The following is a 144,179-nucleotide window of genomic DNA, read 5'->3' on the forward strand; positions in this document are numbered from 1 at the left end:
CTCCACTATCTCCCAGAGTTTTCTCAAATCATGTCCCCTGAGTTGGTGGTGCTGTCTAACCATCTCATTCTCTGCCGCCCCCTTCTCTGTTTGCCTTCAATCTTCCCCAACATTAGATAGTACTTGGTAAAAACCCAGCTGGAGGCATCAGGTGTTGGTATTACTGATTTTTGTCATTTAGCTACTCATAAGTTCTGGTAGGGAGACTCTTACTTTTGTAGTTGTATTTTTGCTGTAGAGTTATTACTTACGCTTGTCATGTGCCAAGCACTTTACTCCTGTTATCACACTCAATTCTCACACTATGCTGTGTGGTCTTATCCTTATGTGACAGATAAAGAAACTGAGGCTTAGAATGTTAAACAACTTGCCCAAGGTCACACAAAACTCCTAAATAGTCCTCTCCACTCGCTTTTTCTGATTATTGGCCAAATCCTTCAATTAACAGATTCACTCTCCTCACAGGCTAAAGAAACTTGGGGTCACAGTTCAATTATTACATCCCAGTCCTAACAACACCCCCTACTTTTTCAGCACCTGCTCAGACATGTATCCAGTATCACTGACTCCTTGGCTGGCAGAGATGCAGGTGTGAAGAAGGGGCTCCCACCTGGTGCCTTCATCTATGGGTGAAAAAGACTTATAAACTAATATTTACCATGCAGGATGTTTTCACAGAGACTAGGAGAATCAAAGGGTGCAGGAAATGGTCATGATGGTTAACGCTTTTACTGAGTACTTACCACATGCCAGGAACTGGCCTAATTTGTTTTACACTTATTTAATCATCTCAACAGTCCCCTGAGGGAGGGACTATTATTGTGTCATCTTACTGAGGAGAAAACACTCACAGACTGGTTATGCAACTGGCCCCAATGGCACACAGTTATAATGGAAGCTAAACATTACTGTGATGTGTATTTTTAGTTCAGTTCAGAAGACAACATACCCAAGTCTTGTGGCACCTTACCATGATGCTTAGGAGCTAACTTTGCTGTTACAGCTAATGCCTGATATGTGGTAACTAGCATAGTGTCTGTGAAGAAAGAATAATGTATGAAGGTACCCTAAGAAACTGCCTTGATTTTTAACCGTATGGTCAGATCAGCCTTGAGGGAGAGGCTGGGGAGAGGAGACTTGATGTGGTATAGATACGTCATTTTTCAAAACTGACATGCATTCTCTTTAGCGTGCCTTGTGCCTGAATTCACTTTTTACTCCTGCTCTGGCCACCCAGCCTTTCCACTTGGAAAAGCCCTGTTTTGCAGCTGTCCAAAGACTATACCTTCCAATCAGCCAGTTTGCTGTCCAACGTGTAAAGGACAAGGGAAACTAGTACGAATGACTCAGCTTGACCCATAACTGCCACTAGAAAAATAACCCACACCAAGAGTCACAGGCTCTGATTTCCTGGTGTCTAAAGAGCAGTATCATCTCACTGATCCTAAAGGAATCCCCTCCCAAGAGGGGATTTCACAGAAGCTCCTAGATGTGCAAGATGAACAAAAACTCACTTTGCACATGGGTGGGACCTGTGGGGAAAGAGAACTCAGGGCATTTCAGAAGAGGGCTGGTGTGGACTAGAGTGTGGACTGGGAAGGGAAGATAGAAAAGGTCTCTTCTATGAGAAGTTTTATGATCTGTTCTCAGAGAGGGACTGAGGGCAGGGGTTGGGGAAGGGAGTCAGATGAGTAGCAGCCTCTTGAGATGGTTGCCATGCTCTCATTTTCCTCCTGGGAGAACTGACACCTAATCACAGCTGCTGTGGATGGGTTCCCAGCTGCTGCATCTGAATTCCATGACTCTGTTCTTGACTACAGTGGATTGGTCCAGGGGACCCCTGACCTATATGCAGCCAATCAGATTTGTCTCTAGGAATTAGGGAGTTTGAACTGAGGAGCATAAATATGAGGATCCATGCTGTTGAGCTAGGGTGGTGGCCTGGAGCTGTTGCTCATGTGTATGATTGATCTGCCTTCAACTCCTACTGGGGGTTTCTCACTCATTCATTCGTTCAATCAATCATTCACTTACATTTACATTATCATGGGTTGATTTCTGTGATTTGGGATTTGAAGCACCTTCTGTAAGACCATCAGAAAGCCAGCAAGCACCTCTTCAGGCTTCCGTGCTATCTGAAGGAAACCCGTTTCTCCTAAGTAAGACTGACAAGTCAGTTAGCTGCCAATTAAGGCTCCCTTGACGTCTGAGACTACCTGAGAGTGGAAACCAAGAAAAGTAGTCCCATCCCCCACTACCAGTCTCTCCCATCCAAGTACTAACCAGGCCTGACCCTGCTTACTTTCTGAGATCAGATGAGATCGGGCACGTTCAGGGTGGTATGGCCGTAGACCCACTGCCAGTCTCTTAAATCATTTAAATTATATCTCAGGAGACAAGATTAAGGTCCAAGTGTGCTGACTCCAGCCTGGGGTGACTGAGAAAGCTACCATCTGATGATGGCTAAGATTTCTAGAACATTCTACTGGCTGCTAAGCCAGATTTATTACATCAGCATAGCTACAGAATAGATAGGATCCAGGAATGTGCATTTTAAATGAGTACTCTTATTAAATTTTCTGTTTTTTTTTTAAGATAGATTTTATATATACATCAGTTCAGTTCAGTTCAGTTGCTCAGTTGTGTCTGACTCTTTGCGACCCCGTGAATCGCAGCATGCCAGGCCTCCCTGTCCATCACCAACTCCCGGAGTTCACTCAAACTCATGTCCATCAAGTCGGTGATGCCATCCAGCCATCTCATTCTCTGCCGTCCCCTTCTCCTCCTGCCCCCAATCCCTCCCAGCATCAGAGTCTTTTCCAATGAGTCAACTCTTCGCATGAGGTGGCCAAAGTATTGGAGTTTCAGCTTTAGCATCAGTCCTTCCAATGAACACCCAGGACTGATCTCCTTTAGAATAGACTGGTTGGATCTCCTTGCAGTCCAAGGGACTTTCAAGAGTTATCTCCAACACCACAGTTCAAAAGCATCAATTCTTCGGCTTTCAGCTTTCTTCACAGTCCAATTCTCACATCCATACGTGACCACTGGAAAAACCATAGCCTTGACTAGACAGACCTTGGTTGGCAAAGTAATGTCTCTGCTTTTCAATATGCTATCTAGGTTGGTCATAACTTTCCTTCCAATGAGTAAGCATCTTTTAATTTCATGGATGCAATCACCATCTGCAGTGATTGTGGAGCCCCAAAAAATAAAGTCTGACACGGTTTCCACTGTTTTTCTATCTATTTCCCATGAAGTGATGGGACCAGATGCCATGATCTTAGTTTTCTGAATGTTGAGCTTTAAGCCAACTTTTTCACTCTCCTCTTTCACTTTCAAGAGGCTTTTTAGTTCCTCTTCACTTTCTGCCATAAGGGTGGTGTCATCTGCATATCTGAGGTTATTGATATTTCTCCTGGCAGTCTTGATTCCAGCTTGTGCTTCTTCTAGCCCAGCGTTCCTCATGATGTACTCTGCATATCAGTTAAATAAGCAGGGTGACAATATATAGCCTTGACGTACTCCTTTCCCAATTTGGAACCAGTCTGTTGTTCCATGTCCAGTTCTAACAGTTGCTTATATACATGTGTATACATATATACACACACATGCATCAGTTATCTTGGGTAATTCCAATTTTTAAAAAAACACTTACCAACCATTAGTTCACTATATTAGATTTTTGGGGCTACCTAAACAAGTTACCACAAACTAGGTGGCATAAAATGACAGAAATGTATGCTCTCACTGTCCTGAAAGCTAAAAGTCCAAAATCCATATTTTGGCAGGTCCATGCTTCCACTCAAGACTCCAGGGAAGAATCCTTTTTCTCTCTTCTGGCTTCTGGTGGTAGCCAGCAGTCCTTAGCTTGTGGCTGCATCACTCCAACCTCTGCCTCCATTGTTACACGACCTTCTCTCTTGAGTGTCTATACCTCTATTTCCCTTTTCTTAAAAAGACACCAGTCATTGGGTTGGGACATACTGTAACTGAGACTAATCTCAACTTGGTTACATCTGTAAGGACCATATTTCCAAATATTGTCACATTTGTAGGCATTGGGAGTTGGAACTTGAACATATCCTCTTGGGGAACACAATTCAACCCACCACACTTCTTGTTGAATATTTATTATATGTTGTTGTTTCTGTTTTTTTCCAAATGATAACCCTGCTATGGACTTCTTTTGTGTAAATCTTTGATGTCCCCTTCTCTGATGGTTTCTCTATGACAGATAACTAGAAGCGAGTGATGGGTCAGTTAAAGTCTAATCAGGAAAACAAAATCACTCAAGTTTTTCTAGCATTGTGGAATTCATGCAAAACACTGACTATGCAGATTCTAGAAGTGGCTACAGAGCCATCAGGGTGTGAGGATATCTAGAGCTTAAGAGTGGAGCCACTCTCAGCCTCTGTGAACATCCAGTGGCATCTAAAACCAGGACAGGACTGTTGGGAAGGAGCTGAATCACCAGCAATAGCTTTTAGAGGTGCTCCTGAAAGTGAGAGGGGGACACATTTTCCCCTTTCCTCTCATCCCCCAGCTCCTCACTTGTGTGTCCATGACCAGGTGACTAGGGAGCTGGAAGTACATAATCCACAGGGATCATCCCCCTGAAGTCAGAGCAGATCCAGGGGCAGGCAGAGGAGCTAAGCTGAGAGCAGGTAGATCAAGATGGGAACAGACGTGTGGAATTTTAAGTGTTTGATACACTGCTAAATGCTTTCTAGAAAGTGGCTACCATTGTACACTCTCACAGTAATAAATGAGGGCCTGTCTCATAAAGCTTTGGCTAGTTTTGAGTATTTAAATTTAATAAATAATATTTTCTCCTAATTTCCAGGGCAATACATATTCACTGTAAGAAATCTATAAGGTAGAAAAGCAAACAGAAAAATATTAAAATCCCCTCTAACCCTATCACTCAGTGATAACCACTGTTAGGAAGTACTTCGTACACACTTCAATAAAATATTCTAGGAACTAAGTGGCCTTGTGCATTAATTGCCCTATTACATGCAAAGTGAGAGGACGTTCACATGAGTGTCCGTTTTTTGGGAAGATTTTTTCTGAACATTTGCTCTCCTGAATTCTTGAGCTTACATCACTGTTAAAATATGCAGCGTGATGCAACTTAAAAATCTAGCAAGGAATCCCACAGATTCTGCCTTCTGATCCTTGGCTTAGTGATTCTTCTTGCTGAATAGCAAACATTCAGACCTTTCCTTCTCAACTTCCTATCCCCAAGTCCAGCCCAGTGTGAGGCTCCTGTTTATAAATGTGTATGTGTGCGTGTTTAAATGATGAAAATGAGAACACCAGTACTTTAAAATTAACCCCATCAGCACAAACAGCCTTACCCGAACTCAAAAGTAAGATAGGGAATCACTTTTTCACAGAGCAACCTAATACGGCTACCGCCCCTGGCCACGCTCTCAGAAATTAAGGGGCTCCGTCTCAGGCTATGAAACACGCCACGGGTGCTGGAGTTTACTCTTCCTCGGCTGAGGCAGCTCCCCTAGGTCTGTTTTCTAACCAGATTTCAAATCAAGCAGTCCATCAACACATTCAAGACTGAGACCAAAGACAAGGCAGCCTTAAGTAAACAGAAGCGGACAGGACCTGCAGAGAGAGAGGAAGCAGTGTCCTTAGGCTCACTCACGACCACCACGGTGGAGACGGGGGCCTGTGCCTGGCCTCCAGCCCTGGGCTCGCAGTGTCAGAGGCTCAGGCAAATCAGAGGCAGAGCCTGCCTTTAAGCTCTCATGACTGCTTTGTCTTTTACTTCCTGCATTACTGAAGTGATGACAGAAAGGCCCCACGGGCCCCATACAAGATGGACACTTTGCAACTTTGTTGAGCCCTTGGAATAATTTCCAAATACTTTTTCCCAAAAGAGGGAGGCATAGTTCACCATGATGCTTTTTTAGTGTGAGTCATATCAGCCGAGGCTGTGAGTTATGAAGGGGGGTGGGCGAGGCGTGCCTGCTCGTGTGTTAGGTCTAAACCAGGTGTCTCGTGGGGTCTCCGGGGAACACAGCTGGGCAGAGGAAACTAGAATCTAGACACAGGGGTTGCGGAAGTATAGCTTTCCCAAAGCAGGAGTTGGGGGCGAGGGCCATTGGCGCCTCAGACACCCTTGGCTCTTGTACGGAGTTGTCATGGGATTGCGCTCGTCTTCCTTAAGTGGTCCAGGGCTAACTGCTGCCCAAAGTTACTTTTTCCTTCCTTCCATTTTTAAGCCAAACTGCTCAATGGAAGCAATAGTGATCGATGCCTAGGCTAAGAGGCCCCAAGCCGACCGGAAGTTCCGGCACACGCCCCGGCTGTGCTCAGCTGCTGGGCCCTCTTCACGCCGGCGTCTCCACAGTGGACTGGCTCCCGGGGGTAGGGTTACAGCCCTTCTTCCTTGCTCTGCCTCTCTCAAGCATCATTTCATCCTGCCACCCTGAAGATTTTTAAAAGTTAGGAAAATGTAAGAAGAGTTGTTTTTGTTTTTTTGGTTTTTTTTTACCAATATAAGTCTTAAACTAGGCAATTCATTCCTTCCTCAAATACTCATTTATCTTATCTAAAACAAATTCAGGTCCCAATATCCCATTTGGAAGAGTCAATATCAGCCCAACGTCAGTATCTCTGTCATGTTCTGTAGTCTCACTTTTCTATGGCTTGCACCTGGACACTGGCTCCTTATAGGTGTGTCTCCAAAGATGTATGTGACTCTGTGTGTGTGTGTGTGTGTAGGGGACAGGAATGACACCTGGTTATCTGTTCACACCAGTCACCCTCAGCATCACTCCACCTCTTCTGCACACCGCTGTTGCTCACTGGCCGCAGTTTCATCAGATCTCCACTTTCATTAGTGGTCTGGGTATAAAGCCAGCAGAGTCATTCGGCACCTGGCCTCTGTAGGCATCACACAGGTCCTGCTGGTAGCCCCTGCCCACGAGGAAGCGGAGCCCTACCCCTCTCCTAGTATCTGGGAACCAACGACCCAAATAAGAAACACTTTTCTTTTTTATCTTCAAAACACAAAAGGCTTTCTTCATGCAATCCCTAGGCCTTTGAAAGTTAAAAAAAAAAAAGAAAGAAAACCCAAACGGTATCGCCTCTTTGGGATTGTCGGGCAGCTTTCCTTTGGGGTGTGAGTGTCCATGCGCACATGTAGCATCACACATGGAGTATCTGTTAACTGCTCCCTGGAGGCTAGAAAAAAGGGGTAACCGCCTATCCTTTATTAGTGGGGAGAAGTGGGTAAAACGCCCTTTGTTTCTTTCCAAATGTCTAGAGGAAGGAAGAGAAAAATGACAAAGAGGCAACAATTAATATTATAAGAACTCATCCTGCTACATATTAATTCATCCTAGACTGAAAATCAGGTCACATCTGGATTCCAAAGCTGAAATAAATGTGCGTCAAAAGAAAAGAGTGGAGTGGTGGGAGAGGGGAACATTTATGTCAACAGAACTGGCCTTCACAAGGGGCCGAGGCAGCGCCTAGTACACGCTCAGCACTCAAGGATTTAGATGCCTAGATTCTAAACAGTGGAAGCTGTCACCGAGATGCAGCTTCCCTCCCCATTTAAAAATCAATTTTATGATATTCCTTGTAAGTGATGACCTAGTCTCAGACTATCTGCACACAGTAGGAAAGGGCTTTCTTGTTTTGGAAGAGATTTATTTCACCAGTTTCTTCCTTGCCTTAAAACAAAACATTCTAAATTTCATCCCTTAGCCTTTGTTTCATTTTAGGAGTAATGTGGAAGGAGGCAGCACAGTCTGAACATCAAAAGTCACTTGTCACACTCGCACACCTGGCTCCCTGAGCTCCCTGGTTTCCACAGTTGGAACTCCCTACTCCTCACTGCAGGCAGTCAGCGACCCAGGTAGAAGCAGCTTTGAACTTCAACCTCTGCCCTTCCCATCGAGCAGTAAGACAGTTGGCTCTACTTCACCAATGTACCCTAGTTCTAATAACTCATAATAAAAAGCAACGTTTGCAATGCTTAAATATGCCAGAGTCACTGGTCTAAGTGCTTTGCGTGTATGTTTGTGCATGTGTATTTGCGTAAAAGATTTAACTCTCACAACCACCCTATGAGGTAGGTACTATTTTTACCCTCATTTTATAGATGAGGAAATTGAGATCACATAGCCGGTTACCAGCAGAGCTTGGATTTAAACTCTGGCTTTCTGGCTCTAGAGTTCCCTGCTTAGCTGCTAAGCCAGAGGTTCTCAAGTTTGAGCACGTGTTAGAACCACAGAGGGCCTATTCAAACATAGATTGCTGGGTGTTTCTAATTCACCAGGCCTGGGGTGAGCGTGAGAATTTACATTTCTAACTAGTGTCTGGGTGATGCTGATGTTGCTGGCCTGAGAATCACATTTTAAGAACCACATGTTGGCACTAACTGACTCCTCTCTTGACCCCCATTCTGATGCCTACCTGTAACGCCAGCTCTAGAAACTGGACAGCTTCAAGTACCAGAATACGCGGCGTCTCCTCTCTCTGCTGGCAGATGCCCCTGTATACTTGCTTTCCTGAACCTCTGCCTGTTGTCATCTACAAGATGTTCCTGTTTTCCATCCCCCTTCCTGGGTTTACAAGTGCTAGAAACTTCCCCAATCATAGTCACTCTGTGGCAGGTTTATCTGGTCTGTGGATTCTCCTCTGTCCTGTCCCACTGCTGACTGAGCTGTTACAACTGTCACATAACCTTTAACTCCTCTCTGACCTAGAACAGCTAACCTAGGTCCTTTGGGCTTCCCTCATAGTTCAGTTGCTAAAGAATCTGCCTGCAGTGTAGGAGACCCTGGTTTGATTCCTGGGTCGGGAAGATCCCCTGGAGAAGGGATAGGCTACCCACTCCAGTATTCTGGTCTGGAGAATTCCATGGACTGTATAGTCCATGGGGTTGCAAAAAGTCGGACACGACTGAGCAACTTTCACTTTCTTGTGTTCCCAAGCACCTTGTTCTTCAGATCTGTCACTGCTCAGATGACCCTCCCCGAGCTTCCTCTAGGCTATCAATGCCTGTCTTGAGCATGTGGAGCTCAGAACAGTGCCCCTATGCGATCTGATCAGAAGTCACTGGAACCATCACTTCCCTCCTCTCAGACTTCTGTATTCTAGCAATGCTATGATTGCATTTATCAACCCTTTTGGCACATATAGACTTTGAGCCAAAGGCTTCCAAATATTTTCCAAATAAACTGTTCTCAGACCCATAATTTCTCCATTTTATGCTTACATAATTTTTTTTTCTACCTTAACACAAAGCTGTTCAACAGTTATTATTGTTAACTTTCATCTGGCTTGTTTTTATATTTTTCCAGACAACAGAATTTTTCTTATTGAAATAAGTCTATTTTTCTCATTACAAAATACATACTTGTTCATTACCAAAAAAGTCACGAAATACAGATAATCAAAAAAGAACATTAAAACTTTTATTGATGCCACTTACTGAGAGTTAATCATTATGAATACCTTGCTGTGTATCTTTCCAGGCTCTTAATAAACATCTTTCCAAATTATCCATAAATAAACTTCTGTACATAAATGACTCATAGAGATCATTTTATATTTAGTATTTCTTCTAGCTCTGAGTCAGCCACAAAGTGGCTTCTGTGTTTTGGTACAAGTTGTCAAAAAATATTGTATGAGATGGACAAGAACAGACTGCTGAAGCATAGCCCAAGATCCTGCCCTCCAGAAGGCAGAATTCAAAATCGATTAGGTAGTAGTTTTCAGCCAGTTAGAAATCCATGTATTTGTACTTTTAATCCAGTTTTCCATCTTATTCTGATGGACCCAAGTTGATGATGTGATGTGATCTAAGTTTTGTAACCAAATAACCAGGCTTCATATTAAATTGACTATTTGTAGACTTCAAACCCCAATATTATTTTACAATTCCACTCTTTTCAGGCACAATTTCCTATTCTATTTCCAATTTTCAGTCACCTTTTTTACTCTTCTTGATTTTCCCAAAATCACTGGCTATAATTTTGCAGTTACTTTGGTTAGTTCTCTCAGCCCCTTGGGATAGAATTCATTGAGGTCTGGAGACGACAGTCTTTAACAGAGTGACATCTTGTTACCTATCCTGGCCCCTATCTTGGATGTTAGTGACCTCTTAACCATGTTCATTCCACACTGTCATGTTTCACTTTTATAGAGAAGATGGAGTGGTGAAGAAGATAAGAGTGGTGAAGAAGTTTTATATCTCTCCTGTCATCCACTGGCCTCAGGACATCAGCCACAGTACACAATCCTGGTCATTTGTGTTCTCGTCATATTCAACAAAGGACCTTTTGATGACTCCAGAGTTTTTGGAAAGTTTTGATTCTTCTCTTTCCTGGGCTTCAGCCTTCCAGCTACATTTTTCACTCTTTTACACAAGTCTTTCTTTTCCCCTTAGTAATGCACTGTCCTCTGATCTGTGTGTGTGCTTTTGCAATCTGATTTCATTGAAGTGGCCCATTTGCTTTTCCCTCACACCAAGATAATTTTTTAAAATCACTTTTTTAGATTTATTTTTTATCATCTTAAGCCATTTCCCCATTAATAGTCTCTAGCTATACCAACATGTCTGTCTCTTCTTTGAATTTTTGAAATATCAGATAGATGCCTCATTCATGCCCTCTGTCTTCCTCTGGGCTATCACAAGGATGACATAGAATATAATATTCAATAAGGAGTGTAGGGATGTCATATTCGATGTGGTTATTAGATTAGTAGCAGCAGAAACAGACTATGGCTGAGTTAAACAACAATGGAATTTGTTGGGAAGATTATCAGGAGACTCAGACTAATGAGAAGATTTGGAACCAGGCTCTGAAAGAACCAGAATGTCTCCCAAAGTTCACTTAGTGAAAATTATTCTCTCCTTATGTCAATTGACTTAAAATTAAAAGTCTTAGGAAAGACAGGGTGTCTGATTGGCCTAGCTAGGTCTGATAGCCGTCCCTTGGCTAGGGAAGGTAGGAAATGCTGACTGACATGCCCCTCAAAACTGCATGAAATGGAGGGGAGGAATCACTACTCAGGGGGTTGGGGTGCAATTACCTATGGGGGGGTGAATGGACTGCTAAAGAATAACAAATGTCTACCATCTATTGTCTCCCAAGGGTCACCTCACTTCCACTTTACCAATAGGATCTAGCTTTTTTCTCAAAGTTAAGCATTGATCATCCATCTGCTTCTGAAAAGAGATGTTGTTACCAAGGAGCATTAAGAATTTATGAGATGCTCTGTTTTGAGCAGGGAGAGACTTCCCACAGGTATCTGAATAGTGGAAGGAAGTCCTAGGAATACCAAAAATCTCTGCCAATTTTAATAATATCTCTGAGATTCTATTTACCTTGCACTCCCAAAACTTCTAGAAAAGAGGATAAAATAAACAAATGCATTTACCTCATATTAAAATACTGAATTACTGTAAACCATATTTTGAGCTTATTATTAGATATTGGAAAATCTTAAATGTAGTTCTTGAATCTTTCCCATTACTTCCTCCTGAAAATTACTAATCGTCCCTTTAATAACCTTAATAACCCCTTTCATGTGGATGCTGCTTACAGATCTCCTGATACTCTGTTTCCTCTTTCTTTCATCCTGTACCTTTCATAATATTTGATGTTACTTTTTTTTCTTAGACTTTTTCTCCATCATTGTTTCAGGAACATTATTTATGATCAACCTATTAAATGTGTTCCTTCCAGACTTTATAAGTGGCCCTCAACTTTTGCGAGGAACTTATGCCAGTCATGTGGGACTTCCCTGGTGGCTCAGCAGTAAAGAATCTGCCTGCAATGCAAGAGTGCAGGAGACATGTGTTTGATCCCTGGGCTAGGAAGATCCCGTGGAGGAGGGCATGGCAACCCATTGCAGTATTCCTGGAGAATCCCGTGGACAGAGGAGCCTGGCGGGCTACAGTCCATGGGGTTGCCAAGAGTCAGACATGACTCAAGCAACTGAGCACACATGCCCATCACGGAGCTAGCTTTTCATCTCTCATGACCACCTTTCTTTAAAGAAAGGATAGTCAGTATGAAGGAATAAGACGTATTATGACACCTAGTAGATTTCTTCAAATTTTATCATTTACTCCAATGTGGCAGGTGACTTAGAGCAAGCTTTCCTTTAGAAACACCCTCCAAACAGACGGCTCAGTGCTAGACTGGACAGGACAGACAAGCTATAGTCATCTCCTTGTCCCTCACCACGGAAAAGCTCCCCAAGACATCTTCACCCGGAAAATCACTGAGCATGCAGATACTGGAGGAGTCAACAACTCTCAGAATTGCTTATTCAGAGAAAAAAAATCTTAGAAGATGATGACAGTGGGTGGAAGAATGAGATTAAGGGAGTTAAAGGGGTAACAGAATACAGCTAAGTTTCTTGATAAGTTTTTCTCATATCATCCTGGAGTTCTCCCCTGCCTAACAAATCAGAATGACAGTAGAACTGAGGGATTATTTTTTAAAACTTCATACTTCCAGGGACTGTATTTGAAACTGAGGCAGGGCATACAAATAGTCTAAATGTCAAACGCAGGTGTCATCAAGCCCAGGAAGGCTTGGACTTTAGAGGAGAAGTTGGCGCCCTGAGAAACCACAGCAGCGCAGTCAGGCTGAGAGTCCCGTGAGGGTTCTGCGTTGGAACCTATCATCAGGATGCCTTTTAGTTTCATAGACACACTAATCTGGAAATCTGAAATTTGTCCACGATTCAGTTTCCTTTCCTTTTAACCATCTTTAATGAAGTCACAAGATCTGAAAATGGCTGAACACCCAGCCACGGATGGATCCTAGGCTCTGGCACTTACTAGGCAAAGTAGCTTTCTGGGGATACTTAGATGTGAAGGAAGTTGGGAGTGAAACACATTTGTCTAAAAGAATGCTAATCATCAAATGGGGGAAGCCAAGTTCATGCTCCTGCGATTCAAGAACTGCACAAGAAGAGAGGAGGAAAAGCAGGACTAAGGAAAGACCATTTTGTTCTGAGCGGGGCTAGGAGACTGGCCCTCTTTTGTATGACGACCCTCCGGAGCGTGGGCAGGGCAGCCTGTCTTAAAGGTACTGGGCGGACTCAATAAGAACCACTGTTTCCAAAGAAAGAAACACCATTCATTTTCTTAATCTGAGAACAAAGTAAAAATCAAGAGACTTTCTCCTAGAATGCCGACCAGTCAGCTGATCCCCTTACCCGTAGAAACTGAAACATCAAAGGCATGGTTTGTCACACAGTGTAAGCAAGCCAGCAGCTGCTCCTGCACAGTGCAGGACAGTCTCAGGATGCAAACATTGTTGGGAGAGGGGGCTAGGGGGATTAACTGAAGCTAGACTGAGTCAGAGTGCATATTTATTTGGGGTCCACTCTAAAGTGATGGAATTGAGGGCTGATGGCTATGGAAAGGCCCAGGCCTCAAACCACCTCTCCACACTACTTCCTTTCATAATTAACTTAGCTTGCTCTGTAATAATTAAGGCATGTGAAAGATGCAGAAAACTGTGGAAAAGATGTTTGCGGGGAGCAATGAGTGGTAGAGAATAGGACACACAAAGACACGGCGTGACCCCAATAGTTTAACTAACCAGTGACTGTAAGGGAATACAGTTTAGATTTTCAGTCTATATTTCCATTTTCCCTCATGCAAACAGGAACATAATGAAGAAGATGGTGAAGAAAAAAGACATGATAAGAATGAGACTTTCACCATATCAAGGGAAAGGGAGAGGAAGCATTAATGAGCGAGTCAAACGGGGATGTTGGGTAAATAACGAGCACGTACTCTCTAAGATGTCAGCATACACATACTGCAAGCAAACAGGCTGCAGCCACAGCCGGGGGGACACTGGCCTGGGAGCAGAATTTCTTCCTCGGGAGGTCTTTAGAGCAGAAGAGATGCTGTTGTTCTAACATGGCTCCGGCTTGGCTGTGGTCCCCACCCCTCACCCACATTCTCACTGCCTCAGGCACTGTAAGCTTAGTCACCTCAACCAGACATACGCAGCACCTGTCACCACTCTCTGCCTGAATTCCTGACCTACAGGATAACAGTGCTTACCTCGGGTTTGAGCTGCTAAGTTTGGGGGTGATTATGATACACAGAGAGACGGGAACCTGAGGAGCAGGAGGGAGGGAGCTGGATTCGGGCAGCAGGACAGTTGAGCTGTGAGAGCCTCAGTCACCTCAGCACTTCTCAAGTGCCATGACCCTTTAGAATCACGAGTATTCTTCCTTTAAACTATAGCGATTTTATTTTTTCACCCTATTGGAGATCATTCTGTATCAATATATAAACGGCTTCCTAATTCTTTTCCACAGCTCTAAAGCATTTCACTTTGTGGAAGTAGGTATCATTTATTTAGGCAATCCCCTATCTGTGGGCATTGAGAGTGTCCTGATATTTCAAAACATCCTTCACAGTACCCATGTACACAGTCCTCCTACACGAGCGCAGGCCAAAGCGCAGAACAAAGCCTGTGAACTGGGACTGCGGATACACATGTTTCAAACTCACTCTCCAGCCCTCATCTGTAGGGAGCTGTGACCTGGGAACTGCCTAAAGACCCCAGTGGACCCATCACACAGGGGCATTTCACGTGACCTCAAAGCAAATGCGTGAAAACCTTATGGGTGCCTCTGACAAAGACCTTAAAATAGAACTGCGTAGGCAAGTCCTCACCCGTGTCCTGCCCCAACCTTCAGGTCGATACAAAGTTCTCAAACGCTTTCTGTGCTAGGACACTGTGAGAGCTCAAAGACGGAGAAGACGTCAGGAGGTGAAGATCGCAGGAGGTGAAGATCGAGTCTGCCCGCTCACTGAGGGATCCAGAAAAACTGAGTCCAGTCAGCTGGGTTTTCTCCATCAGGGAGACAGCTCCAGTCTCCAGGGAAGAGACTTCCCGAAAGGCACTGAGGATGGGAACACACTCTCTGGGGGGTCTTTCCCTCCCCCTCACCTCCTCTCTCTCTCTCACACACACACATTTTATGATAAAGTAAAATTATACCATTATGGACAGAATGATTTGTGTTTCCTGTTACCTGCATATAATTCTTTACTCTGGAGTGGGTGTTTCCTTTTGTTTCCATAAAATGCACAAATGTGTTTCTGTACATCTAGTATTTCAGTGGCTTTCAAACTACTTTGACGATGACCAACAGTAACAAAAACATTTATGATGCAATCCATCCACCTGTGTATATCTAAAAAAAGGGTCACCCAAAGCATTTTGCTTTATTGTGCGTAAAACTCTTGGATATTTTCTATTCTATTCCATTTTGTAAAAATTCTGGTCTCCACCCACTTGATTTTATGACTCACTCATGGGTCAAGGTCTGTAGTTTGAAAAACACAGCATACCATAGGTCTAGGGTAAAATCCAGGTGTTTGTCTTGTGTAATAAGAAACTTAAAAGCCTGTGCTATCTGCTCGCTAAATTGTTCTTCCTTTAAAAGTTAAAAGTCATCCTTGTTAAGTGTACTGGAAGCAACATAAATCTGACTTTCTCAGAAGCTGGCATTAATGCGCTGTAATTTGGTGCTGGTGCTGGGAATATCAGTAAGTGCACCTGGCTCTGTCATTCTGCTTGATGGTCTGTCACAGTTGGGGAGGTACTTTCCCTCTTTGATGCCTTTAATAGAGCTCAAATGAAGAGAATGCAGATACTAGTCAGCCTGGGCCAAGAATCTGTCTCCCTGTAGCTGACTGCACTCCATGGCAGAGAGAGGCGTGTGTGTGTGTCTCTGAAACTCACAAGGGTGATTTCTTACAGGGGAAGCAAGGGGGGGTGGGTAAAACGAGAAGCAAGGAAAGGGGTGCAGGTGTGGGGGAGTCTCCCTCACCGTCACCCCTGAAGCGGCATCAGTGACGCCACGTTTGTGTTCAGGTCTGTTCAGGAGGAGCGGGAAGAGACACCACATGGTTTGTAAGTCACCGGTGGGTCAGGTCCTGTTCTAGCACGTCCCCCTCGTGCTCACTGGGGTAAGTGTGACAGGAGTTAACCTGTACTGTGAAAGTGAGTGAAAGTGAAAGTTGCTTTCAGTTGTGTTCCACTCTTTGTGACTCCATGGACTATACAGTCCATGGAATTCTCCAGGCCAGAATACTGGAGTGGGTAGCCTTTCCCTTCTCCAGGGGATCTTCCCAACCCAGGGATCGAACCCAGGTCGCCTGCATTGCAGGTGGATTCTTTACCAGCTGAGCCACGAGGGAAGCCCAAGAATACTGGAGAGGGTAGCCTACAATGAGTGCTTATTAAACCTGTACTGAGTGCTTATTAAATCTCACGATTCTATGAGGCAGATGCTATGTGATTCTTAACTTTGCAGATGAGAAAACTGAAGCGCAAAGAGGGAAAATCACTTCCTCCAGGTTACATCACTGGTGTAAGATGGAAGCAGGACCAGATCCTAGGTCTGTTCAAGCCCAGAGCCTGTGCTTATCACCACCAACATGCAACATCTCTATTTAGCCGATAGGAAACTGGCTCAGAAAGGTTAAGTCGTCTGTCCAAGGTCACACAGCTGACAGGTGGCTCAGCCAGCTTATGCCTTGATACCATGTTCTTTTACTAAAACCACTCCGCACTGCTGCATCTAAAGCCCACAGTGACCTGGAATAATCTAAGGGGAAATAGCTCTTCCCGGAATGCAAGTGTGAATGTGGCTGGGTGGAACAATTCCTGGGCTGCTACTGAGAAACGCAGACTCCTCTGCTAATGCTCCGTAAGATGGCTGGGGGGCGAGGGAGGGGCAAGTCTCAGATGAGTCTTCAGACAAACAACGGTGCAAGCTCGTGGACATTTCTGAGCCAAGTGCCAAACCTAAAGTTGTGAGGGCTTTGACATTTTCTCAATTCAATCGAAAGCCTTTACTTAAAACTCCTTCTTAAACCAAGCACCTTATGAGAGGCCAAGAGAAACATTATACTTCATTGCTTAGATAAACAGAAGCAGATCACTGGAGGGCAGGAACCATGCTGCATGGTTCTTAGAATACTTAGCACTCAAGTCTTTCTTCACAGTTAGCTTCCAAAGCCCCAGAAAAGGAATCTCTAATGGGGAGTCAGACACGACTGAGCAACTGGACTGAACTGAACTGAATGCGAGGGAAGACATTTAAACTGTTGGGGAGGGAGAGGTGTCTAGATAGGCCGCCTCTACCAATTCCACTGAAGGCCTCTGAGCAGTTGTTGCTAGGATTACACATAGTTAATGTACATGAGGGCTTCCCAGATGACTCGGCAGTGAAGACTCCACCTGCCAATGCAGGAGATGCAAGAGACTTGGGCTCAATGCCTGGATTGGGAAGATGCCCTGGGGTAGGAAATGGCAACCTGCTCCAGTATTCTTGCCTGGAAAATTCCATGGACAAAGGGGCCTGGTGGGCTACAGTCCAAGGGTCACAACGAGTCAGACACAACTGAGCAAATGAGCACACACACAGCACACAATTTACGTGAGTAGAATTATAGAATCATCACCTCAATAGGAACTTAATAGTTCTGCTTATAATCTGAGAACTTTCTATACAACCATTGATCGTTGTTTATTAGAATATGCATACCAATGGCCTTTTTATATAACGGCCTCTTGAGGTTACTGTGTGATGCTCATTCTGTATCTCCAGACCCTCCCAGTACAGGGCCTGTCACATATCAGACGCTCAATAAACTTTCATTAAACAAGTAAATGAAGTTGCTGATGCCCTTTTTTTAAATTTTCAAATGGGAAAATAACGGTTGGCTATACTACTGACAGATTTTTCATTTTAAGAGTAAGTATCAGGGTTTTGATAAATGGATACTGTTCCCTCATTTCAGGACTAAATATAGACTTTGATCACTAGATAACTCATAATTGTACTAAACTAGCCACCCATGTTCTTTCTCTCTAAACAAAGTCTCATAGAATGTTTTTGTTAATTTTTTTTTTAAAGTTTTTAGCTTAAAATTATAAGCTTGGACAAGGAGATAGTTCCCAGCAATTTGGATCCTGATTGGATCTGTATTCTACTGCTTCCCGCTGTGTGCAAGACACTGTCCTCCATGCGTGTGTGCACGTGTGCATGCTAAGTCACTTCAGTCATGTCCAGCAGCTCTTTGGGACCCCATGGACTGTAGCCCACCAGGCTCCTCTGTCCATGGGATTCTCCAGGCAAGCCCCACCCAAATGGAAGGGGCAGCTCTACCCACTAGCTACAGACAAGTCCCAGCAAAGACTAACCCCAATCTTTCTGGTACAAGTTTTACAAGGGCCAACCCAAGTTACAGCCAGTTTGCTATAGTTATTAGCACATCTGGTAATGCAGGGTCAAGGGAAAATAGGATCAGGGAACAAAAAAAAAAAAGATGGATTAGTAAGACAGACTAGAGTAACTGAGAGGAAGATTTCTTTTCAAAACCCAAGTAGTGTCCTTGTCCTCTGAAGGACAGGAGATACCCCAAAACAGCAAGCCAATAGGAATAAACCCCATGTAAATCACTGGGGCATCTACTTTCTTTTTACAAGAAAAAGCTCTAGTCCATCTTTTCTATTTTTATATTTATGAGAAAAAACAAGTAGATTATAAGATAAAATATGGGCCTCAGCATTAACAGGTGAACAGATAAAGGAATCTAAACACTTTAACTAAAAAATTATGATCACAATGAGATACCATTTCATCCCCATTAGGTTGCTGCTGCTGCTGCTGCTAAGTCCCTTCAGTTGTGTCCGATTCTGTGCAACCCCATAGATGGCAGCCCACGAGGCTCCCCCGTCCCTGGGATTCTCCAGGCGAGAACACTGGAGTGGGTTGCCATTTCCTTCTCCAATGCATGAAAGTGAAAAGTGAAAGTGAAGTCTCTCGGTCAAGTGACTCTTAGCGACCCCATGGACTGTAGCCCACCAGGCTCCTCTGTCCATGGGATTCTCCAGGCAAGAGTACTGGAGTGGGTTGCCATTTTTGTTTTTATCCAAAAAAGGAAAAATTAGAAGTGTTGGAGAGGATGTGGAGAAACTGGAACCTTTGTGCACTGCTTATGGGAATGTAAAATGGTCGCAGCCACTGTGGAAAAGAGCTGGATAGTTCTTTCAAAAGTCATGCATAGAATTAGCATACGACCCAGCAATTCCGCTTTTAGGGATACATCAAAATGAATTAAAAGTAAGGACTGATATAGTTATTCCTACACTAATGTTCACAGCAGCATTATTCTCAACAGCCAAAAAGTGGCAACAACCCCAAGTTCTTTACAAATGAATGGATAAACAAAATATCATTCAGTTCAATCTTAGAAGGGAATGAAAATCTGATATGAGCCACAACATGGATGAGCTTTGAAAACAGTAAATAAAATAAGGTAAACACAAAGGACAAATATAAACGTGATTACACTTGCATGAAGTTATCTAGAGTAGTGAGATTTGTAGAGCCAGAAAAAAGAACATAGGTTACCAGAGGTGAAGGAGAGGGGACAGTTATTGTTTAGTGGGTACAAAGTTTCTGTTTGGGATGATATAAAAAGAACCAGAGATCAAATTGCCAACATCTGCTGGATCATGGAAAAAGCAAGAGAGTTCCAGAAAAACATCTATTTCTGCTTCATTGACTATGCCAAAGCCTTTGACTGTGTGGATCACAATAAACTGTGGAAAATTCTGAAAGAGATGGGAATACCAGACCACCTGACCTGCCCCTTGAGAAACCTGTAAGCAGGTCAGGAAGCAACAGTTAGAACTGGACATGGAACAACAGACTGGTTCCAAATAGGAAAAGGAGTACGTCCAGGCTGTATATTGTCACCCTGCTTATTTAACTTATATGCAGAGCACATCATGAGGAACACTGGGCTGGAAGAAGCCCAAGTTGGAATCAAGATTGCCGGGAGAAATATCAATAACCTCAGATATGCAGATGATACCACCCTTATGGCAGAAAGTGAAGAGGAACTCAAAAGCCTCTTGATGAAAGTGAAAGAGGAGAGTGAAAAAGTTGACTTGACGCTCAACATTCAGAAAACTAAGATCATGGCATCGGTCGCATCACTTCGTGGGAAATAAATGGGGAAACCATGGAAAAAGAGTCAGACTTTATTTTTTGGGGCTCCAAAATACTGCAGATGCTGACTGCAGCCATGAAATTAAAAGACGCTTACTCCTTGGAAGGAAAGTTATGACCAGCCTAGATAGCATATTAAAAAGCAGAGACATTACTTTGCCAACCAAGATCCGTCTAGTCAAGGCTATGGTTTTTCCTGTGGTCATGTATGGATGTGAGAGTTGGTCTGTGAAGAAAGCTGATCGCCGAAGAATTGATGCTTTTGAACTGTGGTGTTGGAGAAGACTCTTGAGAGTCCCTTGGACTGCAAGGAGATCCAACCAGTCCATTCTAAAGGAGATCAGTCCTGGGTGTTCATTGGAAGAACTGATGTTAAAGCTGAAACTCCAATACTTTGGCCACCTCATGTGAAGAGATGACTCACTGGAAAAGACTGATGCTGGGAAGGATTGAGGGCGGGAGGAGAAGGGGACGACAGAGAATGAGATGGCTGGATGGCATCACCGACTCTATGGACATGAGTTTGAGTGAACTCTGGGAGGTGGTGACGGACAGGATGGCCTGGAGTGCTGTGATTCATGGGGTTGCAAAGAGTCAGACATGACTGAGCGACTGAATTGAACTGAACTGAAAGGTTTTGGAAATGAACAGTGGTGACGTTGTGCAACATTACGAATGTACTTAATACCACTAAATTGCATACTTAAAAGTGGTTAAAACGGCTATTTTTAGGCTACCACAATAAAAAAGAATCTATTGTGTGACCTGTGACTATATTAATTATCTTCACCTTATTATACAAATGTCACCACTAAGCTGCTGCCACCTCCCTCAGAATAGGCATCTCACAGCACAGAGACAGGGAAATGGGATCTGCTGATGTTCACTGGCTGCTTGGCTGGCCTAGAATAGTTTTCCTACCCCAGGAACTGGGGAGAAATTGAAGCTGCCCCTTGACTTCTACATCCACTGCAATAGCTCTTGCACAATACAGGGCTGTGGAGAGGAGCAACTGTGCTCATGGCCACTCCACCCAACTCCTCCCTAGAGGGCAAAGGTTTGGGTGGGGTCATTGGATCCACTGCCGGGCCACCCACCCAGGTTAGGTCTTCTGCCTGGAGCTGGGGAGATGGGAACTGCCACTTAGCTATCAAGCCATGGGCGACAACATGGATCTCAGCAGGAGGCGTAGGTGCAGCCATGCCTTCCACTGTTCCTACTGAGTTTCTGTAGATTTGTTGAATAGACATTTCTTTTCTCTCTCTCTCTTTTTAAAAATGTTTTGGCTGCACCATGCGGCATGTGGGATCTTAGTTCCCTGACCAGGACTGAATTTGCACCATCTGCAGGGGAAGCTCGGGGTCTTAACCACTGGACTGCTAGGGAAGTCTATGACATTTCTTAAATTGTAAGGTTTTTGGTTAATTTCCAGAGTTTTTTGAATGGTTAGTTCTGCTAATTTTTACCAGTTGAATAAATGTCTCTCTAGGAGTGAGGTTTCACTGGGATTCTCACACTGCTAACCTGGGAGCCCCTTCCTACTCCACAGAGTTTTAAGCATAATGGAAGATGCATATTTTTGAATAGTAGCATTTTGTACAGATCCTCTTGAAGGATCTTCCTGTTAAGTTCAGGTGCTAATTTTATACCCTTCTTACAGTAGTCCAAGGAGAAGCAGAGATGGTGGCCACATGCAATCTCAAGTCTGTCTAAAAACCTGCTGGAGGTGGTGCAGGGGTGGCCAAGCCCTTGGCTCAGAGAGCAAACAGCCTGAATAAGGAGAAGTGTTTGATTAGATAAGCCTGAGATCAAAGGTGTAGTGTCCCTGCAGGAAGGTAAAAGGATTAGCATCATGGAGGCACACACAGCTTTTGGAAATACAAGTCCTTTCAGTTCAGTTCAGTCGCTCAGTCGTGTCCGACTCTTTGTGACCCCATGAATCACACCACACCAGGCCTCCCTGTCCATCACCAACTCCCGGAGTTCACCCAAACTCATGTGCATAGAGTCGGTGATGCCATACAGCCATCTCATTCTCTGTCGTCCCCTTCTCCTCCCGCCCCCAACCTGTCCCAGCATCAGAGTCTTTTCCAGTGAATCAACTCGTCGCATGAGGTGGCCAAAGTATTGCAGTTTCAGCTTTAGCATCAGTCCCTCCAATGAACACCCAGGATTGATCTCCTCTAGAATGGACTGGTTGGATCTCCTTGCAGTCCAAGGGACTCTCAAGAGTCTTCTCCAGCACCACAGTTCAAAAGCATCAATTCTTCAGTGATCAGCCTTCTTCATAGTCCAACTCTCACATCCATACATGACCACGGGAAAAACCATAGTTTTGACTAGACAGAGCTTGGTTGGCAAAGTAATGTTTCTGCTTTTTAATATACTATCTAGGTTGGTCATAACTTTCCTTCCAAGGAGTAAGCGTCTTTTAATTTCATGGCTGCAATCAGCATCTTCAGTGATTTTGGAGCCCAAAAAAATAAAATCTGACACTGTCTCCACTGTTTTTCCATCTATTTCCCATGAAGTGATGGGACCAGATGCCATGATCTTTGTTTTCTGAATGCTGAGCTTCAAGCCAACCTTTTCACTCTCCTCTTTCACTTTCATCAAGAGGCTTTTGAGTTCCTCTTCACTTTCTGCCATAAGGGTGGTGTCATCTGCAAATCTGAGGTTATTGATATTTCTCCCGGCAATCTTGATTCCAGCTTGTGCTTCTTCCAGCCCAGCGTTCCTCATGATGTACTCTGCATATAAGTTAAATAGCAGGGTGACAATGTACAGCCTTGACGTACTCCTTTTCCTATTGATAACCAGTCTGTTGTTCCATGTACAGTTCTGACTGTTGCTTACAAGTCCTTTGAAATCCACAAAATCACCTGTGCTCTTCTGATAGGCACTCAGAGTGACTTCCTGCTTGCAGTGCTCACTTCCCAGATGCATTGTCATATTTGGTGAACGTTTATCGAATGTCCCTGGGAGGGTGACATTGTCAATTAAGGCCCCGAATAATCTTGTTTTGCTTTTTCTTCCTGTAAAGATGTGGTTATTGCTGGGGATTTCATATTTCTTTTATTTTCAAGTAGTTTTTAAGGAGTGAGAAGAGGTAGTTAACTCAAGCTTCAGTATATCCAGTTTTGCAAAACCACAGCTGAGGATATTAAATATTACTGTGACTTGGATAATCTGCCACTCTAAGTGAAGCTGTTTTCCTCACTAGGCTTGCTACAGGTTGGAAGGGAAAACTGCCCTTCACCAGTGCAAATGCACAGCCATTGTGTCTGCAAGTCCAGAATGATTGATAAGTTTTACCTCACCTATTCCCTCATCTGACACAGGCTGGAGACCAGTTTAATTATGACTACTTTCTAGAAGAAGAAACAAAATCGTTTGGCAGCATGCTAAAAGTGATGAATTGTGAAAATGAATGAAATATCCTTGTAATGTCTTTGGATGTCTCTTAATGTATCTCTCCATTTTCCTTCCAAAGGCCATTTGTTTGTTAAGATCTTCCCAGGGAAGAGACTTGCAATGCATACTTCAAACATCAATTTGAAATGATTCTTCAGGTGCGATGCCAGCAACTTTCATACCCCTCCTTCACATGGCCTCTGTGATCTCTGGCATGTCCTCAGAACCCTCCTCTTTTTCCCCTCCCTGCCCAAGTGCATTCTGAATAACAAGGACTTCTGGCTGGACTTACTGTTTGGGTCAAGTTCAGAGAGTGTTCTTGTGTTTCTTTCATCATCTAATAAAGATGGGAGGCGGAGGTCAGGGGAAGCACGTCTTGGAGATGAAGGGCAAATTGAGATCTTTGATTCAAAGAGTGCGGCTCCATCACTTTCTCTTGCACAGAAACTGTATTCATCCCACACTTCCTATTGCAAATCACTCTGGTACGACGTGACAATGCAGCAGATACACAAGGACATTTCCCACATCGCACTACAAACACAGACACCCTCTCCGGGGAACCTAAGAGAAACTCTTGGGCTTCCACTTCCCCTCCGTTTGTTTGAAGGATCAAGAGAACACAGTCCCATTTTCAACAAAAATGAAAAAGGAAAATCATGAAAAGAGCCAACCTCCTTTTTTTCTCTCTTAATATATTGTTGCATCCAGGGAAGAGGAAACAGTGAGCGCCACTGATACTGGGTCCCTGGGGACCCTATAAGGGTCACTCCCCAGCTCTCAAATGAGCTCGTCTTCCTCCGCTTGCAGAGCAAGTTCATAATGGGACTGGAAGTTACTCTTGGCTCAGGTCTGCTATGCAGAAAATGAAGTACCCTGGTGCTTCAGGGAACCAGGCTGTCTTCCCACCTGGGTTTTTACAGGGAGGACAGTTTTTAGCTTTAAAGCTTTGGAGGTTTGGAGTAAGGAGATTTGAAAAACCCTGAGCTGTGTTCCTGCCAGCCTCCATAGGCCTGTAAGCACTATGTTTTCCTTAAGGGCAGGGACAGTCTCCTGCTACATGCTTTTGTTTTTTATTTCTTCTTAAGGTGCTTTCTGTGGTGCCGTGGACCAATTCACTTTGGGACTTAAAATGTGACAACATCTTATTTTTTCTGTACTGTTGCAAAGTAATGTGTGCACTGGATAAAATTTTCCAGACAACTGGACTGTCACCCTTTGAGAATTGAATAGTTTAAAATGAAAATGTATCTGGAGTGCATTTAGTTAATAAATATGGTAGAGATGAGGAACTGTTCTTTGACCGTGCAAGTCCATTACCAGGAGCATGTGCTATTTTACTGGCTGGATCAGAGACGGCCCCAGGGCCTGTGGAGATGAAAAGAACTCCTTGAGCCTCGCCTTGCAGTCCTGGGTTCGGCCTCCTTCCCTCGGTTTACCGGGTTCCAACTCTGTGCCCCTTTGTCCTCACTGCTGCCGTTTCTTCCCAGGATCCGTGTCTGAGAAGCTTCACTCAGTCTTGATTATTTCCTTCTTCACTGATCATAACCCAGAATAAAACTGAGAGAAACCAGATGGACTTACTTTTACATATACTATTTGGCAAGTAGGTTCTCTTGCTAACCGAGTAAAGAGCGTGGGTTTTATGATAGCTATGAAAATCTAATTCACCCTTTCCATCATTATGCAAGGAGACGAACTTTATATCAAGTGGCATTTTATTTTTACTCAGAAAAATGTATGTTTATCTATTAAAATTAAAATTTCCTTTCAGTAGAACAAGCCAATTGGACCTCCAAACAGATATGCGTGTGTGTTAGTCACTCAGTTGTGTCCGACTCTTTGCAACCCATGGACTGTAGCCTGCCAGGCTCCTTTGTCCATGGGGCTTCTCCAGGCAAGAATACTGGAGTGGATTGCCATTTCTTCCTCCAGGGGATCTTCCCTGACTCAGGGATCGAACCCAAGTCTCATGTCTCCTACACTGGCAGGCAGGGTCTTTACCACTAGCACCACCTGGGAAGCCCCCAGACAGACTTAGAACCATCCATTCCTCACTTCCTCTTTGCTATCTTTTTAATCCAGGCCAGTATTATTTTGCACAGACTATTAAAACTGCCCCTTAATGGTCTCCCAGCATCATCCTGGCTTCCTTCCAACCCACTCTCCACACAATAGTCAGAATGAGCTTTAGAAAATGCAAATCTCATTATATCATCCCCACGCTCAGTGGCTCTCCGTACCAGCCTCACCTTGCATCACCCTCCCTCTCCTGCTGTGTCCTCCACGCTATCCTTTCCTTGGCCATGTTTCCTTCAGTCAAAGACCTTTGCATATGCTGTCTGCTCTGCCTGAAATGCTCTTCCCTTTGTTTTTTCCACAGCTGGCCCCTTCCACCCTTCAGTTCTCAAATTAGATGTCACTCTCTGACCACTCTAATTAAAGTAGATATTCACTATTATTGTCTATTACAATTGAGTGGATAGATATATGGCAGTGAACACAGAGTATGAGAATCTTTGTATCACATGCTAACACCCATCAGATAGCATTCACCATGAAAGGACATTAAAGTCAGGCAGAGATTAAGTCAGGCAGACAAGTGACCTTGCTAGTTGACTTCAACCCTCTGTCAACAGCTAGTCCAGTGCTATAACAAAACACATATGAAGTGGCCACAGTGGCACAGATGGAAGCTACACACGAGTGCAACTGAGTAAACTCCATTTACCAAGGCTAACCTATTGCTGAATATCCAACATACCAGCCACAAAGAATGGGGCCGAGCTTCCAATATGGCAGCATTACTCAAGAAGCACAATTAATCACTTGGTGAGAAGCTGAAGCTGACTATATTGAGTCCCTTTTGACTTGAAAGGACTTTTTCACAGGAATAGACACATACTTCATATGTAGGTCTGCCCTTCCTGCTGGTAGGGCCTCAGCCAGCATGCTTACGCAAGTGGTATGGTTATGGAGTATTTGTTTTACGGACACAGAATCTTAGATAGTGTAACATCAGACCATAGCATTCACATTACAGCAAATGAGGTGAGGGATGGGCCCATGACCGTAGGATCTACAGGTCCTATCACACACACACCACCCAGAAGGGGCCTGCTGCCTAGAGCTCTTCTTGGAGGAAATACTCCACAAGGATGGAGAGTCATCCTCCAGCATATGTGCTGAATCAAAGACTTCTATATGGTTCTATACCCTCAACAGGAAGAATGCATGGATCCGGGACCAAGGGTGGAAGCAAGAGTGGCCCTACTTGGTTTCACTTGTAGTGACATGGTGGGGGACTCAGTATTTCTCATCGCTGTGACTCTGGGCTCTGGAGGGTTAGAAGTGCTCCTACTCAAAGAGGCTACACTTCCACCTGTGGCATAGCAAGAGGAGCATTTAATGATAAGCCATGTCTGTCACCTGGGCACTTTTTATTCCGTGTCTCCAGCGACCTGTGGATGAGAATAGGAGTCACCATCTTGGCAGAGGGAAAAGACCTGATCATCAGGAGAGAGAAGAGCTGTTGTCACATAAGGGGTCAGGGAGGAATATGTGTGGAGCCCACCTGGGGTTCTCTTGGTGTTTCCTTCCCCATCCATGACTGTAAATGAACAAACACAGCAACCCCATTCTGAGAAGAGCATCTATCTTAGTCCGTTTCGGCTGCTGTAACAAAATATCACAGACTGACTGACTAATGCAGCAAACATTGATTTCTCACAGTTCTGGGGGTTGGGAAGTCCAAGATCATGTGCCCGCAGCTCCGGTGTCTGGTGAGGACCCTCCACCTGGTTTGCAGACAGCTGCTTCCTTGCTGCGTCCTTGCAGTGCAGAGAGAGAGAAGACTCTGGTCTTAGCACTAGTCTCATCATGCAGTTCTATCCTCATGCCTTTATCTAAACCCAATTATCTCCCAAGGGTCCTACCTCCAAATACCATCACACTAGGGTTAAGGTTTCAACATATAAATTAGAAAGGGAGCCCAAAGCACTCAGTCTGCAGCAACACAATGCCCAAGGGTCAGGCCCTTTGGAGATGAGGGTCTGGGCCACACTACATGGAGAGCCCCTGACCCGGGCAGAGGTGGTATCTGACAGTGAGGTGGATCTAGACAGGCAATGGAGGAAGGAGGAAATGAGCATCAGTGCGTCTCTGAGACCGATTGCCACAGCGGGGCTGAAGTTTATTCCACGAATCTCCCTTTTCTCAGTTTTCCCTCAGGCAGAGAGGCCCACTGGAATCCTGGAGGTGGTGTTCTGTGATTGCACATGAGGAAGTGGATTGGAGTGATGCAAGAGGTAGGCTGTGGCAGATGCAGAGTCACCCAGTCTCTCTTCAAAGAGGGCCTCGCGCTGAGCTGTGGCAGTGGAGGCAGCAGACGCCTCTAGCCACCAGCTCCCTGACTCTCTCAGGGTCTGCCCCTGTGCAGAGTCACACCTTCCTGAGGTCAGGCTCCTGCTGGGAGCTCAGCTTCTGTTGACAGGGCAAGGGGTGGGGGTGGGGGGGCGCCAAGGCCTGAATGTCCCTGCCCAGCGTGGCACAACTCTGAGCGGTGGACCCTGCCTCCAGCTGCCCGGCTTGTCGGATGAGAGCAGCACAGTCCTGCTTCTCTCTCAAACTCAGTGCTCTTTCCTCCTGCTTCTTTGAACTGGCTCGTCCCTAATAAACATCCTGCACCCAGATCTGTCTTAGCATGTGCTTCCAGAGAACCTGCGACAGGCTATATGCTTGACGGGCAAAGGAAGAACTTGCTAATGAAGCTGTTCAGAGCGAGTTATTTCAATCTCCTGAACCTCCATTTCCTCAAAAGTAAAGTGGAGACAGCCACCTCTGGCTCTCAGGGTTGTGTGAGGTTTAAATGAGATTGAGCATACAAACCACCTGGCACATCGCTTGGCATAGAACAGCATATAACGTTTAAAAGGAAAGTTTCCTCAGAAATGGACAGAGCTCTGGGGGTGCTCTGTTGAAGAGGGGGAGCTGAGTGTTCTATTTCCTGGCCGCTTCACTGATGTTAATAATAACAGCTAAGTCTTAAACGAGGCATAGCCATGCACATGAGTGTCTTCATGTATTACCTCATTTAACCCATAAAATGACCTGGTGAGGAAGGTGCTATTCCTGGTCCCATTTTACAGATGAGGAGACTAAGGCACAGAGAGAAGTTCACAAACTAGCCTCAGGTCCCAAAGATGAGAAGTGGGAGAGCTGGGCTTTGAACCCAGGAAACTGGCACCAGAGTCTGTGCTCTTGCCCACTACAGCACATATTGTACAAAGAACTTGACACAGAACAACATACCTGCCTCTAACCTTCCACTTTTCCATGACACCCTTCCAGAACTAGTTTTTCTGAATAGGAGAGAAGAGGATGAGGAATATGTCACCTGCCTGCTGATGGGCTGAGGTTCATTCATCTGCTTTTGAAGGCTTGGAGGGAGAATCCATCACCCATGTCTCCCTGGGGCCGAGACGCACCCCAGGGGGAACCGCTCTGACGGGAGGTCTGAGGGCAGCAGTGAGACACTGAGAATGGCAGCTTCCTTGTAAAATTTCAGGTGTTCGCAAATGATTAACTCAGGTTTTTTTCAACATGTCTTTATTTGCTTAAATTAACAAAATATAGGTTACATGCTATTTTCAGGTAAACTGCTTTTTCACTGAAGCAGAAAGCAATATTCACAACTTGGGTTGTTACATACTTCAAGTTTTAGTTTTAAATAGCAAGCCAGAATTCTGTACAAAATCAACATTTGGTGTAATATTGTCCAAATATGTGAAGGATTTTAAATGTTAGCTCTGTTACATTTTGTTCCAGCAAAGCAGACAAAGATCATAATTCAAAACACGATGTTAATATTTTATTAAATGCCTTCAGGGCTTAATAAACACAGTGTGCACATTCGGCTGTCTCATGCAACTACTCACAGACAAATATACCAGATGCCCTTGTGAGACCATGGAAGGTCAGCCTGTCTCATGGCCAGTGGGAAGACAAATTTTTAAAAAGAGAATGAGTTGAAAGGCAACAAAAGGGGGTAATCATAGGCTGGAATAAAAAGATTAACAGAAAATATGCCACTTGGATGGGTCAATTGGTTGGTTCAAAGACAGCGGTCAAAAGCCTGGAAAGCATCTGGCAGTGACCTATTTTCATAGTGTCACAATGTGATAAATGTCATGCTATCCTGGCCGGGGAAGTGCTGATGACCTCGGATGGTTTCATCCCTTGGTTCTCTAAAAAAGGCCTTATGGCTTCTCTTTCAGGCTTGCATTCTGGCTCATTATTAACAGCTCTAGGCAAGGTTGGCCATCCCTTCCCTTAGCTCTGTACTCTGTACTTATGCATAGGGTGCCCATATAATTCATCACCCAAACTGGCACATTTTTGAGAGTTAAGGTGACACTCTTAGTGACTATGTGCAAACAAGAGGTATAAACCTGGGATGTCCCAGGCAAATCAGGATGCTGGTCACACACAAAACCAAGGTTTTAGACTTGGTTCTCAGAAGGTCAGAGTGTATTAATCAGCAGGTTATATCTAATTATATCTAAGTCTCTCATAGCCAGAGTCAAGAATGAAAAACAGGCTTTAGAATACATTCAATAACAATTTTTTTAAAATTACTTTTCCTAGACCCTTTTTTCTTCCTCCAAATGAAATTTTACTTGGAAGTCTAACAAATAAAACAGATGGAATTGGAACTGCTCTGAGTGAAGTGGGGATGAAGGCTGAGAATTCCTCCTCCTCTAGCAGCTCTAGAAGGCCTAAGAGGACTTCAGGACCTCTTGATTCTCAACACACAACATGGAAATCACCATTCTCAATCATGCTCTTTCCATCTCAACATTAACTTGTTCCTCAAACACTCCCACCTGACTCTTTTTGGGTGGAAAAGTCTATAATTTGCTATTCAAGATCTCCTAGTTCCTATTCCAGTTTGGCACACCCAGAACAAACTGAAATCTGCAGCCTTTGTGGCAGGTGCTCAACACCTGGCAGCTGAAAGAATGAATATGTAACAGGCCCCTGAGAGTTGGAGGCTTCAGAGACCACTCTGCCAGCCTCCGAGTGATGTCATCGGAGGCACTGATGAGCTATATTAAAAATGATGAATGGAAAGCAAATGGCCGCTCAGAAGGATAGGCTTGGATCCTTTGGGTCCTATCCTTTGGATAGGTTCTTGACTCAGAGTTGTTCTGGTAACTGCAGAAACCCATGATCCTCCCTTTACCATCCCCTGTGCAAGTGCCCTGACCCTGAGACAAGGATGGCTGAAGGGAACTCAAGCAGCTTTGGCAAGTTGCGGTGGTAATGCTGGAGGAAGGAATCTTAAGCTAAGTGGCAGGAGGAATTGCATTAGGGGTTGACAAAGTGCATGTGTGACTGATGAGACCTAGATGAGGCTGATGGGGAAGCACCTTGACCAGGAGAAAAAAACGGCATCCCACAGTCAGAGATGGGTCAGAGTGCCTAATGAAATGTACTGGGAATTTTGGGAGGAGAAGAAGCAAAGAATAAACAGTACCTAGCTCTACAAATAAGAGTTGAAACTACCAAGAAGCAGTTTTTACATAAACACAGACACAGTACCAGAGGGTCACTGCTTATGGGCAGTCACATGTATGTGACATCTTGTCGGCGCTGCTTTATTTGTCAGAATCCAGTGCCTAAGGAAAGCCCACCTGCTGGGCTCAAACCACACTTGACAGTCACCACCACTCACTGGAATCATGATTCAGGAATCTAGGAAGAAATAACTAGTCACTGTAGGCTGACTATGTATTTTTAAACATATTAAGTGATCATAAACATCACAGGCATCATCTCCTATTAAAAAAACCTGTGTGCTTATACAGTGTGTGTCTCCTCTCATGAGGCTCTGACAGAACAGGTAAGAAGGCCTAAGTCAGCAGAATGAGCTCAAGGTCTCCTGCTTTCTATCTTAATGAGTAAAGCCAGAAGCAGAAATATTTATGGAACCCTTGTGAGGGGGTCTTGGGAGCCACTATTTTATCCTAGTCGATCTTTCTCAACTCTTGCTACACCTAAGAGTCATCTGGGGCAATTTGGAAAATAACCAATGCCAGAGCTCCACTCTAGACCAATGAAATCAAGGCCTCAGGGGCTCAGGCCCCAGCATTAGTATTTTTTTTTAAGGCTCCCTAAGCTAAGTTGCAGAGAAGGCAATGGCAAGCCACTCCAGTACTCTTGCCTAGAAAATCCCATGGATGGAAGAGCCTGGTAGGCTGCAGTCCGTGGGGTTGCTAAGAGTCAGACACGACTGAGCAACTTCACTTTCACTTTTCACTTTCACACATTGGAGAAGGAAATGGCAACCCACTCCATTGTTCTTGCCTGGAGAATCCTAGGGACGGGGGAGCCTGGTGGGCTTCCTTCTATGGCGTCACACAGAGTCGGACACAACTGAAGTGACTTAGCAGCAGCAGCAGCAAGCTAAGTTGAAACTCCAATACTTTGGCCACCTCATGTGACAAGTTGACTCACTGGAAAAGACTTTGATGCTGGGAAGGATTGGGGGCGGGAGGAGAAGGGGACGACAGAGAATGAGATGGCTGGATGGCATTACCAACTCGATGGACATGAGTTTGATTGAACTCCAGGAGTTGGTGATGGACTGGGAGGCCTGGCGTGCTGTGATTCATGGGGTCACAAAGAGTCAGACATGACTGAGCAACTGAACTGAACTGAAGATGATTCTGGGACTTCCCTATAGCTCAGATGGTAAAGAATACGCCTGTAATGCAGGAGACCTGGGTTTGATTCCTGCGCTGGGAAAATCCTCTGGAGAAGAAAATGGCAACCCACTCCAGTATTCTTGCCTAGAGAACCCCAGGGACAGAGGAGCCTGGCGGACTACAGTCCATGGGGCTGCAAAGAGTTGGACACGACTGAGCAGCTAATACTACTACTACCGAGATGATTCTAATGTGCAGGCAGCACTGAGAACACAGCCCCACAACTGCTTTCCTAATGATGGTTATTCCAATACTCCAAGTAAGTTAGAGCTTAATTTTCAGGGAGAATTCCTCCCCCCACCCTGCAGCTCCAGCACTGATGAGAAATCCACTGCTCACAGAGTGCCAACTCTTCCTGCAGCTGCTTTACAGGGCATGAGGCCTTGGAGCCCAGCCCAGGACTCAGGGTTAGCCTGCAGACACTGAGCACTGCTGGACCATCAGAAAATATGCTCCAATGCCACATCTGATGAAGGTAGCGGAAGCTGAACAAGGCAGACCCAGGCAGGAATCTAAGTGCTGCTGGTTTTTCCTTAGTCAAAATTAATCACATTCTCTTGAAATTTTATCTTATATCTGCAGCAATTACTCAAGAACATCCTCTTTAAAAACTCACCCTCCTCTGTCATTTCTGATATTTTTTTATTATTTAATAAAGTGATTTTAAAAATATATACCACTACTACTATTTTCATCTATCTGGAAAAATATAACTTTCACAAATTCAACTAAAGAGTCATTAATAAAGTAACACGTCAAGCACCATATTTTTGCAACTAGAAAGAAATTTACCATGTTAGTCAATGGAAAATAGAATTTCTAAAAGCACCTCAGCATCAGCTTACAATTAGATGTCTAGAAGAGTTTGTACAGTTAATTGTACTGGAGATCCATGAAACAACATTGAAGAAGGCCCTCCACATGTGTTAAAAATCAAGGGCCCAAATGCAAGATCTGAGAAGTATTTGCTTCTCTGCTCATTTAGTCTGCGCCCTTTGTCAAGATTCGTGCCCTTCTCGTCTCAAGCAAATGAGAGCTCATGCGGAAAGCTGTATTTGCACTGCCTAGCTCTCCTTTTCCAAGTGTAATTCTTAAACCGACCACTTAGATCCCCAAAAGCACTGCTTGTTTTTCCATTTTCCTCTCCAGTAATTCTTTTAAACTCTCATCTCTGTGCTTGAAGTACAAGTAATCAGAAAAGGCTGGGCCCCGCCGGGTGCTCGGCAGGACCCGGAGGCCAGGCCGCTCGTCTCTGCGGGCGAGCTCTCGCTCAGGGCCGCCCTCGGGCCCCAGGCTGTCGCGGCTGTTCAGCGGGCGGGCCGCTGGAGGCGAGGCCTCCTCGGCGGGCGCCTCCTCCCCGGGGCCCGGCTCGGGCTTGGCAGACAGGTCCTGCGGCGCGCAGAGCGGCAGGCCGCGGGGCCCGAGGCCCGGGCTGTCCGGCTCCACCTCGTAGCAGTTGTCCTCGTCCTCCTCCTCGTGGCAGGAGCTGCCCCGGGCGCTCTCCCCGTCCGACTGGAAGGCTGGCCCCTTGGCCCGGCGCTTCTGGGACAGGTCGAAGGGCTCCTCCTGCTCCAGGCTCCGCAGGCCCCCCGCCGTCGGCGCCAGCGCAATTCTCCCCCTTCCAAAACCTGCCAGGAGCAAAGGCACGTTCAGGCCGCTGAAGGGGTCGCTGGGTGGAACCCAGGGCTGGTTAGCATTGCTTGATTTTGCATTTTAAAACTAGATAAATCCCCAGAAGGCTGTAGAAAGACGGGCCTTGTCACAGCTGGAATCGATATCCGTGTGACTCCTTTCAGGGGATTGTGGCAACATGCACGGAAAACTTTAAAAATAAGCGCACCTTTGACTTAGCCAATCACACGACTGAGAACTTAAACTATGAAAATAGTCTGGCAGATGCACAAACTGTATAAGGATGGATGAAAACAACTTATCGATTTAAGGACAGAGGTTTGTTTAAATAAATAGTAGTACCTCCATGGGGCTTCCATGGCGGCTCAGACCATGAAGAACAGTCAAGGGATTATGTGTGTAGAAGGTATTTCTATGTGTGTAATATGTTGATACCTCTTAGTGCTCATAAAAGGTATTCTCTATATACTTTAAGTAAAAAAATATATATTTATAGTGTAGACTCTATTTTATCTATCAAAAAATGTCTGGAAGGATATATGTCAAAATATCAAAAATGGGTAACTATGAGGTGATTTTTACATTTTTCTTTTCACTTCGAATGTATTTCTTTTTACTTTTAACAGCGAATATGTATTTTACCATAAGAAAAAAATAACAAAGATATTTTCATTGTGAAAAAAAAACAGATATTGCATTTGGGTCCAAGGAGGCCATCCCTTATCCAGGCTCCCCAAGCACAGACAGAGCTGGAAGGGCAGAGGAAGGTCTGGTGAGGAGTTCGAAAGCCCCAAGTCCAACCACAAGTATCCCTGCTGCTGGACACGGTGAGGTGAGCGGGTCTCACTTTAAGGGATCGACTTTTCAGCAGCCAACAGACACGTGGGAGGCTCGACCTGATTTGATCTTGGATGTATCTGTCCGTGGTGGGCCAGCGGTCAGGCCAGGAGGATCAGGTGGGGATGACTGAGGAGGAGGATAGCAGGGAGGGCTGGGGGGTGGCCAGACCCTGGTGCCCAGGGAGAAGCAGGCCAGACCTGGTGCCCAGGGAGAATCAGGAAGCTGATGTCCAGTGCTGCCTGCTTTACGGTGTTGTCAGGTGATGAAGCTATCTGTAGTGTTAATCTTGTCAGGGACACAGGGAGGATCTTTTTAATCTGGGTCATGATTCTTGAGCTATTTCAAAAACTAGAGTGAAGAAATGCCAAAACCTTTTGTAGATGAAAGCATTAACATTGTCGGAAGTCTGTTACAAACTTTCAAAGCAACTCTCTGATAATATAGTGATGCTCTTGATATTTCCCAGAAAAATGACAGTCTTTAGGTCCCTGTTAGGATGTGAGCATCCACGTGGGGTAAGTTCTGGTGACCGAGTCAGACTGTCAGATGGAGCACTGTCTCCTCATTGCCTTATATGTCTCCAGCCGTGGTGGCTAAGCAAACTTCACCTAATTCTGGAAAAATCCAGAATGGCTGAATGCAAAGAATAATTCAGGAAAAGAACATCCTCAAGGGGAAAAAATGCTTTTGTTTTTAACTAGCAATTTTTCAGGGCTTTTATACAAACTCCAGGCCTTGTTTTAGGATGATCAATTCCTGTCACCCAGGAGTCATCATAAACTCAGTGGGTGTTTCAGAAATCTGAAAGCTACAATCATTTTGCTTTATGCTGGGTGTGCATGCATGCATTCTACTTATGAATATGGGTGCCTAGTTGACCACATCTTTTGTAAAGGGGGGAAGAAGCAGCAAATATGAACAAACCACCCATGTTTTTACCCAGAGCAGTGAGCACTGGCTTGAGCCAGAAATTCCTGAGTTAGAATTTCAATTCTGCGTTCAACTTGCTGTTTGACCTTCAGCAGTTTCTATAATACCTTTTGGCCATGGTCTCCTCTTACATAAAATGAGAATAACACAGTCTACTTTGTAGAATATTGGGGACAAGGAATAACATCTAAGTGCATTGCCCTGTGCTTGGATCATATGAGAATCGGAAAATACCAGCCAAGTTAACATGATACTGCCAGGTACATGTATGTGTGTCTTCTCTCCCCACACATAGACTTCCCAGAGGGCGAACAAAGATGATTTAGTTCCCCTTGTATCTGCCAGGGCATAGAGTACCACACTGGACAGAGAGCATTCACTGCCCATTTACTGAAGGACAACCTACTGAATTCAGTACTTCTGGAAATTAACTCTCTCCTGCAAAGAAAGGGACTGAGAAAATAACAGGAGGCAGGAACTTTCCATCAGTTCAGTTAGGACCCAGTGGGGGAGACAGAAGCCCCTGCTTGGCCTGTGGCCAACCGGCCCTTCCAAGCAGGAAAACTGTCCTTGTGAGTTTCTGACTGTGAGCAGGTGGATGAGACCTAGCCTGCTACAGACACACTTCAGCTATCAGCAGAACTTGCAGGCCTGCCCCTTAACAGCAGTGTGATAAAAAGGCTACAGTATGGCTTTAGAGTCAGAAAGGTCTGTGTTCAAATTCTCAGTCAGCCACTTTTCAGTTGAGTCAGGTAATATTTCAAAGCCTCAGCTTCCCCATCTGTAATATGGGGATAACAGAAGTTCCTCCAGCCTGGAGTTACTATAAATATTCACAGAGACAGAACACGTGCTGCAGGGTCTGGAGCACAGGATGAAGAGTGGTACCGACTGGCACCATTATGACACGCTCATCTTCATCACTTTTACTTACAACCTTCAGATATTAACTCTGTGTTTGTAATAGTTATGTTGCCAACCTGCTCCTGCTACTCTGCTGTGGTCTTGAAGATGATGCTCCCTTTTTTGAATGCAAGAATAACCCCCAAAGTAGAGCTCCCTAAAGACAAGCTCAGCCCCCACTTCATTGCTCGCCGGGCCTGGCCGCTCTGGGGCTCCTGGGAGGGGGATTACCTTGCGAATGGAGGCCCCGCTCCATGACCCCGTGCTTCACTTTCATGTGGCGTGTCAGGTTCCCCTTCAGGGTGAACTTGCTGGGGCAGTAGAGGCACTTGAAGGGTTTGCTGTCAGAGTGCAGGTGCATGTGGCCCATGAGGTTGTGCATCCGGTTGAATTCCTTCCCACAGAGCTGTCGAGACAGTGACGAGGAGAACACAGCTTACTCACGGGTGGGACCCTTGCCCAGATAACCACACTCAGGCCTGGGTAAGGATGGACAAGCTGCTACTTTGTTTGAATCTTGGCATTTTTAAACTGCCTCCAAATAGAGAGTCCCCAAGGAAGTCAGGGAGTGGTGGCTGCCTTGAGCCCAGGCTCAGAGGTGGAGCAGGGAGGGATGGATTCATGAGATTTTATTCCTGTTGTACAGGGATTTTTAAACTCAAGGTAAAAACTGCAAAGCTATTGAAGCTTCTTTTGAACACAACTTTTTGAACAGGAGAAAAACTTCTCTGAAAAGCAATTGCTCAAAGTATGCTTCACTGTAACGATAAGGATATGATGACTTGGTTAGTATTTATGGAGTATTTACAATATGGAAAGCGCTATCCCAAGTCTGCCACAGACTATTTCATTTAACCCACATGAGTCCTAGGAGATAGGTGCTGCTCTCATCCCCATTTTACGGATGGACAAACTGAGGGGTTAACATGAAAGGTTGGCCAAGGCACATACAGCTTATGGGTGCTGGAGCTGGGGTAATGAACGCAGGTCCTTGGACACCAGAGACCATATCATCAGTCACCATGTATCACAGAGTTTCCCCAACATAACTCTTCTGTTGCTGTATCAACAATGCTTCTCTAATTTTTTTAATTTGCTAACTATGGGGAGTTAAAAGGAACAGTGTATAAAGGAAGGACTGTGTCCTTTCTCTGGGTAGAGATTTGACGTACTGAAAATACCATCCTAGGTATACAAAAGCGAACCTATTTTAGTCACTTCTTTTATTCTCACTCCTATTTCCATCAAATTGCAGATACATGTTGGACCACACCAGCAGTTCCCTCGCTCCCATGGGAACAGCAGAACTGCCTGTTAGAATGCAGGATGTGCAGATGCCCAGGGTGGGAGACACGAGCAGCTGTTTTGCGTGCTCTCCTGGCTTTTCTTGTCCCCAGGCTTCCAGAGCGGGGTTTGGAGGCTCCAGCCCTTGCTCGGCTGTGCTGTGAGGAATGCCGAGAAGGACTCTGTGTCTGTGCTGGGACTCTAGGTTCACGGGAGGAATGCTCTCCTTCCCTCCTCCCTTCCCACCCTCCGAGGCCCACATCACGAGCGTAGAGAAAAGGAGTGAGCGGTGCCTGCAGAGAGGGCATGGAGTGCGGTGTCCTCTGAAGCAGATGCCAGTTTTCCTTTCTCACTGAGACATGGTGTCAGCGCCAGTGAGGAGACTCTGGGTGGAACTTTGATTAATACAGACCATATTGTCTTCAGGTGGCTGTGGCAGTGAGAGCTGAGCTGGCCAACAGCTGTGACCTCGGACACTCAGACTAACAGAACACTGGGCGGCAAGAGGAAGCCATCCTGGGACTGCAGATTTTTTACAGATAATCCATGCATGGGTAATGAATGGCTGCTTCTATATTTTTAAGTGATTCACATTTGGGGATTTTAAGTGCTTTTCCCCTTTTCACTTCCTTACTAGCAAGAATGAATGCAGCACACGGGTGCCACACCCAGTATTCAGAGCATCCTCACCACATTCATCTGGAAAAGCTGACCCAAGAGCGGAGATGCTGAGAGAGTGGGTCTAATTTAAGAAAAAGTATGGATTCTTTCTTTCTTTTTATTCTCAACAGAGACAGTTCATAAAGATATATCAGCCTGTGGCTCAATTTTGCTCACATGTGAAAGTTCTGATAGAGTTCTCTTTATAAGCTTAGTTTATTCAGTTGTCTGCCCTGGCTAAGAAGAAAAATGTATCTAGAGAGTCTACACTAGGTATTTCCAGTCATGGGTCATTTTAGAAAAGATGTATCTCATTTGGTTCACAGGACAGTTCCTGACTATTTGGAACAATGCTGCTGCTGAAGTTGCTGAGCTGAACAGTCCTTCATTAGACAGAGGCATCTCTAAAGGCTCTGCCTGTCTTTTTGTTATAATCCCTGCCTAGCACCAGGCTTGACACATGGCAGGTCCTTAGTAAGCCTCTGCTGAGTGAGTGAACGGGTGAGGGACATTAAGCAGATGTGAAAAGAGCAAAAGCCACGGGGAGATAAGCACAAGAGATGCAGGGAGAGAGGAGCTAGGGTCTGGAAGATCAGTTAAGCTACTGCACTTGTCCAGGTCTGGACGGGTCAGGTGGTATTATAGGCAAGACAGAGAGAGAGAACTGAAGGAATAAATGGGTGCCTTCTTCCTTCAGTGGCTTCATGGAGGGTGATATTCCACTTTTAGTTATCATCTCTGGTTGCTGATTGGTCTGAAAAGGTTTTATAAAGGAGACGAAATTTGAACCTAACCTTGAAGAATATGTGGAGTGCCTTTTGTTTTTGTTGTGGCACAAGAATAGTCTCTTCATTATCTTCAGACATTTCATCAACCTTAAAACTATAGACAAGGGAACTATTGCTATCGTGATAATGACCCACAGCTTACGGCTACTGCAACTGCTGTGACTTTGGGGTTGGAGCAGTTCACTGCCTGCAGCCACAGCCCCATCCCCCTCATACAACAGGCCACCTCCACCCAGCACACACAGGTGTGCTCACAGCAGGAGGGCTACTGCCAGCTATGTTCCAGATTCTTCCTCAGTTTTGGACAAGCAACCTTTTATGATCATAATAGCTGAGGGTGTATTTTCTATTCCCATGCTTTTCTAGATCAATTCATTCAGTTCTGAACTTTCTGGGTCATTTTAGTGGTACATGGGGACAATAGGATATTTTATCATTTTAATAAATGGTATGGTCTCCAATCATCGAAAAAGCAAGAGAGTTCCAGAAAAACATCTATTTCTGCTTTATTGACCATGCCAAAGCTTTTGACTGTGTGGATCACAATAAACTGTGGAAAATTCTGAAGGAGATGCGAATCCCAGACCACCTGACCTGCCTCTTGAGAAACCTGTATGCAGGTCAGGAAGCAACAGTTAGAACTGGACATGGAACAACAGACTGGTTCCAAATAGGAAAAGGATTACGTCAAGGCTGTATATTGTCACCCTGCTTATTTAACTTATATGCAGAGTACATCAGGAGGAACGCTGGGCTGAAGAAGCACAAGCTGGAATCAAGATTGCTGGGAGAAATATCAATAACCTCAGATATGCAGATGACACCACCCTTATGGCAGAAGGTGAAAAGGAACTCAAAAGCCTCTTGATGAAACTGAAAGAGGAGAGTGAAAATGTTGGCTTGAAGCTCAACATTCAGAAAACTAAGATCATGGCATCTGGTCCCATCACTTCATGGCAAATAGATGGGAAAACAGTGGAAACAGTGGCTGACTTTATTTTTCTGGGCTCCAAAATCACTGCAGATGCTGATTGCAGCCATGAAATTAAAAGACACTTACTCCTTGGAAGGAGAGTTATGACCAACTTAGACAGCATATTAAAAAGCAGAGACATTACTTTGTCAACAAAGGTCGGTCTAGTCAAAGCTATGATTTTTCCAGCAGTCATGTATGGATGTGAGAGTTGGACCACAAAGAAAGCTGATCACTGAAGAATTGATGCTTTTGAACTGTGGTGCTGGAGAAGACTCTTGAGAGTCCCTTGGACTGCAAGGAGATCCAACCAGTCCATCTTAAAGGAGATCAATCCTGGGTGTTCATTGGAAGGACTGATGTTGAAGCTGAAACTCCAATACTTTGTGAACAGATGACTCATTTGAAAAGACCCTGATTCTGGGAAAGACTGAGGGCAGGAGGAGAAGGGGACAACAGAGCATGAGATGGTAGGATGGCATCACCGACTCAATGGACATGAGTTTGGGTAAACTCCGGGAGTTGGTGATAGACAGAGAGGCCTGGCGTGCTGCGGTTCACAGGGTTGCAAAGAGTTGGACATGACTGAGCAACTGAACTGAACTGATTGTCTCCTGAAGTCAAGGTTTATAGCAGTTTATAGCCTCAGGGAAGAAGATCCACTGTGGGACATGACTGATCAGCTACATATTCTTACGTGTGATTGGTAAAGGAGACTAATTTTGTTGTTGTTGATAAAATTTAATTTTTATACACCATAGTTTATAAAATTTTTATATTTTTAATATACCATGGTTTTATATACCATTTTTTATAGTTTATGATAGCCGACTGGTAGCCAATGGAGCGCTTTCCCAGGGATAAGAAATAATGTGTTAGCCCTGAAAATTCTGAGGACACTAAAAGTGATCCATTCAGAAATGTAGCCACCTTCCTTCTCTGTGTGGCTGACCCCAGTATTCGGCACAAGGCTACATATATAACAACATTTAATGAGTGTCTAAATGTATGGTTAGGAAATAAACAACCAAGTCAGGAAAAATATCACTTCCTCATGCAAAGTTCCACAAAGCAGCCATAACCAACTCTCTCTCTTGTGCCCACTAAAGCTATTCACACTAGTTTGCAAACCAAAATCCTCAGTGGCAGAAAGATAGAAGCAATTAACCCAGGACCTGAAGTACTTGGACACCATTCACATCTCAGTGGTAGGTACCCTTAGCTTCTTCCTCTCAGCCTCTGGCCCTTCCACGGAGCCCTTGGGTTCTTATCCAGAACACCTGGCCTTGTCATCCTTCTTAGAGGATTGTCCTCACATGACAACACACAAATGTATGGAGATTTTCTGTGTCTGTGAAATTTGGAGAGGCCTTTCAGTCACCATTAGTGAAGAGGGCCAGAGAAAGAGGATTGGGTCGATTAAAGATGGTGCCTTCAGGTGGGCTTTGGTGTGTGCTCTAAGCAGAATCATTGCAGTGGAGGAGAGGAGCTAAGTGGGAAGGGAGAAAGGTTGTGAGGGAGCAACAAAACTCGAGCTGCTCCTGGGAAAGCAGTCATCCACATAGCCCCCTCAAATCATGAGACGCGAGGTGCAGAGCCTGCCCAAGTCAAGACTTGCTGAATTGCCTCCTGCCAAGGTCTGTGGAAATTAAAGCCAGGACAGGAGTTGATGCAGGAAGCTGCTGGAGTGATGAGGAGTCAGATTTCATCTTGCAGGCGGTCATCTCAACCAGCCCAGCCCTTCTTAACTCTCAGTTGCTCTAATGGGCAGTATTAGTGTGCCTCTGACAGTAAATATCAGCTTTTCCACCCATACCCACCTTTAAACCTACTTTTTAAAAGGGAAGTGGATCTCAAAGTGTAATAGACAGCTGAGACAAATGTTTTGAACTATCCTTTAAAAATGGGTTGCATGTATCTTTAGACTTAAGATGGCAGAGCAGAGAGACAACAGTGAAACCCCAGAGCGATACAGAACTTGCTCCATTTTCTCTTCTGTAAAATGTCCACAATAATCACAGTTTCCCATGCAAGTTTCTGATCCAGGTAAAGGGCTTAGCAAGTTGTAAATGCTCGATAAATATTAGCTCATTACTACCACTATCATGTTTCAGCTTTAGCATCAGTCCTTCCAATGAGCACCCAGGATTGATCTCCTTTAGAATGGACTGGTTGGATCTTCTTGCAGTCCAAGGGACTCTCAAGAGTCTTCTCCAACACCACAGTTCAAAAGCATCAATTCTTCGGCGATCAGCTTTCTTCACAGTCCAACTCTCACATCCATACATGACCACGGGAAAAACCATAGCCTTGACTAGACAGACCTTTGTTGGCAAAGTAATGTCTCTGCTTTTTAATATACTATCTAGGTTGGTCATAACTTTCCTTCCAAGGAGTAAGCGTCTTTTAATTTCATGGCTGCAATCAGAACTCCAATACTTTGGCCACCTCATGCGACGAGTTGATTCACTGGAAAAGACTCTGATGCTGGGAGGGATTGGGGTCAGGAGGAGAAGGGGACGACAGAGAATGAGATGGCTGGATGGCATCACCGACTCAATGGACATGAGTTTGAGTGAACTCCGGGAGTTGGTGATGGACAGGGAGGCCTGGCGTGCTGTGATTCATGGGGTCACAAAGAGTCGGACACGACTGAGTGACTGAACTGAACTGAACCACTATCATGTACCTTTTACATTCCAGAAATGGTTAAGTTCTTTGAGGATGAGGGTGCTGTCTTTTTAAGCCAAATTATGTGGAAGGCACACTAAGGAAGGAACAAGTGAAGAATCCTTTGAGTAAACACCTGCCAGATTACTTGAGGCATCATAGAAATGGAAGCAGGGATGGCTCACGCAGCCCTGGGAAATGTGGATGGAGGGAGAAGGTTCACCCTAGATTGCAGCCTCTGGGGAGCCTATCATCTGGCTCTCTGACCCTCCATCAGCCCTTTAAACAGCGGGCAGGTGCCCTGTCCCCTTCTCTTCGTAGAAGCTCCTAACTGCCTCCTGGAGCCCAGCCCCTCCTTGGTCCAGGCAACTTCCCGTGAGTCCCAGTGACAGTGCTGACAGCCGGAGTCACAGAGAAGTCACTGTGCAGAGGCAGGGCAATGGCCGTGGGCAGCCACTGGGCCGGTCGCCAGAGGCCCACCAGACAAGCAGAGGCACACAGCTGAGACTGATGCACCAGGAAGCCTGTTTCCCTGCTCTGAGAGGAAAGGTCAAAGAGCTGCAGCCTGCAGCCCCGGAGAATGGCCTCCGTTAAGCTGCCCTTCCCTTACATCCTTCTCTCTCTCTCTCTCTCAATAAGAAGGGTGTTCCTTTCCTCAAAGGGAGAGAGAGGGAGGGAGGGAGAGAGAGACTGTAAACTGTCCAAAAGGACCGTGAGAAAACAGGAAGCTTTGAAAAGTACAAGAGAAAGCAAGATGAAATCTATTTGCAGGCGGGCCCCCGGGGACATGCGAGGCATTGTTAGGCAGGCAGTTCATACAGCTATATCCTTCCTTCTGCTGAGGAGGGCTTTGCTGCCAAAAGGCTCCTATCTGGTCACTGCCTTAACCCCCTCAGTGCCAGCCTGAGAACCCTGATCCCAAGCACCAGGTGCCTACAAGTCCCCACTGGGTTGGAGCATCCGAGAGCTTGAGGGGGAGATGGAGCCAAGTCGGCAGAGGCAGTAGGGACCCTTTTCAGGGAGACCTCATCCTTTTCTATCTGTTCTTCCCTCAGCCTTCAGCCCTTTGCTTCGGGCAGGCTGCAGATGACCTGGTGATTCATAACATAGGCAGCTCCCGGCTTCACCCATCTCAAAGGAGAATTTGTCCCGGAAATTCTGGATGACTGCTTTTCCTGGACAGGTTTCCCAAAGACGGCAGCTGGTTCTTTGCTATTATGGAGCGTGGCCGCTACAAGGATAGCATCCAAATCAAGCCCTTCGTGCTTACGCAGAATCTGGGAAGCATATTTCTGAAACATGGCTTAAGTCTACAGGCGCAGGTCTCTGGAGAAGCTCCAGCTGGCTCCAAGAAGCAAGAAGTCCAGAAGTCGAGCCAACAGCAAAAGAACCCAGAAGGGCAGTAACTTTTCATAAGAAAAAAAAAAAGAAACTAAATGGAAACCTTTCCTCTCCTCCAATTTTCCATCCTATTGTTAATGCTTAATCCCGCACTAAATGAATGTTTCTGCTTGCTGTGGACAGCTGTTTCCACTGAGCCAGGGCCAGGGAGAATCAGTTCATGTGACCACAGTAGGAGGGATTGATGTTAGGAAGGATTTTTAGTGGTAAGAATCCCAGGAAATTAGAATCTGTTACTTAAAGACTCTTCCCCGCACCTTTTTTTGCAAGTTTTGGGATAAAGGAGATGGAGTCAGGGCTTCCCCAGCTGGCTCAGTGGTAAAGAATCCGCCTTCCAAAGCAGGAGATGCGGGTTTGATCCCTGGGTTGGGAAGATCCCCTGGAGGAGGGCATGGCAACCCACTCCAGCATTCTCGCCTGGGAAATCCCATGGACAGAGGAGCCCGGTGGGCTGCAGTCTATGGGGTCACACAGAGTCAGACAGGGCTGAGCGACTGAACAACAGATAAGAGTCAACTCTTGGAGTATGGCTGGAGCAAGGTCTGCCTCTTTTCTTCCAGCCGTGTCAGTCACGTAAAGGGAAGTACCCTTCCCCGTGATAAAGGTCAGGTTTAGTTGTCCAGGCCTGTTCTCCAGCATCACCATGCAGCCAGCCAGCCACTCCTCTCTGAGGGGTGTGACTTGCATGGCAATGAACAAATGGCCTTCTGTTCCTCTCCCAACTCCCAGACCCGAACAGACACCACCCAGGACCAGATTTCCAAGAATCCAGCATGACATGAATAAGAAGCAAAGTCACAGGATACCATCTGGAGATGGCCCATCCCATAGTGGTCTGGAACCAGTTTATAAACACACAGACATGCCCTCATCACATAATCTGTACATTCAGACATGCTCTGAAATTCCTTTGAAATGAAAAAGAGTGAAGGTATGAAGAGGACAGCAAGCAGGTAGCGCTTGGCAGGGAGATGCGGACAAAGCGAGGGAGAGCCTGGCAGTGTGTCTGGCGCAGGTCAGGAGATGCATGCTCTTGATGAGGTGACTGACACCCGATCTTGTGTCAGAAACGTCTAAGAATGGAGAAGGGCCACCTAAGTTGGACAAACATACACTCACATCCAGGCCTTTCTGTTTAAATGACTGACACTCCCTTCCAGGCAGCCTCCAACCTCCTGTGGTCTCCTTGGAGGACCTGCTCACCAGGAAGAAGTGACCTTTACAGATGGCCAGGCCCACCTCCCATTGGAAAGTTCTACTGCCTCATATCAGAGCTGGCACTTCACGCTACAAATCCCTCTCTTATGGGATTTTATCATGTAGATATCTGGAGCAGATATCTGGAACCTTATCCACCGTCAAGGAGAGGTCCGATCGGGTTTCTGCAGCTGGCCAGCTGACACCCTGGTGAAGCATGTGGCTCTGTCGTCGGGGTGAGTGGAGGCCTGGCTCACTGCATCACTGGCCCCATCAGGTCCAGTCTTCTGTGCCCTGGTACCAGGGAGAACCCTCTGAATTCTCAGGGACCCTTGGTCCAAGATACTCTGCACCCCTCTGAGGTCCTTGAGGTATAGAAACAGAACAGCCTCTGTGCCCCCAAATCACACACAGCCTGCAAGCCCTTTTCCTGAATTGGCTCTGCTTTATCATATCCCTCCATTTCACAGATGTTTGCTACCTGGTTTAACCGCTACAGCTGGCCCTGAACTGGTGAAGTGGGAGGGGGTTGGGCTGGATGAATATGGATTTTTAGGGGACTGCAAACCATGCAACGGCACCCGCATATTTTAACAACTTTGTGTGCTCCGCCACTAGTAGATAAAAATACAGTTCGTCCTTGAAGCTCAAGAGTAAACTCAACACAAGGAATGAAGAGAGGTAACAAGGAATGAAAAGGGGCAATGAGCCCCTGATGGCACCTCTACTGTAGCAGACAGTAAACCCCGGGAGGGTGGGAACAGCTCTGTGAAAAGTGAAGGGTTTGGGAGTTCCCTGGTGGTCCAGTGGTTAAGACTCCACACTTCCAATGCAGGGAGTAGGGGTTCTATCCCTGATCAGGGAACTAAGATCCCACATGCTGCATGGCATGACCAGAGAAAAAAATTTTTTTAATCTAAAAAAAAAAAGTGAAGGGTTCAAGAGACTCGGTGAGGTGGGAAGGAAACCCAAGGCATGTCTAAAGGGAGGCAGAAGAGCTGGTCTGTGGCATCCACAGGCTCGTGCAGCTGGGCCTGGCTTCATGAATGTGTGCCCCGTGTGATCACATGGGGCCCTGAATTCAGAAGGGTCCTGGGTCTGGTGTAATGCTCTGCTTTCATCATCTTGAGATTGTGACTAACATCTGAACTAGGGGCCCCCATCTTCACTTTGCACCAGCCCCTGCAAACTATGTACATCATCCCGCATACAGCTTCCCCCTCCTGCAGTTCAGATCACTCCAGAAGGACATAAACTGACTTTCAAACCACTGGGAACATGAAGGAGAGCAGGGGAAACACAAGTGGGTGGCAGGAAAAGGGCTGGAGGGAGACCCCTCCCTCCCCTACCTCCGGAGAATGCCCACCAGGTCTAGGGAAGCTCTGGCTCCTGACCCCTCTCACCCTGTCCAGGAGGGGCCAGCACAGGAAAGAAGTCAGCTTCACAGGGGGTTCCTTCAAGTGGGGGGACATACTGCAGAGGGATGAAGGCAGCAACAGCCCCTGGAAGCAGGGAACCCGACTCCAGAAACAGGGACCGACAGAGAATGTCACTGGGACTCTGTCACACATGCAGCGCAGACAGAAGGAACATCCACTTCAAACAGGAAGGCTCTAATGATATCTGAACTCGGTGATTTCCCTCTGCTCCCCTCTCAGCCCTCTCTTCACAGCTGTGGGGTCACTTGTCGGTACCTTCCTTGAATTAAACTATCCAACCCTAAGCGAGATTTCTCCTCACCTGAGGCGTGGAAACAACACGGGGAGAGGGGACAGCTTGGACGCCCCGAGCACTTCTGAGTAGCACCCGTCAATGCCTTAGGCTTGACAAGTCTCCAGCTCACACTTATCTCAGTGCATGAAATAAAAACCCCACCAAGTTAATGTGACACAGAGACTGTAGCAAAGATGCCCCACGGTACTCAGCAATAAACAAGAGGCACTTCACAGTTGTTCCTCCGCCCAAGCAAGCTTTTCCGAGGTCACAGGAGGGGTTAACCTTTAAATCTCTTTCATCCCCTCCAGGAGACCTGCCCTCAAATTACACTGCTCAGTTCAAGTGTCAGGAGGGCGGGAGCGGGGGTGTCGTGGGGGAAGGGAAGCAGACAGGGCTGGAAGCTTCTCTGACTTCTCTGTATTGTCTCTGGCTTGTCAGGGGAAGAGCGCTGCACCTGGTTGCTGCCTTCTAAAACAGGAGCCCTCCACATCACCTTCATCCTGTAAAGACCTCAATCTCCAAATGGACCTTCCACCCTCAGCTCTCCTGGGACTGGCTGCTTCCAGGCCCTGCACACTGACCGATTCCACAGGGAGACAAGGGGCAACTCCTGGGGCACAGCTGAGCACAGCTGTGGCGGAGACACAGCAGATGGCCTGGATCTGGCCGCAGACGTACGCTGAGCTGCCGAGGCCCTTCTGAGGAGACTGCGGACAAGGTTCCCTGGAGACTTTTCCCCCCACGTTTGCAGAGCCCTTTGAGCTCTCCTGGGATTTCCAGGTGGCTCAGGGGTAAAGAATCCGCCTGCCAATGCAGGAGACTCAGGAGATGTGGGTGTGATCCCTGGGTCAGGAAGACTCCCTGGAGTAGGAAATGGCAACCTGCTCCAGTATTCTTGCCTAAAAAATTCCCCGGACAGAGGAGCCTGAAGGGCTACAGGGCACAGGGTCCCAAAGAGTTGAACACCACTGACCACACACACACGCGCTGAGCCCTTCCTCTCCGCACTCCCTCAGGCCCACCGCTCACCTTGCATTTGAAGGGCTTCACGTCCGAGTGGACGATCATGTGAGCCTTCAGGGTCTGTTTCTGCACAAAGCTCTTGTAGCAGAGGTGACACTGGAAGGCGCGGATGTTGGTGTGGATCAGCACGTGTCTCTTCATGTTGGCCAGCAGCGTGAACTCGCGCCCGCAGATCCCACATTTGTGCTCCTTCACGCCCTGCAAGGAGGCAAGATTCAAAAGAACCATGGTGAGCTGGTACAGACTGTCATCAGGACAGCAGTCTTTGCTTTTCTCTCTGACACATAAATCCACCAAGAATTTGGTGAGATGTTAAGTTCCAAACAGTATGGCCATAGCCTTGTCAAATAATTATTTTCTTAAAAAGTGTTGATTACATAATCTTTTATTTTCTTCTGAAAACCATAAACTAGCCAGACGGTTAGAGGAAAAGACGGCTATTGCTTCTGTTGTTCCTGCTGCTTGCTTGGGGTTAATTCTGCAGTAACAGCTCTTGGGGATTAATAGGATTTGGGTAAGAACACTGAGGAATGTTATATAAAATGAGTCTCTAATCCAGCTTTCATGATAATGAAAAAACAAAACCTCCTAAACTTATAATATTTCCCGTATGAAAACCAACGTTCTCTTGAGTTCTCATTAATGGACTTGAAAATTCAAAAACATCAGATCCACACCAAAAAAATCACAGCTTGATAATCACCTCTTGAGATGGTACCCTGGGTTCCCACAGGCCATGGTGGCCTCGGTGTGATTTAACTATGAAGCTCCTCCAAGCCAGATTCTGTCTGACAGAGAAATTTGGCAGAGGATAGCTTTGTCGATTAGAAAACAGGAAAGAAGATTTTTCTAGTTTCCCTGCTGTTTGTGGAGAAGTGTTTGAATACTTAAGCGTCGACGCCCTCAACTGAAAGCAGGTCTAGGGACTCATTCCTGGCGTGAGTAGAATATTATGTAATCCTGGCCAACCAGTGCTTCCCTGAAACGGCTGCTGCAAGAAATTTTGACCCAGAATGACTTTTGGGGAGAAAACGTGGAGATCCATGGTAATAAAACTAGGGTTATTACAGGTTTAGACAAGTCTTTAGCTAACAACTGTACCTTATAAACCCCGTATGGCCTGGTATTCATTCATAGGGACTAGGGCGGGGGGTTGTTCCAAGGTTCTCTCTGCCTATATTTCTATTTCTTTAATTAGGGACATGGTACAAGAAAGTACCACTCCTCAATTTTGGTGAGCCCATGGCACTAAAGGGTGGAAGTTTGGGTCCCTGCCTAGCCATTTATTGACTGAATAAACCTAGTTGGGTCCCTCAGCCTTTCTGGATGAAGCACTCAAATGGAGTGCTGGGCTCTTTCTAACTGGAATACTGTCTATTCTAGGTGACTGCAGATGAGAAAGGATTTATGCTAATGGAGAGATCTAAATTTTAATGTCCTCCTAAGAAGATGAATTTTTAAAATGTGTTGCATACTCAAATAGTGAGTTTAAAATTATTAACAAAAACTATTTTCTTAGTGAGTTTTAAAATTTACTTCAGGATCTTTATTCTCAAGATTATTCCTATACTTGGTTGTGATTGAGATGATAACTAGATCATATATCCAAGTACAGGAACAATCTTCCAGAAGTTTTATACATTCTCCAATGTATCTGATTCCTTTTCCACATATACAGGAATCCCTGAAATCAGCACACAGTCCCTCTGGCGGCTGCCTCTCAGTTCAGGCTCTTTGTTGATGGCTCCTGCTCTAGGCAGGCACCTCCTCTCCGGGTTTCTAAGGAGCCTTTTGCAGGGCAGCTGTTTGTGCAGAGCCAAGGCAGCTACACATTTTGTCTGTGTTTGGTCTTAACCGATCAGATGAAACCCACAAAGCCAGAGCAGAAATATTATCTTGGCTGGGCAAAGTCCTCCACTGACCCTTCAGAATGAAAGAATGTTTTAGCAACTCTGGCTCGCTAGAAGTATCTCCTGCCAAGAAAACCACTTGAAGTCAAGGGTGATAGAGTAGAGGTCAGTGGGGCAAGCGTCCCCTCTTGGAAGCTCAAAGTAGACCTAGGTTAGCTTAGCTGGGTAAGATTTCAGGGACACACTGGGGACTTGTTTTAGTTCATCCTGAGTGACTCCAGGGCTTTGGTTGCAAACTAGGCTGAAGGCAGACATGTGGGCCTATATTTCTCCTTGAAGATCTGAGACTGGGGAAGAGAAAACCAAACCCAGAAGAGACAGATGCATTCATGCCTCCTATAATACAAACCACAGAGTGCTGCAACCAAGTGGCAGAAGCTCAGTGGGGAAGCACGGACCCTGCTCGACCCAGGCCAAGACTCTGCTCCCCTCAGAGTCACCCGTAAATGAAGCAGTTGAAAGGAGAAACTAAACCAAAAGGTAGCCACAGGTTCAGCAGAAAAAGACAAAGAGAATTTTCCAGAGTTTTCTAGAAGGCTCTGACTAGTGTATCCCAGGTGCAAAGCTGGTCTTGGGTAGTTGGGGCTGATGACACACTCATGCTAGTGCCCTGGATGAAGTTTCCAGAAATGAAATCTTAGGAAATCTGGGAGGCTAAGAAGCAACAGCACAAGGACCCGCTGTGACGTGTCCTTCATCTTTCCTCAACCTCCTCTCCAAACCGCATTATTTCTTTTTCGGCCCACCTGAGACCCTAGAAGTCTAGATGGGAAAGGGCTTGATGGTTGGGCACCTCATTCTCTCCCATTTCAAGGTGAGGAAGAACATTAGGGCTCTACACGTGTTAGGGGTGGGGAGCCACGCAGGGCTCCTGGGTCCTCTCCTCCAAAGACGGGCCAGCCCCGCCCCTGGCCGGGAGCCCCGCCCCTGGCCGGGAGCGCTCAGTACCTTGTGGGTGAGGGAGTGCTGCTTGAGGTGGTGGGGCTGCACGAACTCCATGCCACACTCGGAGCAGATGTAGGGCCGGATGTCCTTGTGCTTCATCATGTGGTTCTGCAGCTGGCTGGGGTACTGGAAGGTCTTGTCGCATTCGGAGCAGTTGTACTGGATGGGGCCCCGGTGCGTGGTGAGGTGCCTCTTCAGCTGGGCCAGGGTGGGGAAGTCGAGGCCGCACTCCACGCAGATGTTCTCGCGTCCGCTGGCGTGCTTGGCCTCGTGGGCCTTGAGCTCGCTGGGGTAGGCGAAGCCCCGGCCGCACACGCGGCAGTTGTGCGGCTTCACCTCGCTGTGCTGCATCATGTGGCGCTTCAGGTGGCTGGTCTGCGTGAAGGCCTTGTGGCACACCTGGCACTTGTGGGGCCGGGTGCCCTGGTGCGTCAGCATGTGGGTGTGCAGGTGGCTCAGCTGCTTGAAGAGCTTCCCGCAGCGGCTGCACGCATGCGGCTTGATGCCGCTGTGGCCCAGGATGTGGGTCACCAGGTTGTACTTGGAGGTGTAGGACTTCTCGCAGGTGGGGCACTGCCAGCGCTTCTGCGCGCCACCCACGTCCACGTAGTAGCTGTCGTCGATCTGCACGTTCACGTCCACCCGCTCCACCTTCTGCTTGGTCTCCTCGCTCTCGGGCGGCTCGGCTTTGCGCGGCAGCGGCGGCTCCGGCGGCCGCTTGGGCAGGAAGGTGTGCCGGCTGAAGGGGAAGGGCGAGGCCGAGGGCACGAAGAAGGGGAACACGAGGCCCGGGGCCACCTTGGGGTAGTAGGGGTAGGGCGCGGGCAGAAACGGAGGGGCCGCAGGCGCAGGCCACACGGCGCTGGGCTTCACGAGCTCCTGCTTGACTGCTTTGCCGCCCAGGTGCCCCAGGTTGCGGTAGAACTGGAAGCCCACGTTGCACAGGTCGATCATCCGCGAGTCGTACTTGGGCCGCGGTGGCGGCGGCGGGAAGAGCAGGCGGAGGTCCGGAGCCCCCGGGTTCTTGCTCTCCTCGGGGTGCAGGGCGAGAGCCACTTCTTCCGCGGGGTGGTTATAGGGCATCTTGGTGGGCATGCTCTTGCGTTTGCGAGACCCTCCTCCTTCAAAGACCCCTGGGAATCCGTCTAGCTCTCCTGGAGGAGGCTCGTACCGGAACTGGGAAAACGGCCCCCGGAGGGCTTCCGGGAAGGGGTGTCCTGGGGGAGCCTTCCCTCGGGAAACCACGGGCTGCAGGCCGTGGGGAAACGAGGGGGCCCTCTTCACACCCAAACTGAAATGCACATCTTCGTCTTTGACCATCTTCAGTTCCTTCTGCATCCGTGGCAATTTTCCTTTAAAGAGAAAGAAATTTATTGTTTTTTAAAAAATTCCTTTTTTTCATTAAAATTTTTGGCTAGATGTCAGTACCAATTTATAGAGAGTAATGTTTGTTTAATACCCATCCCCGTTTATCCTAAGGCTGTTTAAAATATCATTTTTTCCCCCTTGCAAACTCGGTTACTAATGTAGAAAACACTGGCCTCTTGGAGTGGGACCCTAGGGCTCCAGTGAAAATCCACAGAAACAAAACCATAGCTGGGGCTGGGTTGGGGGTAGGATTTGAAAACGGGCTGGATTGAGAAGAAACCTGAGAATTCATCGGGCATTTTCCCCATCTAAGATGAGAGTACCAAGGCCCAGAGAGATGAAGTGACATTCTGAAATCCCACTTCTACTCAGTTCAGGAGTCAGAACTGGAACACCTCCTTTCAGCTTGAGATGCAATTGCATCTGCCAAATGGCGATTTAAATGTCTTTTAGGATCATTTCTTCTCTAAGTGAATTGATCTCCACTGCCTCTCCCTGTCTAAGGGCCCTTGCTGCTGGGGAATGGGGATACTGAAGGCCACCCAGGAGAGGAGACTTTACTGTTTACAGATCTCAGACTACCTGAGTATCCACCCTAAGCAAGACTGCTAGGGTATATTGAGCAGACAAGATCAATGTGATTAAGAAAAGCATATACTTCAGTGTTGACAGTCATTCTGGCAATCTATGCATTCTACCTAAGCAACTTCAGGGGAAAAAAATTCCAAGATTGTGAGTCTCTCAGACTGTACTTGTGTCTCTTCCTTCACACAGGCGTCACATAGAGCTTGATCTTTGGTACTGGTGACTCCTGTGGTACTGTGATTTCCCTGGCATGTCTGTGAGAGCCTCTGGGGCCAGAATCTCAGCCAGGGGCCATGCTTCCTCACACATGTCTCCTTGCCAGTCTTGTAGCCTCCTTGCTTGTGTACAGGTGGAGAGAACCAGATGGCTGACTTTACATTTCCAGCAAAGGCCCTTTCTACCTAGATCTTCTGGGCCTGAATGGGATTGGCCCCCTTTGCTCAGCAGACACTCTCACAGAACCACTCAGCCTGGTCAGGAGTCAGGTCTGGCCTCGAGCCACTGAAGACAGGGCTGGGATAGGTTCTGGATTCACACAGGGCTCTGGCCCCGGGGAATGACCACTTGCTGAGCAGTGCAGTGTGAGGGTTCCAGAGGTGAGAGGACCAATGATTTTCTGTAGTCCCTGGTGAGGCAAATTCAATTTTATTTTGTCACCACTGACCTACTAAAGTGAAGAAACATTATTGAACAGAGATGATGTGATTTTTAACATGAACGCAGAATTATGTCTGCAAATTCAGAGATTTTACATTTGAATTCCCTCCCTATTTTAATATGGCAGAAATTTTCCCCCCAGTTTCTGACTTCTGCATATATATACCCCACCTCTAAAATAGTGGTCTGCCTTCTCTAGAATAAAATTGTAACTCAGGAGGTTTCAAAAAGCATTGAGATTCATCCATGGACATTTCCCCAGACTTGTAAAGCAGCAGCCCCTTCCTGCATGAACATCTTAAGGAGCACTGCTGATCCCTACAGAGGTCAAGGAGAACTAGATCTGCTTCCTCCTGACCTTCTTGAGACAGAAGTCAGCTGTAGCTGCTGCTAGTTATTATTATCCCTGTCTTTTCAATCTAAGGTGACAAAGAGGGCCCTGGGCGGGAGCGGGGAGGGGATGTAAAAGAATTACAGCCCAAAACCTAGTCCATATCAGGGATGGGGAGTATTGAAGGGGAGATCAGAGAACAGATGTCTCCTCAGGAGGCCTTTTATCAGTCAACTTAAAACCCTGAATGGCCTCTGAAAAAATATTAACAGACTCTGAAAGACCTGAATGTGTGCAACCTACACGTTCCCCTCTATCTCTAAAAATAGCTCCACTGGCATCCATGAAAGATGTGGGATTCCCATGCAGGAGGCAAGAGAGGCATGGGTCAGCACAGGGGGTAGGGAACTGCAGGCCCTCCTCTGGCCAATAGTCTGTGACTGCTCCCAGAAAAACAGCAGGTTAGAAGCCAGTTCTCTACCAGGATGTGCTGAAATAATGTGCAAAAATAAAGAACTGAGATTGTCAAAGTAGACAGCTATGGGAGAATGCAAAGAGCATTGGTTTGAAGCCTGGGGATCCGGGTTTGAATGCTAGCTTTGTGTTAGCAACTGTGGGAAAATGAGAAGTTAATTTGGAGGTTTGATTTTCTCATCCATGAAATAAGGATTGGAATATCCCCATGGGGTTGTTGGATACTTAAAATAGGGTGTGTTTGTGAAAGCTTATTAACACTGGACAGTTTAGTACTGTATTCTCGCGTGGTAAGAAAGGATAGACAGGAAAGGAGGCCTGAGGTGGTTATCAGGGATTGAAGCCAACTGACCTCATCTCTGTTTTCCAAGCTGAAGCTCTTGGGCAATAGTGACTGGCATTTTGGCCTCCTCAAACCAAGGCTATACCTGTTTGCCTCAAGTTGGTCTTGTCCCAGCAGGCACTGTGAACCACACTCAAAAACGCCAATGGGAAAGACCAGGATGAGTGTATTTACTTAGTATGGAGATGACCTTCTAGTGTAAGGATGCTCTCTCATCCCTTCTCTATGGCTCTTTACTATTATGGGCATATCTTCAAGTCTTACATTCATAGCAGATGACTTTGGTTACAAAAGGGTTTTGGGATTGGGTTGGGACAAAGGGGACGGGGTGGTCTCATGAGCTATTTTAGCCAGTCTGTGGGAAGCTGAGGAATTGTCCCCGCCTAATATAAGAGGCCACTTTCCCAGAGACAGAGGACCTGTATGTCAAACTCGAAGTCTCAGACACTGGGACAGTGCTGGGTCAACACTGGCAAACCAGATCTTGCAGTTCCTGCTGGACTGTGAGGGCACAGACTGGGTCTGTTGGATGCACTGCTGGTTTCCAGTCCCCAACATGACACCTGGCACAAGGCAGGCGCTCAATAAACTGCTGTGGGATGAGAGAAGAAATGAATGGTTCTTACTTTTATTCTTAAAGTCTCCATATGGAAATTTTTATGTTGAATTTTATTATATCTTACATTTATATAGACTGCAGGTAACTTTAGGGGGACGTCCCTGATCAGACCATGAGGACACATAAATTCTCCGGCAGTCACTGTGGGCAGAACCCAATATATACACCTTGCGTGTGCTTTTGTTTGGCTCAGTTCCCAAGGATATCATTCTCTGAATTGACTCTCAGGTTCAGGGTAAGCTCTAAATCCTGGCTGTACTAATACTAGAGTACAAGTTTCTGCAACTCAGTCAGAAAAGAGGTGCCTGAAAAGTCCAAAAGGCGACAGTTAGAAAGACCCCTGGATTGAAACTGTAAAGTATAAACCAGGAGTGGGTGATTACCCTCACTCTTCCACCCCAAGGAAATGTCTGGGAAGTTAGTAGCAGTCTATCCTTTGTACTAACGTGAGGGTGAAGAGGCAGCGGCCTTAGAATAATCATGCATTTTCATTGCTCTAGTCAGAGAATGTTCTAAGGTCCTGGCTTTCTTCCATGTATACTCAGCCACCAAACCCAATAGGCTGTAAGTCACAAAGCAAATGGTTGGAGGAGGAGAATATTGGGTTTGATCTACTTTAGAGGAAAATGGGGTTCAGGATGTCTTCTCTAACAGGTGTTACCCATGAGAGTTAGTTTTTGAGGAAATGGGGAATGAATGGATTTTAAAAACAAAAACAAAATCTCCTCTTTGAACCGTAAAGACCAATTAGAAATACAAGGCTTAACCAAGAAGAAACTACATTTAGTTTTGGGGGAAAAAATTCTTCTAATAATGCCCTTTTATTGGGAATTCACCTACTGCACCAAAATATAAATATCCCCCAGATAAAATTACTGGTATTTTGTGGTTCTCATTGGAATGGAAGTTCAGTCCAGTAAATGCTGTTAGAAGAGTCACTCTGAGTCAGCATCCCAGGGGCAGATCTGTTTATCCTCATTCCACAACACTGATTTCTATTCATTCTGAAATTGGTGAAAGAATATATTCTCTGATATTCTTTATTCCTTGAAGGTTTCCAGTGTTTCCTTGGAAAACATTACATTTTACTATTGGAGATGCTGGCTTCCCTTTTAGTTTGAGAGAGTGGTATTGTATTTACGGGGTCAGCCCTGCAGCGCTGACCTCAACAAAGATGGAAGCAGAGAGGAGGTGCAAGTGGAGGAGAAGTTGATGCGTAAGAAGCAGCAGTGAGAGCAGCAAAGGGTGGGGAGTCGTGGGAGGATAACAGGAAGGCAGGAAGGGAGATACGCAGATTGACTGCCAACCTCTATTCATACAGAGGGGTATTATTATAAGGCTCCTCCAAAATGGGATTTTATTGGATCACCAGGTTCTTTCTGAATTTGTGATAACAGAAAAAGACTCTGAATCTTAGAATTAAACATTCTGATGATTCAACATAATTGTCCTACTATATATGTGGTTGTAGTGCTGAGTTCCTCATCTGCAGGTGTTTGGCAAGTAATGATTCAGTCTTGAGTTCCTGATGTTGGCAGGAACAGAAGGATCTCTGTATGCATCTGGCAGGTAGAGCATTGTGTTCTAAAGAAATAAATGGTCTGCCTTGTCACTCCCTGGGTTAGACGTAGACTCCAGAAGAGGGAATCAGATGCCTGGTAGCCAGACCCCAGGGCCCTTCTGGATGCTCCTGTGTCCCCTGTTTAGTTTGTAAACCTGAATTCCTTTCATTTTATTATAAAAAGTAATCTATCCGCCCATAGCATGAGTTGAGTCTCCTAGGTTGGTCAGAAACTAAGTGGTGATGAGACCTATTCACATGTGCAATAGTTAATTGAACTCACATCATGGTTTTTTTTAAGTTCCTAAATACCACCAAGACATAACATAAAGTCAAATTTAGTTTTCCATTGTTTAAATTGTCCATAATGAGCATGTATACATACTATTTACATATAGATATAGATATGCTTTTAAAGAGTCCTTCTTAAAACAAGAAATTCAGCTACTAACCTGCGTAGGTTAAATGAATGTGGGTTTCATTTAGGAAAGTGCTTAATGCCTAGGTCTAGTTTCTGAAAAGCACTAGTTACTTACACACTGGAACAGCTGCTAGCATGTAGGGTTATCACTGTCCTCGTGACCCATTTAAAGGAAGGAAATGAATTGGAGATAATGACTTAGCAGTTCTCTCTCCCAACTCTCAGAGCTAATATATCACTCAGGGATGGAGCTCCAACTGGAATGTTAGAATTTTTCTCCTAATTTCTTTGCAGTATCTTTAGAATATATGTCAATTTTGTTGTTATTTCTTGTTCATAAATTAAGTAAACTTGATATACCCACTCCGAGCTAAGCCAATAAATACATGCATGTTTAAAAGCTGAATTTAGTCTGTCTCTGAAAATGAAAGCATATTTGGTCTGTTGGATCTTAGAATTGGTAGATAATACCAGAAAATGTGACCCTCTGGCAAGCAAAAGTAGTAAAAATCAACACATAATAGATGAAGTGAGCCATGTGTGGAAGGAACCTATTTTAAAAGTGTCACTCAAGACAATAGTTTTGTGGAAAGGGGAGCAAAAATCTATTTTGTATCATAATTGTCATATTTGTCAAAACTCATGGAACAAAATAAATGAATTTTACTGTGCATAAATTCAAAATAAGTTTAAAAATATAAAAGAAACGTACAAAATGCCCCCTCTGTATACTATAAAAGACATAACTGAGGATATTTGAGAAATACCCAGCAGTAGTTAAGATGACCAGACTCTACACTCTAATAAGTTCATATCTTTGGAAAGCATCCAATAACACGCATATGGTATATAAAGAGGGGTATGTGTTTTTAAGAATTTGATGATCTAAATTCCTGCTCTATCCAAAGGGGAAATGTTATATATGGCCGATACCAGGTTTTTTAGTTTTTGTATGTATTCTATTCAGCAAGAACTTTGTGAGGCAGGGATTGTGTGTTAAACTATCCTTCCAGGTCTTCTAATCTTTGGCCCTGCTTGCATGTGCAGCAAATAGTCTTCTCTAATTGCTCCAACATTCTTTGAAATGTAAGTTACTCTGCTATTAGTGTGTAAGATCATTCTGGTGACTAGAAAATATGCTCCTACCCCTTTATTTTTTTGGGCTCCAAAATCACTGCGGATGCTGATTGCAACCATGAAATTAACAGACGCTTATTCCTTGGAAGGAAAGTTATGACCAACCTAGATAGCATATTGAAAAGCAGAGACATTACTTTGCCAACAAAGGTCCGTCTAGTCAAGGCTATGGTTTTTCCCGTGGTCATATATGGATGTGAGAGTTGGACTGTGAAGAAAGCTGATCGCCGAAGAATTGATGCTTTTGAACTGTGGTGCTGGAGAAGACTCTTGAGAGTCCCTTGGACTGCAAGGAGATCCAACCAGTCCATTCTAAAGGAGATCAGTCCTGGGTGTTCATTGGAAGGACTGATGCTAAAGCTGAAACTCCAATACTTTGGCCACCTCATGCGAAGAGTTGACTCGTTGGAAAAGACTGATGCTGGAAGCGACTGGAGGCAGGAGGAGACGGGGACGACGGAGAATGAGATGGCTGGATGGCATCACCAACTCAGTGGACATGAGTTTGAGTGAACTCCAGAAGTTGGTGATGGACAGGGAGGTCTGGCATGCTGTGATTCATGGGGTCACAAAGGGTTGGACACGACTGAGTGACCAAACTGAACTGAACCCCTTGTCAATTAATAGGTTGGTATTGACATTTAGGTCCATAGATCACTCTTATGAATGAATCATTTCCCCCAATACTGATTAGTGGAGTCTCTTACAAAATGGAACTGGTGAATCTGCAAGCCTGCTGACCAAATCCTGAGTCATGGCAGTCCCACCAGGAGGTGATACTCTGTGAAGTCTACCTGTGTAGCCAACTATCTTCTTTCTCTGATACCTTTCATTGAAGACATTAACCAGAGTGTCCCAAGTTTCTACAGGGCAGGAGGTAGAAAGAACCTAACCTATTGGAGGCTTTATGGAGACTCAGAGGTGAAACTTGCCTTTCCACCAGAGTTGGAAGAACATTCCTCACTTTTCTGAAGTCTATCATGTTTGTTCCACTCATTGACTGGGTCCTGTGCTGCTAGTCATCTTTCTATGTGGGTGGGTAGCTTATATTTTTAACAGAATCTGGTAGAGAGTCAGAAACATGCATGTTGCCTTATACATTGTTCCGTTCCGTTCCGTCGCTCAGTCATGTCTGACTCTTTGCGACCCCGTGGACTGTAGCCTACCAGGCTTCTCCGTCCATGGGATTCTCCAGGCAAGAATACTGGAGTGGGTTACCATTTCCTTCTCCAGGGGATCTTCCCGACCCAGGGATCGAACCGGGGTCTCCCGCATTGGAGGCAGACGCTTTAACCTCGGAGCCATCAGGGAAGCCCAAAGTGAAAGTCACTCAGTCATATCTGACTCTTTGCAACACCATGGAATTCTCCAGGCCAGAATACTGGAGTGGGTAGCCTTTCCCTTCTCCAGGGGATCTTCCCAACCCAGGGATCGAACCCAGGTCTCCCACATTGCAGGCGAATTCTTTACCAGCTGAGCCACCAGGGAAGCCCATTGTTGGCATTCAATAATTGCTTGGGAATTTACTTGGTAGATGCCATGTGTTAACTTGCCCTTGCTCTATGATCCCAAGCAGAATTTTACCATTACATGAAAGAAGAAATAACTGGTTTACATGGCCTGTTCCAATTCATCCTGAGCCAACTTCACATCAATGAACTGCCAAGAACATCTCCAGCGAGGAAGGGGCTTTAGGGAAGGTGTGGCAATGACTAGGATTGTGCTTTCCAGAAAACATGGTCCCCTCTGCTTTATCCTGGCTCAGAATGTTTGGCCAGTGTGTGCCCTATTCTACTGACCTGGCAGATGGAATGTCCTGTAACACTGAAATGAATGAATGTGGGAGGGCTCTGGAAATGCCCACGGGGACAGTGACCACATGCCTGAGGGAGGCCTCTGAGGGAGTGTGTCACCATTCTAGCAAACGATATCACAGGAGGGCAGGCCACCACCATTTCTCTTGCTTACTCAACAATGCCAAGTGCCCCGTGATCTCCAGGCAAATACTCACTAGCTTTGTGGACGTGCCCATCTGGAACAAGCACAAGCTGGAATCAAGATTGCCGGGAGAAATATCAATAACCTCAGACATGCAGATGACACCACCCTTATGGCAGAAAGTGAAGAGGAACTAAAAAGCCTCTTGATGAAAGTGAAAGAGGAGAGTGAAAAAGTTGGCTTAAAGCTCAACATTCAGAAAACTAAGATCATGGCATCTGGTCCCATCACTTCATGGGAAATAGATGGGGAAACAATGGAAACAGTGTCAGACTTTATTTTTTTGGGCTCCAAAATCACTGCAGATGGTGATTGCAGCCATGAAATTAAAAGATGCTTACTCCTTGGAAGGAAAGTTATGACCAACCTAGATAGCATATTGAAAAGCAGAGACATTATTTTGCCAACAAAGGTCCGTCTAGTCAAAGCTATGGTTTTTCCAGTGGTCATGTACGGATGTGAGAGTTGGACTGTGAAGAAAGCTGATCGCCGAAGAATTGATGCTTTTGAACTGTGGTGTTGGAGAAGACTCTTGCGAGTCCCTTGGACTGCAAGGAGATCCAACCAGTCCATTCTAAAGGAGATCGATCCTGCGTGTTCATTGGAAGGACTGATGCTAAAGCTGAAACTCCAATACTTTGGTCACCTCATGCGAAGAGTTGACTCATTGGAAAAGACTCTGATACTGGGAGGGATTGAGGGCAGGAGGAGAAGGGGACAACAGAGGATGAGATGGCTGGATGGCATCACCGACTCAGTGGACATGAGTTTGAGTGAATTCCAGGAGTTGGTGATGTACAGGGAGGCCTGGCGTGCTGTGATTCACGGGGTCGCAAAGAGTCGGACATTACTGAGCGACTGAACTGAACTGAACTGAACTGAATGGGCAGATGGATCTGTGACCTCATCCTTTCTTTTTATTTTTACATGGGTAGGGTTCCTGCCCTTTTTCTGCCTTCTGATGAATAATCATTCCTTTTTCCCTTATGCTTTTTAGAGTTTTTTCATTGACCTGCTTCATTGCTGATTCTTGTATTCATTCTACTCACTAAAACCATTCTTGAAAAATATATATACTTATAAAATATATAGACTCATCTCCTCATGTACTTGTACACATAGCCTATTTTTGGAAAGAAATATAGGAATCTTGTAGTAGTAGTTGCCTCGCCAGAGAAAGACTGTATGACTGGAGGAAGAAGGCTTGAAAGTCTAGCCGCTAGTCTGAGGGAACAGTTCCATCAGAGTCTGTAGGAAGATGCTGCTCAGTTATACAACTCCCTGCACAGAGAGGAGTCTTTTAATTACATACCCTTTCAACTTATACAATTGTATATTGTGAGTAACTTCAGTTCAGTTCAGTTCAGTTCAGGTTATTCAAATACTTGCATTTAAAATATAAAAATGCATATTGTCTTTCAAACAGCAAATATTCAGACAAAATTAGTATTGAAATTCCCTTCCTTCTGAAAGCTGAACAATTCTCTTTATACGTTTCTCTGGACTCTTTTTCTGCCCAACATCTTTTGATGCCTGGGCAGCAGAATAATTAGAGTTCTGGTGCCCACATTTCTACCTCTGACCTTGGACAAGTCACTGAACCTCTAAACCTTCCTCTGCTTACCTGTCAGCAGAGTTTACCCTGTTTTATACTTTGGGCATGCAGCTTTATGACCCAGGCTTATATCATCAAGGAAATAAGTATAAGCAACCACAGAAACGGCATTAAGAAAGTCACAAATAAACTACATTCAACCACAGGTAAACTACATTCAATCTTGAAAGTTCAGGTTTGGAAGAAAAGCTATGACTAACCTAGACAGCATATTAAAAAGCAGAGACATTACTTTGCCAACAAAGGTCAATCTAGTCAAAGCTATGGTTTTTCCAGTAGTCATGTATGGATGTGAGTTGGACCATAACGAAAGCTGAAGAATTGATGCTTTTGAACTGTGGTGTTGGAGAAGACTCTTGAGAGTCCCGTGGACTGCAAGGAGGTCCAACCAATCAATCCTAAAGGAAATCAGTCCTGAATATTCATTGGAAGGACTGATGCTGAAGCTGAAGCTCCAATACTTTGGCCACCTGATTCGAAGAGCCGACGCATTGGAGAAGACTCTGACGCTGGGAAAGATTGAAGGCGGGAGGAGAAGAGGACGACAGAGAATGAGATGGTTGGATGGCATCCCTGTCTTGATGGACATGTGTTTGAGCAAGCTCTGGGAGTTAATGATGGACAGAGAAGCCAGCTGTGCTACAGTCCATGAGGTCACAAAAAGTTGGACATGACTGAGCAACTGAACTCTGTCATTTCCCCAGAAAGATAAGTCTGACTTCAGGACTCACAGTAATTACAGAATCACACTCAAATATGACTAATCCAGTTTCTCTGTTCTACCCACCCCTGAGTTTTTCCTTGGCTCTTTCCCCAGAACTGAGAAGAAACTCCGAGATGGTAAGGATGAGATTGTTGGATTTGGGGCAATGTCAGGTCCTCCCCACCCTGGAACCTCGAGGTAGTTAACTTAAAAGCTTCTTTCAGACTAAAAGTATGATTCTATTTATGCCACTGCATAATCATAAAATGTCAAAGCACAAAGCATGCTCCAGCTCTCAGATAGAGTTAGTCCCTCTTTCCTCTCAGTCCCCAAGTCTGTACCCACACCCTTGATGTAGCTTCCTCCCAGAGTATTGCAACAATCTGCCTCCCCACCACGCTGTGATCCCCTTGAGGTCAGGACTAGTCCCCAAGCTTTTCTGTGCCTTCTCTGACTTGCACAATGACTGGTACTTACTAACATTTTTAAGTGATTCATTTTAAAATTGCAGTAATTTTCTAGTCTTAAAATGATTTTATTCTGTTTTTATATGTAATAATATATAATGTAATATAGTTTAGGATTTGTTATTGCTTTAGCATGTCTCTGACTCTGGGGTTTTTCTTTATCAATTTCTCCTTTCTAATAAGTTCTCTCTCATCCACCCCAAATGTTAACTTTCTGCATAGAGAAAAGGACCGAGAATTCAATTTGCCAACACCTAACCACCTTGACCATTCATTCTTGGGTGGTTTTTACAACATTTTATTCATTGTTCCTTTGACATGACTATTAGCACCTCATTGTCTCCATTCCCATATCTAGGACTCTAGTTCAAGTGCCCACCACATTACTCCAGGATTACTTTCAACAGTGTCCATCCACTTTTCCAGATCTTACTTCTCCTTTCTTCCAAATCTCTTTAATACCAATGCCAACTCCATCTTATGAAAATTCATCACCCTAATTTTGCTTGTGGTGATGATGTGCCTGGCAAGAACACTCCCCTTCCTAGACATCCTTTCAGTTAGGAGTTGCCTTGTGCCACAGTCTTGGCCAGTGAGATGTAAGCAAAGGCTGCTAGGAACTTCTGAGAAAGCTTTTGCAGTGCTAATGCAGAAACCACCCACTTTATCCTTTCCTGTCTCGTTTTTCTGCCTGAAACATGGATATGAGGCTGGAGATGGAGCAGTCACGTTGGAACAGTGAAGTGATAAGGTGAATGACAATGCCTTCCACAAAGTATGGCTGAAGGCAGGAGGAAAAGTGTCACTGTAGAACTCCTGCACCCACTTGGTGCTGCATTTCTTGTTATTTAAGAAAATAAATCCTTTACTTGCTTAAGAAAATGTATTCAGTGTTCTGTGGCTTGTAGCTAAATATATTCCCCTTCTGATACACCAAGCAAATCAAGTGTAAATATCTCTCTCTGACCTTCAAGGTCCAATTCAGTTCCCTTTGTCTCTAAAATCCCCTCAACCCAGTGGAGACCACTCTTTCACTATTTTCTACATGGGGCAAAGTAACTCTTACCCCTTTGCCCTTAATTAGACTGGTTGGTCATCCAGGAATATTCTATTGACCCACCTCATCTTCCAGACTAAACTTAAATTCAGCTTCTTCCTGTAACTTCTTTTGCTACTTATACCCCAGTATCTCTCCCAAGAAGATAAATTCTACTGCACAATCTTAAGGAGGCATGAATTAAATACAGTGTTTTTCCTTGTATTAAACTAATTATTTCATGGTTAGGTTTCGTTTTTCCAGTCCATATGTAAGCTGCCTTCAGCCCGGGAGTCATCCTCTTCTCTCTCCCATTGTGCCCTGCATGACACAGATTGCCACGGAGGTACCAAGCACAGAGTTGCTGCTGGGCTCGGATTCTCCTACTATCCACTGCTATTATTTGCTTTTTAAAATAGATTTGTCTGTGGCTTTAAGAGCACATGTGAATTTAAGTTGTGTTTTCTTCTGATAAAATTAATATTACCATTAGTTGCCAGTTCATAATCAGTATGAATTAATTTGCCATGTGGAAATATTTCACAGTCGCAAACATCACTGATTCTTCATTGTTGTGAGATTACATTGGATTCATGTGTTGTTGGGAGCACATCTGTTGGTACTGGAGATCAACCTCCAGTCTCTTAACTCTGAGTTTTTGGCATGAAGAGGATGTGAGATTAAACAAGGAGAAATGGCTCCCATTTCTCCTTGTCTCAGAAGCAGCTACAGTGCCCAGTTAGAAGGCTTGGCTTGGGGGAGAAATACACATCTGCTCTCAGGCTCCTGCTCTCAGGCTCCTGTTCTGAGCTGGAGCCAGGTGGCTGCAGGGGACAGAACTTCCCAGAAGCCTCCTTGGAGGCAAAGGAGGAAAAGAGAGAAGAGGGGAAAATGCCATGGTGGATTAGACCTCCGAGGACTTAATTACTCGTTTAGGAAATTGAAATAATAACAAGACTCATATCTTGGATAGTTTTGTGTCCTTCCTTAGTCATTTCAACTGTTAAAATCTAAAAGGAAATTAGTGTAGGGAGAAGTTGTCCAAATTCAGAAATGAAGATTATTGGAACTTCTGTTTTTCTCTTTTTTTCTTCAATGAGATATTACCACATTTATATCCTCACTTTCTTCCTCTCTATCTCAAACACACACACACACATGTACACATACTCACAGGCATTGCTATATTCTGTGTGTGTCTTGTATTAACGAAATAAAAGTACAGCCAGTATGGAGATTCCATAAGAAATTAAAAATAGAACTACTCTACAATTCAGCAACTTCACTGCTGGGTACATATCCAAAGAAAACAAAGCTGTTATCTCAAAGAGATATCTGCACTCCCATGTTCGTTGCAGCATTACTCACAATAGCCAAGGTATGAAAACAACTTAAATCAATCTAAAGTTATGCAATCTAAAGTTTGTAAATGTAAAGGCTTCCCTGGTGACTCAGGTGGTAAAGAATCCTCCTGCAATGCAGGAGACATGGGTTTGATCCCTGGGTCAGGAATATCCCCTGGAGAAGGGAACAACCACCAATTCCAGCATATTTGCTGGAGAATTCCATGGATAGAGGAACCTGAAGGGCTACAGTCCATGGGGTCAAAAATAATCGGACACAACTGAGCAACTAAGCACACAATCTAAAGTTAACAACCCCCCATCTGCCAGCTCTCTCTCTCTCAGCCCCAGCTTTATTTTGCTGGTAAGAACTACCTGGAAAACAGTGCGTTAGAAAATATCTTGGCCATTCATCTATTTATTCTCCACCTTCCCCACTGGACCATAAGCTTCATGAGACCAGGTACCTTGCCTATGCTCGTCACTGTTCAACCCACCTAGAAGACTGCCTGACGCGTAGTAGGTCAACACATTTGGATTATTTGGGAGGTTTTGAATATGTAGCACTCCCCCCAACACACACCTAAAAAATGGAATGCCTAGCACCCTCCCTGCTGCTGCTGCCGCTAAGTTACTTCAGTCGTGTCCGACTCTGTGTGACCCCATCGACAGAAGCCCACCAGGCTCCCCCGTCCCTGGGATTCTCCAGGCAAGAACACTGGAGTGGGTTGCCATTTCCTTCTCCAATGTGTGAAAGTGAAAAGTGAAAGTGAAGTCGCTCAGTCGTGTCCAACCCTTAGCGACCCCACGGACTGCAGCCCACCAGGCTCCTCCATCCATGGGATTTTCTAGGCAAGAGTACTGGAGTGGCTTGCCGTAGACCTATATCATATCAGGACCTCTGGGGGTGGGGCCCCAGGTCAAGCATTGCTGCTTTTGAAGAGTTCTGCAGGTGACTGTCATGGTCATTCAAGCTGAAGAACTACTTTAAGGAGTTGCCTGAATACAGAGTCTATACAGTGAGGGTAGCATGAGTGGGCACGAGAGTGGGGTGGAGGAGGGATTCTGATGAAAGGACCCCTGTGACTCGCAGTCATCCCTGCCTCTCCACCACCCACTTAGGCTCCTAGGTTTGGGCTATGGGGGTGAGGAGAAGATTCTTCTCCATGCCAAGGCTGAGTTGATGAAATACAGCCATAGCAGCGGCCATTCTGGGGTGCAGGTAATCCATAAAAGAAAGCATCCTGGATAGGTCATGCTGTACCTGGTGAGAGAGTGGGCAGAACCCTCCTAATCCCTCTTCCTCCCAGGCCTAGCCACCTTGCAAGAAGCTGGGCTGGAGAATTGCACCCATCCCCAACCCCCGACCACAGGGATGGGTCCTCTTGGCTCTTTGAACCTGCAAAAGTTGACAATGAGGAAGAGGGTATGAGATTTTCTCCCTGCATGACTGTGATACTTCTAAAAGGTTGAGTTGCGGGATTTTTTTTTTTTTTTTCACTTCTCTCTTGGAAATTACCTCCATATGCTGATTGGACTGAGGACAAGACTTCTTCTTTACACTGAGAAAGCATTTTCCACTATATTTAGGAGACAAGTGGGACTACTATTTTCTCAGCTTCCTTAATGGATTTCAATGCCATTTGTCAAGGTTGGTTTTCTTTAAATATCTTTTTTTAATTTTCTAACAACAAACAACTAGATGTAAAATCTTCCAATGTACTTTGATTGATGGTTCACACCTTTTGGAATATCTAGCTCATAATTTTAGAAGGAAGCAGCTGGTACTCTTGACATTTAATTCCAAGAAAATGCCTCATTCAATTCCCCCTCTCCCAGATAGGGTACACAGACTGTTGGAAAATATTCAGTAATAGTGATCCAAATGTCCACATTAAGTGTGGAGGAAAGGTAGCATAAGCTTTTAACATCCTGGAAGGTGAGCTAATGGCATTGAAATGGCTATTCTTAAGAAAACATGACTGTGGCAAGAAAAGGTGGCTATTTTAGTTGCTATCGATATGTGCGTGGGGGACCTTTGAAACTAGGGTAAATACATAGGTTTTTGTTCCTAGGGCAGGTGATGGTTTTACCCAAGCGACTTTGCTGTAAGTCAATGGCATAAATATTAATAATGACAACTATTGTTAACTGAGGACTCACTGTATGCAAGGCTTTTACATGGATTCTCTTGTTCATTCACTACTATTATTATCCCTATTTTATAGATAAGGTACTTGAGGTATAATGAGTATAAATAGTTTGTCTAAGGTCACATCTTGAAAGTGTTAGTTCACAAACCACTTGTTGGCACACCTTTACTATAAAGGATCAAAGAGTAAAATATTTTTGGTTCTGTGAAGCCTACAGAGTCCATTGCAACTAGTCAACTCTACTGTTGGAGCTAAAGCAGCTATAGTTGCCATGTGAAAAAATGGGAGTGTCTGTGTTCCAATAAAACTTTATTGGTGATATGTATATAAATGGAAGAGAGAGAGAAAGGACTATATCTCAATAAAATTGGACAAAAAAATTAATTAAACATCACTAAATTACATTAACTTTTAAAGGCTACCATATTGTATGGTTGAAAAAACCCTTTATTTACAAGAGCAGGTCAGGGGCCGGACTTGGTCCTGGGGCAGTAGTTTGCTAACTCTTGCTCTTCGACATGATGCTAAGCTCTCTCCTGAGGCCTTTTGCTGGACTCTTTTACTTCAATAATCCTCTTTCAGAATCATTTACATTTATGTATGAGCCATTGCTAAAGCTGAAACTCCAATACTTTGGCCACCTCATGCGACGAGTTGACTCACTGGAAAAGAGTCTGATGCTGGGAGGGATTGGGGGTGGGAGGAGAAAGGGACGACAGAGAATGAGATGGCTGGATGGCATCACCGACTTGATGGACATGAGTTTGAGTGAACTCCGGGAGTTGGTGATGTACAGGGAGACCTGGCGTGCTGTGATTCATGGGGTCCCAAAGAGTCGGACACGACTGAGCGACTGAACTGAACTGAACTGATGAGCCATTGAGCCTACTTATACAATGACCTACTGAGCAAATAATTGTTAATTTTTAGTGAGTCGTATTCTCTGTAATGCCAGCAACATTCTAAATGTTATGATAGGAAAGGGCTTCTGGAGGGGTGGGATTATAAGCCAACAAGGACCTCTCAGAGGAAAGCCTCTAGGATCATCTTTGCTCTTAGGAGCTTGTAAGCTGGCATGATGGAAGCTGCTGCTGCTGCTGCTAAGTCACTTCAGTAGTGTCCGACTCTGTGCGACCCCATAGGCGGCAGCCCACCAGGCTCCCCTGTCCCTGGGTTTCTCCAGGCAAGAACACTGGAGTGGATTGCCATTTTCTTCTCCAATGCATGCATGCATGCTAAGTCACCCCAGTCATGTCCGACTCTGTGCGACCCCATGGACAGCAGCCCACCAGGCTCCTCTGTCCACGTGACTCTGCAGGCAAGAATACTGGAGTGGGTTGCCATTTCCTTCTCCACATGATGGAAGAGGAGCTGGGTTTTCCAGCATCTGCTCTGTGCCAAGCCCTGTGCAGAGGCTCTTCATGCTCTCTATGTCTCCAGAATGTCTATGGACAGCTCGAGGCCCTCAGAAACATACAAACCAGTAAGATAAAAGATCTGAAGAAGATGGAATCCTATATCACCTAATCCCCATGTCAATCCTGCAAGACAGTCACCATTATTCCATTTTATAGATAAGAAATAGAAGCTCAGAAGGTAAGTTACTTGCCTGAGGTCAGACGGTGAGTAAGTGGCTGGGCTGGCATTTCATAGCAAACGTGCCCAGTTTCTTTGCCTGTATGCCTTCTAGTTGGCCACACTGCCCCTTTGTAGTGGCCTGTGCACCTCACCTTACGTCATAACTCAATCACTGAGTGAGTTTGGAAAGTCAGTTCAATTCGAGATCCTGTTTGCTTCTACTCTGTAAAAATGAGGGTAGGAAACCTTGGTGTGTCCTACTCATTTGACATAGTTGCTAAGACAGTCAAGCAAGATAGAACATGTGAAAGATTCTAGCAAAGTGTGAAACTCTGTGAAGGTACCCTAGTGGCATGTGTCAGAGGACTGGTCAGAGCTGCAGGAAAGCAGCAATGTTCACCTCTTGCCACACTGCTAGCCACTGAAAGGGTTTCCTTGCTCCCAGGGAGCCCCAGGCCACTGAATCATTCAGGTTGCCCAAGTCTGGGCAGGAATTAGCCCCCCAAAATCCCCTGAAATCAGCCCAAAGCTCGGGAACTTTGAAAAGGTTATAGAATAGTCATCCAATTTCTGTTTACATAAATTACTCTTATAAAGGCACTGGTGTCATCCCCACCCCTCCCCACATTGCCTTCCTCCTACTTCCATTCCTCTAGTTTCAAAAGGGGTTCTTTTTGAAAGAATACATGTAAATCCAACCCTTTCTCCCAGATCTAACCCCTGCTCTGTTATTCAATGACGTGATAGGGAATGTGGTATAAGATGACTTTCATGGATTTTGCCTCAAACCTGTGACCTTTCAAAATGCTTGGCTAAAAGTTAGACAGGATGAGATGGTTAGATGGCATCATTGAGTCAATGGACATGAGTTTGAGCAAGTTCCAGGAGATGGTGAAGGACATGGAAGCCTGCTGTGCTGCAGTCCATTGGGTCGCAAAGAGTTGGGCACGACTGAACATCTGAACAATAACAACAAAATGTTAGGAACTAGAAAAGTGGAATAGCTTGATTATATTAGGAAAAAATTTCTATATGTCAAAAGTCACATAACGTTCAAAAGGAAATGGCAAACTGGAAAAATATTTGCAGCACAGGACACAGAACTAGTATTAATATCTAAGATCGTCTCAAATCAATCACAAAAGTAACTACTTAAAGTGGAAAACTGGGCAAAAACCATCAAAAAGCAATGCACAAGACCAAGAGACAGAAACAGATTTTGGCTAGTTTCAAGTAACTCCAGATATGCAGTTCTTATGGAATCATCAAAGTGGAAATGTTTAGATAAAACGTGCAGGATTATATCTGTTATATCTGGCATATTTAAATTGAATGTGTGCATGTGCACACGCTCACATGGGTGTGTGTGATCTCTCTATAAACACCTACACCTGTCTGAGACAGTTTGGTTGACTGGAGAATGCAATTGGAGACAAGGATTGAACTGAATGTAACTTATGAAAGCCACATATACAAACGTAGCCAAGATTTCAACTGTGAGGATTTGGACAGAGGGAGAAAGAAGCAGATATATTTAAAGAGGAAGCAGTCTCCAAAACTCTTGTTTTGCAAAAATGTCTGGAATGAAATTTACAGAGCCTGAGACTCCATCAAAGACAAAATCATATGGGAGAAAAATCCATTCATGAAACTAACTCATCCTAATGCAAATGACATTTTATGATTAGAGACATAAACTGGTGTGAAGGACATTTTCTAAATCAATGTAGAAGTGTGCAGAAATAACTGGATCTAAGATGACTAAGAATTGTGTGACAAATTGATGAGGTGGTGTGGAAAAGTTAATTAAGATACTGATGGGCGTGTTATGAGAATCTGAATGCTACGAGGCCGAATATAGAAGGTTCTGGGTAAAGACTATTTCCTTGAAAGGAAAGAGTAAAAGAAAGAGTTCTTTTAAGTGCTTTTCCATGGCCTATTTTCTGTCCTTTGGAGATTTTTGACTTTGAGTGGTAGGGATAGGCTGACTCCCCCGCCCCCTCCAATAACAGGTTGATTCTATTAGATTATTAATCTTCTCTGGCTTTCTTATAAAAAGGGTACATTTGATAACATCATTTAGTGGGGCACTTGAGAAATGGCCTCTTTCAAGTGCTCATCTGCATTTGTCCTGATTGAAGAACTGATGAGACTAACAAGATAGAACTAAACACCTTCGCACTGAGGGTCTCACCTGGTAAGAGGTGACTCATTTGGGTCCATTTAATAACAAAAAATGTGAGCAAAGCCAATCTAGAGTTTAGGGAATTGCCTATAATTTCAAAACCTTTGAGTTTCAGCAACTCTATAGGGATTGATGGAAAATTCAACAAAAGTGGAGAATGGCCCTGCCTTAGAACTTCTGAGGGAGAATTAAGCAAGCCATAATATAAGTGACCCTTGGTATAGCTTATTCTAGAAGAAATGAGTTCTGTGCCAATCCATGCTTTCTGCACTTCATGTGAAGAGTGTGTGGGATATTCAAAGAAAGAGAGAGCACCATACATAGATACCTTAAAACTGACAGGTGACTCAGCTCTCTCAGCGCTATCTAGGCTGCAGGCAAATGACAGGCATAATACAAAGCCCACGCAGTGTGGTGGTTAGCAGAAAAACTGGAAGAAAGTCATGAAATCTATTTAGGTAAGCTGGCTATTGATCAAGACGGATTACAAGAGAAAATGAATTGGGACCAGAATTAGATTAAGGTGAGCAACTCTACACAATTTATTTTTAATGACCTTTCAATAACATAATTCATTACCATTTAAAAATTTAATACTGCAATGTTTAAAGAAGAAAATGAAAATGATCAATAATGCCACCACCCTGCGTAACTGTTGATATTTTTGGTCTGTTTCTTTCTAGTCATTTACTATGCATGAGTACAGTTTCTTTTATAACACTGATTATTTACTATATATCTCTATGCAATATATAATTAACTCTGTGATAGACTACTTCATACATAAATCTTGGTTGAGTTTCTATTGTTTCCTTAAATTCTCTAGAAATAGAATTACCTAGTCAAAAGATATGAATTTTCAGGTCTCCACACATACTGCAAAATTGATTTCTGGGAAGGTCAACCTAATTTATTCTTAAATTATCCACTTCTTTAAATGTATCTTTTTACCTTCTATGGAACCTTTCATTTTTCACTTGAAATTAAATAAGCTCCTAAACTTGACTCAACATTGTAATAGGAATAAAAAACAAATCTAGGTCTATTGAGAGAATTGTGACTTTGTGGTGACATACTGAGATGATTCTCAACTTTCTCAAAAACTTTCATATCCATTATTACATTTAGTCCCTGCAAAAAAATCCCTGAGGTGAAAATTAATTTTAGAATGTTTTAAGCATGAGAGAGTGTTTCAGGCATTATCTTGTTCAGATTTTATTAATGCTTCCATCTGACAGAGGCATAGGGAGGATATGAGAGTTTTAAAGTTCTAGAGTCTAAGTGTTTGGAATCTCAGTCCATATATTACCTTCCCACTAGATGAGGGAACTCTGTGCTGGTCCCTTTAAGGCTTTGTGTCACTCCTAATTTCCTCCTCCCTTTGCATTGGTTTATCAGTGTTATTGGGCACTACACCATTCAATCCCTCCTTGTTATAGGGATATGGAAATCTGGACTAAGACTCATAAGCAGAGACAGAGCAATCTGTAAAGAAGTACTTTATCAGTGATGTGGATGATGACCTAGAAAAGTACCCCCAAGAGTATGTAGATGACAACGAGCCAACAGACATGAGAAAGTCAGGTCTGAACTTGTGGTGAACTTGATAAACCAAAGTGGTTAAGGGAAATAGTGAAAACAAGTTTAGAACTCCAGGCTCAATATATTTTAGTACCAGACTGTTCTGACCATGAGGATTGCCGAATGCTGGAGTATGCTGAGACTCAGGGGAAATTGTTTTCACTAGTAATTCAGTTCAGTTCAGTTCAGTTCAGTTCAGTCGCTCAGTCGTGTCTGACTCTTAGCGACCCCATGAACCACAACACGAAAGGCCTCCCTGTCCATCACCAACTCCCGGAGTTCACTCAAACTCACTAGTAATTCTCACCTGTTCAATGAACTAGGTAAAATAGGTGAGTTCTGTCAACAGACAGGATGAATCCTCAAGAACTGTCAAGTCTCCATCCACCCTCAAAGACTGGACATTCTTTGCAGATTATCATCTGCTTAATGCACTGTGGATTACAGTATGCTGCATAGTAGTTAAAATAGCACTCTGCTGATGTTTGATAGTCTATCACAGCTTCCGGTCGGTTGTTGCTTCATTTTCTCCCAGGGCTTCCCTGGTGGCTCAGCTGGTAAAGAATCCGCCTGCAGTGCATGAGACCTGGGTTTGATCCCTGGGTTGGGAAGATCCCCTGAAGGATCCCCTGAAGATCCACCAGAAGGGAACTAGGGCTACCCACTCCAGTATTCTGGCCAGAAGAATTCCATGGACTACATAGTCCGTGAGGTTGCAGAGTCAGACACAACTGAGCAACTTTCACTTTCTTTCACTTTTCTCCCAGGGGTCAAATTTATTTTATTCTATAACATCTCCATAGCATTTCCATTTATTTTGTATGTGTATGTAATTTAAAATTTTGAGAAACCACTTCTTAAAATGCCTGACATTTAAGAAAATCTGGCCCTGTATTGCCAAGTATCACATGTGTAGAAAGTAGCATGGTTCAGCCTGTTGAATGTGCCAGATTTTTCTTAAAATTAACATTCATGCCATATGTTGGTACCCTAAAATCAATACTACTTTGACTGATGAAAATGCAAAAAGAAAACATTCTCAGACTGAGTTCTGTTCTCTTTCTTTGTAGACACTGTTTTATGTAGGCGTTAGCAATGGCATTCTTTGGGAGTGAAAATGAGTGCCTGCTCTGTAATTCTTGGTGAGAGGTCAAACACCCAAAGGTGTGGAAGCCAGAATAGCCAGCTTGTAAGGCAATGGAACCTAAAGTATTGGCCCTAAAAGATGGTCCTGTGTTCTCAATCTACTACTCAGCTCCAGACAATGCCCTGGAGGAAAGCTGGAGGTAGTTTCCTCATTCTCCTCATCCACCATAGTGGTGGAACCTCATCTACCATCCTGATGTTCAGAAGGGTAAGGTGGAGAAGAGGGGGCTGGAAATCTCTCACTGAACTTACAGAGGGCATTACACCAGAAATTTAGACAGTGCCCTGGCAACCCAGGTGACCTATACTCACACATTCCCTTGTGGGTCCCAGCTGCCGGGCCTTTGAGGCCACATTCCCTCTGAGTTGCTCCTCTGACCCTATCTACCCCTGCAGCAGATATTCCCCATGATGACAGCCAGAAGTAAATCTTTATGCCTATGGTTTGAGCATCTGCACTGTTGTGGGTCTGCAATGTACTTTGTCTACGTGTTTATATTGCTGTGCTCCCTGGGCCCCTCTGTGGCTCGGGCAGAGTATGGGGCTCTTCGGACACACAGAGCACACAAGCTTTGCTTATAAATATTGACCCTAAACCTGTCCCAAGGGGAAGGACAAGAGGGAAGGTTATATTACCACTAAAACCACCAGACATATATAAACTACCATGGGAATTTTGTGCTTGGGGCTTTGTTCTGCCTCAGTATTAAATAAGAATGGCACATTCTTGAAGTTGAAGCAGGCATGTACATCTGTACCATGAAGGATACACAGTATTTAAGGGGAACGTTTGAAAATCCTACCAGTAGGAGAACCTATAAAAGTCTGGAAATCTCTTTTTTAAAAAATTTTATTATGGAAATAAACTATAAGAATAGTAAAATGAATCTCCATGTCTAACACCAAGTTTCATTTATGATGAAGCTTATTTGATCTATACCCACCCACTCCCCTACTTCACAACTAGGATGATTTTGAAGTATATCCACGACAACTTATTGTTTCATCTGTACCTATTTTAAGACATATCTCAAACATAAGCACTTTTCTCTTTAAACTTAGTTATAATGCTATATGTAATATCTATTTGATCTATACCCACCCACTCCCCTACTTCACAACTAGGATGATTTTGAAGTATATCCACGACAACTTATTGTTTCATCTGTACCTATTTTAGGACATATCTCAAACATAAGCACTTTTCTCTTTAAACTTAGTTATAATACTGTATGTAATATCTTCAAAAATCAAGTATCCTTAATCATTAAATATCCAGTGAATATTCAAGTTTCTCTAGAAAATCCAACTTTTTGGCTTTGGAGTGAAAGGTTTTTGAAATTCTGTCAATTTTAGCCAATTTTCCACCTCTCAGATGTCATAGAAGAGTTTGGAAGATTGAAAGGAAAGCTCTCTTTGGGAGCTCTGATAATTAATATAAACAGAAGAAAAAACCATTTGGACTTTCCATCACCGACTCTGTGGACATGAGTTTGAGTGTACTCTGGGAGTTGGTGATGGACAGGGAGGCCTGGCGTGCTGTAATTCATGGGGTCGCGGAGAGTCGGACACGACTGAGCGACTGAACTGAACTGAACCTGAAGTCAATGATTGTTAAGACTGAAGAGGTTCTTCGACATTATCTAGCCCCACCATACTTCCTTACTGTAAACTGAGGCGCAGAGGAGCAAACTGACTTCCTCAAGTTCACACCGCTAATTAATGACGAAGTATTCAATTTTCAAATCTTAGAGGCTCTAGTTAGGATACTACTTGTTTTTTAAAATTGCTGTAGAAGGACCTCTATGTCTGGGTCTTTGTGTGTGGATTTAAGGTCTGCGTGGCTACTCTGATGGTTTAGAGCTGTGCGGTCCAGTTAAGTGCTCATCAGATACATGTGGCTTTTGAGCACATGAAATATAACTAATCTGATTTGGGACTTGCTGTACATATAAAATACACACTGGATTTCAAAAATTCAATGAATAAAAGGTAAAATATCTCATTAATAATTATTCTGTTGATTAATATTGAAATAAAATTTTTTATTTATTGGGTTATAAAAAATATTGTTCAAATTAAGTTCATCTGTTTCTTTTTACTTTCTTATCATGGCTACTAGAAAATATAAATTACTTTTTGGCTCACATTCTATTACATTTCTGTTGGACAACACTAGTTCAGAGATTATCTTTTCAATGCAGGATTCCGTCAGTTCATTATACAGCCAGGCCCTGTGGCTGGAGAGACCTGGGAGAGGTCATCTATCCCATTGGTCTCTTAGCACTAAGGCTGGAAGCTAACCAAACCATCCAACAATAAATCTTATTTTTAAATAATTGTAGAACAATAAATCTCTTAACTTCTCATGGCTCAGTCTAACATAAGTGAGTTCTACAAGTAAGAGAGTCTTACATCTACTTGAGTATTGTAAACAAAGCACTAGGAATTATTCTTGAACTATCCCTCCATCAGCCTTCATGACTGATCTAAAAGGAAGTTCTACTTTTCAAATACCTCTCAGATCTCTACATTCATCCTCATTGTGACCTCCACAAGCGCCTGCCTGGTCCAGGCAGCCACGATCTCTCCTGCGCCGCTGTGTTTATCTCACTGTTGGTCTTCCACACCGTTCTTACTCCACCTTCGAAATCCATCCTGCACGTGGCAGCGCAGTCAGCTTCTCAGTGCGCGGGTACGACCATGTCATTCCCCTCCTCAAAGGCCTCCAGTGCTTCCCATTTATTTCAGGATAAAATCCAAAATCTGAACGTGACCTTCAAGCTCAGCACGGTCTGATCCATTTCTTCAGGAGCACCTTGCCCGTGTTCCCCAGGCTCTCTGCATTTTACTCATATCGGTCTTCTCTCAGTTCCTCATCCCTACCATACTCCCCTCCCTTCAGAACTTCTGTACATGCAGTTCCCATCGCCTGTAACACTCTTGCTCTCCCTCTACTCACTGTCGTCTGATCGATATCCATTTATTCAGATCCAGCTCAAAGCGTCCCTTCCTCAGCACTTCCTGACCAGGGCAGGTATACTAATGTCAACACGCAGCACAGATCAGAGCAGTCATTTTCATTTGCTTGTGTGATTATTCACTTAATGTCTAACTCCCTTTGTAAACTCTTTGCTCCATAATGGTGGTGAGCCCATTAGCTCACGCTCACTATTGTATCCTGCTATAGTGCCTGGCACATAACAGGCCCTCAATTAATGGGAAGGATAAAGGAGGAAAGGTGAGGAGGTTGTACCAGTAAGAACCAACCCTGTCTCTTCTTTCTTTACTAGAGTGGAAAGGGAACACTCCTCATCACCGTTCCTTCGCAGTTCATTAACATGCTCCTGGGCAGACCACCTGAGTACCCCAGCTAAGGCTTAAGTCACTTCAGTCATGTCCACTTCTTTGCGACCCCATGGACTGCAGCCTGCCAGGCTCCTCTGTCTATGGGATTCTCCAGGCAAGAATAGTGGAGTGGGTTGCCATTTCCTTCTCCAGGGGATCTTCCTGACCCCGGGATCGAACCCATATCTCTTATGTCTCCTGCCTTGGCAGGCAGGTTCTTTACCACTAGCACCACCTGGGAAGCCACCCCCAGCTATGGATTAGCAAATTCGATGAGCTCTATTTTCAGTGTCCATCCAGAACGCAACCCCTTTTCACCACCTCTACTACCTATACTATGGTCCAAGCCACAAGTTTCTTCCAAGATCTTTGACCTTTCCTTTGAAACAGATGAAAATTACCTTTTAATAGAACCACTCTTAACTCTCCTCCTTCACCCTTGGCTCCTCAAAACCTACTCAACATGATAGTCAAATTGATTCTATTAAAATGGAAGTCAGATCTTTTCACTCCCCTGCCTAAAACTCTCCAACAATCTTTGGTTTTAAGTCCGAACTCATCCTGTGGCCTGCAAGGTTCTCCATGATGACGTTACCCCTCTGACCTCATACCCTGCCACACTCTGCCTTTCTTACTCCACCCTAAGCCTAACGACCTCTGGTTGTTTCTTGCACACACCAGGCATTCTCCCACCTCAAAGCCTTTGCACCTGCTGCCCCTTTTGCCTAGAACTCTTCCTCTGGATACCTGCATGATTCTCTCTTTCCTTCCTTCCAGTTTTCGTTCAGTATCACCTTTTTAATGAGGCCGCCCTAATTCTGATCCCTCCTTCTCTCCTCCTCTGTTTTATTTTTCTCCATATCTTCTAGCAAATTATATAACTTATTATATTCATTGTCCAAATCTCTCTACTAGAATGCAGACTCCATGAGGGTAGGATTGTTTGTTTTTTGTTTCCTGTTATACTCCCAATGCCTAGAACAGTGTTTGTAAGGAGGTTGTTACCAAGTAAATGTCTGTTGACTCAAAGACTAAGGTTCAGCCCATGTATCTGAAAAACAGGCGGACTTGCAACCAGCCATCCAGCATGACCATGCAGAGCTGGCCTGTTGTGTTAGGATGGCCACCTTGGCTCACTTTGGAGCTACTTCAGGAGACTTGGAGGCTCCCTAAGCCCAGGTCAGCTGCTCACTGTCCCAGCTCGGTTCTGGTAACTGTGAGGCCAAGGAAGCAATCCGGCTCCAGGGAACATCTAAATAGCTCCTCCCCATGCTCTCCCACCTCCCCCTCCTCCATCCCCACAGCACACAAATACACCACACAGCCCTCTCCCTTTCCAAGGACACAACTCAGGCTATTTCTAAAACTGAGATTCTGATCCAAAACAGTAGCCAACACATAGTGTATCTCCATGTGCACAGGAAAAGACAGGAGACCTCTGAGCAATTTCCTGGCCCCATATTTTTCCATGCCAGTAAACGAAGCCTTCTTTAGCTTGGGGAATCTCTCTCTGAACCAAGCCAATGCCTTAATGGCACATTCCATTCCTTACTGCCTGGGCTTGTTTCTTTGTTCTTTTCTTTTCCATTTTAAGTGATGGATGTCTGGATCCCTTCTGTCATCAAAACTTTGACAACCAGCTCTCCCGAGTGTTAACTACTAGTTAGGGTACACGTAATGCTAATAGAGAGTTTCTTTCCTAAATAGGCATTTATTTAATAATACATAATACTTAAACTGCGCTCTCTGCCTTCAAAGAGTTTTGCAAACTTTACACTTCATTAAGCTGAGCAGTCTTTGAGTTCCTGTTTTATGGCTGAGAACCGAGCAAAGTTAAACAATTTGCCTAAGGCTACAACTAGCTGTGCTTTGGACAAAGTACTTTGTCTTTTTTTAATGCATAAGGAAAATATAACCAATTAAAAAATGTAGTTATTTAACAACTGTCCTGATCAGTAAATTAGTCTTGAGTTCTTTCTGTGTGTTTTTTAAGACCGCATTTGGGATTCTTCCTTGGCTATACTCACACCTCCCTGTCTCCAGACATCACTTCACGTTCCTCTTCTCCTTCCTCCCCGACTCCTACCCTTCCTCCTCTTCCTCACTTTTATTCTCTCCTGGCTCTTGGATAATTTAGCTTTTAGGAGGAACCAGCTCTACCCTCCGGAGAAGGCAATGGCAACCCACTCCAGAACTCTTGCCTGGAAAATCCCATGGACAGAGGAGCCTGGTGGGCTGCAGTCCATGGGGTCGCTAAGAGTCGGACACTACTGAGCGACTTCACTTTCACTTTTCACTTTCATGCATTGGAGAAGGAAATGGCAACCCACTCCAGTGTTCTTGCCTGGAGAATCCCAGGGACGGGGGAGCCTGGTGGGCTTCTGTCTATGGGGTCGCACAGAGTCGGACATGACTGAAGTGACTTAGCAGCAGCAGCAGCAGCTCTACCCCCAATCCTTATCCCTGTTCCTCTGGGACCTACTCTCAGGTGATAAGCATATTGTTGTTAATGGAGTAAGAAGGGTTTAAGTCAAGTTTCTATGGATGGAGAAAACCAAAGAATAAATTGTATAATATCATCTTGGCTTATCAGTTTTAGTGGTGCGTAATTTAAAACATTTTAAATGCAAACAAATATGGATAGGTTATGGAGTAGAATGCAAAACCTAGGACAGGTTAAAGTCTGAAATTCTACCTATGGCAGATCACTTAGGATTTCCTTTTCAGATTTTTCTCTCCCATTAGCAGTACTTGGATTAGAAAACTCTGAGAAGAATTGATGTAACATGGCACTTCCTCTGAGCTCTCTGGAGATGAAATATCAGGATTGATTTTCTAAAGGCTAGTAGAATCAGTCTTGTTATTTTATTGTTACTTTGAGCAAGTAATTTCTTTTTTAAGACTGTCTTGAAGGTAATGAAGATAAGTTGGGGCATCTTTTCCTCTGAATCTTGAATATCCACCAGGCAGCAGTTTTATTAAGCTAAGGGCAGAGTGGCCTTTTTCTTATCATTCAACAAATAAAAGCAGTAAGCAAAGAAACCTATGATACTTGAGACAATGATTAAAAAGAAAAATCTGGGACATGCATTCAAAGATAAATTTCTATTACATAATAATTTCACACTGAACATGCTTAAGACCTTTAAAGAGAATAAAAATATGTGAAATAAAGGCTAAGCCACCATGACTTGGCTTTGGCTTTAACATGTCCACACCAAGGTGTACACGCCCTCAAGCCCCAAGCATACTTAAGCTGATGGCAGCATTTGGGGAAAAGGTACAGCAGCATGTATGTAGCAAGAGTAAAGAACTGAGGGCACAGAGTCAGAACCCTAGCTCCCTCACCTACTAACTTTCCTAGGCCTCTCCTTTCTCAGCTATAACAACAGGCTAATCACACTTTATTTATCAAATATTTCTAGCTCTTCTCCTGAGCACATAGTCAGATTGGACTTCCCTACTCCCTTTACATGTAGGCATGGCCATGTGACTAGCTTTGGTCAACAAAATGTGAGCGCAAGTGACATGTGTCATTTCCTTGTGGAATCTTTGAGAATCAGCCCACAATTTCCATAATTTTCTTTTCCTCTACCATAGCAATCTAAAACATTTCCAGTATAGCTGTTCTGTCAGCTCAGGTCCTAAAGTTAACATGACCTAGGTCAAAGCCATTGTTGATTCACGTAATGAATATGTAATGGAAGGGCGAAATAAGTCCTTGATTTCTTTCTTTCTTTATTTTTTAAAGCCATGGAGATTTAGTTTGCTTGTCATTGAAGCATTACCTAGCCTATCCAGACTAATACACTACTTCATTGATCTGGGAAAAGATTAAAACTAGACACCTAACAGTAATATTCATGGCACATAGCAAGTGCTAAATAAAAGCTAGTTCTTTCCTTTCTTATTAAATTTCTCTGCTTTGTGATCCTTCTCAGCTCTTCCTTAGCAGCCCTGAGATGGCTGTTTCCAGTTTGAGAAGAATGAAAATAAACTTTAAGACTTCTTAAAGCATTCCCTTATATCCTTTAAGAAAACAAGAGAGCCCTTGAGAGGTGCAGAGTTGGGAATTCCCATGAAGAGAAGAGAAGCTCCTCACTGAAATTTATAAATGAGAAAGGAGCTGTGTGTCTTATCAAGGAAATCAGCCATAAAGTAAAACCAATGAACTCTGAAAACTTCCCACCACAGAGAATGCTCTACCTGACAGCAACATGCTGCTGCGAAGGAGTTGGCATCAAGAGCAGACCTTTTGTAGGGATTTGGTTCTGACTCTTCTGTAACAGGCTATCTGTACTAGAGCAAGGTCAGGGCCTTGATCTACTTAGTACCTGCTTTTCTGACATTTTGGGGAGAATGACGAAGATGATCAGACCTCAAACTTTTAGGTTTTTCCTCACTGGCTTTTTAAGAGGTCTCTCCCTTCCTTTGCCTGATCCAGGCTGTGACTTCATGAGTCTGAGAGGAGAAGCCAATGGGCCATTGCTGCTCGTTTAGTCAAATCAGTTCAGTTCAGTTGCTCAGTCGTGTCAGACTCTTTGCGACCCCATGGACTGCAGCACACTGTTCACCACCAACTCCCAGAGCTTGCTCAAACTCACTTCAGTTCAGTCGCTCAGTCGTGTCCAACTCTCCGCGACCCCATGAATCACAGCACTCCAGGCCTCCCTGTCCATCACCAACTCCCAGAGTTCACTCAAACTCATGTCCACAGAGTCGGTGATGCCATCCAGCCATCTCATTCTCAGTTGTCCCCTTCTCCTCCCGCCCCCAACCCTTCCCAGCATCAGAGTCTTTTCCAGTGAGTCAACTCGTCGCATGAGGTGGCCAAAGTATTGCAGTTTCAGCTTTAGAATCAGTCCTTCCAGTGAACACCCAGGATCGATCTCCCTTAGAATGGACTTAGACTTAATCATTAACAACTCACTGAATTAGGTCATCAACCTTGTACTTTTTTAGGGTGTTTGACGCCACATTGGAAGAGAAAAGTTCCTACTAAATTTACTCTAGTAAATTTACTCGAGTAAATTTAGTCGTTGAGACCTATTCAGAGGGTAAATCATAACTGATCCATTTAGAAGGCATTCATTAGGACTGTGGTTCTCTAAACCGTAGAAATTCTTGAGAATAGAAGAAGGAAAGAGGAAGGGAGTATATATGAGACAGAGCTGAATAAGATCTCCACCTCTGCAGTCTCTTTCAGAAATTAGAGGCAAGCAAGCTACCTCTATTTCAGAACCTTCAGTGAGAGATGAGATATGCAGAAACATAGGAAATGTGACAAAGGGGAACATTCATTCAGAAGATTTGTATTAAGCATCTGTGGAAGGAGAGGTACTGTGCTGTGCACAGTCATAGCCTTGACTTTCTCATGGGGAGCTGTTTTGTGAGGCTTCACTGCAGAATTCTAACATCCCTGCCCTCCCCCAACTACTGGATGCCAGTAGTACCCCCTGGTCATTGTGATAACCGAAAGGCACCCTCTCTGCTTCCAGATGCCTGGGGGTAGGGGTGGTGATGGAATATACTGTCCCTAGCTGAGAACTACTGAACCTGAGTAAGACAGTTGCTGACAGTGCTACATTAGAAACCTCTCCAAGGGGCCTAAAGGACCCCAGTGAAGGCAGAAGGAACCAAAGAGAAGCCCACCCTGAGACCACCTTCCTCCCCCTGAGATGACACTTTCTGTCTACAGCTTACCCTGTTTTATGGACCCAAAGGTCCAAATGAGGTAGCACTAGGTTTGCAGTGCTGGTAGTTCTGAAAAGACTTTCAATTTAACTGGAGTTTGGGGAATGAATAGAATTATTAGAAGAAAGAGGAAGAAGCTATAAAAGGTGCAAATTGGTTAGAAAGAACCCCTAGACACTGCCTGATACTAAACCAGTTGGCTATTAGATGTCGATGGGGCCCTTTAGAGCTAGCCCACAGCGCCGTGGGAGAGCTGAGAGGGCTGAAGGCACCTCACGCTGGGGTTCATGCTGCATGGCCACCTCAGGGGGCTGGCTTATACTTCTGTCAGCTCACAACCCTCTTCCTCATTTTTAGGCTGCATTCATTGGAGGAAGGGGGAGGATGAAGAGAGAAAGGGAAACTAACACGTACTGAACATGTAGTATGGTCAGATAAAGTGCTAGAATGTTCCAGCCTTCCTGAGTGAGGTAGAAGGAGCACAAACGAGGAAGACAGGCAGCCAGGGGTTTGAATGCATGTCTCCCGTTTGCCAACTGTGAGCGGCTAACCTCTGAGCCTCAGGCTTCTCATGTGGAAGCAAAACAAACAAGGAAGAAAACCACCTCACAAGGCGAATTCTGAGATTTCGTAAAATAAGACATATAAAACACCTGACCAAAAACAAAAAAAACCACTCAATAAATAATAACTATGCTAGTATTTTTTGGTTTCCTAACAACACTGGTAAGAAGAGATTCTCATGGTCGCAAAGAGGAGGAGAAAGACGTGAAACAAGATTAGGGCTACAAGTTTAGAAAAATGATAACACAAATCAATAATTCTCACTCTAAGTTCTTTGTGTTTTACTCCAGGCCTTTTCATCTGGACCTTCTGAGGGAAAATTTCAGCAGTCGCCCCAGACCTGAAACGGACCCCAGAGAGCCCTGGTTGTGCACTGGCCAAACCACCGGGGCGGTGGGGAGGGTTCCTGGGTCGAACGTTACGGAAGGAACACAACGGAGAGCGCGCAGAGGCGCAGCCCGCCAGGGGAGGCACAAAACCGCACCGCACAGAGACGGCTGTCGAGACCCGGCGTCTTAAGCAGGAGGTGTGCTGGAGGTCTGGGGATTTGATGTCTTCTACGTGAATACTTTGAAGAACCGACACATGGAAGGACGGGATTTGTTTTGTGTGGTCCCAGTGAGTAGAAATAGGGTCAATGGATGGAGGTGAAAGGGAAGCATATTCACCTCCATTCAGTATTACCATCAAATTGATGGAGGTGAATATGAAAAGCTCAAACTGGGTTTTATTCATGTAGTGTCCATAGCACCAGCATAGAGCCTTGCCCACGTGGGACAGCCAAGGGTGAGTAGCTGCTAGGATTATTATTGCCTGGCCTTGGGACAAGCACCCAATTCAGAAAAGCTGATTGTCTCTGCACTGGCCCATTTGCCTGACACCTTTGTTAGAAACAACTATGTCAGCCAGCAGTGACACTCAGGGTGGCCCATTTTTAAAAGTCTAGTGAGGGCTTCTTTTCTCCTGCCATCAACACCTCATTTTGCAAACACCGGAAAAAAGAAAAACAAAAACTTTCTATCTGGCTCGAAGGTCGTTTATGGAATAAAGCTAAATAACTATCCATGGGATGATCTGGAAGTGAAATTTTAAGCTAGATAAACATTGAGCCTGCTATGAAAGGTCATTCTAACTTCCTTTGACCCTCTCATAACTGTGATCCTCAGCATTTTGGTTTGTGGCAAGAAAGCAGTGCTTTTCTCCTCCCATCTAGATGGTCTACTGGTCTTGTTTCCTCTTATAGTTTTTGATGAGGAATAAAGCCTGTACTTGACATGAGCTCCAAGCCCAGACTTTTCCTGTCTGATCCATTAAATGCATGTTTTGATGAATCCAATGCATAAAATTGATAGATTTGTAAAGGCTACTGGACCAGAAGATATAGAAACCTCATCATCTCTCTATCTCAAGCTCACTGAAGCGAATACTCTCAAATGCAGTATCTGCATAAAAACCCTGCCTGTAACTAAAGAGATGTAGAGGAGGTTATATGAATCTAGATTGCCCTTGCTGCTTGTGCCACATTTCCACTTATTCATTAATTCATCCCCAAAAAATCTATCAAGTTCCAACGTTGTGACAAGAACAGTGCCAAGTGGTGCCACAACAATCACCACACTTGCTGAATGTTTCTTATGGAGGAAGAATGTGTAAGTTATCACGTGTATTAACTCATGGGACCTCACAGCATCCTATGAGGTAGGCTCTACACTTTCCCCCACTTTGCCAGTAAGGAAACTGGTACACAAATAGGTTAAGCAGATTGCTCAAGGTCACACAGGTTTCAGAGGAAGGAACCAGGATTCTTCGGAGAGATAGTTGTTAGACAAAGGAAGAGATTAAACAGTAATGACTACTTCCAGACACTCTCTATCTAGACTTCTATCAAATGTACAAACTAGCTATAGGTAGCAGTTTTAGAGTGGAAAATTTCATTTCTACCAGAAGACCTAGATTATTCAAAGTACCTCGATGTAATTTATTGGAAAACCCCAGCTTTGGTCTACAGACAGTGGTTTCCAGGTTTCTCAGCATGATTCCCTTTGTAAATTTCATAACTAACTAACTAAACTCATTTTGCAAATCCCCAGTAAAAATACAAAATAACCAAAAGCTATTTTAAATTCAGTAACATTTTATATTAATTTATATTTTATTAATTACCGTGATATAAAGAGCCATATTTGAAAGCAGAGGTTCATATACTTTCAAAACATTAGTCGGTTCACAAACAGTAGGCACTTGACATCCAAGTAGAGACCCCTTGACTCCCTGCAATAACTCCATAGACCCTGGAGATTCACAGAGCTGCATGACTTCTGCTGAATCTCTCAGTTTTAGTTTACTCATCTTTAAAGTGGGGATAATAAGAGCTTTTACAAAGAATCTAAGAGAGAATTAAGATGAGACCAACAAGAATTTGGAGGGTTCTTGTCTGAGGGAGTACAAAAATGGTTAAAAAACAGTCTCTGACAAATATGGTTCCAATGTAGTTAAGGAGAACTGACACACATGAAAGAATTAGTAAGCAGGGCAACCCATTAAGCTAAATTATGTCTTCTGCAATCTAGTTCTAGAATGTGATCTAATAACATATAAGACATACAAAGGAAGATACTTTGAATAATCTAGGTCTTCTGGCAGCAATGAGTTTTTCCACTCTTAAACTGCTACCTATAGCAAGTTTGTACATCTGATAGAAGTCTAGATAGAAAGTGTCTAGAAGTAGTCATTATTGTTTAATCTCTTCCTGTGTCTCTTTCCTTATATATATGTAAGATGTGTGTAAAGAGGGTTCACTATCACCTTACACACAGAAGGGAAATTCAGTTCATGTAAAAGCCATCCAATATTTTTTATTGTTTTTGCCAGAGGTCTGCTATCTATGGATGGGATCCTTGAAGTTACAGGGACGCACAGATTGGCTGGGTTTAGATTCATCCCTTGCCGTGCTGCACTGAGACTAGAGCTGGGAAACAGGTGCAGAAGCACATCATAGTGATGGAAGAGTCTGGTCTGGTTTGGTTTGGTTTGAAACTGCAACTCATATTTATTAAATGACTACCATGGAGAGGAAGTTATACTATGGCCCTAATATTAATATTTAATGATAGTTTGATCCAAATGTAATTTAAGGCACATTTTTCATGCAAATTGAAACTTGCTGCTTAACTGGCTCAACTCCCAGCATAATGTTACATACAATCTTGCAGTTTTACAGCCTGCATTCATCATATTTTCAGGATATAATTGACTTCAGGGCATAGAATTTTGGAAGAAGTTTCCCTCAATGATACTGACTTGGGGGCAGTAGAAATTACTTGTCTCTCCCTTTATTCTTGTTAGATTGAAAAAAAAACCCTTCAATCATCCCAGCATTCCAAGTTCATGATGCTAATGAGTACACAATTTGATAATTTAGATGCCTCTCTTCCCTCCTCCCCCAAGAGAGTTTCAGGTCCCATGGGCAGAAGGGAAACTTCAGATTAATAATTAAAAGAGCTAACATTTATTGAATATTAATATGAGGCAGGCACTGTGAGTAAGCAGTGGCATGAATTATCACTCTTAATCCTCACAACAAACCCTAAGAGGGTGGTGCTATTTTATACCTGTCATGCAGATGAAAAAATTAAACTATACATGATCACACCACTGGCAAGCAAGAGGGTGGGGACTTGATCTCAAGTAGCTGCTCCCAGAGCAGGGATTGTAACCACTCCTCTATACTGCCTTGCCACTATCCTTTATACCTGGCTTCCAGGACTGTTTTCTCACCCTGGTTGACACTCATATTTCACATGTTGCCAAGAAAATAGGGACCCTGTAAACTGAGAAGCAACTGAAGGAGACAGAACGTAGCCTTTGGCTGTGGCTTTAGATATGGCATTCGGTGACATGCTGGCAGGGAAAGGACAAGAGGAATGCAGATGGATGTGAAGTGATCATCCTTAAGGAAATTATCAGAACATGGAACTTAAAATCAGAAGCATTTTCATTGTATACGGATATGTACTTAATTGATCCAATCCCCTACTGATGAACAATTATGCTATACTGATCTTATTTTTTAATGTTGCATTGTAGGTATATCTTTTTACATCATCTAAGTATATTTGTGAGATAATCTCCAAGAAGAGTCACTTTCACATTTTTATAGACACTCACAACTTGCTTTCTACAGTGAAGTCTTGCTAATTCTCCACTCCACCATCTGTGTGCGACAGTACTCTCCGGATCCTCAGAAACAAATACACCAAGTGCCTCAACTTTTGTTTCATCAAGTAGGTAAAAAATGGTATCTCATAGTTTTAATTTGCATTTATTTATTATGAAGTAAGACTCTTGAGAGTCCGTTGGACAGCAAGGAGATCAAACCAGTCAATCCTAAAAAAAAATCAACCATGAATATTCATTGGAAGAACTGATGCTGAAGCTCCAAGACCTTGGTCACCTGATGCAATAACTGGCTCATTGGAAAAGACCCTGATGCTGGGAAAGATTGAGGGCAGGAGGAGAAGGGGACGACAGAGGATGAGATGGTTGGATGGCGTCACTGACTCAGTAGACATGAATTTGAGCAAACTGTGGGAGATGGTGATGGACAGGGAAGCCTGGCGTGCTGCAGTCCATGGGGTACAAAGAGTCAGAAACGACTGAGCAACTGAACAACAACAACATATTATCTTTTATGTTTTACATGTTTAGGAACTAACTATATTTCGTTTAATATGAGATGTGTTTCATGTCATCTGCCTATTTTCTGGTCATATTAAGTTCTTTGTGATGTACATGTTTAAAATGTTTCCCCTAGTTTTTTATTTGCTATTTTGATCTTGCTTATTGAATTTGGGCTCTATAGAAGCTTTTTAATTTTAATGTATAACAAATGTTAAGGCTTTTAGATAAAACTAGAAAGACTTCTCCTACTTTGAGATTTAAAAAAAAAATCTGCCATTTTCCTATTAGTTTTATGTTTTTATTTTTAACATTTTAAATCTTTGATCTATCTTGAATTTTACAAAATAAAGAACAAATATAAGTTTGTTTTCTCCCTAGGTGTCCCAATAATTAGTTACATAATCTAACTTTCCTCTCTGATATGCAATGCTATTTTGTCATATATTAAATTTCCATATGCTTTTAGGTTCACTCACTTGCCTTCTGTCCATGTGTCAATGAGCACACTCAAGCCTCTATCACTAACTCAGAGTTTGGCTTTCTCTCCTGCATTAATAACATTCTCAAATCAACACACAATAAGTTAATGGAACACTTTATGAAAATCTTGCAATAACACAAGTCCTCTCTTACCTTCTCCTCCACTGCCACTAGCTAACAAAATTCAGGGATTTTTTTTTTTATCATAACTAGGAAAAATTTAATTGCAATAGTAAATCTATATGAAAGTACAGGGGACTGAGAATCAGATACTACATTCTTGGTCAAATAAACAATTTGGGGTTAATCCACAGTTTCCTTTAATAAGAGCCAGTGATTTGGGATAGTCTCTATGTATGTGTGTTTATACACATGTGTGTAAAGCACATGTGCCATGAACAGAAGAGATAACACTTTATTAAGCAAACCAACACCATCTTCCAAAAAATCTACATTGGTTGAAGGCAAATACATTTGGCACTTTCTATCCTAATCCTTCTGGGGAAGGATCTGCTCGCAGCTGAACATCCTTCCTAACTGTAGGTACTAAGTATGAGATACCACAATTCCTTTCCTAGGAGGCTCAGAAAGAGCAAGAGGAGCTAGTATAAAGTGTGAGACATCTGAGCACTTAAAGGTTGTGCAGACACACCCAAATGATGTAATACTGAGCTGCACCTTCTTTTCCAAAACCTAGACTCTTCTCTCCTTCTCCAACATCCTCATGAAGACTCATGGCCTAGGTTACAGCCAGCAGATAAGAATTCTCCACCCCTGGGGGGTTGTGTAGACAACACCGGGCACAGAGGAGCTGTGGGCATGTGGGAGGAGACACCAGCTTGTTTGCTGCATTGTGTACTGGCTATCTCCTAAGTGTCGAGAAAGACCGTGATTGCCCTACTCTCTTAAAAAAATCCAGGAGGGGCTAGGATTCTGGATATACCTAGGAGTAACCTTGTAGAGCTTTTTGCTTGTTCATCACCCTAAGAGTTCAAGTTCTAAAAGTTAAGGAGCCCCACCTTGATGGATTAAAGTATGGTGCTCCTGATAGCACCTTCAAAGTTTTCAATACATACATTTTTCAGGATAAGAAAGACCCCTCTTTGTACATTTTTTTTTAACTGAAAAAGCTACTAGGTGTGGAGGGAAGGAGAGGAAGCTCCACTATGCTATGGGGAAGAAAACCACCTGAATTAGAAAAACAGCAAGAGACAAGTAGTGGCTTTTGTGGTGGGTGTTCCATAAAACAGCACTGAAAACTCAAAGTTCTTTCTCTCCCTACACTTCCTGTGGAAGAGGGCCAGAGGGGCTCGATTAAGGGGGAGAAGCCACTACCTCCAACCAGGCAGAGGCGTTTTGTCCAGGCCCAAGCCAACCAGAGGCTATTCCGGTCCTCTCCCTTGCTCTCTTCCGGCCCGGCTTCCTTTCCCCACCCCTCCAACAATAGCCCCCTCTTGATTTCTGTTCTAAGCCAGAACGGTGAGTCCCCAGTGCAGAGGAAGCTCTAAGGATTCTTTCGAACTGGGAAGAGTGAGGGGTGTGTGCTGGCATCTGCTCTTGGGCGGTGATGCTGGGGACCTGCCCCTCTTTTCCCAGAGGCGGATAGCAGGGGGTTTCTTATCCCTGTCCTCCAGCTTTCAAAGGAAGAAGCTGGCAGAATACCTCTTCTTCCTGGAAGAAGACATCTGAGATACTCTATCTTGTACTATTGCATTTAAATATTTTTTCAGACTGCTGAAAAAGCCAGACACCTTTTTGGAATGATATTCCCTGAACTTGTCACTGCCCCTGCCAAGTCTTCTTTAAGCCACAAGATGATACCACAAGGAAGATATTCCCCTCTGAGGCCCTTCCCCAGATTCATCAGAGCTGGAGAAGCGTCTAGGAATCTATCCCAGTGACTCCGATGTTCTGCTCTCAGAACATACTTAAAAAACAATACCCCAGACCTTTACTCTCTGAGATTATCAGGGTCCCTTTGTACGGTGTTACAGTGCTAGTTGAGACCATAGAAGTCATGCCTAATGTTGCTCAGAGCTGAACAGAATTGAGGTTTGTCCAGTAACACCATCATCCAAGAGGGAGCAATGCTGTCTTGAACAAGTTCGAGTTTATGAAAGGGCTTTGTAACGCCATAGGACAGGGACCTATGTCAATCTGTGTATACAACAGATTAAAAACCTAAGGCAGAGCTGCTCAAACATGAGTGTGCAGCTGAATCACATGGAGATCATGTTGAAATGACGACTCTGATTCAGGGGGTCTGGGATACAGCCTGAGATTCTGCTTTTCTAACAACTTCCCAGGTGATACCATACTGTTGGTTATTTGACTACATTTGAGGAACACTGCCATAAGGGATGGGCTTTCCCGATGGATCAGCAGTAAAGAATCTGCCTGCAAGGCAGGAGACATGGGTTCGACCCCTAGGTCGGGAAAATTCCCTGGAGTAGGAAATGGCAACCCACTCCGGTATTCTTGCCTGGGAAATCCCATGGACAGAGGAGCCTGGTGGGCTACAGTCTGTGTGTGTGGCGGGGGGGTCAGGGCGTCACAAAGCAACATGACTGAAGAAGCACGCACACCTTAAGGGATACTTAATTTTTTTAAAAAGTTATTAGCTACTTCCTCTTTAATGAGAAACCTGAAAACAAGCAACATCAGTTCAGTGACCTTGAGTAAATCATTTGCTTTTTCTAGCTTATCTGTTAAACAAGGTAGCTGCCTTTCCTCACCTCTAAAGTGGGGGAGAATAAAGCACCGACTTCTTAGAATGGGAGGGTTCGGTGAAATAATGTGCGTCAAGTCGTTGGCAGGCCCCAGACTTGCTGAAAACTCTTCCGTACACGCCGCGGGTGGTGGTGGGGCTCTCGTGGTTCTCTCCTCCCCGTTAACACCAGTGGCCATCACAGAATGAGGTCAAAGCGGGGCCGCAACAGATCATAGGAAAAGAACAGGGCAAGAGTTCCTTTGTGTGGTCCTGGTATTTGGCACCAAAGACATAGGCTCTTTCAATGAGAGGTCTTAACAACTAAGACAGCAAAGTTGTTATTACACTTATACTTACATTTACCACTTTTGCATTTGCCATATAAGTGCAAAACTGCCACAGCCCAGTATCTGTTCATTTTGGCTGTCTCCAGGGCCTAATTATATAAAGGAAAGGGTATTGTGCACCACAAGCATATCACGTTTCCCTCCCTGCATTCACTCCTTCATGTTTGTGTAAACTCAACCCAAGTGGCATCCCTTGAACTTGGATTTACAGCCCTGCCTGTAAAAACCAGAGAGCATTTCCTACAAGGCTAAATCCTGGCTCACAACTGCCCCAGTCAAGGAAAAACAAATGACCACTCTCTCTCTCTTGCCAAAAACAATGTGCTAACCCATCATCTGCCCAGAAAAGAAATGGAAAACAAAATGCAACCAACAGTCTTTTCTGTGTATCTGATAAATGTTTATCACCCACGAACAAGTGGGTAGGATCCTTAGCAAGATGACACATTAATATACATGTCGCAGCCCCAGGCATGTGATGGAGGAGTAAGCCACTCAGTCAATTCAGGTGGGAAATAAACATGTCAAGCCGGCAGTTTGGCATTGTCCAGAATCCCAGAGGGTTTGACTGATTTTTAACTTACTAACTGCTGTGTTTAGTATTAACTAAAAATGGCATGTTTCGCTCTACAGCCCACTTATTTATCATCCGTTCAACAAATATTTTGTGCATCTATTGTATGTTCTAGGCTGTATGCTTATAGCCGTGAACAAAAGAAGGCCCTGTCCTCATGGTGCTTTCTTTCTAGTGAATTTATGTATTATACACAACTTCTGATGAAGACAAGCTCTTATTCTTTTATCTAAATGTATTTGATATTTGAGTAGCTAAAAAGAATAGCCATCATTAGGCTAGCTGTTTCTGACAGTGCACAGCAAAGTATCTGCTGTCTTTCTGTCACGTGGAGAGCTATACCCATTGCTGCTCTACTTACTAGCCACACAAAGTTTTCTTTTGATTAGCAGATTTAACACGACCTGTGGGTGCTGGTTTTTCAAACACCATTATCAGTCTTTCGCCTTTCCATGTCAGTAGTAACTTAGGGACAAGGATCTAACTTCTAATAAAGGCTCAGCACAACACACATTGTAAAAAGGTGAAAATAAAACCAAAAAACTTATATTGAATCTATATTCTTTAAAGTGAATATAAAAACAGTATCTATGTTTTCTTTGATTAAAGAAAGAATGCATGCTCACTATAAGAGACAAATAATATATAAATTCATAAATCGAAAAGTGCTATTCATATAGAATTCCAATATTTATAATTGTAAGTAATTGCTCTTTATAATATATGTCATTATAGAATATTGATCAGATTGGTTGCATATTCCTTACTCCATAAAACAGCTTCTAGAATAACAATTGATATATTTGAAACTAATTTCTAAAGAGAATATCCAGTGCCGAATAGGAACTATGCTTAAAAGTATGGTTCTTAGAACAAAAATGTAAGAATACATTTTAATTTAATGTCAATGCAATCCTAAAGAAGATAGAACAAAACAGTGATCACCCATTTTAGAAAATCACAGGATGTCAGCATGAGAGTCTTACAGATCATCTAGTGCAGTGGGCAGAAGAGTGTAAACAAGTCCCAAATGAATTCTACTACACACTAACACACACAGACCCCCTTGAGAGTCACTGGTTTCATCCAACTTCATCATTTTACAAAGAAAACTGAGGTCCAAGCAAGTGAAGACCTCGGTCAGGTCATATGGGGAGAGGGCGGCAGAGGTTTGCAGAAGTGCTCTGACTCCGGATCTGGTCTCTGTTCTCTTATTCTAAGCCACCTGAGAAGATACTTGTTTTGCACTTTAGGGTAGAACAACACAGCTTCAATCTACTCTCCAAAGGTTAAGTTGTCCAAGCAAGTCTCTATTGTATCAGGGGCTCTGGCTCTATCAAAGGAACCTCAATGGTTTGGGATATCGGTGGTCAATTTCTGGTTGTTGTTGTGGTTGTATTTTGCTCCGGTAAAGTGGAGAGGGAAGTTTAACTAAGCCCTGGTGGCTCAGAGGTTAATGCATCTGCCTCCAATGCTGGAGACCCGGGTTCAATCCCTGGGTCGGGAAGATCCCCTGGAGAAGGAAACGGTAACCCACTCCAGTATTCTTGCCTGGAGAATCCCATGGACAGAGAAGCCTGGTAGGCTATAGTCCACGGGGTCGCAAAGAGTTGGACACGACTGAGTGACAGAACGGAACGGAAAGTATCATTATTACTTGACAGGCTAACTAGCATGTAGGTTTTAAAGTTCAGAGTGAGAGAGAAATAGCAGTTGGATCTCTCTCTCACACACACACACACACACACACACACACGCAGTAGTGATACCAGTGTTCTGTTTATTGCTGATAGGTGGCTTGCCGCTACAATGTCTGAGGAGAGGGGTCACTGAGTGTGCTTAGTCTTTACTGTGAGGAGAACATGTCACTTCAAAACTTTTCATCTCTGGCTGAGTCATGAACTGCCACAATGGTCTCAAAAAAAAAAAAAAAAAACACGTCTCTAGCCCTCCACTGCCAGGGAAAAGGTCATCAACAACTCAGAGCTCACAATCTTAGGGAAGTGGGTGAAAGGGAGAATGAAACGTCCACAACATCATGTAGTCTCTTCATGATGAAAACTGAAGACTTTCATCCCAAGACAAACTCTCCCCTACTCTCTCCTCTGCTGAACACAGCTGGCATTTTAATGAGTCTAAATCTGGCTGTTTCTGCCGTCAGCAGAGATAAACATCAAAACAGTAAACTCTGCTTTCCTTTGTTTTGCAAGATTTAGGGATTCAGGGCACACTCAATGTGTGCCCAACTCCAAAGCTATGAGGGATGATGTTTGTTTTGACAGACTCTTGGTGTAGTATTGATCAAGGATCATGATACAAATTAGAGTGTATATATTCTACTCTCTGCATTCAAAAGACAATACCTTTAAGTATTAATATAAGACTTAAAAACTACATCTGACACGGGTTGACTCCTACTACTTACCACACTTTGTGTTAATTGTGTTACATAAATAATCTTGTTTAATCCTCACTACAAGTCGATTACATAGATGCAGTTTTACATTAGGGGAAACTGCAGCTTAGAGGAGTTAATTACCTGGCCAAAGTAAGTGTCACACAGTAAGCGACAAAGCTGGAATTCAAACCCAGATTTGGATAATAACAAAGCCTGTGTTTTGATGTTCTACTTGCTCTCATTTAATTCATGTATCAGCCCACAGGACACATCCTAACAGGACTTAACATTTATACAGCAAATTTATGGTTTAGCTATATGTACAACTTTGGCACAAACTAATTAATGCAACCTTCTGTGTGTCAAATTCTGCTCATTTCAAGCTGGAGTTTCCTTAATGATATCACAGAAGAGCCTCTGATGACTCCGAGTAAGAATCACACACTGGAAGTTTCCACAAATGCCAACTCACTCCTTGGAATTGAGTGAAGACAGATTGGTAGCAACTAGGTTAAGCTTGTCAATGACTTTCTTCTTTAGGGAGCTGCATTTTTTCCCCCAGTATCCAACATTCTCATGGCAATGACTTAACAACTCAAATGGAAATACTGAATATATATTTTTTCTTTTACAGAAAAGAAACTATCCTGGGCTCCTTAATCTTGGGCCACAGTGGAGACACAGGCTCAGGAGGGGCTGTGTTCTGTGCCACAGGCAGACCCACCTTTTGCCTTACTTGTCAGTGTGACTCTGCTGTCATTTTTTTCACATTGTGTTGCATCTGATGCTTTTATTCAATAACCCAAATGAGATAGTATCCTCTGATATTGTTCTAACTGGGCATAAAATTGAATATATTATCAAGGAAAAATGAAACTGAAAGAAGCACGAAAAATTGCCGCCCTGACTTTTCTACTGAGTCACATTTGCTGATAAAAGATGAAGAAAAAAAAAATGCCCAAGCTGATCAGTCTTGGCTACCTCTTGACCTGAAGATCTATGAAATGGGGTAAATAAGGGTAGGTGGTAGGGGAGCTAGAAACCACTTTCAGTTATTATTAGTATAATTTTGCCTCCGCAAGCAGGAAAACGCTATCATATCTCTTTCCCATTGCTCATTTTATAGTGCTCCTAAGGAAAGTCTCTTGAAAAAAAAGGAGAAGAAAAAAGAAGTCTGACTAATGGAACAAAACCCACATAATAGTCCAGTTTTATCATATTTTCTTACTCTTATTAAGATGATGGCTCAGTTTTAAATAAAGATTAATTACTTGAGCATGGTTAATGCATAGTCTGGCCAAATTAATTTATAAATGAGAGAACAGCTAATTTTATTACACTCTTCACATCCCAGATGACTTCAATCAGTAAATTTCATAGAAATGAATATAAGAAAAAAACCTCTGCCTGTCCTTTGTCTTTCACCCATTCAACACCTCTCTGAGTTGAATGATTAATATTAGTAAATATACACAGTCTTTCAGAGCAACCTTGCTGGTCTGTTTTTGACAATGTGATCTTGACTCCCTTGTGACTTGCCATGATGAGTTCTTTGTAACATTATACTTTCTGATGAATCTAAATGAAGCAAGATAGACTTTAAAAAATTACTTGTGTGTATAATCTTGACTGGTTTGCTGTATTCTATTTGATGCTTAAAAAACCAGGCACTGGATAAATATTCTTCAATGTTTAGCTTGGTTTTTCACTCCTACTGACGCAAGTGATCGATCTCAATCTTCCTATCCCAGTGGCATGCTGTTTTCCAAAATTAAAGCTACTTTGCCCCTAAACCTTTGCCCTCTTTTGTGTGGCAGACGACATCTTCAATTGACAGTGGATAATAAATTTACACTCAACCCACATGTGGACCCTGAACGTATAAACATACCGCCCGCCCCCCCTTACAGTACAATTCAAAGTGACATTCTCTTCTTTTTCTCCTCCTGCCTCAGTGAGGCAGAATAACAGTCACAAATTAACAGTCCTCCTTGAGGTGGGGGATGTTGAATGAAAAGGAAAGAACAAGAGCAGGCACCTCCATTGAGACAATGGGTAACAAAATCCCCAGAGCAAACCACAGTTCTTAACAGACACCCTGAGAAGGCTCCCAGGACACAGCACTGAGGAAGAACAAATTCTCAGCAAGACACAGCACTCCAGTGGCTCTCGGTTAACCCACCACCTTATCTGTGCCAAAATTCAGATTTAACACAATGTCCTTCTTAGCCCAGTGCAATTCTATGTCCAGTTCTGCCAGGCTCAGCTCTGCAGAACATCAGTATTCTCTAAAAAAAAAAAGACATACAAGCTTCAATTCTGGGCCATCCTTCAGTCACACCCTTTGATTAAGGATTACACCCAATAAGGCATTTTCTGTGGAAGATGCCCGCAGCGACATCCAATGCAGGGACATTGAAATGGAAGTAGAAAGAATTGTGTGGGTGACTTACCAGCTCCTGAGTCTGAGTGGCTGCAGCCGCCCCCGAGGCTTACCTGATCCCTTGTCTCTCTGTCTTTCTCCCTCTCTTTCTCCCTCCTTGGGTACAGATTGCAGGGAACTTAAAGACCTCGCAGGGACAGTGTTTCGAATGACTTAAGAAAGAGAACAGGAACAATACTTCGTTCTCTTTTTCTCAGATGAGTACCTTCGGGAAGAAGGAAGGAAGGGAGGGGAGAGGGAGGAAGTCAACAACCCTTTGCTTTCCTGAAAAAAAATAAGGAAACAGAAGATAGACATCTCATTTTCTCTTAAACAAAATGTTGGAAGGGGCAAAAAAAAAAAAAAAAAAAAATCTTTGAAAAAAGGAATTCCTCAAATATGCTCTCTGCCCTGGGAGCTTTAAAGAGATGAAAAGCCTTACTGGCCTGTCCTGTCCAAACAAATGGTGTTCCAGAAAGGCAGACTCTCCTGAACTTACAGCCTGACATCTAGTTTGCAGAAAAGACACAATGAAAGGGGAACAAATCCGTCTCATCCACTCTGATGGAGGGAAAGTTCGGTCTGTCATGCTAACCAAGGCAAACCTGCAGCCTGTGAGGCCAGACGTGCACAGGTCAGCCCGAATGCGTGGCTCTCCCTGGGCTCTGTGAAACACCAGCATTGCTGCAAGTCTTCAGCCTGACTCTGGAGCTTTCCATTCTTCCAGGATCAAATAACAGATGTATGCTTTGGTCACTGAGCCTCATGCAGAAGACCAAGATTTCATCTTTGTTGATGGGTGAAAAACAACAGCAGCAACTCAGCACACTGCTGCTGGACATAGTTATCTCAGAACTGTTGTTCACGTTGTCATGTCCTTTACATTCCTAGTGCTTTTTGAATTTACTCACCTCTGGAAAAACCGGAAGGTGATTTCTAATTTGTTTTCAGAATACTGCACAGGTCTTAGGTAAGTCATCCACAAAGTTTGAAAAGGAATGGGAGGTTGACTACAAGGAGCTAGATAATGGTGGGACTATTTTTTACCAAGTTAGGGGGTCCTAGGAGTGCAATGGGCAAGCACAAGCTCTGTTTAGGGTGTGTTTCACCCAGGAATAAGCCTGGTTTACAGTTCTGATTTGTGTTGTGTGTCCCACGCCATTCATTCATCTGGTTAAGATCGTTTTTTGCCACAAGCAGGAACCAGCCGCAGATGGTTGTAGCAGCCAAAAAAAAAAAAAATCACAGCTTTAAGTGCTTCCTTATTTCAACCAATGGTGAAAAACTGGGGTGGAGCGTCACACCTGAACACAAGGAACAAGTCAAGTGAATTCAAAGAAAGGATGAATCTGGTTCATTCTCTCTGCAAGATTTTATTGGATTCAGTGGACTATAAGATCCTTCATTTATCCAGTTTTCTCCCCCAAGTAATTATCTATCAATTTATCTCTCTATCTGAATATGTGTGTGTGTGTGATAAAGAATGTGACATTACTCAGTAAATTTGTAAAAGCCAGGACAGTTTTATTCTTTGCATCCTCATGGCACCAATACTGACATAACATGTGGCGTTGGATTTCTGCCATGGGGGACACAACTCCGTCTACAGATGACAACATTGGTCCCCAGACAGGAATCTGTACTCTTTGCCCAAAGTCATACACATCAGTGACCAAAACCAAACAGCTCATCTGTCTCCTGATTCAGCTCTGGTGCTCTTTGCCCTCTGCTGGCCTCTCTCTCCTGCCTTTGTAGAAATGGGAAGGAACGCAAGCAGGAGAATCTGAGAGAGCCAGAGAAGAGCACGAGAGGATGGGAGGGACAGGAGTTGATTCCTATGGAGCAGTAACTACACTGGGGAACAAACTCTGGGTAACTGGGAGGTTTAGGAAGCGCTCTGCTGACAATAAAATGTGGAAGCAAGTGGGAGGGAGTAGGAGCGGGTGAGTGAGGAGAAAGAGGGAAAGGCCGGGCTGGGTTTCTGAGGCCCCAGGCAGTGGAGGCCATGGCGGGGATGAGAAGAACAAAGACGCTCAGGCTGCACTCTCTCTGTTGCTGGAGAAGTAACGGCAGCACCACGCAGCCTCTCCAGGCTCTCTTCCCACTGCAGCCTCAGGGCTGGGCCAGGGCTGAGCCCCAGGAGCCCTGTCAGAATCCAGAGGATTTCCCTCTCAAGTCCGCAGCATGTGGGGACTGTCACGTTGAGGCATGTTGTTTTCTCCAAGCCAGCTGACCTGCCACAGGCAGCGTGGATGCGGCCTGTGCAGTCATGGTTTTTCAAGAGGATTCTCAGCCCTGCCTGTGCCAAGCTGTTCCATTCAGATAGCTCGTTGTCAGCTCCTGTGAGGTTCATAGAATGGGCCTCTCTCTCTTATCCCTGCTCTGTCAATCATATGAAGACGATCCTCTAATACTTGTAAGGTCACCCACCGGGTGTCTAGAAGCTGAAACTCCTAAGTCCCTCCCATCAGGTTTCACGGGAAAGAGTTCGCATCAGGTCACTCAGGCTGGTGAAGCTTCCTCTCCAGCCACCTCAGGATTTATTTAGACTCAGAAGGGGAGTGAAGGGGATGGATGTTTGTATTGCAGACACCTGAGGAAAGTCAGGTGTGGAAGCAGACCATGGGCCAGCCTCTGACCCAGCAGGTGAGCTCACATTGCACTGGCTGTTACAGAGATCATTCGATTAGAGAGGACTATAATATCAGGGGACAAGGATAAACACCAAGGTTAAAATTCAGTGAGACCCAAGACTCAGAACCAGCACTGCAGAAACACAAGCTCTACTCAAAATGGCTTCCCACTTCTGAAGCATCCTAACTGGTACTTTCCCAGCTGCTGATTATCGAGAGCTCTAGGACTATCTATTTACCCCAAGACTCATTCAACCCCTGGCCATAGAGGGTGGGGAAATGATTTGAAATACAAGATAAGTTCAGAATGGGCTTTCCTGATGACTCATTAGGTAAAGAATCTGCCTGCAACATGGGAGTCGCAGGAGACATGGGTTCGATCCTTGGGTCGGGAAGACCCCCTAGAGGAGTGCATGGCAACCCACTCCAGTATTCTTGCCTGGGAAATTCCATGGACAGAGGAGCCTAGCAAAGAGTTACAAAGAGTCCATGGGGTCACAAAGAGTAGGACACAACTTAAGGGACTGAGCCCACACACGTATATTCAGAACAGTATGCAAAAAAGTAAGCGTACACATCAGTGAAATTTTATAAAACAAACATCTGATTAAGAGAAACCTAACAAGAGATCCCTGTGATCCTCTATCCCTCTACTTCTCCTCAAGGGTCACACAGTCCTCAGTTCTCAAACCTGACATAGATACATACTACGTGGTTTGTATAACAGATGGCATTGCATCGTGTTTTCTGTTTTGTATTGCATTTGTGAGATTTGCCTCTGTTGTTGAGCATGGCTCTGTCACTGTCTTCTGGAGAGGATGTCACCCTGTGACTGTACCACACTTTATAGATCCACTCTACTGAGGATGACAGTTGGGTTGTTTCTATTTTGGGGCCATTACCAACAGGCTGCCAGGAATATTCCTGTCCCTGCCAGACGTCTTTTTAAAGCCTGGTGCAGGACTCCCCTCCTTCCAGGAAGAATGTCCACTCCAATGATTCACAGCCCTTTGTTTGGTTTCTTTATACCCACTTCCTCTCACATGGGATGCATGGCATAGATTTTTCTCTTGAATTCAAGTGGACTCAGCTTGAGGACACGGTGATGTCTTTGGAGATGCTGGCAGAGTTCCTGAGGAGCTTCGGAACAGGTTGGGAGTCACGGTTCTCACTTCCTGCTACAACCTGGAGATGCTAGTTCCTGCTGCTCTGAGTCATGCTCCATGTTCTCGCCATCCCCCTTCCCAATTCTATGGCAACTGAGTCTGCCCTCCCTCGTGCAGGCTTCTCACGTGTTAGACTAACGTGCAAAAGAGGGAGCCAAGTCCCACGCCTGAAGCTGCTTTGAAACTTCCTTTGTTCCTTTGATTTATTTTCTTGGTCTTGCCAAGCCCTAATATCCTCCAAGCCCCAACTCCCCAAACTTGAGAACATTCGTTTTTTTCTTTCTTTTTAGTTTCTTTGTAGCATGAAATGATGATATGAAGGACTATAAACAAGTTGCTAAAAAATAAGTCAGTTTTATGGATCTAGTGTCCTCATTTGAGAAGTGGGGACACTAACGTAACACCTATTTTTCATGGTCTTAGGCGTGAAGAAGAGGAGCTCAAATCTTTCCAACACACACCACGCGTCAAGTCTTTGCTAAGCACTCTATGTGTGACAACTTATTCTTATTTACTCATCAAACAGCCCACTGAAGTGGGTGCTATTTTGCTCTTTATCTCCTCCTCTTTTAATAGATGAGGAAACTGAAGCATGGAGGCATCACACTACTTTCCAGTATCACATAATTAGTAAGATTTCAAACCCAGGAAATTCTGGCTCAGAGCCCTATTTCAACAAAAGGTAACTTGCCCTGCCCTCTAAATAAACACTGCCTGTCACATAGTAAACTTGGTCTCTAGAACTGCAGAACATGCTGTACAGTAAAAAAGGCAAAAACATACAGCACAAAGGCGCGTTCTCCAACTGTTCAGTGAGCATGTCTCACGAGCCAGAAGGCCCCTTGCCAGGGATGGGCAATGGACATGTGAATTTTACTTCCTGGCAGAGGAGAGACACTTTCAATTTATTAAAACACGCTTGGGTATCTAAACAATTAAAATTGCAGTCCGCGCTCTGAAGAGGAAATCTAAGAGCTAGGAGAGCTTGTAGTCCGGTACCAAATCTGGCCAAAAGGTCGGGGAAAGTTTCCCTAAGAAAATGAAACGTACATGGAGGCCTGAAGAAGGAGTAGGTGCGCGTCAGGCAAAGTTGGGGAGGCAACAGTCTTGCAAGGGGCAGCCAGGGGGTCTGAGTTCAGATTCTGAGCTTGATCCTCAGATAGATGGGAAGCATGAAATATTTCACACGGGAGAAGGACATACTCAGATTGCATTTCAGAAAGCCTATGTGAGTCACTGTGCAAAGACTGGTTCGTGGAGGGCAAGAGTGGAAGCAGATGGAGAGTTGTAAAGTCTAGTCTAAATGTGGTTGGAACAGAAGGACTGTCAGGAGCTGCAGGTGGCTGTGTTAGTGCCTAGAGAGGTTTGAGAGCCACACTGATATGCTGGGTGACAAGAGTTTATTGGGGAGTGAATATAGGCACTGCCCGGCACATGAACAGCTGGTTTATGAAAGATTCACACTTTTGAACAGCAGCACCCTCTCCTGTGCCCCATACTCCACCCCTTATCTCCAGAGCCTCCGTCACTGAGTACCTACCTGCCTTTGTTCCACCCCAGCCTCCTGTCTGCTTGCCTCAGCGTCACTGTCCTCATGTGTAGCCCAACGCCTACATTTCTTAATATTCGCCCAACAGAGTTTCCTTTCTTCTAGCACAGGGGGTCTTTAACCCTGGGCCGTGGACCAGTAGAGGTCTGCTGCCTATTAGGAACCGGGCCCCACAGCAGGAAATGAGCAGAGGGCAAGCAAGCGAAGCTTCACCTGCTACTCCCAAGATCACTCCCCATCACTTGCATTACTGCCTGAACCACCCTCCCCCCACCTGCCATCCATAGAAAAATCATTTTCTACAAAACCGGTCCCTGGTGCCAGAAAGGTTGGTGACAGGTGCTCTAGCACACACCCAGTGCTGCTCCTGAAAAGCTGGGGGCATTCTCAAAGCTGACCCAGGAGGGGTGACTCTGAGAGATGGAACGGAACTCAGCGTTTGAGCTACTAGGGCTGGGGAAAACACACTCTAGGTATTCCACGTTAGGACCCAGGCTGAAATTCCCTAAGGAAAGTCTGTGAAGCGTGGTAGATGGGTAGTGTTATGAGCTAGTTACAGGACTAAATCTTAAGAGCTGGCCTGTGGACTTAATCACCAAGGAACACATGGTTTCTACAGAAAAATGAGTTCTGAGCTCCAAATGCTTGATATCAGCAAATGAGTATTTTTAAGTTGGGGCTTCCCAGGTGACTCAGTGATATCCTGCTGCCAATGCAGGAGACAAGAGACAGGGGTTCCATCCCTGGTTCAGGAAGATCCCCTGGTGTAGAAAATGGTAACCCACTTCATATTCTTGCCTGGAAAATCCCACGGTCAGAGGAGCCTGGTGGGCTACAGTGCATGGGGTCGCAAGAGTCGGATATGACTGTGCATAGTCATTTTTAAGTTGGGGAGTGGCAGTAGTTGTGTTAAAAAGCACCTGTGGTTTCTTATCAGGCTGGAGGTAAGCAAGCACCCTCCTCCAATACTCACTTCCATTGTTCAGTAGGGCTCATTTTTCCACAATCTTCCTCCACAGTGGTCGTATAGGTCTATTCTTCTACTGACAGGCTCTCTCCAAGTGTCTTGAGATACTATGTTTCAGTAGCACACAAAAGACATGAAACAACTTCATTTTTATACATTATATCAAGCATGATTAGAGTTCCCCTTCCTTGACAGAGTTGGCTAAAGTTATGTGTCATTATTTTCCATGGTCCTCACATACTTCCTTTGGTTGTACCAGACCCAGGACTTTCACAGCCCTAAGAAAATAGCACTAAACCTTGGTGCGTGTTGGCTGATTCACAGTCCCCTCAGAGGTGCCTGGTTCTGCTTGTACCTCTATACCCTCAGTGGCAAATGCTGTCAAAGGAAAGCCCACCCGGTCTTTTAAGGCCATACTAACCAGATCTTTATGGTTATCCTTGTCAACTCTGCAGCACTACATAGGTGAGACCCAAGGTTTCTGTAGCCTGTCTTCTTTCTTAATCTTCAGGGATCCAACTCACAGCAGGGGTCAGGCTTCTCCCTTCTTCAACCCCATTGCCACGCCTTTCAGCCTCCTTGGACCAGACCAAGGATAAACTCAAATATTAAATGAACCAAGCAAGTTCTTTTAACCAGTATCCCATGTGTAACATAACAGGGTGTATTGGGAATCATGGAAAAATAGTCCACGACACATGTGACCATGTAAGAACACAAACCTAATGTGACCAGATAATCTAATTTTTTTAAAAAAATAATAAGCTGAAAATATGAATTTTTAATGTGAAATTTCTTGATTTAAACATTTTAGAATTGAAAACAGACTATTTTTAAAAGATATTAAAGAGTTACCGATCTTTGGGGTGTGACAATGGTGCAGTGGTTTGCTTTTAAAATATATAGTGAAATGTGATTTATTTAAGAGTCTACATGAAAAAGTAAAATTTAAATGTGAAGGGAACTCGGCAAAGGATCATCCAGCCCAGTCAAGCCTTCAGAAGACTGAAGCCTCTGCCATGGCAACCTCTTGAGAGATTCTGAGCCAAACCATCCAGCTAATCTGTCCCTAAACTCCTGACACCATACAAACTGTGAGGTAACATTTGTTTTTGTTTTTTTTTTAATTTATTTATTTTAATTGGAGGCTAATTACTTTACATTATTGTATTGGTTTTGCCACACATTGACATGTCAATGTGTAACATTTGCTTTTTTAAGCTACTAAGTTTTGGGGTGGCTGCCCTGGTGGAACTGCAGGAGATGCAGGTTTGATCCCTGGGTCAGGAAGAGCCCCTGGAGAAGGAAAGGGCAACCCACTCCCAATATTCTTGTCTAGGAAATCTCATGGTCAGAGGACCCTTCTGGGCTACAGTCCGAGGGGTTGCAAGAGTCAGACATGACTTAGCAATTAAACAGCAACAGGCTTTGGGATAATTTGTTATACCTCAAAAGATAATTATTAATAATACACTAGCAGGGAAGGCTGCTGTTTACAACTTTAGAAAACTTTTCAAACCAAAATTCCCACATGGGAATATTTGCTGGTGGTTATCCCAGTTTGAAACTCATCAAAGCCGTTAACTGATTGCTACACTCACCTCCACCCACCACCAAACAAAGGGGGCAGTGTTAAAAGATCACATGCCTATCATATGCTACATGGAATTCCTGAGAAGTGAATATACCCGTGACCCATGGTAGTCATATAATGGACTATTAGTGTTCGGCTCACCATCCATACCATCAATTTGTATCTTTATTTCTCTCCCACTTTCATCAGTGAGTGATACTCTCTGGGCAAGTTCTCGTCTTAGGAGTGTTTTCTTGGTAGATTTTAAATTCTTAGAGGCTGGAAGATCAGCAGCTAATTTGTTTTATGTAGTGGCACAATCTCTACTTAATGTTGTGAGTGTCAGATAAGTCCAGTTAATGCTTCAAAAGCTAGATATTGGAAAGATTTTATTCTATTTGAAAGAAAAAAAAGGATAGAAGCCTTTGACCGAAAAGTAATCTTACTTAGAAACTAACACAGAAAACGAAATGTAAGTTTCATGAGAACCTTGACTTTGCTGGTTCCTTGCTGTATCTCCAGTGTCTGGCAGCCACTGGCACACGGAAGCTGCTCAATAGACACTAGCTGAATGAATGAGTGAGAGCAATGAGACGCCACTGAGGAGGAGGGTGGGATTCCACCCATTAAGCATTCTCCCTTCCTCCATCCCATCTCAAACGTCACCATCGCTGAGGCACTTTGGAGGCAGGCTGACTCCTTGAGAAACACAGTTTTAAGTGTGAGGACTGGGAAGAGCCCCCCAGGTCTACACGCGAGCAGACACGCCCCTTGTCCTTCCACTTAACTGGCCACAGGCCCAGCAGTGGTTTTCCCCACTCTCCTCTTTGGTCCTGATATTTTCTGCAAAATGAGATAGAATCTCCCAGCCTTCATTCCAGCGGTGTCGTGAATCGGAGAGGCTTCCCCTTCTTTTAACATCCAACCCAAAGGAGGCAAATCACCACGTGTGAGGCACTTTGAAGCTGTCAGACTGGAGGCCTCAGAGCTGTGTGACCAGGGGCTCACAGCTTGGCAGTTGACCTGCTGTGACTGATGTTCAAAGCAACTGCCGGGGAATAGCAGGCGCCCTGCACCAAAGAGCCAGCCAAAGATAATGAGGGAGGTGAAGAGAGAAATAATAAAAGAAAGAAAGAAAAAACATGCGGGGCAGGGTTTGGGGTCACCTGGGTTTCCTCTGGTCTCATGTCTCTTCTCTCCTCCTCCACCCAGTCCTCAAACAACCCTCTTCTGTCTCCTCCAAAAGAAAAGTTAAAAGCTTTCTTTTGGGAAAAGAGCCGTTTGCTTAGTCCGCTGCTGTTTACCTTTGGTAGGATAGCCATTGGTGGTGAGTTTAAACACAGGAAAAGGCCTCTTGGTTACAGGAAGAGCTGCAGACAGGTCTGGAAGACTTGCCGCGATGCAGTGGAGACGCACCTTCCTCTCCACGAGCAGCCCTGGGACCAGCACTGGATCCTTGCCTCCGGGGCAGGCAACCGACCTTCAACCATTTCTTGGACTTCATCAGCTCCTCCATTCCTCAGGGATGTTGTTTCCTAAAACACGAAGATGATGAGGGATGGCTGGTAGGACTGAGAAAGGGAAACAAAAGGAGAAAAAGGCTTACATCACAAACAAAAAATCATGACTTTGTTTCCAGTCTAGTATGCAAAACACTAGCAGCAAATAACAAGCAGCAAGCCTTGGGTTAACCTTTGGTGGTCTCATTTATTTTCAGTCATTAAAATCATCCTTCAGTAACTGAAGAGGCCATATTTGCTAAAATGGGGCCACAATTCTGCCCTGAAAATGGAATTCTCTATAACTACCTCCAGAACTGTGTGATTTGTTTGTGAAAGGCAAAAGAAAGAATTAGCCTTCATATCTTTCCAAGCGCTTTCTCAAGAGACATACCCACCCCAAGAAAGGTTAGACAAAATTGTGAGAGAAAGGAAGAAAATAATGCTAAGGAAATAAATGTTGTCAAATAATCAAAATCTTCTGGGTCTTTCCCATTTCCCTCAAATTTCTTTCCTCTAATTCCACTTCAAAAATCCCCCTGGCTTCAAGAAGCACTAGACTTTTTGGTCAGACCATTCTCAAGTTTACCATAAGGATCTCACTTCTCTTTCCCTGATTTCAGAGTGGTTTGGGTCAAAATCTTTATGTCTTCCAGAGAGCCTGTAGCAGACTTCTCCCTCCAGAAGACTTTACCCAACCATGACTGAAATGAAGGGCTGCTAATCTTTCCACCCACGAGCCTCCATCTATCTAACCCTCACTATCAATGAGCTTCTCACATAAAGGGTGTGCATAGAGAAAAGCAGCAATTTCTTCTCCACTGAAAAGTTTCCCCCAGTACTCCGAGTCCACTAAAATTTAACTGAAGTATTTTACCTGGTGTGGGATGAGTGAGTCTATAACAAAATCATTTGGGTTCTTTGAAGAATTTTCTCCTTAACTTCGGTTTTTAGCCATTTGACTCCGATATGTCTTGGTGTGTGCATGTATGTTTTAAAATCTATTCTGTGAGGGGTTTGCTCTTCTCCCGAAGTCTATAGGTTCATCTCTTTCTCCATACTTGTAAATTTTCAATCTATTCTTTTTTTTTTTTCCAAATATTCTTTGCTGCACCATTTTTTCCTCTTCTCCCTTAGTTACTCCAATTGCACATATACTAGACCTTTTGATGATGTCTACAGGTCCCTACAGATCTGCTCTTTTTCTTTTTTTTTAATCTCTCTTCTCTCTGTTCTTCATATTGGATCATTTCTATTGAACTATTTTAAAGTTCACTAATTTCTTTTTTTCCCCCTATTCTTTCTATTATTGTAAAGCCCAACCAGTATTTTTTTTTTTTTTATATGGCAATTTTCAGTTCTAGGATTCTCTCCTTTTTTGTTATTAAAATAGTTTTTTTTTTTTTAGACTCACTTTCTAATCTATCACTACACTCATCTTTGAAACATACATATGATGAATGGTGAGATAATTCTCTTGGTCTGATTTTTCCATCTAGAAGAATAAAAACTTGAGAGGTTAAGCAGATTTACCACGATTGGAGGGGTAGTGAGGAATATAGCCAGGATATATAATATGCTGTGTGTAAGATAGTGAGCAGTGATGGAGAAAAGAAGAGGATAGCAGGAGACTAAGAAGTATGGGAATAAGGGGGGGTTTGCAGTTTCAAATAGGATCTTCAGGGAAGGCCTCGCTGAGATGGTGAAGAGAGAAGAAACATCTGAAACAGACAAGAAAAGAGGGAAAGGCTTTCAGTCAGTGGGAAAAGAAATTGCCCTTAATAAGTTTGATATTTTGTATGTATGTTATATATAGATCACTGGATCTTCCATTATTTTCTTATGAGTTGGTGGGGCAAGTTTATCAGACTGAATTTCAAAGACCAGAAGAAGTCATGACTTCAAATTGTCTTATGAACCATTCATATCATATCATGTTGGGTTCTTTGAAAGGATGAGTACTACAAAGTAGTTTTGTTTCTATAGGATATAGTACATCTTTGGCATGTATAAAGTGCTTTACAGGAACTAACAAACTGATAAGTGTGAATTAGAAATAAAGACTGAAAATTTTTCTTTCCTCTGATGAATAAAAAAATATAACTTTTACTCCCTATAATTGATGACCAGGGAATGTGGGTCAACCCTCCCTCTAAGGAAACCTTAAAAACTGTATGAAATATACAAACATTTCCTTAAAAGCATCCAAATGTTGACAAAATAGTGAGGAGTTTAAAGTCAAAATAGAGAAGAAAAGAACCTGGAGAACAAGACTGATATTCAAATCTGATTTTTCTCTCAGAGCATTTGCAAGTCCTAAAGATACAGCTGCAAAACTGAACTGCACTTTTGACAAACTTCTGGGGCCCAGGAGCAAAACGTGAGACTTGCAACACACCAAGGGTAGAAATTCTAATAAACTGCCTTCACTTTAAACTGGGGTCCCAAAGAGTTGCAGCTTCAGGTAAGGTGAATCATGAATAAACCAATCTCTGCACTGAATTTCCTTCTGCCTGTATAGTATCTGGGTGGGCCCTGGAACCTCAGTCCTTGAACTTGGTTTGAGATGGATCCAGACTGGTAGGACAACAAGTGTCTGGCAGAGGCAAATGAAAATCCTCTTTGGAAGAAGATGCTATCATGCTAAGCCTCAAATTATTCTTACAAATAGTTTTTGAAATATAATGTCCAACACACTGTCAAAAATCACCAGTCATACAGGGAAACAAAACATATTGAGCATGAGCCAGTAGAAACAACAGAAATTTTAAAATAGGCTCATAAGCACTGGAGTTAATATCTGTTGAGATCATTAGCTATGAACTATAAAACCACCTTGCTATGTTTTAAGAAGAAAGCAAGAGAGAGACTCTTGTTTGAGTAAGATTTTGTTTTTGAGGAAGAGAGAGAGCCAAAGGTAATAGTTTTTTAAGATATAATAGCTGAGAATATTCAGAACTAATGAAAGACATCAGTCCATAGATTCAAGAAGCCTAATTGTTTCTATACAGTATATGCAGTCAGCACTCCCAGATACATAAAATCATAGTAAGTCAAAGAAAAAGAACTGTATATATACTGTATATTAAGAGCAACCATAGGGAAAAGGGCATAGTACCAAAGATATAAAGTTAAGTTGATAGTTGATTTCTAAAAATCAATAATGGAAATCTCAAGACAGTTAAATGGTATTATCAACATGCAGAAAGAAAGCAACTGCCTGCTTAGAATTCTATTTCTAGTATGTGTGTGAATATATATATATACAGAGAGAAAGAGCTTGCTCAATAATAAAAATGAATGAATACATTTTTAAACAAGAGAATTTGGGAAATTCTAAAAGATGTATGTCAAAATAAAGTAAAATAATCCAGATGGAAAGTTTGGGATACAGGAAAATATGAAAAGCAAAAAACCAAAGTATCTATGAAATTTTAAAATTATATAGAATTTAAAATTTTGACAACAATAGCAAATGAATTGAGATGTGGTTAAATGGGATTAAAGTGTTCTTATATTTCTGAATTGCATAGGCCAATGGTAAAGATCAATATATACAAAAAAATTTTTATACTAGACTTAGAGAAGTTAATCCAAAGTTAAAAACAAAGTAGTAGATATTAAGAAAATAGTTTTTAATCTAACACTGGAAGAAGAGACAGGAAAAAAATAATAATAATAAACAAATCTTAATCCAAAGGAAGTCGGAAAACAAAGAGTCACAGAAGATGGACTTCCGTGGTGGTCCAATGGTTAGGAATCTGCCTGCCAATGAAGGGGACGTGGGTTTGATCCCTGACCCAGGAAAATCCCACATGCTTCGGGGCAACTGGGCCCATATGCCACAGCTACGGAACCTGAGCTCTAGAGCCTGTGCGCTGCAGAAAGAGAGGCTACTGCAATGAGAAGCCTGCGCACCCCAATGAAGAGTAGCCCTCAGTCGCAGCAACTAGAGAAAGCTGGCTCACAACTAGAAGACCAAGTGCAGCCAAAAAGTTTAAAAACGAAAAAAGAAAAGAATCATAGAAGAGGTTGGACATACTGAAATCATGGAATAAGATGACAGATTAAAACTCAACGATATCAATAATCACATTAAGTAAAAATGGGCTAGTGTTACTATTGCTTAACAAGCACACATCAGAGGGCTGTGAGGAATATTCGGGAGTGTACTGGACAGAGGGTGGCAGGCCTGAATTCAGGTGTGGGTTTAGTCATCAGCCAGTCATGTAGTTCTGAGCAGTTCTCCAGACTTCAGTCCCCGCAGGAAATGAATAACGAATAATGAGTGAACTTCATTCAGCCCTTACAGATACAGAGACTGCTCTCATGGCCTCTTTTCATAGGTCCCAGGTCTTAAGACAGCCTCTTGTTGCTAAGGGCTTGCTACATTCCTAGAAGGAAGGGACGCCCTCTACTGAGACAAAATTGAATTCTCTTAAGCCTTTACCTTCTCCAACACCACAGTTCAAAAGCATGAGCTCCGGGAGTTGGTGATGGACAGGGAGGCCTGGCGTGCTGTGATTCATAGGGTCGCGGAGGGTCGGACACGACTGAGCGACTGAACTGAACTGAACTGAACTGAAGCCTTTGTCAGCTACTGGGCAAGAAGATACCTGAGATGGCACATAGAAATGGCATATTTACGTGGAAAGGACTTAGTTAAACGTCACACAAACACCAACTCAAAGGCCGTGAGTTTGAGCAAACTCTGGGAGACAGTGAAGGACAGGAAAGCCTGGTTGCTGCAGTTCATGGGGTTGCAAAGAGTCGGACATGACTTAGCGACTGAACAACAGCAAACATCCTTTAAACAACCATTCATACTCTCACCAGAATCTCCAACTTGAATTAGCAAATGAAAAAGTACAACCCATTGGTCTGTAAAGAAGGCTGGGTAGAACTTCCAAAGATATTTGTATTTATCCTCTTCCATAAGAAATTTTTATTTATCAACATTTAATATACCTAATGACACTGGTGCTTTACTTGGTCCATATGTAAGATGGTCATGGATCACAGAGCTGGAAGTATCCTAAGGGAAAACTGGGAATCCCACAATGGGAAAGGGTTCACCCTTACACAATCCTGCCTTCATGTTCTTTCAGTGTATTGTAACATTGTACAGCTTGTATGCTGCCAACTAACAATTTGAACAATTGGCTTAAAAATATTCCTGCCAAAAAACTACAAATTGAATAGAATATTAATAGTGCAAGCTTAAACAAAGAACAAGAAGATGGAAGAGCTGACATTTTTCCTACAATTTCATCCATATTACAAAGTAAAAACAAAATAATCAGATCTGCAAAGAAATCTGCCAAAAATACTAAAAGACTGAATCTGTATTTTTGAAATACAGATTTATATGCTATGTCATCAATGAAAGTGAAGTCAAGTGGGACTTGGGAAGCATCACTATGAACAAAGCTAGTGGAGTGATGGAATTCCAGTTGAGCTATTTCAAATCCTAAAAGATGATGCTATGAATGCTGCACTCAATATGTCAGCAAATTTGGAAAACTCCGCAGTGGCCACAGGACTGGAAAAGGTCAGTCTTCATTCCAATCCCAAAGAAAGGCAATGCCAAAGAATACTCAAACTACCACACAATTGCACTCATCTCACATGCTAGTAAAGTCATGCTCAAAATTCTCCAAGCCAGGCTTCAACAATATGTGAACCGTGAACTTCCAGATGTTCAAGCTGGTTTTAGAAAAGCCAGAGGAACCAGAGGTCAAATTGCCAACATCCACTGGATCACTGAAAACGCAGGAGAGTTCCAGAAGAACATCTACTTCTGCCTTATTGACTATGCCAAAGCCTTTGACTGTGTGGATCACAATAAACTGTGGAACATTCTGAAAGAGATGGGAATACCAGACCACCTGACCTGCCTCCTGAGAAACCTGTATGCAGGTCAGGAAGCAACAGTTAGAACTGGACATGGAACAACAGACTTGTTCCAAATAGGAAAGGGAGTACATCAAGGCTGTGTATTGTCACCCTGCTTATTTAACTTATATGCAGAGTACATCAATGAGAAGCACTGGGCTGGATGAAGCACAAGCTGGAATCAAGACTGCTGGGAGAAATATCAATAATCTCAGATATGCAGACAACACCACACTTATGGTAGAAAGTGAAGAAAAACTAAAGAGCCTCTTGATGAAAGTGAAAGAGGAGAGTGAAAAAGTTGGCTTAAAACTCAACATTCAGAAAACTAAGATCATGGCATTCAGTCCCATCATTTCATGGCAAATAGATGGAGAAACAGACTTTATTTTTTTGGGCTCCAAAATCACTGCAGATGGTGATTGCAGCCATGAAATTAAAAGATGCTCACTCCTTAGAAGGAAATATACAATCAACCTAGACAGCATATTAAAAAGCAGAGACATTACTTTGCCAACAAAGGTCCATGTATTCAAGGCTATGGTTTTTCCAGTAGTTGTGTATGGATGTGAGAGTTGGACTATAAAGAAAGCTGATCGCCAAAGAATTGATGTTTTTGAACAGTGGTGTTGGAGAAGACTCTTGAGAGTCCCTTGGACTGGAAGAAGATCCAACCAGTCCATCCTAAAGGAAATCAGTCGTGAATATTCATTGGAAGGACTGATTCTGAAGCTGGAACTCCAATATTTTGGCCACCTGATGTGAAGAATTGACTCATTTGAAAAGACCATGATGCTGGGAAAGATTGAAGGCAGGAGGAGAAGGGGAGGACAGAGGTTGAGATGGTTGGATGGTGTCACCAACTCAATGGACATGAGTTTGAGTAAACTCTGGGAGTTGGTGATGGACAGGGAGGCCTGGCGTGCTGCAGTCCATGGGGTTGCAAAGAGTCAGACACGACTGAGAGATTGAACTGAACTGAACATCAATGAAAACTTCAATTAATATCAGCTGATGTCCACTGATGATCAAATAGCGTCATTATATTAGCATGAAACCTTAAAGCATGGTTTATTACATTTTTCCCTATGCTTAAAAAATTTCTTTTGCATATGTTTTATAGTGAACTGATATGATTACTTGCTTGTATATTTAGACAGACATTTTGGAGATATATGCTCAAATGGTGGGGTGGGTGTAGGGAGTGGGCACTACACAGTAAAATCTGGAGACCCTAGGCCTACTTAAAGCACCAAATTCCTGGGGCTGACTTTGAGAATGACATGAATCCTAGGACTACCTGGGAACTGAATAGCCTCAGGTCCTTTGATCAGAAGGGTTGAGCATTACCGTGTAGTGATCCTTACCTTAGAGACTCCAGTTCCAGTCTGTGCCCCTCTAGGCAAGTGAAACCTGTCTGGCCATTGCTGAATGGTCAGCTGAGTTATTTCAGTCCCAGTTCCCTTGTGGAGGTACTGCCCCAGCCCCCTGCTTAACTCAGAACACCTGGTCCACCATGATGCACAGTTCACTTAGCCCCATTTACAAAGGACCTTTGAGAAAATCTACTTTCGGCATGCCCCATGACTTCAACTTTCCAAACATTTGCTATTTTTATTTTTAGAAAGAGATTTTTCCTTTAGTTCCTGAGTATCAGTGATACTGTGCTTTGTAATAAGAAATACGTATATTTGATCTTCTTCCACTGTTTCTGACATCAGTTCAGTTCAGTTCAGTCGCTCAGTCGTGTCCGACTCTTTGTGACCCCATGAATCACAGCACGCCAGGCCTCCCTGTCCATCACCAACTCCCGGAGTTCACTCAAACTCATGTCCATTGAGTCGGTGATGCCATCCAGCCATCTCATTCTCTGTTGTCCCAGTCTCCTCCCGCCCCCAATCCCGCCCAGCATCAGAGTCTTTTTTTTTTTTTTTACTTTCTAAAATTTTTATTTAATAAATGGTACAAAGCACAATGCCAAAAACATTAACAGTTAAAATTTAACCAAAAGAAAAAATACTATAGAATACACAGTTGTAAAAGCATCAGAGTCTTTTCCAGTGAGTCAACTTGTCACATGAGGTGGCCAAAGTATTGGAACTTCAGCTTTAGCATCAATCCTTCCAATGAATACCCAGGATTGATCTCCTTTAGAATGGACTGTTTGGATCTCCTTGCAGTCCAAGGGACTCGCAAGAGTCTTCTCCAACACCACAGTTCAAAAGCATCAATTCTTCGGCGATCAGCTTTCTTCACAGTCCAACTCTCACATCCATACATGACCACGGGAAAAACCATAGCCTTGACTAGACAGACCTTGGTTGGCAAAGTAATGTCTCTGCTTTTCAATATGCTATCTAGGTTGGTCATAACTTTCCTTCCAAGGAGTAAGTGTCTTTTAATTTCATGGCTGCAGTCAGCATCTGCAGTGATTTTGGAGACCCAAAAAATAAAGTCTGACACTGTTTCCACTGTTTCTCCATCTATTTCCCATGAAGTGATGGGACCAGATGCCATGATCTTTATTTTCTGAATGTTGAGCTTCAAGCCAACATTTTCACTCTCCTCTCTCACTTTCATCAAGAGGCTTTTTAGTTTCTCTTCACTTTCTGCCATAAGGGTGGTGTCTGTCACCTGCATATCTGAGCTTATTGATATTTCTCCCAGCAATCTTGATTCCAGCTTGTGCTTCTTCCAGCCCAGCATTCCTCATGATGTACTCTGCATATAAGTTAAATAAGCAGGGTGACAATATACAACCTTGACGTAATCCTTTTCCTATTTGGAACCAGTCTGTTGTTCCATGTACAGTTCTAACTGTTGCTTCCTGACCTGCATACAGGTTTCTCAAGAAGCAGGTCAGGTGGTCTGGTATTCCCATCTCTTTCAGAATGTTCCACAGTTTATTGTGATCCACACAGTCAAAGGCTTTGGCATAGTCAATGAAGCAGAAATAGATGTTTTTCTGGAACTCTCTTGCTTTCTCCATGATCCAGCGGATGTTGGCAATTTGATCTCTGGTGCCTCTGCCTTTTCTAAAACCTGCTTGAACATCTGGGAGTTCATGGTTCACATATTGCTGAAGCCTGACTTGGAGTATTTTGAGCATGACTTTACTAGCGTATGAGATGAGTGCAATTGTCTGGTAGTTTGAGCATTCTTTGGCATTGTCTTTCTTTGGGATTGGAATGAAGACTGACCTTTTCCAGTCCTGTGGCCATTGCTGAGTTTTCCAAATTTGCTGGCATATTGAGTGCAGCACTTTCACAGCATCATCTTTCAGGATTTGAAATAGCTCAACTGGAATTCTATCACCTCCACTAGCTTTGCTCGTAGTGATGCTCTCTATGGCCCACTTGACTTCACATTCCAAGATGTCTGGCTCCAGGTGAGTGATCATGCCATCGTGATTATCTTGGTCATGAAGATCTTTTTTGTACAGTTCTTCTGTGTATTCTTGCCACTTCTTAATATCTTCTGCTTCTGACATAGAGCTCCTAAAACCATTGGAATTTCAGAAGTGATGTGAGTGAAAAGGAGTCTAAAATCTGACTTTAGAGGCACCTAAGGCTGGGGACTGGTTGCCAGTGAAGCCAACCATGTGATTAGAGGGCTGGAAATTTCAGTGCCACTCCCTAACCCACCCTCGTTCCCCAGAGGAGGGGAGACAACGGAGGTTGAATCAGGAGACTAGCATTGACATATATACACTGCTGCTGCTGCTGCTAAGTCACTTCAGTCGTGTCCGACTCTGTGTGACCCCATAGACGGAAGCCCACCAGGCTCCCCCGTCCCTGGGATTCTCCAGGCAAGAACACTGGAGTGGGTTGCCATTTCCTTCTCCAATGTGTGAAAGTATACACTACTATGTGTAAAACAGATAATGGTAACCTGCTATATAACACAGGGAGCTCCAGTTGGTGCTATGTGAGGACCAGAAGGGGATGTGGGCCGGTGGGACGGAGATCCAAGGGCAGGGGGGTTGTAGGTATGCCTGTAGCTGATTCACGTTCTTGTAGAGCAGAAACTACACAGCACTGTGAAGTAACTGTCACTTCAGTTGTGTCTGACTGTTTGCGACCCCATGGACTGTAGCCCTCCAGGCTCTTCTGTCCGTGGGATTCTCCAGGCAAGAATACTAGAGTGGGTTGCTATTTCCTTCTCCATTGTAAAGTAATAATCCTCCAATTTAAAAATATTTCTTTGTTTTTTCCTAAAAGAAAAAAAAAAACAATGGCCAATGACTTAAACAATCCTACCTAGGTAATAAAGTCTCCATAATACCCCAGAAGGCTGGGGTTCAAAGAACTTCTAGATTGAGGAACACATGGAGATTCAGGGAGGGTCCTCAGCATTTCCCCACACCATTGCCCTATGTATCTCTTCAAGCTGGCTGTTTCTGAGATTTATTTTATTATTTTGTTTTATTTTTGCCACATCAAGCAGCATGTGGGATCTTAGTTCCCCAACCAGGGATGGAACCCATGCCCCCTGCAATGGGAGCTCAAAGTCTTAACCACTGAGCCACCAGGGAAGTCCCAAATCCTTTTATAATAAACCAGTAACCTAGTAAGTAAACTGGTTTTCTCCTGAATTCTGTGAGTCACTTTAGCAAATCAATTGAACCTGAGTAGAGTGTTATGGGAACTCTGAGCCTTAAGCAGCAGCGTCTGAGCCAGATGCACAGGTGACAACTTGGACTTTCAGTTGTTATCTGACACCAATGGTGGGGGGCAGTCTTGTGGGACTGAGCCTGAGCCCTTAACTGGTGGGATCTGACACTATCTTCTAGTTCACAGTGTCAGAATTAAGTTGCAGGACACTAAGCTGGTGTTCCCAAAATTGCTGCGTGGTGTGTGGAAACCACCCTCCACCCCATTTCCCCCTCCATATTAAAATGTCCTGAACCCTTTGGTATGACTTTTTTTTTTAATGTTTTGTATTCCATTTATAGGGTTTCCCTGATAGCTCAGTTGGTAAAGAACCCACCTACAATGCAGGAGACCCTGGTTCAATTCCTGGGTCAGGAAGATCCACTGGAGAAGGGATAGGCTAGGCTACCCACTCTAGTATTCTTGGGCTTCCCTTGTGACTCAACTGGTAAAAGAATCTGCCTGCCATGCAGGAGACCTAGGTTCGATCCCAGGGTTGGGAAGATCCCCTGGAGAAGGGAAAAGCTATCCACTCCAGTATTCTGCCCTGGAGAATTCCATGGACTGTATAGTCTATGGAGTTGCAAAGAGTTGGACACAACTGAGCAACTTTCATTCAATGAAGAGACAGTGCTCTCTCCATGTCACCGCACTGAGCTATGAGATGTTACTTCCTTTGTTGGTATATTTATGTAAACATACTTATTAAACTTCAGTAGCCTGAGGATACAAATAAAACAGCAGCTCTATCATGTTTCAAACTAAATCAGCTCAGTTGGAATAGCAGAATGTATAAAGACCCTTGTGAGAAATGTGCCCTCTCTCTGAATTGTCCAAGAATGTCAGAGCTTATTATTTGGTCGAAAATAGCCATTCTTCCTGGCCTGGTCCTGGTTCTCTTTCCAGCAGATGTCTCACCCCACATTACTTCAAGCCATAAAGTATCCAGTTACTTAGCTGGGGAGTGGCTCAGTATGAACTGTGTCACCCAATTCTGGTCCATCAGACAAGAGCGTGTCAGAGGTGGGAAGGGAAGGCGCGTCTGGAGAAGACTTCCTCAGGCCTAAGAAGAGAGATGAGACAAGTAACCACTCCCTCCCCTTTATTTCCTCTGGACATTAAAAATGTATGCATGTGACTTTGGGGACCTCCACAGATACATATTCTCCTTGAGCTGAGCCAGATCAAAGTAAAGTGGAAAAGTGAGAAGCCCCCAGTCCTAATGATGCCACTGAACCCAGCACTACAAATCCTAAGAAATGACGCTGTAAAAGTGCTGCACTTAATATACCAACAAATTTGGAAAACTCAGCAGTGGCCACAGGACTGGAAAAGTTCATTTTCATCCCAATCCCAAAGAAAGGCAATGACAAAGAATGCTCAAACTACAGCACAGTTGCACTCATCTCACACGCTAGTAAAGTCATGCTCAAAATTCTCCAAGCCAGGCTTCAACAATACATGAACCATGAACTTCCAGATGTTCAAGCTGGTTTTAGAAAAGCCAGAGGCGCCAGAGATCAAATTGCCAACATCTGCTGGATCATTGAAAAAGCAAGAGAGTTCCAGAAGAACATCTATTTCTGCTTTATTGACTATGCCAAAGCCTTTGACTGTGTGGATCACAATAAACTGTGAAACATTCTTCTAGAGATGGGAATACCAGACCACCTGACCTGCCTCCTGAGAAACCTATATGCAGGTCAGGAAGCAACAGTTAGAACTGGACATGGAACAACAGACTGGTTCCAAATAGGAAAAGGAGTATGTCAAGGCTCGTATTGTCACCCTGCTTATTTAACTTATATGCAGAGTACATCATGAGGAACGCTGGGCTGGAAGAAGCACAAGCTGGAACCAAGATTGCCGGGAGAAATATCAATAACCTCAGATATGCAGATGACACCACACTTATGGCAGAAAGTGAAGAAGAACTAAAGAGCCTCTTGATGAAAGTGAAAGAGGAGAGTGAAAAGGTTGACTTAAAGCTCAACATTCAGAAAACCAGATCATGGCATCCAGTCCCATCGATTCATGTCAAATAGATGGGGAAACAGTGGAAACAGTGTCAGACTTTATTTTTTGGGGCTCCAAAATCACTGCAGATGCTGATTGCCGCCATGAAATTAAAAGACGCTTACTCCTTGGAAGGAAAGTTATGACCAACCTAGACAGCATATTCAAAAGCAGAAACTACTTTGCCAAAAAAGGTCCGTCTAGTCAAGGCTATGATTTTTCCAGCAGTCATGTATGGATGTGAGAGTTGGACTGTGAAGAAAGCTGATTGCTGAAGAATGGATGCTTTTGAACTGTGGTGCTGGAGAAGACTCTTGCGAGTCCCTTGGACTGCAAGGAGATCCAACCAGTCCATCCTAAAGGAGATCAGTCCTTCCATTGGAAGGACTGATTCTGAAGCTGAAACTCTAATACTTTTGCCACCTGATGGGAAGAGTTGACTCATTTGAAAAGACCCTGTTGCTGGGAAAGATTGAGGGCAGGAGGAGAAGGGGATGACAAAGGATAAGATGGTTGGATGGCATTACTGACTCAATGGACAATATTTTGGGTAAACTCCGGGTGTTGGTGATGGACAGGGAGGCCTGGAGTGCTGTGGTTCATGGGGTTGCAAAGAGTCGGACATGACTGAGCGACTGATATGAACTGAACTGAACCTAGTGCATTTAAAAAGTTGTCATTTCTACATGTAGTCAACATAAAAATTATTGAGATATCTTACAATCTTTTTTATATTGTCTTCAAAATCCAGTTTACATTTTACACTTACAGCACATATCTTGATTCAGAGCTCAAAAGCCATCATAATGGAAAAGGATATGAAAAAAGAATGTATATACATGTATAACTGCATTTCTTTGCTGTAAAGCAGTAATTAACACAACGTTGTAAATCAACTATACTTCAATAGAAAACATTTCTTTATTCTGTGCGTGACTACTAGCTGCTGACTTAAGTTCTCCAGCAGGCTGCTTTGGGGACTGGGTTGCCCCTCTCACTGGGACACTCAGGGCTGGAAATGGGCCGACTAGGGCCTCCTACTGGGGCTCCAAAGATAAGCATTTTGGTTAAGCCTCTTACACCTGGGAAGTTGGGGATCTGTTCTAGCTTCAACCGAGGGCTGACCTGAACCAGGTTTCTTCACAGGGCATCCAGGCCTGTTACTCAGCCCAGGTCACCAGCCAGACCCTCCTCCTTCCCCGTGGGTTTTCCTGAGAGAGCCCTCCATGTCTTTTCCTGTTGGCGCATACTTCAGTCAGAATCACACTGGACTTTAAAACATAAGAGAATTTCTCTCTCTCGTCCCAGAAAGTTTCTTCGTCTCTCTTCCTACAACTTTTTTTTAAACTCTTTATGGACCACCTCTTCATAACAAAGGGGCTTCCCTGGTGGCTCAGATGGTAAGGAATATGCCTGTAATGTAGGAGACCTGGGTTCAATCCCTGGGTTGGGAAGATACCCTGGAGAAGGGCATGGCAACCCACTCCAGTATTCTTGCTTGGAGAAGTCCATGGACAGAGGAGCCCGGTGGGCTACAGTCCATGGGGTTGCAAAGAGTCGAACATGACTGAGTGACACTACTTCATAACATGGACCACTGCGATGGGCAAAAAACTTTTTTTAGGTCATAAATGTCATTCTACCTTCCAGGGCATTAAGTGTCAATTCATCTTATGCTTGGATAATTGAGAGGGGACACTTAAATCCCAGGCAGGCAAAAATATCAGTAGCTACTTTCAAAAGGAAGCATTTCTGGCTCAAGTTTCATCTAACCAGCTAACAAAACAAAACTGAAAAAACAAACCAAAGAAAAAAGCCTTTTGTGTTTTCTTTCAGTTAGAGATTTGGAAGTGTAGATAAACAGATATGGCAGGTGCCTGGTGAAGTACAACTTTATTATTTTTCTAATAACTGAAGAGCTATTGCTGGCTGCTTCCAGCAAAGCCACCCCTGTGGCCACAGACCACCTTAAATAAGTGTCATGTGTTCATGCGGCAGGAAAAGATGGAGGACTATTGGAGGAGGGAGCAAATTCTACACCTCTTTCTCTGTGAGATACTTAGAATCAGAACTGGCCCTTAGAACTGAGTAAACTGCAAGGAATTGACCTTGGACAACTCCAAGGTCAGAATGAGGGGGTGATTGGAGAGGCATGCAGGGTTTTCTGTGAATTAGCACTGGTTAGGTTGGGGGATGGGGTGGGAGGACTCAAATGATGATTCTGAACACTAAAATCGAGTTTTAACCTTGTTGGTACACATGACAGGCCATACAATTATCATGGATAAAAAACACCAGATATTGATCATCCTATACTTATTGACATTAGCTTTTAACAGCAACTACATATCTAGTTTTGTTTTCTATGTGGAATGTGTAAAATAATGTACTATGATGATGTTCCTCAAAGTTTCCTATTTTTAGAGCCATCTGGAGAGCTTTTAAAAGTCCCCATGTCTAAGCTGTGCCCCAGACCAATTAACCCAGAATCTCTGGAAGAAGGACCCCAACATCAACATTTTTAAAATTTCCCTTACATGATTGCTGCGTGCAGCCCAAATTGATGGAGTTTTCTGCTAGTGGGAATGTAAAATAGTACAACTACTTTGGAAAGTAGTTTAGCATTTTCTCACAAAGGTAGAAAAACTGTTAGTCCCTCAGTTGTGTCCCACTCTTTTCGACCCCATGAAGCCTGCCAGGCTCCTCAGTCCATGGGATATTCCAGGCAAGAATACTGGAGTGGGTTGCCATTCTCTTCTCCAGGGGATCTTCCCAACCCAGGGATCTAACCTGGGTCTCCTGCATTACAGGCAGACAAAGGTAAATGTACACCTGTAAACATGAGCCAGCCTTCTAACCCTTGGTATTTACCAAAGAGAAATGAAAGCCCATGGGCACACTGAGAACTGTAAACAAATGTTCACAGAAGCTTTGTTTGTAATACCTCAAAACTTAAAATAACCCCAAATATTGATTACTAGATAAATAGATGAAAAAAGTTGGGGTTATCCAAAAGTAGAGTAAGACTAAACAATAAAAGGAACAAATTACACAATGCACAGACAAATACACAAAATAACAATAAATGATTGGAAAGGAAGAAGTAAACCTGTCTTCACATTCAGAAAACATAGCTACAAACATAGAAAATGCTAAGAAAACTACAAATGAATAAGTGAATTTAACAAAGCCATATGGTGTAAGGTTTAAAAAGTCATCTTACTCATAAATATTACAATGAAAATATAATTAGAATTTTAAAATTCAATATATAAGTGCATTTAAAGAGTTGAAATACATTGGGATACATTTAACAAAGTTTTTTCAATTCTTCTACACTGAAATCTAGAAAATATTGCTGAGAAAAATTAAAGACCTAAATAAATGCAGCAATATGCTATGCTCAATATTGGGAAACTAGATAATGTAAGATGTGAATTCTCTTCAAATTGATATATAGATTCAATGCAATTCTTACTATTCAGCAAGAGAAGCAGACACACCCAAGTAAATAAACAAATAATAATATAATTACAAGTAGTTCAGTTCAGTTCAGTTCAGTCACTCAGTCGTGTCCTACTCTCCGCGACCCCATGAATCACAGCACGCCAGGCCTCCCTATCCATCACCAAATCCCGGAGTTCACTCAAACTCATGTCCACCGAGTCGGTGATGCCATCCAGCCATCTCATTCTCGGTCGTCCCCTTCTCCTCCCGCCCCCAACCTTTCCCAGCATCAGAGTCTTTTCCAGTGAGTCAACTCGTCGCATGAGGTGGCCAAAGTATTGGAGTTTCAGCTTTAGCATCAGTCCTTCCAGTGAACACCCAGGATTGATCTCCTTCAGAATGGACTGGTTGGATCTCCTTGCAGTCCAAGGGACTCTCAAGAGTCTTCTCCAACACCACAGTTCAAAAGCATCGATTCTTCGGCGATCAGCTTTCTTCACAGTCCAACTCTCACATCCATACATGACCACGGGAAAAACCATAGCCTTGACTAGATGGACCTTTGTTGGCAAAGTAATGTCTCTGCTTTTTAATATATTATCAAGGTTGGTCATAACTTTCCTTCCAAGGAGTAAGCGTCTTTTAATTTCATGGCTGCAATCAGCATCTGCAGTGATTTTGGAGCCCCAAAAAATAGAGTTTGACACTGTTTCCACTGTTTCCCCATCTATTTCCCATGAAGTGATGGGACCAGATGCCATGATCTTTGTTTTCTGAATGTTGAGCTTCAAGCCAAATTACAAGTAGTGCTACAAAGAAAAGAAGCAATAGAGATGAATGGTGTGGAATGGGAGGCTAACTAGATAGAGCGGTTAGCTTTTTCTTTTTTTGGATAGAAATCAACAAGCTGATTCTGTAATTTATATGAGAATAAAAAGAACCTAGATAAGCCAAAACAATATTGAAAAAGGAGAACACAGCTGGAGGATTTACATTGCGTATTTCAAGACTTACAACAACGCTACAGTAATCAAGACTGTCTGGTGTCATTGGAACAATGAGCATATAGACCAAAGGAGAGTCCAGATACAGGCCTCCTTGAAGATGGTAAATAGAATTTGTTTTTCCCCCAACAGCAATTTGATGGGGAAAGGATAATCTTTTCAACAAATGTTGAAGAAGCAATTAGATATTCCTAAACTTCAACCCTTCCCTCACATGACACACAAAAATTAACTCAAAATGGAACATAGATTTAAATATAAGGACTAAACCCATAAAACTTGAATAAAATACAGGAGAAAGCCTTGGCAATCTCGGAGTGAGTAAAGACTCCTCAGGACACAAAAAGCACAAACCATAAGGGAAAATTTATCAAATTGGACTTCATCAAAAGTAAAAGTTTATGTTCTTTGGAAAATACTGCTAAAAAATGAAAAGAATACAGACTGGGGGAAAATATTTATAATATATATTTCTGATGAAGTACCAGATATATAGAGAACTCTTAAAACTCAATAATGAGTAATCAATGAAAAATGGGCAGATTTGGGCATTCACTTTACAAAAGACATATAAATGGCAAAAAAAAAAACAACAACACATGAAAAGATGCTCAACATCACTGATCATCAGAAATGCCACAATGAGGTACAACTACAAAACCTCTGTGCTATGTACTTAGTCACTCAGTCGTGTCCAACTCTTGGTGATCTCATGGACTGTAGCCTGCCAGGCTCCTCTGTCCATGGGGATTCTCCAGGCAAGAATACTGGAGTGGGTTGTCCTGCTCTTCTCCAGGGGATCTTCCCAACCCAGGGATCAAACTCAGGTCTCCCACTTTGCAGGCGGATTCTTTACCATCTGAGCCACCAGGGAAGCCCACAAAGAGCCAAAATGAAGAAGAGGATTGGTAAGCATATAGAACAACTAAAACTTTGACATCTTGCTGGTGGGTGTATTTTATTATATGCAAAATTTCTCTCAAAAAATCTTAAAAAGTTTAAGCCAATAAAGTTTCAAAACAATGGCAAATGATTTAGAAGAAAAGCAAAAAGAAAAAATTACAAAGGAGTAATGAAGTAACTTCTACTATCTTAAGAGGTCCTGTGCTCAATCTTTGCTATATGCTTCCTCATTCAATCTTGAGAAAGAACCTATAAGGTAAGCATAATTATTCTCTCCATTTTAAACTTGGGCAAATTGAAACTTACAGAGCTTCAATGGTGAAGTCTGGATAGGCTGATGACAGTATCTAAACTCTTAAGCATTAAGCAAAATGACCACCTTGCTGGACTTCTTTAACAATGGTCATAAAATTGAAAGATCATAATTCTCAAGAAAATATGCTAAATTTACTTTAAGCTAGCCTCCAGTTTTATACACAGCACTGGATGTAGTAAGACCTTTATGCCTCAATTCTCACCTTCAATTGCCAGCAGTAATAGCTAACAACAAAAAGAACTAAACACTACAGAAGACTGAATCTGTTAACCCAAACCAGTGAGACCACACTTCCTTGCTCATCTTGCCAACTTTATCTTTATGGGATAAAAATGATTTGAAAGCCTTTTGCTCTAGCTCAGGCTCTACAACATATCATAGCCTAATAACCACGTGGAAATTCTTTCCCCTTGGTTTCCTCAGTTGTGAAATGGGGATCTAATCCCTGCCATCTCTACTCAAAAGTCTACTGTAAGGACATAAACATCATATTTGAAGGCACTTTATAAACTATACAGTTCAGTCACTAAGTCATGTCCAACTCATTGAGACCTCGTGGACTGCAGCATGCCAGGCTTCCCTGTACATTACCAACTCCCAAAGCTTGCTCAAACTCATGTCCATCGAGTCGGTGATGCCATCCCACCACCTCATCCCTCTGTCATTCCCTTCTCCTCCTGCCTTCAATCTTTCCCAGCATCAGGGTCTTTTCATAAACTGTACAGCTGGTGGTGGTTGGTGGTTTAGTTGCTATGTCATGTCCGACCCTTGTGACCCCATGTACTGTAGCCTGCCAGGTTCCTCTGTCCATGGTATTCTCCAGGCAAGAATACTGGAGTGGGTTGCCATTTCCTTCTCTAGGGGATCTTCCTGACCCAGGAATAGAACCGGATCTCCTGCCTTTCAGGCAGATTCTTTACCCATTGAGCTATGAGGGAAGATCCATACAGCCTGACATAGTAGTAAAAATCATCTGAATAAGTGAGAAACTTATGGCGAAGGTGACCTATGACTTAGGTTCCCTTCTTTGGGTTATTTAAATTTAAAGGACTTGCAGCAGGTATATATGTATATATATATATATATATATATATAATATATATATATATATATATGTACTTTCATAGATTGCATGAGTGTACCAAGTAACTATGAAAGTGAAAGTGAAGTCGCTCAGTCATGTCAGACTCTTTGCCACCCGATGGACTGTACCTCACCAGGCTCCTCAGTCCATGGAATTTTCCAGGCAAGAGTACTGGATTGGGGTGCCATTGCCTTCTCCAGGGGATCTTCCTGACCCAGGGATCGAACCCAGGTCTCCGGCATTGCAGTCAGATGCTTTACCATCTGAGCCACCAGGGAAGCTAGCGTTTGTTAACTAGTATTTGTTTATTCTTACTGTGTGACCAGTGCTGAACTATGGTAATTATCAGAAGATGCCTCAATTCTCACCTTCAATTGCCAGCAGTATAGCTAAAGACAAAAAGAACTAAACACTACAGAGGACTGAATCTGTTAACCCAAACCAGTGAGACCACACTTCCTTGCTCATCTTGCCAACTTTATCTTTCAGTAACTAGTGCCACCTCTCGCATGAAGCCTTTTGCATCTGTTCCACGATGGATTCCTAATAGGCCTTCATTTAATACCCATCTATTTTCACTCAGTTGAATTTCATTTACTTGTTAACTCAACATCTTCCTACATGTTCAGTTTTAAACATGAAATATACTCACTTCGTTTCTGTGGCTCTCATTTCTCTCAAATTAGTAACCCCTCCAAAAGGGGTTCATCTTGTTGTTTGGTATTTGCTACATCACTAGCACACGACCAGGAACAAAATGAATTAAAGCTAAATTAAGGGCTTGACTGCAGCCATGAAATTAAAAGACACTTTTCCTTGGAAGAAAAACTATGACTAACCTTGACAGCATATTAAAAAGCAGAGATATTACTTTGCCCACAAATGTCCGTCTAGTCAAGGCTTTGGTTTTTCCAGTAGTCATGTATGGATGTGAGAGTTGGACCATAAAGAAAGCTGAGCACCGAAGAATTGATGCTTTTGAACTGTGATGTTGGAGAAGACTCTTGAGAGTCCCTTGGACTGCAAGAAGATCCAACCAGTCCATCCTAAAGGAAATCAGTCCTGAATATTCATTGGAAGGACTGATGCTGAAGCTGAAACTCCAATACTTTGGCCACCTAATGTGAAGAACTGACTCATTGGAAAAGACCCTGATGCTGGGAAAGATTGAGGGCAGGAGGAGAAGGGGACGACAGAGGATGAGATGATTGGATGGCATCACCAACTTAATGGACATGAGTTTGGGCAAACTTCAGGAGTTGGTGATGGACAGGGAGGCCTGGTGTGCTGCAGTCCATGGGGTTGCAAAGAGTCGGACGTGACTGAGCAACTGAACTGACTAAGGGCTTCCCTGGGCTTCTCTTGTGGCTCAGCTGGTAAAGAATCCACCTGCAAGGCAGGCGACCTGGGTTCGATCCCTGGGTTGGGAAGATCCCCTGGAGAAGGGAAAGGGTACCCACTCCAGTATTCTGGCCTGGAGAATTCCACAGACTGTATAGTCCACGGGGTCGCAAAGAGTCAGACAAGACTGAGTGACTTTCACTTTCACGAAGGGCTTCCCTGGTGGCTCAGTGGTAAAGAATCCACCTGCAAATGCAGGAAAATCCCTGGTCAGGGAGGCTCCCACATGTCACGAAACAGCTAAGCCTGTGCACCACAACTCCTGAGCCCGTGCTTTCGAGGCTGGGAACCAAACTGCTGAAGCCTGTGCGCCCTAAAGCCGGGGCTCCACAGCAAGGGAAGTCATCGTGGTGAGAAGCCCACACAGCGCAACTAAAGAAAAGCCCTCATAGCAACCAAGACCCAACACAGCCAAAAAATAAATTAATTAATTCTTTAATTTTTAAAAGCCAAATTAAATGTGGTGGGAAAAGATGGCAGACATGTAGTTTAACAAGACCACATGAAACAGTGGCTTCAGAATGTGGGTTATAATTCTGGCTTTGGTTCTATAGCTGCTGAGTATCCTCTTCATGTTTCTTCATTTGTTAAGAGAATAAAATATCTCCTTAGATATTTATGCTCAGGATCAAATAAATTAACATATATAAAGTGCCTAGCACACAGCAGGCACTGAGATATATTTATTTTCTTCTCCTTCCTAATGCAAAGCAACATAGTTCATATTCTGATAGAAACTTAATCCTTAAGTCATACTGAAGTATTGAGTCCAGCATAAACTCTAGAGTCTTTGGCTTGTATTTTGAATATTCATACAGAAATCCCCATTTATATTCCTCCCCTCTTATCAAACAAAACCGCATCTCCAGGTAAATTGTTCAAAAAGTGAGAAACATTTATTCTCATTTATCCTTGATGCTTGAAGGTAATCAAAACATGTTCACATCATTACCAGGGTGTGGGCACAAATATAAGAATCTGGGTTTGCTTAATCAAAAGAAGATTGTCCCTTTGAACAAAAGGGTTCAGTTAAGTTCAGTCGCTCAGTCATGTCCGACTCTTTGCGACCCCATGAATTGCAGCACTTCAGGCCTCCCTATCCATCACCAACTCCCAGAGTTCACTCAAACTCATGTCCATCAAGTCGGTGATGCCATCCGGCCATCTTACCCTCTGTCGTCCCCTTCTCCTCCTGCCCCCAATCCCTCCCAGCATCAAGGTCTTTTCCAATGAGTCAACTCTTCGCATGAGGTGGCCAAAGTATTGGAGCTTCCCCTTGAGCATCAGTCCTTCTAATGAACACCCAGGACTGATCTCCTTTAGAATGGACTGGTTGGATCTCCTTGCAGTCCAAGGGACTCTCAAGAGTCTTCTCCAGCACCACAGTTCAAAAGCATCAGTTCTTTGGCGATCAGCTTTCTTCACAGTCCAACTCTCATATCCATACATGACTATTGGAAAAACCATAGCCTTGACTAGACGGACCTTTGTTGGCAAAGTAATGTCTCTGCTTTTCAATATGCTATCTAAGTTGGTCATAACTTTCCTTCCAAGGAGTAAGCGTCTTTTAATTTCCTGGCTGCAATCAGCATCTGCAGTGATTTTGGAGCCCCAAAAGATAAAGTCTGACACTGTTTCCACTGTTTTTCCATCTATTTCCCGTGAAGTGATGGGACCAGATGCCATGATCTTAGTTTTCTGAATGTTGAGCTTCAAGCCAACATTTTCACTCTCCTCTTTCACTTTCCTCAAGAGGCTCTTTAGTTCCTCTTCACTTTCTGCCATAAGGGTGGTGTCATCTGCATATCTGAACATAAGGGTTAGTGGGAGCTATAAGATACAAAGTAAGAAGTGGGTTAAGTGGTTTCTGCAAAAATTCAAACATAATCCAATGCTCTTCCCTAGTACAATTCTATTTCCAGCTCTGCCAGGCTCAGCTCTATAAACCTGTGGTTTGCTTAATCTATTTCATCTCTCTGGATATGGCTGTCATGTTCTTGCCTACCCTGAGGCAAGGACAAAGACCATTTTCCCTACTGAGAGGATCCAACAATTATGTGGACATCTGTGGCAGCAAAAGAAAAGCTTTGAATTGTCTCCATTTCACCAAATTTTCAAAAATAAAAGGTGTTAAATTATACCTAACAACAAGAAGCTACTATGATCCAGTCCCTAGGGATGTGTGTGTGTGTGTGTGTGTGTGTGTGCCCGCGTGCTTGTCAGAAAGAATGTAATGTTACCCAGTAAATTTGTAAAAGCCAGGACAGTTTTATTCTTTGCATCCTCATGGCACCAATACTGACATAACATGTGGCGTTGGATTTCTGCCATGGGGGACACAACTCCATCTACAGATGACAACACTGGTGCCCAGACAAGAATCTGTACTCTTTGCCCGAAGTCATACACATCAGTGACCAAAACCAAACAGCTCATCTGTCCCCTGATTCAGCTCTGGCGCTCTTTGCCCTCTGCTGGCCTTCCTCTCTCTCCTGCCTTTGTAGAAATGGGAAGGAGCGCAAGCAGGAGAATCTGAGAAAGCCAGAGAAGAGCACGAGAGGATGGGAGGGACAGGAGTTGATTCCTGTGGCGCAGTAACTACACTGGGAACAAACCCTGGGTAACTGGGAGGTTTAGGAAGCACTCTGCTGACAATAAAATGTGGAAGCAAGCGGGAGGGAGTAGGAGTGGGTGAGTGAGGAAAAAGAGGGAAAGGCCGGGCTGGGTTTCTGAGGCCCCAGGCAGTGGAGGCCATGGGGGGGATGAGAAGAACAAAGACGCTCAGGCTGCACTCTCTGGTCACTGGAGAAGCAACGGCAGCACCACGCAGCCTCTCCAGGCTCTCTTCCCACTGCAGCATCAGGGCTGGGCCAGGGCTGAGCCCCAGGAGCCCTGTCAGAATCCAGAGGATTTCCCTCTCAAGTCCGCAGCATGTGGGGACTGTCACGTTGAGGCATGTTGTTTTCTCCAAGCCAGCTGACCTGCCACAGGCAGCGTGGATGCGGCCTGTGCAGTCATGGTTTTTCAAGAGGATTCTCAGCCCTGCCTGTGCCAAGCCATTCCATTCAGATAGCTCGTTGTCAGCTCCTGTGAGGTTCATAGAATGGGCCTCTCTCTCTTTCCCTGCTCTGTCAATCATATGAAGACGATCCTCTAATACTTGTAAGGTCACCCACCGGGTGTCTAGAAGCTGAAACTCCTAAGTCCCTCCCATCAGGTTTCATGGGAGAGAGTTCGCATCAGGTCACTCAGGCTGGTGAAGCTTCCTCTCCAGCCACCTCAGGATTTATTCAGACTCAGAAGGGGAATGAAGGGGATGGATGTTTGTATTGCAAACACCTGAGGAAAGTCAGGTGTGGAAGCAGACCATGGGCCAGCCTCTGACCCAGCAGGTGAGCTCACATTGTGTAAGATTTACAGTTTAAATAAGACCCAGAGGTCTGAGAGCCCTTGAGGTCAGGCGTGATAAAGATGAGAAGTACTATGGTTTACAACTGATGGGGTAGAAACAATACCATAGAACTCTGAATATCCATTCCCAAATCCTCAACTCATTCAAATTGCTTCTCACCATCTGAGACATCTTTATTCATATTTCCTACTTCAAGTCCAATTAATCAGAATAGCAAATCTGTCCATTTGATCCCAAATTGATTTAACACCAGACTACTGTTGTTTTTGTTTGTTTCATTTATTTCATTTTTAAAGTGTAATATTTATACATCAAAATAAACGAATCATAGGTGGTCAGCTTTATACCCAGCCAGGTCCAGAAATGGAATCCAGTCCGCACCCAGAAGCCTCCTCAAGTCCCTTTCAGCAACTGCCTCTTCAGGAAGAACTCTGATCCTGGCTAACTTCTGACCACGAAGATTTGTACTTCCTGTTTCTGAACCTGGAGTCACACACTGCATCCTCTTCTGTGTCATTTTTGGTACTCAACTTTATGTTTGTCAGATTCAACCATATTGTGTAGTTGTAGTTTGTTGATTCTTGCGATGCTTGTAAAAGTATTTGGCCGCTTAAACGGACAGGATGTGTATGTCCCCGGACACTTGGCTTTGTCTGGTTTGCCGTAATGTGCAGGGTGCTTCCATGAACGTCCCGCAAACGCCAGATACTGTTCTAATAGTTTGATGCATTGCTGCCTGTTGTTGCTCTGACCCACTCAACCAGGAAGACAGTTCACTTGCAAGACTCACAGCATTTTTGGAGTTATGATGCTCTATTTTCATTTCATTAGGGCATCTACTACCTCCCTCGCCCAAAGGTGTATTGCATAGACTTTTTAAAAATAAAAATTAACCTAGTTTAAGAACATGGAAACACCATCAGCATTCACTCACTTCTGTGGGCACTTTGCCCTGTGCAGAGCAAGTGATTGTAACATTTGCTCAATTGCACTGAATTGTTTGAGCACAATCTGCACACACACCAGCAGGAAGTCTCACCTCTCTTCATCTCTAAATCAAATATCATTGCTCCCTTAACAATTTTCTTCACCAATTGTATTCTCCTCTTTGACTCTGATATCCCCAGGGTAAAATATTTTTGGAAGACTCTATACCCATTAACACATTTTTAAGCTGGCATCGAAAAATTTTATCATCAGTGTAAATAAACACACAGAGTGGAATTTCCACTGTGTTTTAAATCAGTACAGTAGTTTAATTTTTTTTAACTTGAAAACTACAAACTTAGCTGATACAATTTATAGAAAATGGTCCACCATGTTACATAACTGTCAAAACTGTTCTCACTGAAAATTAATTAGCAAAGTCAGACTTACTGTCTTTCAGATATGGCTTTCTGTTAATTTTTATCACCTCAAATAACTATGTTAATACACATCCCTTGGCAAAAATTACATCTAAACTTTATTCCAAGCTGCACATACAGATGGATGGTAGAAGAGATAGAGGGAGGGTTGGAGGAAGGGATGGAGGCGTGGGTGGAGGCTTGGAAGCTCACGATGACCTTTTCCCCTGAAGGAAACAAAGTGCCACACCTTCAATATTTCCTCCCAACGCTTCCTTTGCTTTGCTTTCATGTGACTCTCTCAGAAGGGATGCATTCCTGGATTGTTTATTTGTTTGGTGCTCAGAAGTCTTTTACACTCCAGGGTAATAAGGCTCCACAGGAAGACTGGGGTGGGGGGGGGCGGTGGCGGGGATGAGAAGTCTATTTTTCTACATTTTAAAGTGGGACAAGGGACAAGGGGGAAAGCTGTACTCTGAAACAATTTACTTCATATTTTCTCTCTGTAACCATACAGAGGAGAAAGTAGTGTTTTAAACATGTTGGGTCACTTTACTTTCTCCTGTTATTAGGCCAATGTGATCTGTTTCCAGCTTTACCTAAGAGGTAAAAGACCCATGGGACTCCAGAAACTAGACAAAGAATAGGTTTCCCAGTCTCTTAAGAAAGTGGACTGTAAGAGATTTCCTGATGGGACATTTGCTTACTATGTTCAAGCATTTTCTAGATAGCATTAAAATCAGCAATATCATCAGTTTTTAATTATATAACAACATTTATTTTGTTCATTACACCCTGAGGTCAATTTTTAATTCAGGTTGACTTTTTCCTGAAATTTAGCACAACAAACACCTTGGCTCATTTGCCCCCCACAGCTCAGCTCATTTGAGCTGGTGGAATGCAAGCTAATTTTAAAATAAGTGAAAGACTCCAAAGGCAAGACTTTGCTGATAATAATAACAATAACGCATTAAAAGTCAAGTGATATTACTTGGACATCTGACACCCCTTATCCTCCACAACAGCTGCAAACCTGAGAATATTCCCCAAGGCCTCTGGGAGTGAGGACTCTGGGCAGGTTCAGACCCTGAAGGTTACAGAAGACATAAGGCAATCAGTTCTTCCCTCAGATAAAAGAGCACATCTGGGAGAGCAGGACCTCTGAAAGTTATAGAAGTCAGCCATGGAGATGTCAAAAACTCAGAAGCCCAGGAGAATTAAGTGGGAGAAAAACAAAAGCAGCAGAAAAAAGTGATGAAAAATGAGAAGCAAGTGGCAAGAGAAGCCAGAGCAAAGCTAGAAATGTTTCTGATTTGGGAAGAGAGTCCTCAAGAGTGAAGAGAAGGGACTTAGGGAAACCCAGAAGACGACCTAGGAAAAACAGCAGCAGCCCAAAGTGCTGAGCAGACTGGAAGTCTTCAGTGTTGGCCCCCATGCCCTGGACACCTTAGACTTCTGATGGTCTATATGTGGTATTCAGGTAATGATGGGTCCGTGTTCCATTTCTGTCCTTTGAGCATTAAGGAACAGAGATCCATTCATGACCCCAGAAAAAAAGGGAAGTTACCAAAAGAATCCTTGTATATATCACAACAGAATTTAGAACTGGAAAGCTATCAGGATAAGATGGCTCAGTTCAGTTCAGTTCAGTTCAGTCGCTCAGTCATGTCCGACTCTCCGTGACCCCATGAATCACAGCACGCCAGGCCTCCCTGTCCATCACCAACTCCCGGAGTTCACTCAAACTCATGTCCACAGAGTCAGTGATGCCATCCAGCCATCTCATTCTCTGTTGTCCCCTTCTCCTCCCGCCCCCAACCTTTCCCAGCATCAGAGTCTTTTCCAGTGAGTCAACTCATCACATGAGGTGGCCAAAGTATTGCAGTTTCAGCTTTAGCATCAAGGAGTCAGCTATTCCCTCCTCTTTGTGTATCAGAGTCCCCAGAGACCCTGCCTCTCTCTGCATACAGGCTCCTCCACCTTCCTTCAGTTAACTTTTCATCTGCTCCCTCAGAGCTGAGCTTACTTACAGGCCTTCATGGAGTCTTCAGCTCCAACTTTTATGTCACTCAGTTTGCCAAAGATCAGTTTACCAAGCATATGTCTGTTCCCACATCTGCCTGTACCGGGAGTGTTATTACTGTAATTACATAATTTAGTCAATTCATAGGTAAACTCAAAGCATGTAAATAGAAAAAAAGAGAATTGTTTCTACAAAAACTCATTTGAATGCTTTGAATCTCACACACACAGAAACCTCGCTATCAAATTAGATGTGATAAAAACAATTCTAAAAGATTAGGAAGAAATAGCCCCCAAATCTAGAAGTATTCTATACTCAGTTTACTTGAAAATTGTTTTTAGGTTGTTGATTCACTTGAAAGAAACACGAATTGGAAATAGTTGGTGACTCACTACGGGTGTGATTTATTCCAGAAAGGCAATACAGAACTCCTATCAGCCAATTCATAATCAAAGCAAAAGGGTAGGCTTACATGAAAAGATGGCAAGTGAATTTACAGGTATTTGATGAATTCATGTGTGTACCTACTAATTTACATGTATATATACAATTAAAATAAAAATTTATGTAGTATCATTTTTCAGTTATTCTCCATAGTAACTGCCAATATAACTGTAGTCAGATGGAGTAGGAGGTTTTCTGCTGCAGTGTTCAACCCTCCTGATGCTCCCCACTCTTGGACTTGCTTTGCACCAAGTACAAGACAGGAACTAATGAACTCTGGTCCCTTGACAACCTCAGAGGCAGTAAACAGGCCAGACAGTGATAACAGCAACCCTGCTCCCAAATTATCTTGAGGAGGCCCAATACTCCTCAAGCACTGAACCAATGATAAGTAAGTGAATTCAACCCAGTTCACTGTTTGTTCCAAGAAATAAAATAACATGGTCTCTTGCTTTGAATTCTTTGTTAAAGGACTTGCATGCTTTTATTAGAGAGGCCCCTAGAGAGCAAGGAAACTGCCCTAAATATTGCCCTACACCATAGTGGAGGTGATGCAACATAATGACATATGCTTTCTTTCTTCCCAGCTACTGTGACAAGTAAGGGCACAGCTCTGGAGTCCAAAGCTCCTCGGCATTAACTTGCCATAAAGTCCTGGCAACTACTAAACTTTTCTCAGTCTCAGTTTCCTCTTCTGTAAAATAGGTTGCTGTAAGCGCTAAATGAGGTAACAGATAAATGGTAAGATGGTTTTTTTCTCCCCCCATCCTCTCCTTTTATGACCAGGTGTTTTTGCCAGATGTGCAGCTTGCCAAACACTGAGAAGCCGAGGTTTTCAGCCAAGAAAGTGTTTATTCACAAGGCAGCCAAGTGAGAAAATACGGGACCAGTTCTCAGATCTGCCTTCCTGAGATTGAGAGGGTTGGGGTATTTATGGGATAAGTGGGGGTGTGGAGATTGCTAAAAAGTGTGGCAGTTGGTGAACTGTGTAAGCACATCCAAGTTACATGCTCATAATGATCCGAGGGTGGAGTTTTCCAGCCCTCTGACGTCCAAAGGCCATTCATTGGACACCTGCACAGGCCTAGTTGTACGATGGGTGGTCCCAACCAGCCTTAACCAGCTCACACTGGGCAGGAGCTAACTCCAAATTTTTGTAAAATATCTGAGCTATTTGAAGTTGGGAGGGGATGCAGTTAGAGAAAGAAAAACAAAATAACTTGGGCGAGCTTAATCAGTGAAGCCGGTTAGAAGCAGAAGGGTTTTAACAAGCCCTTCTCTTCTCTTCTGTAAAACAAGCTCAAGAATTCCTGTAAGCCATCAGTTTCTGTTTCTCTAGGGGGCATGGTTTCAGTTTCATCTTTTCTTCCTATACCCACCCATCCACCATCGTGCAGGGGAAAATGGTAACATTGTAAGGAGAAGAAAAAGCACTCTAAGAAGTCCTGGAGTCATTGGCAGAATAGTTAATTGTAAGAATAAAGGGATATATCATTATGTTTGCCACACTCTGAAGACTATAAAGGGCCTAAAACCTCCTCAGCCTTTCACTTAAGGCCCGCAGCAGGAGCACCAAGCAATCACTCATTCAGGGATGGAGAGCACCAGTCATGTGCTAGGCACTGTTCCAGGCACAGCGGTGAACAGAGCAAGTCCTCTCATGGAGCTTACGTGAAGCACCAGTAGAAGAAAAGCCAAAGTCTAAGAGGTTGATTAGGGGTGAAACCTGTGCACAGTGCCATAGTAAGCACACAATGAACACCACCTGTTTTAACTAGTGTTGTTATTATTAGCCCTAATTTAGGGTTATTAAAGTATATCCTTTGACTTTATGCCATATATAGCTGTTTTCTGCACTAAAGCTGGACCCACCTCACACTGACTTTCTCAGAAGCAACCTCTGCACCCTTGTGCCCATCAGAACACAAAATTCCTTGTATTTTATCATCTTTCCCCTCTTCTAGCTTCCTACCTGTTTTCAAGAAGCATAACCCTTTCCCCAGTTCTCCAGAGGTTATGAATGGAAATCAGAGCTATAATGCTCTATTTGCTCTACTAAAATATGAATTATTGATGCTTCACTTCCCATCCTATTCTAGAAGTGAAAGGCAGCCAACCTCTTCCAGGGTCTCTCTCTATGTAAATCTATGAACACAAAGAAGAATTCCTAAGGGACTGACTAGGGCAGGGGTAACTAATCTGCAGATGGTCTCATTCCTGCCTGGCACTTTCCATTGTGTGGTCCTACCCAGGTTTGCCTAGGCCGCTTGACTTTAAATAGGAACCCACCATGCTCTTGATTCTCCCCTTACTGTGATTTATGGTTTTAAATACCTTGTAACATGTAATTCACTTATTTATTAGGTATGTTCTTTATTTTCCTTTTCTTCCCTGAGAATGTAAATTATTTGGCTGGCAAAGATGTTAGGTTTTTTCATTGGAAGGATGCCTGGCCCATTTTAGGCACTCAGTAAATATTTGTGGAATGAATGAATGAAAAAAGCTTTCTATCTATCCTGGAAGGACCATGTGGCCCTTAGCTAGTGATTCAAAAGGCAAAATCAACCAAAACTTGGGCAACAGACTTCAGTTCAGTTCAGTTCAGTTCAGTCGCTCAGTCGTGCGACCCCATGAATCACAGCACGCCAGGCCGCCCTGTCCATCACCAACTCCCGGAGTTCTAGACCCTATTTTTCTTGCAAACTATAAAGTAAAGGGTGGGGTGGAGCAAGAGTGGTTTCCCCCAGCTCCTCTCCCCTTCTCCCTTGGAGAGGAGGAGGCGGCACCAGAGAAGGAAAGGTAAGGTCCCTGCCACCTTCTGAAACAGTGGCTGCGTGACCTGCTTGTCTTGCTCCCATTCTTCGGACAGTCCTATTCCTGGATTTTACAGTGTGCGCCCGTTCTTTCCACGTCATGGTTACTGTGAATAAATACACTGAAGAAGCATACAGGCACATTTTTCTTTCCCCTCTGCACCATGACTAGCAGTTAGCTGGATTCGGCAGACAGGAAACGTTGCAGGATCTCATTTTTAAGAGGAGGGATCGCGGGGCGAAGGCGGTGGGGATGCGCGCAAGACTGCGGGGCCGCGCGCAAGACTGCGGGGCCAGGAGTGCGGGGAGGAGAGGAAAGCGCCGGCCCCGCCGTGTCCCCACCCGCAGCTGGAAAAAGCTGGCTGGCTGCGTCTTCCGCAGTGTCGTCACGGTTGAAGCGGCTGCAGGCGACCAAGGAAGCGAGTGGAGAGGCCGCGAGGAGCCAGCCTCCCACAGCCCCGGGGACAAGGGATGGCGAAACCGCTCCCTAACCGAGGGCTCACTCTGTAGAGCCGTCTGCACGGCTTTCCCCGGCGTGGCTCCGGGACCCAGAGCTGCAGGGGACACGCGGGCTCCCCTTCCTGGGCTCTGGCGCAGAGGGCCCGCCGCGCTCGGGCTGGCGTCCCCGCCCCGGCGGGCTGCCCGGCCCCTCGGCGGCCGCTCCACTTCGCCCGAAGCCTGTCCGCCCAGCCCGCTCTTCGTGGCTCGCCCGCCCCTAGATCCTGCAATCCTTCTGGAATGGCTTTCTCACATGCAAAATGAGATTTTTAAGGTCCCTTCCAGCTTTAAATTCACGGCCTTCCCAAGGAGAACTAGAGTTGGTTTGCTGGATAAAGCTGCTCTGGCTGCAGTGGTTCGTGGAATAAATGTTTTGTTTCTGGAGGTTATGGGTGGGTGGTCTCTGTGAGTGGCCACCCAGAAGGGGAACCCACAGTGACCCCTGGTTTCTTCTGTCCTGGACACTCACTACCTACCCAGCTCTTCTAAAATCAGGTCTCCAGGCCACAGACATGTGACCACTTTGATACTGACTGAGGGGTAGGGGAAAATCCCTTCTGCAACTTCTGTGTTGAAAAGGAAGAAATTTTTCAGAAAGACTTTATTGCTGGGAAATTATGAAGTACAAAAACAAAAAACCATGGAAACATCCAGTCAGAGCCCACATTCTTTGAATAACTTGAAAGCAAACATTTATTAGCAAGTTTTAGGCAAACTTGAGCCCCAAGTCGTTGCCCTCAGCTGAACCATGAAGGAGAAGGATGCCAAGTCAAAGATATCCAAACTTGCCCTACACAGCCTCTGTGGCCCCTTTCCAGGCTCTGTAAGGAATAGGCCTAGGCTCTGCGATCATTCACATGGGAACTTTACTTCAGTTTTGCCCCTTTTTGGCTATCTGACTTTGGTGAAACTCCTTAACTTTTCTAATTCTCACTTTTTTTTTTTTCTATTCAGTAGGACTAATGTTATGTCTTGTTGACTTGAATGAATCTTGAATGTTTGTGTATCATTCAGAGTTCTTCTTTGAAACTGGACTTATTCCAATTGGCTTAATCACAACAGCAGTTTATTTGGTGGCTCAGGCAGTAAAGAGTCTGCCTGCAATGTGGGAGACCTGGGCTTGATCCCTGAGTCCAGAAGATTCCCTGGAGAAGGAAATGGCAACCCACTCCAGTGTCCTTGCCTGGAAAATTACACGGATGGAGAAACCTGCAGGGCTACAGTCCATGGGGTCGCAAAGAGTCAGACATGACTGAGCAACTAACACTTTCCAGAGGTGCAGAGGGGCCACAGTCCCTGAGAAGGCCAGGGAGATCAGACCTGGAGGCAGTGAGACCAGAAGTCTTCCCAAATAGCGCTGCCAGTGCTCGAGGAGATTCCCTAACAGCCCCCGCCACCCTGCAAGCAGCTGCACAGTCCCCAGTGGCTTACCTGACTAGTCCTAAGCCTGCAGGGCCTCAATAGGGCTTCTGCCATTGCTGCTTCTGAGAGCTGCACTTCTCAGGATACTACCTTCGCTTGCAGCTTTGCATTCCAAACCAAAGTCTCTGGTTCCCTCTGTTATCATCCCTGAGGATCTCTCTCTCTAGCCCTGACAAGACACACACTTTCCAACCCATTTTCCTACATCTTGTTTGATTTACTTGAGACAGTCATCTGCCCATTTTTAAGGCTGATTCTACCCTTGAGTGGAATTCAGCTTTTTAACTCTTCTTCAAGAATACAACAGTGTGACCTTGGCAGGAGGCACCAGTTTTCCCTACAGCCTCACCTCTTTACCCTCTCACAGCCCTGTGTTAATAGTTACCTCTTCCTGCTGTAAAGCCTACACTATCTTTAGACTACCTGATATTTTGCCTTGTCTCATCTGAGTCAAGTTCAGCTACCAGCTGAGCCACCACCTGGATATTCTTTGATTTCAATATCCAAATGCTTCCAAGGCCTAGACCAGTGGTTTTCCGTGCCTGACTGCAGAATGAAGGAGGGTGGTGGGCTGAGCCTTGGAGAGTCTGACTTAATTGGTTGTGGGTGAGCCCAGATGTAGCCATTTTTAACAGCTCCCCACTTTATTTCAGCAGGGGAACTATCTTCTAAAATCTCATCAAGGTTTTGCTTAACAACACTGAAAGGTTTAAGCAAGAAGTAAAAGTTGAAAACATAAGATCAAACAAGAGTGAAGAGGGTAATATACTCGCAATCTCTAATAAGTATCAGCAAATACTAACTTTTGAGTTAACAATTTTGCAAGTAGGGTCAATGAATTAGCCTTTTTGGGCCATTTCAGCGTATAGGTCTGAAAGTCATGTGAATTCCTCTTGGTCACTGTGTACCTATTAATATTGAATTTAAATAGAGAGAGGGTGGGGGGAAAGAAGAAGTCTTCACAGGATGTAACATAATGGCTGGTTGTCTAGTCTAAGATAAGCGAGGAATGGCAGATGATAAATTCTGTTTATCTTGGATGTTTGGTTCATTCAGTAATGAGTCATCTTTTGACAAAGTGCTTGAGGTAAATATATTGACAGCTATGAGGATACCAGGGTGTTCATTATTCATCCCCATCCCTGACTTCACATGTCAGTTTTCAATGCATTTCCCTGTATATCCTCCATTCTGAACTGTCAATTATAGTGATAAGAAAGGAGCAGGAGGAGGGAATCAATATTCCTTCAATGATGGCATAGGGTAAAATGCCAAAGAACAATGGAAATAACACCTCCACGTGGCTCACATTGTGCACCTGAATCACCAGTGCTGTGAAGGTGAGTTGGAGATGCCTGGTGTGGGCAATTATGAGAACAGCTGCATTCTACTGCTGCTGCCACTGCGGAAAAACCACGAGAAGACGCACCCCAAACTGCTATTCAGTACACAACGAGGCAGAAGCGCAAGGACTAAAGAGCAGGAGAAACCCACCAGCTGTGGATACTTGTCATTCTTTTACAGCCAATTAACATTTGAAATTCATGTCCTATGGTTGGGAGTCACCCATCTCCCACTATAGAAATTGAGCATGTCAGGCACCTACTTTGCTTGTTTCCATTGTAACTAGAAGAGGTGTCAGGAATACACAGAAAACCGTACAAAAAAGGTCTTAATGATCTCGATAACCATGATCACTCACCTAGAGCTAGACTTCCTAAAATGTGGGCCTTAGAAGCATTACTACCAATGAAGCTAGTGAAGGTGATGGAATTTCAGCTGAGCTATCTAAAATCTTAAAAGATGATGCTGTGAAAGTGCTGCACTCAATATGCCAGCAAATTCGGAAAACTCAGCAGTGGCCACAGGACTGGAAAAGGTCAGTTTTCATTACAATCCCAAAGAACAGCAATGCCAAAGAATGTTCAAACTACCGCAAATTGCACTCATTGAACTGTGGTGCTGGAGAAGACTCTTGAGAGTCCCTTGGACTGCAAGGAGAGTCAACCAATCCATTCTAAAGGAGATCAGTCCTGGGTGTTCATTGGAAGGACTGATGCTAAAGCTGAAACTCCAATACTTTGGCCACCTCATGCGACGAGTTGACTCACTGGAAAAGACTCTGATACTGGGAGGGATTGGGGGTGGGAGGAGACGGGGACAACAGAGAATGAGATGGCTGGATGGCATCACCGACTTGATGGACATGAGTTTGGGTGAGCTCTGGGAGTTGATAATGGACAGGGAGGCCTGGCGTGCTGTGATTCATGGGGTCGCAGAGAGTCGGACATGACTGAGCGACTGAACTGAACTGAGCATGTTATTAAGGTAATGCTCAAAATCCTTCAAGATAGGCTTTAACAGTATGTGAACTGAGAACTTCCAGATGTGCAGGTTGGTTTAGGAAAGGCAAGGGAACCAGAGATCAAATTGCCAACATCTGTTGGATCACAGAAAAAGCAAGGGAATTCCAGAAACACATCTACTTCTGCTTCATTGAGTACGCTAAAGTCTTTGACTGTGTGGATAACAACAAACTGTGGAAACTTCTTCAAGACATGAAAATACCAGACCACCTTTCATGCCTCTTGAGTAGCCTGTATGCAGGTCAAGAAGCAACGCTTAGAACCAGACATTGAAAAATGGACTAGCTCAAATTTGGAAAGGGGTACGTCAAGGCTGTATATTCTCACCCTGCTTATTTAACTTGTATGCAGAGTGCATCATGTGAAATGCCAGGCTGGATGAAGCATATGCTGGAATCAAGATTGTTGGGAGAAATATCAATAATCTCAGATATGCAGATGACACCACCCTAATGGCAGAATGCTGGGCTTCTCGTGGCTCAGCTGGTAAAGAATCTGCCTGCAATGCAGGAGACCTGGGTTCGATCCCTGGGTTGGGAAGATCCCATGGAGAAGGGAAAGGATATCTACTCCAGTATTAACACGGAAAAAAATGTTCCAAACATGATCTGGGACAAAACTGTTTGGGGCTTCCCTTGGTAAAGAATCTGCCTGCCATGCAGGAGACTCCGGTTTGATTCCTGGATTGGGAAGATCCCCTGGGGAAGGAAATGGCAACTCACGCCAGTATTCTTGCCTGGAGAATCTCAAGGACAGAGGAACCTGGCAGGCTACAGTCCATGGGGTCATAAGAGTCGGATGTCTTAGCGACTAAACTACCACCACCAATGGCAGAAAGCGAAGAGGAACTAAAGAGCCTCCTGATGAAGGTGAAAGAGGAGAGTGAAAAAGCTGGCTTACAATTCAACGTTCAGAATACTAAGATCGTTGGCATTTGATCCCATCAGTTCAGTTCAGTAGCGTTCAGTCGCTCAGTCGTGTCCAACTCTTTGTGACCCCATGAATCACAGAACTTTGGTCCCATACTTCATAGCAAATAGATGGCGTAAAAATGGAAACAGTACAGACTTTATTTTCTTGGACTCCAAAATCATTGCAGACAGTGACTGTAGCCATTAAATTAAAAGGCATTTGCTCCTTGGAAGAAAACCTATGACAAACCTAGACAGCATATTAAAAAGCAGAGACATTACTTTACCAACAAAGGTCCATCTGATGAAAACTATGGTTTTTCCAGTAGTCATGTATGGATGTGAGAACTGGACCATAAAGAAAGATGAGTGCCAAAGAACCGATGCTTTCAAATTGTAGTGTTGGAGGAGATCCTTGAGAGCCCCTTGGACAGCAAAGAGATCCAGCCAGTCAACCCTCAGGAAATCAACCCTGAATATTCATTGGAAGGATTGATGCTGAAGTTGAAGCTCCAATACTGGCCACTTAATGGGAAGAGCCGACTCATTGGAAAAGACCATGATGCTGGGAAAGATTGAAGGCAGGAGGAGAAGGGGACAACAGAGGATGAGATGGTTGGATGGCATCACCAACTCAATGGACATGAGTTTGAGCAACTCTGAGAGATAGTGAAGGACAGGGGGGCCTGGCGTGCTGCAGTCCATGGGGTCACAATGAGTTGGACACAACTGAGCAACTGAACAGCAAAATTGTGGCTAGAGCATGGGCATAGCTACCTGACCTAAGAGTAGCAGCTCCAGACCTAGAATCAGAAGCCCAGTGATTAGCAGTGACAGAGGGTGACATTAGGCAGTGGTTCTAGCAGATGGGTCTGGCATCAGTGGCATCTGAAGTGCAGGCTACATCATTGAGGGTGCAGTGGCAGTGGAGGGACTTCACAGGGCCAGTTCTACAGTGTAACAGAGGTGGTTTGCAGACCTCTCATATATGATGGGAGAAGGCAATGGCAAGCCACTCCAGTACTCTTGCCTAGAAAATCCCATGGACGGAGGAGCCTGGTAGGCTGCAGTCCGTGGGGTCGCTAAGGGTCGGAAATGACTGAGCGACTTCACTTTCACTTTTCACTTTCACACATTGGAGGAGGAAATGGCAACCCACTCCAGTGTTCTTGCCTGGAGAATCCCAGGGACGGGGGAGCCTGGTGGGCT

The 144,179-nt window shown here is 43.9% G+C and overlaps 1 protein-coding gene across 2 annotated transcripts; it reads right to left on the minus strand.

Moving 5' to 3' along the window:
- Positions 1-28,225: 28,225 nt before the first annotated feature.
- On the minus strand, positions 28,226-97,846 carry ZNF366 (zinc finger protein 366). Of its 2 annotated transcripts, none has more exons than XM_055421883.2 (5): positions 97,705-97,846; positions 51,116-52,464; positions 48,264-48,455; positions 36,777-36,951; positions 28,226-33,868 (listed from the first exon to the last, which is right to left on the minus strand). In XM_055421883.2, the coding sequence occupies exons 2-5, from the start codon at positions 52,448-52,450 to the stop codon at positions 33,345-33,347; spliced, it is 2,226 nt and encodes a 741-aa protein (XP_055277858.2). In that variant the 5' UTR covers positions 52,451-52,464; positions 97,705-97,846; the 3' UTR covers positions 28,226-33,344. The 2 variants fall into 2 exon arrangements, with proteins under 2 accessions (XP_055277858.2, XP_055277859.2); XM_055421884.2 differs by having other exon boundaries at positions 97,662-97,846.
- Positions 97,847-144,179: the final 46,333 nt, after the last annotated feature.

Source organism: Moschus berezovskii, chromosome 18 (assembly GCF_049115385.1).
Source record: "Moschus berezovskii isolate FMDL1 chromosome 18, NW_MosBer_1.0, whole genome shotgun sequence".
NCBI lineage: Eukaryota > Metazoa > Chordata > Mammalia > Artiodactyla > Moschidae > Moschus > Moschus berezovskii.

Excerpts from the sequence above, each read along its gene's own strand:
- ZNF366 (XM_055421883.2), bottom strand. The coding sequence starts at position 52,450 with ATGCAGAAGGAACTGAAGATGGTCAAAGACGAAGATGTGCATTTCAGT. Across the intron at positions 48,456-51,115 it reads AGCACTCCCTCACCCACAAG|GGCGTGAAGGAGCACAAATG; the intron begins GTACTGAGCGCT and ends GCCTCCTTGCAG. Across the intron at positions 36,952-48,263 it reads TGAAGCCCTTCAAATGCAAG|CTCTGTGGGAAGGAATTCAA; the intron begins GTGAGCGGTGGG and ends CTGTCTCGACAG.